At 44.0% G+C, this 127,165-nt stretch overlaps 3 protein-coding genes across 39 annotated transcripts; all 3 read right to left on the bottom strand.

Annotated features, from left to right (window-relative positions):
• Positions 1–15,262: 15,262 nt before the first annotated feature.
• Positions 15,263–45,184, bottom strand: LOC142843142 (lethal(3)malignant brain tumor-like protein 2). Of its 12 annotated transcripts, XR_012909588.1 has the most exons (7): positions 45,061–45,184; positions 42,133–42,370; positions 40,678–40,811; positions 35,466–35,548; positions 26,782–26,946; positions 22,518–22,584; positions 20,915–21,165 (listed from the first exon to the last, which is right to left on the bottom strand). XR_012909588.1 is itself a non-coding variant. In XM_075960069.1 (5 exons), exons 1-4 carry the CDS (start codon positions 45,082–45,084, stop codon positions 35,468–35,470), a joined length of 477 nt encoding a protein of 158 aa, XP_075816184.1. In that variant the 5' UTR covers positions 45,085–45,184; the 3' UTR covers positions 15,263–17,246; positions 35,466–35,467. The 12 variants fall into 12 exon arrangements, 9 of the variants coding, with proteins under 9 accessions (XP_075816184.1, XP_075816186.1, XP_075816185.1 ...); XR_012909587.1 differs by lacking the exons at positions 20,915–21,165; positions 22,518–22,584 and adding an exon at positions 24,954–26,391; XM_075960069.1 differs by lacking the exons at positions 20,915–21,165; positions 22,518–22,584; positions 26,782–26,946 and adding an exon at positions 15,263–17,246.
• A 14,351-nt stretch (positions 45,185–59,535) lies between these two features.
• Positions 59,536–86,988, bottom strand: LOC142843141 (lethal(3)malignant brain tumor-like protein 2). Of its 13 annotated transcripts, XR_012909582.1 has the most exons (5): positions 86,738–86,988; positions 85,280–85,413; positions 71,312–80,211; positions 65,366–65,456; positions 59,536–61,517 (listed from the first exon to the last, which is right to left on the bottom strand). XR_012909582.1 is itself a non-coding variant. In XM_075960060.1 (3 exons), exons 1-3 carry the CDS (start codon positions 86,951–86,953, stop codon positions 80,199–80,201), a joined length of 363 nt encoding a protein of 120 aa, XP_075816175.1. In that variant the 5' UTR covers positions 86,954–86,988; the 3' UTR covers positions 78,758–80,198. The 13 variants fall into 13 exon arrangements, 1 of the variants encoding a protein (XP_075816175.1); XR_012909584.1 differs by lacking the exon at positions 65,366–65,456; XR_012909578.1 differs by lacking the exon at positions 65,366–65,456 and having other exon boundaries at positions 80,129–80,211.
• Positions 86,989–98,248: 11,260 nt separating this feature from the next.
• On the bottom strand, positions 98,249–126,344 carry LOC142843140 (lethal(3)malignant brain tumor-like protein 2). Of its 14 annotated transcripts, none has more exons than XR_012909570.1 (7): positions 126,222–126,344; positions 123,309–123,546; positions 121,851–121,984; positions 116,707–116,789; positions 107,840–108,004; positions 103,576–103,642; positions 101,974–102,545 (listed from the first exon to the last, which is right to left on the bottom strand). XR_012909570.1 is itself a non-coding variant. In XM_075960059.1 (5 exons), exons 1-4 carry the CDS (start codon positions 126,243–126,245, stop codon positions 116,709–116,711), a joined length of 477 nt encoding a protein of 158 aa, XP_075816174.1. In that variant the 5' UTR covers positions 126,246–126,344; the 3' UTR covers positions 98,249–98,267; positions 116,707–116,708. The 14 variants fall into 14 exon arrangements, 8 of the variants coding, with proteins under 8 accessions (XP_075816174.1, XP_075816173.1, XP_075816172.1 ...); XR_012909571.1 differs by having other exon boundaries at positions 101,974–102,224; XR_012909572.1 differs by lacking the exon at positions 103,576–103,642 and having other exon boundaries at positions 101,974–102,244.
• Positions 126,345–127,165: the final 821 nt, after the last annotated feature.

Genomic DNA, 127,165 nt, shown 5'->3' with positions numbered 1-127,165 from the left:
AAACTGTGCAGTAGCCGTGTGTGGTTTAAGCAAACATGCCAGGTGAGCCTGAGGGATGATAGATTACAAAGAATCTATTTTTGTTACGGCTGGTCGGTCACCGCAGTCGTTTTCCCCCTTGTGTGTGTGGTTCATGTGCACTGGGAGACGACTGAGGCCTGAAGCCAACCAATGCTCCTGCCTTGCACCTCCAATAGGTTTTATTATTTTTAAAAATTAATGAAAATATGTATTACTAATAGTTATTGTAAGAAAACTCCAGTGGGCTGATTTTAACCTGCAAATGTCTGAGGTTTCTTGCTTGTGCGCTCTTCCTTACTCTTCCCACTAAACACACTTTCTGTCAAACTTGAAAATAGAAAGGAAAAACCCTCAACTGTTGTAAATCGTGCAGTTAATGTTGATTACTTACCAATAGGAACTTTGGGTCACAGTATAGAATGTTAAATCTGTTTTCTTATTATTGCTTGTTAAATAAACTGTGAGACAGACGCCTTGGCTTGTTTCACTTCTTCAAGGCTCTTAGCGAACACCAGGTCAGGACAGGAGATGAAGCTGGCAGACTGCTTGCTTGACAGGGACTCAGTTCCCCCGCCCCGACAAAAAAGATGAAGGTGTTAGCATTCATCAAGGACAACCTTGGATCAGATTAACTCAGCCAGCAGACACAGCACCTGTTTCTGGCTTAGGTCACACCAAGTATACAACAAACAAGCTTCCAGGTCCTTGAGCAAGCTGGCTGTGCACGCAGGTTGACTTCCTCTGGGGCAGGAAGGGTGGACTGTTCACTGGTTGGAGGGCTGTGAGTTTGTGCAGTGTTTCTTTGAAATCTAGGGTCCTGGGTTTGTTCTCCTCCCTCAGGCACTCTCCGTCTCCTCTTCTTTTCGATCCCCTGTGGAAAGAAAGACTGCAGACCATGCTGGTGCTTGTCCCTAGTTAGCACTTGAGTTTTCAGCTGCTCTTCATTCATCCTGGCAGGGACAGCCGCTCTCCTGGATTCTTCCCTCCCAGTAAATCTCTTGAACGAGGTTTGGGTGAAGACCTTCTTTCTCCAGAGGAGAGGAGCCGGAGACAGAGGACTGGAGCTGGGCTCTAACACTTTGTCTGGGAAACCTTCCCCTAGCAGAGCAGAGCTGTTACACCCAGGAGCACTGGACCCAAAGTGTAAGACCTTCGCTGGGGAAGCCTCTCCTGCTGGAGCAGAGCTGTTACATCCGGGAAACATTTCCCTGGAGCAGGGCTGTAAGCTGCTAAGCTTACTGTGACCTATGCTACTCCCTGAATACTCTTCCACTGAGCTGTAGCCTTCGGTATTTCCTGGCCCCCGAATGCCAGAATACTTTCCCATGCCAGGTGGAGCACTTCATTAGCCTTGGCTCCCGACTGCCAGGATCCCTTTCTACCTAGGCTGTGAGACTTTGCAGCACCTGGTGATGATTGAGGATATTGAATCTGGCATCATGGAGAAATCGCAGGCAAGTGAGGTAAGAGGAAAAGTGCCTCACTCAGAAGTGCACTGCAACACCCTTTTAGGGATGACTTGAGGGGGAGAGTTGCAGGATTGGTAAACTGAGGTAAGGAGATTAGTCACGACCAGAGACCACTCAGGTTCATTTTTATTCTGTGGGCTTGGGTTCGTGGAAAGAGGAGTTAGGAAAAACCTTCCCATCCAGGGGGATGGAAAAGGGGCTCTAAACTGTGACACCTTTGTCTTCTTGGTTTCTTGGTCCTGCTCCTTAGGGATTGTGCAGCTTGTATATGAACTACTCAACTTCATACTGAAAAACAAAAAACCCAGGATAGCCAAAACAATCCTGTACAGTAAAGGAACTTCTGAAGGCATCACAATCCCTGACTTCAAACTTACTACAGAGCTACAATACTGAAAACAGCCTGGTACTGGCATAAAAATAGACAGGAGGACCAATGGAACCGAGTAGAAGACACAGATATTAATCCACACACCTACAAACACCTGATTTTTGACAAAGAAGCAAAAACTATCAAATGGAATAAAGAAAGCATATTTAACAAATGGTGCTAGCAGAACTGGATGTCAACCTCTACATAAAGCCAGCCACACTGAACCTCATAGAAGAGAAAGTGGGAAGTAACCTTCAAAGCGTAGGTACAGGAGACCACTTTCTAAATTTAACCCAGTAGAACAAACACTGAGAGGTTCAATTAATAAGTTGGACCTCCTAACACTGAAAAGCTTCTGTAAAGGAAGGACATGGTCAACAAGACAAAACAGCAGCCTGTAGAATGGAAAAAGCTCTTCACTAACCCCACAACAGACAGAGGTCTGATCTCCAAAATACATAAAGAACTCAAGAAATTGGTCATCAAAAGAACACATAATTCAGTAAATAAAATGGGGTATAGACCTAAACAGAGAACTCTCAACAGAGGAATCAAAATGGCTGAAAGACACTTAAGGAAATGTTCAACATCCTTAGTCGTCAGAGAAATGCAAATCTAAACAACTCTGAGAGTCCATCTTACACTTGTAAGAATGGCCAAGATCAAAAACACTGGTGACAACTTATGTTAGAAAGGTTGTTAGGTAAAGGGAATACTTCTTCATTGCTGGTAGGGGTACAAGCTGGTACAGCCCCATTGGATATCAGTATGGCGATTTCTCAGAAAATTAAGAAACAACTTTCCTCAAGACCCAGCAATACCACTTGTGGGTATATATCCAAAGGATGCTCAACTGTGCTACAAGGACATGTGCTCGACTATGTTCATAGCAGCATTGTTTGTCATAGTCAGAACCTGGAAACAACCTAAATGCCCCTCAAGTGAAGAATTGATAAAGAAAATGTGGTACATTTACACAATGGAGTATATACAGCAGAAAAAAAAATAACGACAGCTTGAATTTTGCAGGAAAATGGATGGAGCTAGAAAACATCATATTGAGTGAGGTGACCCAGACCCAGAAAGACAATTATCACATGTACTCCCTCAGCAGTGGGTTTTAATTAAAACAACGAAAGCCAGCCTACAAATCACAATCCCAGAGAACCTAGACAACAGTGAGGACCCTAAGAGAAACATATATGTATCTACTCTACATAGGAAGTAGAAAAAGACAAGATCTCCTGAATAAACTGGGAGCCTGGGGACCATGGGAGAGGGTTAAAAGGGAGGGAGAGAAAGGGAGGGCAGTAGAGAAAAATGTATAGCTCAAGAAAAATCAATAAAAAATGATTATCTGCAAAGTTGAAACATCAGAGAACTCTGAGCAAACTTCTCCAAATTTAGAACAGCAGTTTCTATTAGCGGAACCAGATCACTAGAGTGCAGAGTGTGAGTCTGGCCAGGGACTTCTCGGATTGCTGTTTTCATTAGAGTTCTGTGGTTTTTGTTTAAAAGAGGATGTTAATTTTTAGTTTTGTTTTTTTAATCAAGTACTGTCTATAGTATAATATTATGTTAATTTTATATTTAAGTACTTATTTCTTCTTTCAGAAAATGATGGATTTTCATGTAATTTTATATTCTGAAAATTGGCTACTGTATCATTTTAGTTTTTTTTTTGTTTTTTTTTGGTTTTTAAAGACAGAGTTTCTCTGTAGCTTTTGGAGCCTGTCCTGGCACTAGCTCTTGTAGACCAGGCTGGCCTTGACCTCACAGAGATCCACCTGCCTCTGCCTCCTGAGTGCTGGGATTAAAGGCGTGCGCCACCACTGCCCGGCCTATTTTACTTTCTAGAAATTTATTCTAGAAATTTACACTCGAAGATGCTCTTAACCTCTCTCATGCTCTCTCTCTCTTTCCCTCTCTCTTTCTCTCTCTCTCTGTCTCCTTCTCTCTCACACACAATTTATGTGCAGGCCCCGCTCTAGCCAATCCCTCACACACACATAAAACCACGTGTCTAGACATTTCCTCCCCCAAAGCAACCCCACATACACACACAGGCCTTGGTTTCAACTCCTGCTAGGTACGATTTCTCTAGGAGGATCTTGGGAGGATCTCCAGGGGATAAGATAACTAGCCATGGAAGAGGAATAGACACACAGCCAAAGCTTGCCACAAACAGCTAGGTGTCAGGTCGTGTTGGTATCCCCTCCCCTCTCTGTTCCTCCATGGGCTAGACTCACTACAGAAGTCTGGAACCAGAAATGACTGATGGAGAGGACCTCTGACATTTGACTTTCTGGGTGCTCTCACTCAATATAATCTTTTGCATCCATCCATTTACACTGAAAGATGGCACAAAACCAAAGAAGGTGATTGATGTGTCTGAAATAGGTCTGTGATTGCTGATGCATTCATCTTAACAGACCCATTTCTTTCCTAATGCCTAATGAGGGCCATCTAGGCCTACAGTGGGTGGCTCTCCTGCAAATTAGCCACTCTAAGAGTGAACATCAAAGCCTTGACCCTGGAAGTAGTTATGTCAGTCTAGAAAAGAGAAACTACTTGAAAAATTGTTGGCTGAAGTGAAATTCCACGAAAAACCAACACCTGTTCAGCTGGAAGCAGATAATATACCTGTGTCCATTTCCATGGGAAGCTCAAAGTTTCCCAAGTCTATCTCTGTGAGTCCGGAAGGTTGTCTGTTACATTTATGAACACTATTGAAGTGCCAAGGGTCCGTGAATGGGAATTGATGTGGAATGTCACCACTGTCATATAGGTTTGTATTATTGGTCTCATGAGGCTGTGCAGTTGGGGACACTGTGCAATCTCTGCACTAGGACCTACCAGATCATCTTAGATGATTGGACGAATGGCGGATGAAAATGCCATGCAACCAACTGCATCACATCCTGATGTCCATCCCACAATTTCCCCATTCTGTGTCTTATGCCCTTGTGAATCTGAGGTTAAAGAAGCTCTCCTTTCATAAGCCTATTGTTTTTAAAAAATATTTATTTATTTATTATGTATACAATATTCTGTCTGTGTGTATGCCTGCAGGCCAGAAGAGGGCACCAGACCCCATTACAGATGGTTGTGAGGCACCATGTGGTTGCTGGGAATTGAACTCAGGACGTTTGGAAGAGCAGGCAATGCTCTTAACCTCTGAGCCATCTCTCCAGCCCCTCATAAGCCTATTGTTTAAAGCTATTTGATCACAGCCATGAGAAGGATTAGTATGGTTGTTCAGAATAGAAAGTGGGAGGGGGAACAGCAACAATTGAATACTGTGGGTTTTGCTGAAGTGTGATTGGCCCAAGCCAAGTGACATCACAAGGATTTATTATGAGGTAAGCTAGATACCAGTGCATATAAGGTGTTACCTGGAGCTGGGTTTTGTCCTTGTACAGCAGAGGAGGAGTTGTTTGCTGGCTGAGCATTTAGATTCAGTCATTTCTTCTAGGCTTGAACTTTCCAAACTGGCTGGATCTTGAAGAAGTGAGTTTCCCTGGTTTTCTGTTTGACTTTTGGTGTTTGGCATTTATTGATTGATTTTTTTTTTACCATATTGGTTATTGTTTCAAATGTGGCTGTTATTTCTATTTCTACACTGACTGAGAATTTTCATTTTTTTCAAATCTCATTTCTTTGTCATTGTTAGATGTGGTCTGGTTTGTTTTAAACTTTGTTGGTATGTACGTACAGTGAGGAATTTAGGGAACTGTGCTGAATATTCAACAGCTGTGTGTCACCTCCCCGTCCAAGTCAAGTGACCAACACTTTTATCATACAAAATTCATATTCTCAATATGAACAAAAGGTACACAAATGATGATTTTAGTGTTTATAGAGTTGGATTAGTAATATTAAAAATTTCTCTAATTCCACATTTGTCCCTGGCTGTGGCATTTCATTCCTTTTCATGGGTGGCTGTGTTCACTGGATGTTGTGACTATGCTCAGCTCTTTGTAATTTTTTGTATGTGGGTTGATTCTTGTGTTCCCAGTGAAGGCATCTTGATCACGAAGAATGTTTTTTTCAATATCATTGACAGTAAAGGATCGCTTACTCTCCTTAAGGCTATCCCCATGTTTTTAGTAAATGACCCTGCCAGATACTTTTCTCTTTTCAGTGTGTCTTTACTTAGAGAGTAAGGGCTTTATGAAAAGAGTTCATTTTATGGAAAGATTGGAGAGTAACTCTTTCCAGGTTTTATAGACTACTGGAATATTTGTGGATCATTAGAGTTATGTCTTTAGAATGTTGGATGTAGTAATATGGAGCGGCAGGGCTGCGTCCCCAATACCCCAGCCGCCTGCCCAGCTAGCTTATGCCCCGAAATAATTACACGGACACTGTATTCATTTAAACACTGCTTGGCTCATTTCTACCTAGCATCTTCTAGGCTAACTCTCCCACCTGGACTAGCCCATTTCTTATCATCTGTATAGCACCGGTCTTAGCGGGAAGATTCTAGCCTAAGTCCATCCTGGGTCGGAGCTTCATAGCGTGCGTCTTCCCTGGAGCAGGTAGCATGGCGTCTCTCTCTGAGGTGTCTGCTCCGGAGAGGAGAGCTGTCGAGTCTGACCTCACTTCCTCTTCCTCCCGGCATTCTGTTCTGTTTACTCCACCTACCTATCTCCTAACCAATGAGAGCCAAACAGTTTCTTTTAATTTAACCAATGACCTTCCTCCATCATTTCCCCTTTTTCGGTTTAAACAACAACAAAAAAAAGGCTTTAACTTTAACATAGCAAAATTACATATAACGAAACAGTTATCAAGTAAAAGTTACAATAATCTTTATCATAACTAAGAAAAACTATAACTATAACTAACTATTCTTAACTCCATCAAAGTCTCCAGAAAGATACAATACTACATAAGCAAACAAGAAAAAAGCAACTTTTAAAACTCTAGAAATGACAGAGACATCTCGCTGCCTGGACAGTCACCCAAAGTTCCTCTGTACCGTTGGGGCATCCATCTTCAGCCTTCAGGCTCACGGTATCCAGCAGACATTTCCATAAAGCAGGAAAATTCAAAGTCAGTTCAGTCACTATCTGTTGTGTCCTGCAGAATGTCTCGCAGACTCTTTCATGAATCAGGAACCCCGAAAGATCATCTCACCTTAGGCAAGTTCAGTAGTCCTCTCTCTGTGGGTTTTCTGTGTTCAGTTTATGCAATAGTCCAAGCAAGAGCAGTTTCTTGCCTAAATGGCTATCAAACTCCATAAGGATCCTCTTCGATGCCCATCTTCCTCTTGAAGTACATTGGTGCTGCCAGGAGCAGAGTGTCTCATTGTCATGAAAAGTCTTAAGTTATTAAAATATTTTAAATGCCATATTCTGTAGCCTTTGAGAGATGAAGAATGCCTATCTGAAATATATCTCTATATAGCTAGAAAATCTAAGTAACATGACTACAAACTTTACTATCATCGATGATTATCCATTAGCAACCTCTATTTCCTATTATACATTACATTTTAAAAATGAACTACACAATCACAACACCTTATTCAAGATCAGAAATACATATACATATAACAAAATTGACTGTAAAATCCATACCAATGCAAATTATTCATACCTATATCATTTCCCCCTTTAAATGTAAAAGAACATTTATAAACAATATTTTGGGAACATGGGCGCAGTTTTTTCTCTCCAAACTGCTTCCTGCTGAATGGGGGCGTAGTTAATTAGGTCTTTCATGGTATAACCTGTGTGCCAGGGTCATCTCAGTTGGCAGTTGAGCGAAGTAATTTTTTGAGGGTGTTCACATCAACCTTTCAGGAGGGCGTGGTCTATCATACCAAATTGGGATAGAAGAAATCCACAGGGTCTGGTCCTCTGTGAAAACAAAAGAAGACCCTCTCCAAAGCATCATATCCTTAGACCCAAATTCTGAAATCATACCCTCATGATATCCATTCTGGTTCCACTTGGCAGCCCATATAATGAAATGTCTCTCTGTACTTAGCTCCTTCACAGTCAAAAATTTTAAAGAAAACACAATGTACATAATCCAGATTCTCTGTGAATTTTCCATTTTTACGTGGCTTATTTTTCTTTATTTCTTTTAATCTCTTAACTATCTGTACTCTGTCTCTTTAAAGACTTTACCTTTATTTTTTTAAACCATTAACTTTATTCTCTATATTCTTTTTCTTCTCTCTCTCAAGCCTATGTACATTCATCCAACAGTGTGGTCTTTTATGTCTGAATCTGTTTTATTGTGAATCTGTAACATTTTTTACTATCCAGGAGCATTTTTTAAAATGTTAAGCAGTTCTTAAAAACCTAAGTTGCACCATATAGGGGTAATACGGTACTGCCTGTTTACTGCCAAGTCTAAACCTTTACTGTGCTGTTTTTACCGTAATTACGGTAGTTCCTGCCTGAGACCAGCACAGTTCATCATGGTGGAGCTGAGCAGCTCCTGCCTCAGAGCCTTTTGGTGTCCCTGAGCCACAAACAGTTCCAGGCACACAGCAGTCCACATTGCCATCAACCAAGCCGTAGCACATTATTCCAAATGCTCCATTCAAAAGCTCTGTCTGCTGCAGAAGCCAGACAGAGATCGCAATGGCGGCACAGCCCAGAAAGCCGGCATTTTAAAACAGCCAGTTTTTTCCTGCTGCTGAGTCAGGACAATTTCTTTCCGGCACGCAACCCACAAACAGCAAAAAGCTGTCTTAAATTCTCTCTCTCTCCTTTTTAAGCCCTCTCAGGTTTTACGTGGAGTTCATTGGCACGTTGGGTGCCACTCTGTTGAAATAATGGCGGCGGGCTGTGTCCCCGGCACCCGGCTGCCCCCACGGCTAGCTTTACTCGAAATAATTACACGGAAACTGTATTCTTTTAAACACCGCTTGGCCCATTTCTAGCTAGCCTCTTCTAGGCTAGCTCTCGCACCTGGACTAGCCCATTTCTAATAATCTGCTGTAGCCCATGAGATGGCTTACCAGGAATGATCTTAACCTGCATCTGTCTGGAGTGGGAGAATCATGGCGACTCTCTGACTCAGCTTCTTTCCCTTTTTTTTTGTTTAAACAGAAAAAGGGGAAGTGATGTGGGAGTGTCATATATCAATCTGTTGATTTCATTGGTTAAACAATAAAGAAACTGCTAGGCCCATTTGATAGGCCCACCCTGAGGTGGGTGGAGTAAACAGAACGGAAGGCTGGGAGAAAGCCATGGGGGCAGCCGGGTGCCGGGGACACAGCCCGCCGCCATTATTTCAACAGTTGGATTCATCAGTGAATTTTCATGGTAACAATACAAGACATTGCCAACCAATTGGTTATTTCAGATGGTGTTGCCTAGGTTATTATTTAGACTTTGAAGTTTTCCACAGTCTTGTGTCTCTCCTTGTTATATATGAGTTTGCTTCTTTAGTGGGGCAGGGAAAGATGGGGGGCTGTGGCGGGACTCCAGTGTTAGGAGGGATCCTCCACCCAGGCACAAGGACTCTAGTAATGGTGGCCACTCATTGGGAGTCAGAAGCAGTTTCATTCCCCTTCAGACAAAGTCACCATGGACTTCAAGGTTTCTGAGTGAAGGTGAGGTCCTGCACCATCAGGAAGTAGGTTTATTTAATAGGAGGTCTATGTTACATGGCAGGGGAAGGAAGTTGGAATTGAGGCTACTTGCAGGGGTCATTGTTACTCTGGTGGAGGTGGGTGGGGGAGACTCAGGCAGTGTGACTCATGATAGCAATGAATCTGCCTTGACTTCTGGGGAACACGGATGGATGTGGATGGATGCGAACATTTTTTTCAATGCCCATGTTTATTGGTTGCTATTCTGTTTTCATAAGAGTTCATAAACAGCCTGCAGGTAGGTTGCTCCATTACCCCCATCCTAATCCCTGCAATCATAATGGAACTCTAAAACACAGCCTGCTACTACACAGAGAGGACCAAGAGATGAGTGAAATGCCACCTGGCAGGACACCCCCACTCTCTAAGCCCTCCATACTGGAGCAAAACCTCAGGCCCCTCCCCCACATGCATCAGCTTCTATAGTCAGCCAGCAGGTGAGTTTCCTGCAGGTAGGCTGCTCCAAAACTCCTGAGACACAGACAGTGATAGTACTAAGCAGACCAAGAACAGTTTCCAAATATGCAAACAGACCCTGCAAGGAATGGACCAATAAGCAAAGAAAGACACTGGCGGCATCAATTGAAGGAAGAGATGGGTAGGCTCCAATGTAAGAATTCATCCAACAATGTAAAAAGCAAATTGGTAACACCATAACCCAGTGGTCACACACCAGGAAAACTTGATCATCCTGATCCAGAAGAAGCAGAACAAAATGATTTTAAATGTAACTTTATGAAGACAATGGAGACCTTAAAAGAAGAAATGAAAAACTCCCTTAAAGAAATGGAGGAACAAACAAACAAAAATTGGAAGAAATTAATAAATATCTCAAAGAAACCCAAGAAAATCAAGAAAAAGAAAATCATAACAGATACAAAATTTGGAGTAACCCCCTGTGTCTTATTGGATCACCATGATTTAAAGTAAGAATTTAACAACTACAACACTCGCAGAAAGCCAACAAACTCATGGATATTAAAATGCTCTATGAACCACTCCTGCATCAAGGAAGAAATAAAGAATTAAAAGACTTCCTAGAATTCAATGAAAATGAAGGCACAAGAAGTTCTGGTTTGAGCAATAAGACAACAAAAGAAGATCAAAAGGATTCAAATTGGAAAGAAAGAAGTCAAACTTTCATTATTTGCAGATGGTATGACAGTATATATAAGTGACCAAAGCTCTACTAGAGAACTTCTACAACTGATAAATACATTCAGCGGTTTAGCAGGATACAAGATTAACTCAAAAAAGAATCAGTAGCCCTGGTAAGTAAGCTGAGAAAGAAATCAGAGAAGCATCACCCTACACAATAGCCAGAAATAATATAAAATATCTTGGGGTTATACTAATCAAAGAAGTGAAAGACCTATTTGACAAGAACTTTAAGTCTTTGAAGAAAGAAATTGAAGAAGACAGCAAAAAAAAAAAAAGATCTCCCATGCTCTTGGATAGGTAGGATCAATATAATAAAAATGGCAATTCTACCAAAAGCAATATATAGAGTCAATGCAATCCCTATCAAAATCTAAACACAATTCTTCACAGACCTTGAAAGAACAATAATCAACTTCATCTGAAAACACAAGAAACTGAGGATAAAGCTGGGCGGTGGTGGTGCACGCCTTTAATCCCAGCACTCGAGAGGCGGAGGCAGGTGGATCTCTGGGAGTTCGAGGCCAGCCTGGTCTACAAGAGATAGTTCCGGGATAGGCACCAAAGCTACAGAGAAACCCTGTCTTGAGAAAACCAAAAAAAAAAAAAAAAAAAAAAGAACCTGAGGATAGCCAAAACAATACTGTACAATAAAGTAACTTAGGGAGGCATCACAATCCTTAACATCAAGCTCTATTATAGAGTTACAGCAATGAAAACAGATTGGTATTGGCATAAACAGAGGGTTGATGAATGGAGTCGAATTGAAGACCAGGATATTAATCCACACACCTATGAACACCTGATTTTTGACAAAGAAGCTAAAATTATACAATGGAAAAAAGAAGCATCATCAAGAAATGGTGCTTTCATAACTGGATGTCAACATGTAGAAGAATGAAAATAGATCCATACCTATTACCATGCACAAAACTCAAGTCCAAATGGATTAAAACCTAAATATAGATCCGACCACACTGAATCTGACAGAAGAAAAAGTGGGAAGTAGCCTTCAATGCATGGGCACAGGAGACCACTTCCTAAATATAACCCCAGTAACACAGACACTGAAAGCAACAATAAATAAATGGGACCTCCTGAAACTGAGAAGCCTCTGCAAAGCAAAGGACATAGTCAATAAGACAAAAAGGCACCCTACTGAATGAGAAAAGATCTTTATCAACACCACATCAGTCAAAGGACTGATCTCCAAGATATATAAAGAACTCAAGAAATTAGACATTAAAATTCCAAATAACCCAATTAAAATTGGGGTGCAGAACTAAACAGAGAATTCTCAACAGAAGAATCTCAAATAGCTGAAAGACACTTAAGAAAATGTTCAACATCCTTAGTCATCAGGGAAATGCAAATCAAAATAACTCTGAGATACCATCTTACACCTGTAAGAATGGTTAAGATCGAAAAGATCAAAGAAACCTTATGTTGGAGAGGATGTGGAGTTAAGGGAACACTCCTCCATTGCTGGTGGGAATACAAACTTGCACAACCACTTTGAAAATTGGTATGACGGTTTCTCAGAAAATTGGGAATCAACCTACCTCAGGACCCAGCAATACCACTTTTGGGCATACTCAAAAGATGCTCAAAAATACCACAAAAGCATTTGTTCAACTATGCTCATGGCAGCATTATTTGTAATAGCCAGAACTTGGAAACAGCCTAGATGCCCCTCAAACAAAGAATCAATAAAGAAGACGAGGCACACTTATATATTATAGTAATACTCAGTAAAAACCAATGGCATCTTGAAATTTGCATGCAGATGGATGGAACTAGATGACACCGTCTTGAGTAAGGTAACTCAGACCCAGAAAGAAGAATATGGTATGTACTCACTATAAGTGGATACCAGCTGCAAAGTAAAGGATAATGAGCCCAGAGTTCGTGATCCTAGAGAAGCTAAGTAACAAGGTGAACCCTAAGGTAAGCATACATAGATCCACTTAAAAAGGGGAAATAGACAAGATCACCTAACAAAATTGGGAGCATGGCAGCGGGGAAGTAGGGAGGGTGGAAGGGGAAGATGAGGGGAGAAGGGAAGGGGGGAGGAGAACTTGAGGAAACAGGGTAGTTGAGATGGAGGAAGGACAGAGATGAGAGCAAGGAAAGAGATATTTTGATTGAGAGAGCCACTGTGGGGCTAGCAAGAAACCTGGCTCTAGAGAAATTTCCAGGAATCCACAAGGATGACTCCAGTTAAGACCCTAAGCAATAGAGGAGAGGGTGCCAAAACTGGCCTTGCCCTGTAGTCAGACTAATGAATATCTTCATACCACCATAGAAACTTCATTCTGCAACTGATGGAAACAGAGGCATAGACTTGCAACGGAGCACTGGACTGAGCTCCCAGAGTTCAGTCGAGGAGTGGGAGGAGTGATCAGCAAAGAGGTTAAGACCATGATGGGTACACCCACTGAAACAGTCTACCTGAACTAATGGAGGCTCACCAACTCCAGCCTGGCAGGGAAGCAACTAGCATAGGACCAAACTGACCCTCAAAATGTGAGTTACAGTTGCATGGCTGGGACAGACTGAGGGGCCACTGGCAGTGGTGCCAGTATTTTACCTTACTGCTTGTATTGGCTTTCAGGGAACCTGTTCTCTTCGGATGGATACCTTGCTCAGCCTAGATATAGCACGGAGGGCCTTGGACTTTTCCCAAAGCAATGTGCCTTACCCTCTCTGAGGAGTGGATAGGGGGTTGGATGGGGAGGTAGGTGAAGGGAATGGGAGGAAGGAAGGGAGTTGGAACTGGGATTGGTATGTAAAATGAAAAAAGATAGTTGTTTTCTTTTTAAGAAATAATAAAAAAACTCCAAAAGCTACAAAAAAGTTCATAAACAGGGAATCTGAAGAAAGAACGCGCATCTCTGACTTATTTTTGGAGGGAAGGAGCCCGTGGTGGTGTGGCACAGGCCTGGCAGCCAGTTGGAAGCTTGAAGGCAAAACAAGAGACTGAGTGTCACAGCCTCAAACTTAAGCAGGAGGCAGAAGCAGCAAATAAAGACTAGGATTGCTCATCTCAAGGACAGCCCCAGGAATGGACTCTGACACCAAGGCTGCACCATATAAAGTTCCCCAAAATGTACCACCGGCTCTCCTGTGTGTCCATGTGTTCAAATGCCCCATGTGTATGAGGCACTTTTAATTCAAAGTAACACAGGGATTTATTATAATGTATGTCAATGTGTTGAGCATTGGGTTTCTAGTTTGGGAATTTCTGTCACATGGTTGTGGAGCCAGCTAGAGGAACTCTCCACTTGGGGATAGAGAATTTCTAATGCAGGCTCACTAGCCACCTAACACGCAGCTCTATAGGGAACAAGCTGCTCCCACCACCGTGGCTTCAGTGTCGCTTGAAAGCCTGTGCACAAATAAACCTTCTTCCCTAGAGTTGATTCTGGTCTGAGATTTGGTCCCAGAAATGAGAATAATATTCAAGGCAGTGGTTGTGCTACAGAACCTGATCAAAACCACTGTCAGGTCTGACAAGCCATGATTGGTCGGTTGCTGTGGTGACATCACAAGGAGGCATTACAAAGCATCCTAGCAACTAATCCATGTTAGGCAGTGCCTGCATTGGGCTTCTGTCCTTGAATCTTGGAGTAGCTGTTGGCTGCCTACAGAGAAGTTGGACTTAAAATTGGCTCTGACAGACTAGGAATCTCCAGTATACTGGACCTTGCAGGAGTGAGTTCAGTTACAGTATGTGGTATCGCTTCCAGGGGTTAAGGTTGGCTGTTAAATATCTACATTTATGTCATTGGTTTACATTATAGGTTTGGTTTGTGAAATCTTCTCTAGTTCTTCATTATTACCCGTTTTCCTATTTGAAAACTCATTTAGTCTTTTTGTAAATTGGCTTAATTTTCTTTTGTGTGATTTTACATATGTTATTGTATACTATACTAGCAATTTCATGATAACATTCCCACAAGCCTATACAGCATTTTGGTGATAGTGTCTGACTCTATTTCACTTCCTCCACCCCATTCTGTGACATTATGGACTTGATGGTAAATGTGAATCTATGAAGTATCGCTCTGCTGTAAAGGAGTCGATTCTGAAGCCTGACCTTACTGTAGCACCATCCCAAGTGCAGAAAATAACTCATCACTTGGCTTGTGCCAGTTTTCCTTCCACAGAGGGAAAGATATCGTTGCCTTGTCTTGCTGAAGAATAACGAGAAAGTGAGTTTGTGCAAACCTGTGCACAGAGAGGATCTAGTCTGTTGGAGTTGACAGCCATCCATTCTGACCATCTGATGTCATGTCATTATAGAGCAATATGTCCTGTGACTCCTCAGAGCCTGTGGGGCCCAGGGAGTCCTCTTGTGCCTACAGCCCTGCTGAAGACTTCTCACTGCTTGCTCATCAGACTGAGCCCCGTGGCCTGCAGCTGGCGCACCCATATCTTTTTTGAGTATTAAAAACATGCTTTGAATTTCATAAAAATAAACTTCTTTATAAACATCTTGAAAATAAATAAAGACAACACACACCGGGATTACCCAGACCTGAAATCTAGATAACGTAAAGAGCTTATTTACTGTTAGATGCCTCCTCCATTTCTCCTCAAGTCATGCTCATCTTCTCACCTCTCACCTGAGTAGCATGTACCAAATTTGGTCAACTGTCATCTATTTCCAGCTTCACATCCTTTCCTAGATGTCCCCCGAGCACCAAGTGCCTCAGGCACCAAGGGCTGAAGGTCCCCTGCAGCTGATGACTGAACTTCCTCCATGATTCTGCACTTGACACAATTCTGCTGTAGCACTGCGTGAGCAGAGATTCTTTGGGTGGGAAGCAACAGAAGTGAACCCTGGCTGACATGGACAGAAAGAGCACCAGTGACGGGAACTAGGACATTCAGACAACGGAAAAAAACAAAACCCACTCCAGTACCTGACAAGATGAAGCAAGGATAATAAAAACTCAGAGAGAGAAATTGGGTTCAACCTAAAAATTCGGAAAGTAACAGTCAGCCGCTGGCTTTTACCTCAACCTCAGACCAAAATGGTGATCCTGCCTCTCAGAATCTCAGAATGAGACTGTCTCTGAGAGCTGTCTCCCCTGTCTTATATTCCTCTCTAGGGCTGGGATTAAAGGCACGCACCACCCAATTTCTAAGGCAACTAGGGTGGCCTTACCTAGGGTGGGATTAAAGGTGTGTGCCATTATGGCTACTGGGATTAAAGCTGTGTGTTACCATAATCTGGTCTGTAAGGCTGACCAGTGAGGCTGTTTTACTCTCAGATCTTTAGTCAGTCTTTATTTATTAAAATACATTTGAAATGCCACTACATTGTCGAAAAAATAAAAAGGCTATAACTAATATAAGAAAACTATATACAATAAGTACAATAATTATGTATAATATATACAGGCAAAACATACGTAAACAATGTCTAGGCCATTTGCATTTGACAAATTCAGAGAAAACATTTCATATCTATCCTATCTTGGTGAGTCCAAAGTCTTATACCCAATTTACTTTCTATCATAACTTGCTTTCTGTGTCTGGTAAGCTGTAACTATAGCTATCTAATCTTCAACCCCTCAGAGAACCAAGAAAGAAATAATATTAACTGAGCAAGCAGAAAGTGCAAGCAAGTGCCTTCCAAAAAATGTAATGACAGAAACAGCTCACTGCCTGGACAGTCACCCAAAGTTCCTCTGCAACGTTGGGCTATCTATCTTCAGCTTACAGGCCTAGCATATTTGACAAGACTTTTCTGTGAAGCAGGATATTTTGTGTCCTGCTTGTCTGATTAGGATAACATAATGTCAGCAGTTGAGGCATGGGCATTTTCTTGCCCAGTGGTTTATTTTTTCCACAAAGAAAGTAAACTCCATGTGGAGTGTCTTTGATGCCCATTGTCTTCTCTGAAGTAGATTGGTGCTTCGGGGAGCAGACACGTCTCATTGTCATAAAAAATACGTAGGTTATTAAAACATCTTCAATGCATATTCTTTAGATCTCTGAAGTGTTTGAAGATGACCTATCTATCTAAATTATATTTTTGTTTTACCTTGAAAACATACCTAAAATGTGACTACAAGTGTGTTTACACTAGGTGATTAACTATTAACCTTTATTTCTTTATTATCCTAAACAGTTGGTAAAAATAATTTTCAAGGACTAGAAATTTGAATTAAATTGTTAAATGAGCTGTATAGGTACAATACCTTGAAAAAAATTTAGAAATGTATGTACAATATGCTTTAACGAAATTAATCTCAAATTTGTTTCAATATACAAAATTTGTATATAATATTAAAAAGTAAAACCAATGTAAAACTTTTAAAACTAATAGTTCCTTTTAAAAATCGATTCAGTAATCTACCTTTATAATTTATCATATTTATATCCCCTTTTATCTTTTTCTTTTTTCGAAAGTAGATCTCCGAGCCTATAAAATTTACACCCCAAACCCAACCCTATAACAGTGATGATAAACCCTTTACAACAAATTGGCAAGGTAACCCAGTATAACAAATAGGGTCCCCAAATCCAGTAACGGTGTTGGAGACAGCACCTATTCCAGCTGTTGAGAGTCACATCAGAGGTCCAAGCTTCACATCTATAACATAAATGAAAAGAGAAGTATAATTGCTACATGATAATAGCACACTGGTGCTATGGCCTCTGAATTCAGGCAGTGAAAGAGAAACATAATGAAAGAACTAGGCACCAGAGCTCAGAAGGGGACAAGAAACTGGTGCAGTAATTCATAGAGCTAAGTGACTTCTAGGCAGTGTGGTATGGATGGAGATGGGTGGCTGTTGGAGAATATTATTTTCAGGTGTGTGTCTTTTATCTATGCTGCACTTGTTTAATGCTCTGAAGCTGTGTTACCGTGCCTATCCCAAACACTTGATCATCCTAATAGAGATGAATGACCAATAGTGAGGCAGGAGCAAAGGTAGGCAGGGTTAGCATGCAGGAACAATAAAAGGAGAACAAAGAGAGATGAAGGAGGAAGAGACAACAAGGAGAGGAGAACACCAGGGCCCAACCACCCAGCCACCCCGCCAGCCATGGAGTAAGAAGGATAGTAAAGTATAGAGAAATAGAGAAAGATAAAAGCCCAGAGGCAAAAAGTAGATGGTATAATTTAACTTAGAAAAGTGGGCAATTTCAATGGAAGAATGGATAAAAAAATGTGACATATTTATACATTTCCTACTCAGTGGTAAAAAACAATGACATCTTGAAATTTGTAAGCAAATGAATGGAACTAGAAGACACTATCCCAAGTGAGGGCACCCAGATCATAAAAGATGAATATGGTATGTTTTCACTAATAAGTGAATAGTAGCTATAAACAAATGGTATCGAGCCTATAGTTCACGATCCTAGAAAAGCTAAGAAACAAGATGAACCTTAAGAAAAACATATATAGATTCAATTTGAAAGTTGAAACAGACAGGATTGCCTGACATAATGAGAACATAGGGGTGGGGAAAGAACGGACAGGAGAAGTGGGAGAAGAGGGTGAAAGAGGAGGGAAAAGGAGAACTTGAGGGAACGAGAAAGTCAAGATGGAGGAAGGACAGAGATGAGAGCAAGGAAAGAGATTTTTATACATGTGATAGCCATTATGAGGCTAGTAAGAAACTGATGGAAACAGAGGCAGAGACCCCCATCGGAGCACTGGACTGAGCTCCCAAAGTTCAGTTGACGAGTGGGACGAGTGAGAATATGAGCAAAGATGTCAAGACCATGACGGGTTCACCCACTGAAACAGTCTACCTGAGCTAATGGGAACTCACCAACACCAGCTGGATGGGAAAGGACAAGCATAGGACAAACTAATCCCTCAGAATGTTCTTGACAGTTGCATGGCTGGGGCAGACTGAGGGGCAACTGGCAGTGGCACCAGGATTTATCCCTACTGCTTGTACTGGCATTTTGGGAACCTATTCTCTTTGGATGGATACCTTGCTCAGCCTCGATATGGTAGGGAGGGACTTGGAACTTCCCCAAAGCAATGTGACTTCTGATGAGTGGATGGGGGATGAGGTCAGAGAGTAAGAGAAGGGAATGAGAGAAAGGGAGGGAGTGGAAACTTGGATTGGTATGTATAGTAAAAAAAAATTGTTTTCTTTATTGTTTCAAAGAAAAGTTGACAAGAATCAAGTCAAGCTAAGGTCGGGCAGTCATTAGTAAGAATAAGCCACAGTGTATGGTTTATTTGGGGACCGGGTGGTAGACCCCTCAAAAAGCCAAGACTGTAAAACATCGTACAACACATAGACAGTTTACATCTATGAAAAATAAAGTGATTAATAATAATAATAATCACAACACCCTCCGGTGCAATTGTCTCTGAACAAAAGGGCTTTTCAACATCCCAATCCCTTATGTGGCAGCCTCCCTGGGCGACATTTCTTGCCACGTCAATGGTCAACTGAGTCATTCTTTAGTTGATCTTCAGGATGGGCTCTGCTTATATAGCTGGGGGTTGAAACCCTTTTTGTCTCTTTCAGCTGAACCTGCAGCCGGGTTCTGTGGCCCCACCCTGACTCTGTTCAGTTGTGTATTAATGCTCCAGTTCTCTCTGGGCCCTGATCAGTGGGTCTCCATCATGGCTGCCCACAGCTTTCGTGGACATTTTCATGGTTCTGCATCTCACTGTGGTGTCCTCTGGCTGTTGAGTAAAGTCATACAGATGAAAGAGGGAAGAATGAGAAAGGAAAGGCTACAGAAAAAATAACTTTGAAAAGGAAAGTGTGCTCCCAAGAGTCACCTCTCTGGATGTGAACTTTGTCTTGAGTCTTAACTAGTCCCTGACTGTAGTGTGAAAGCCTTTATCTCCCAACACACCTGTTCCCACCAGGAAAAACATCACAGCTGCCCCCATTGCCATTTGATAAGACACTGAGATATTTAGATGTTCAGAAATGATTCTAAAATTGCATAAGTATAGGATTTTCGAGTTTCCACAGTAGTATGAAGATCTAGTGTCACCTGGTATCCTTCTGTGGGACTGTGGATTGGGATGTAATGGGGTCCCTACAAGTCCAGCTCCTGGGATCCCTCTCAGGGTTCAATAAAGATACCACAATAAGCTAAAAGGTGTCTAGAATTATAAAGGGTAAGAAATTTACTTACAATAGTATGTCTGTCCATGTTTTTTTATTCTTTTCTTTTTTCATCCCTCTTCCTCCTTGTTCTAATCGTTACAAACATTCCCAGTCACATGTACCCTTATAAAAAACAATTTCCCAGGCTTATCAGGCTCCAGGACTGGAATTCTGTTGCCCATAAAAATCAGAGAAGAGTTTTCTCTCACACAGACACATAAACACACACACACACACATAGAGAGACAGAGGGAGAGAGATAGATCTGTGGCTGGCAGCTCTATGGTGGGAGTGGCTAGTATATGTCCAGTGAACTTGGACATGTTAGTTAGAAATGGAGAATGTTAGTTAGAAAAGAATTAAATCATTAGGGAATTCTAGAGGGGAAGTGTAGAAGGAGCTGCAGGCTGCATTCCTGCCACCCAGCTCACGGCCACCTGGCTAGCTTATGCCCCAAAATAACGACACACAAACTGTATTCATATAAACACTGCTTGGCCCATTTCTAATAATGTGTGTAGCACCACGAGGTGCGCTTACTGGGAAGATTCTAGCCTACGTCCATCCTGGGTCTGAGCTTCATCGTGTCTGCCCTGGAGAGCAGCGGCATGGCATCTGAGCTCACTTCCTCTTCCTCCCAGCATTCTGTTCTGTTTACTCCACCCACCTATATTCTAACCTATCAAGCCAAGCAGTTTCTTTATTAATTAACCAAGGACCTTCCTCCATCAGGGAAGGATATTTTTAAGTGGTTAGTAAAGAGCTAAAAGTTTTATTTTCAGTAAAATTATGAATTGGGCTTAAGAGTAAAACACTTAAAGCAGTAAATTTCATGAATTATAGTCACCAGTAAACTGAGGTGAAAGTGAGCATCAAGAGTTAGGAATCTTTTAAGTGGTGAAAAGAAGAGCAGCAGCTTGGATAGGCAGTGATTCTGTTTTGTTGGAGATGTGTGGATATCTTAAATGGAATGCTCTCCTGAACCCTAAGCACTGACCAAGTGCCTGCTGATAAAGATAACTGTAGGAAGGCAGATCCGCGTTTACCTAGGAGAGAGGAATGAAGGCCTGGCAGTGGGAAACTGTTTTCATGAAACAGTTCTGAATCATGGGAATTAATTCCCAAATATATAACAGAAAAGGAGTCAGGTACAGAGAAAATCTACAGAAGAAGACAGCCACTTTATTCACAAAGCAATAACAATAAAAGGCCTTGCCTTTTGGTTTAACCTTTATCAGAGCCCTTGGTTCTGATAAGTCACTCGAGAATGACGGTTGAGCACTTAGCTATTGTACAATGTTGCGGCATGTAACAGGGATGCCATCAAGTGCCAAAGACATACATGTGGGAGGGTGCCAATCTGGATGTTATGGTCAGTTGGTCCCTGGAGTCCAGCCTTGCTTGCTGTTCTTTCTGTTAGGAGAAAAGGAGAACTATTCGACAGTCATTGGGCTTAGAGACAAGAGATTTGTCCAGGCAGTGGACTTTGACCCCAAGTACTGTGGAAGCCAAGAAGAGAACAGGGGAGTCTGCTGTGGAGAATGCTGGTGCTTCTGAGAGAAAGCAATAATGATGGTTCTAGGTTGCATCACAGGAGCTGGAGGCATAAGAAACTCATGCAGGTAGATACCCAGATGCCAGACTTGGTGAATGCAGCAGCACAGCTGTCTGCATAAACAGACTCCAGGATGAGGGCTGTGCAGACATGGAGGAAGAGGAGGAGGAAATGTTCTGCTGGAGAGAGTAAGTGGACAGGGCAGGGTCATTTAGAGGGTGATCTATGGAAGTTCCCACAATCTGTCATGTCAGGTCTTTCATGCTGAAATCCACAGAGAACTCACAACAAAATTGTTATGGATTGAGATGGGCTTGGGTTGTGGAACTAGGTTGAACCACTTTTTACCTCTCTCTGTCCCCTAAAATGTGAGTGGACACTGGCTGACTATAGAAACACGCTTAAGATTGCACTGATGCTCCTTGGAGAGGACAGGGACATGTCAGGAGGACATTGAGATGACAACGCCATAGAACTAATTGTACTTCCCTGCTCATGTCCAGGCTGTTAGTGCTCCCATTACATTGACACATGTTTCTATAAATCTGAGGTTACATAATCTCTACCTCCTTTTTTTGTTTGTTTTTTGATTTTTCAAGACAGGGTTTCGCTGTAGTTTTAGAACCTGTCCTGGAACTCCCTCTTGTAGACCAGTCTGGCCTCAAACTCACAATGTAGTGGCTGGAGACAAGAATATATGAGAAAAAATATTTAAAAGTCACTTTGGACTTTGTCCAAGCCCTGATTGGACCGCTGCATGTGACATCACATGGATTCTATGTGAGGTAAGCTAGATATTAGCCAATAGAAGGGCACCACCTAAGATTGGGATTTGTCCCTGTTCTTCAGAGAAGCAGTTGGGTCTGCGGGGTGAGCAGTTGGATTCAGTTGTTTCTCCTAGATTTGGACTTTTCAAAACCTGGAGGATCTCAACGTAGTGAGACTATTTCCCAGGATTCATTCATTTGGTATCTATTTTTTCATTTATTTACCTCAATGGTTTTCACTTTGGTTTTACTTGAAGTTCTTTTTTTCTCATTTCACCCAATTTTCTCTTTATTAACGTCTTTTCTTTATCATTTCCTCATGTTTTGTGTGATTTACATATTTAGTGTACATATTAACTGGTTTTGATGAGGAATTTAACCATGACTTCCTGTATCTGCCTGTATTGCATTTTGATCATATTTACCTGCTCTATTTCACTTACCCACCCTTTGAGTGTGACAAGAACTTCCAAATGGAGAAAGGTTGTTCCCCCTGCTTCTTCATAACCCCTAGGAAACAAAATGTGACCCTTGTGTTTGTGGAACTGGAATATTTGAGGTAACACTTTCTCTAGTCCCAAGTTTTCCCTCAAAAGGCATTTCATTTATTTGATGTCTGATTATAGGAATTACCTATAATGTTGTATGTATTCTATACCATGTGTCAGGTGTGTGTGAAGACATCTTGAACATAAAGTATGGTCTTCTTAATGTGGTATTAAACTTGGTGTGAGCTATCTCTCATTAAGAATTATCTCTCATTAAGTATTTTCTAATCTGTGTTATTCAATTACATTATGATACTGTGCTCTTTTTAAGTTTTATTTACTTGGTTTGAAAATAAGGGTAATGCATCTTTTATGAAAAAATGTGAAAATATTCCTTCCCTCATGATGATAGGCTACTGAAATATTTGGAGAACATTGCTATTTAAGTTAAGATTATAGAATCCACCAGTGAATTGTCTTGGTCACTGAAAAGTCTTTTATGATGCTCAATTATTTCATAGTGTTTTGTCTAGCTTTATTTCCTAGACTTATTTTTGTTTTGATTTATTATTTCACTCCTTTCTGGATGTATTTTCTGTTTTCAGCAGGTCAGAGAGAAAATGGCCAGAGGTTATAGAAAGACAGTGTAGCTAGGGCTTATCTTCCCTTGAGACAAAATGTTGTAATGATTGACACTCAGTGGGTATCTGAAGTTTTTTTCCAACCCAACAAAGTATGTCTCCATGAATTTCAAGGTTTTTATGAGAAAGGGAGTTGCTGCAATATCAGGAAACAGGCTTGGTTAATATGAGACCTAAGCTATATGTCAGAGAATGGGATCTGGAATTTAGGCTACTTGAAAAGCTCATTGATTTTATTCAGGGGTGGGTGAGAGCAATATGGTCAATGTGTGACTGTGACAGCAATGAGTCTATCTTGACTCCTGGGAGAGTAACGGGTGGGTTGGGGATGGATAGCAGCCCTCTCTGCTAAGGGCATTTGTCTTTAGGGGCAAGAATGTAAACTGAAATATTTTTTCAAAAAACAACTGTGTTTTTATTTTTAACTGAGCTTTGATTGGTCCATTGCATGTGACATCACAAGGAGTTCTTGATATTAGCCAATAAAAGGCACTTCCTGTACTGGTTGTGTCTGTACTTCAGAGAATCAGTTGGTTGATGGGAGAGCAGTTGGACTCCATTTGTTCTCATATACTTGGTCTTTTCCCCAACCTGTTGTAACTGGACATAGTGAGTTTGTCTTCCAATTTTCAGTTTGGGCTTTTGGTATTTGGCATTTATTTATATATTTACATTATTGGTTTGGATTTTAATTTTTTTCTATAAGTTCTTTTTCTTCCTTTCAACATATTTTTCTTTTATCAACTTCTTTTCTTGGTCATTTTTGTCTATGTTCTTTTTTTTAAATAAATTTAGTGATATACATTAAATGTAGGATGGGAAATTTGATAATGATTTTGATATCTGTCTGTGCTCTATTTTAATCATGTTTATCTGCTATATTTCACTTCCCCACCCACTGAATTTGACAAGTATTCCCCATTATACAAAGGCTCTCTCCCTGCCTGCTCATGTTCTGTGGGAAACAAAATCTATGGGAAACTTTTGTTTGTAGAATTGACTTGTTTGTGGAATTAATATATTTGTAATAACTTTCTCTAGTTCCCAGCTTTTTCCTCAACTAGGCATTTCATTCCATTGATGTCTGATTACAGGACTTAGTGTGCTATGCTCTTTGACAATTTGTACCTGTGGACTAACCCTTAGTGTTCCTGGTTAAAGACATCTTGATCATGAAGTACGGACTTATTAATATGGTGTTGAACTGATGTGAGCTATCTATTACTCTCATTCAGGATTTTCCAGTTTGTCAGTCAAGGACATTGCCTGATACTAGAATCTTTTAAAAATATCTTATATTTGTTGAAAATTAGAGTAATCCTTCCTTTATGAATAGAGTTTGAAAGTGTCCCTTCTTTGGTTTTCTGGACTACGGAACTACCTGCGGCGCACTGCTGTTGTTGAGATTGTAGAAGATGATTTCCAGTTTGTGGGTTTATATCCTGGGGTTATGTTTGTTGCTTTATATTTATATTTATGCTTTTCCCTTTTGCATTTTATTTATTCTTCCTTCCTACAGTATATTCTGACTGTATCATCGTCTCTCTTCACTCCTCCCAGTTGTCCCCAACCCTCTTTCTCTGCCTGATTCACTGTTCCTCAGTTTCCCTTAAGAAAAGAGCAGGCTCCCTAGGGATAGCAGCTGAACATGGCACAACAAGAAACATTAAGATTATATTATTTTTTTTGCTTTTTTTCCCAGGGGTATTTTATTCTTATATTATGTCTTTCATCATTCACTATTACCCAATTTGATTTTTGAAAAGTCAGTCTTTTATTTCCCTCTGGTTTCTTTTGTCTTGTATAAAACATATTTTCCTATGTATTAGAGATAATAACTATATACTACATATTGCATACTATATGCTATATACATAAATTATACAGAATGCTACATGTTATATAATATTTAATATATAATTATGGTACTGTAATTATATGATATATAGTATACAATATGTTAGGTGTAATATATGTGCTATATATTATAATACTTATAAACACTGTCTATAATAATATATGTCAATTATACTATAATATATAAATGTACTAGTTTAAAAAATTTATTATACCTTATTATAATCACAATTATATAAGTATAATATACATTTCACTAATATATAATTTATATATATTACAAATGAGCAATTGCATGATACAGATTCCACACATGCCTACCTGTACTTTGATCATATTTCCCTGTACTATTTTGGTGTCCCCACCACATCTTTGTTACATATACTATGACTTTACAAAAGCTCAGCCCCTGCCTACCTCATGACCCAGAAGGGATTGAAGAGACAAAGGAGATCCTACTTCTGTTTGTGGACCAGCTTTGTTTCAGGGAAAACTATTCCTAGTGTTAGCACTTTCCTTATAACACAACCGTTCACTATTCCCTGGGTTGAGTGTGAACCCCAGAGTTTCCGTCTATGCGGTGTCGTTGATCAATAAGTTTGTTACAAATGTTACTTCAGCTCCTGGGTGAGGCATTTGGACCCTTTAGTGTGTTGCTGAGGCGGATGTGAAGTATCGAGGAGTGTCATTAAGAGTCCAGATCTGTGTTCATCAAGGAGAGGAGCCTCCACTTGCTCTGTTCATTGAGTTTATTTGATTGTAGGATCAGGGTAACACTGGCAAGGGGTGAATTCCATGTCTTCCTTTGCTTTCTCTTTCTGGAAGTATGTTCTATAACCCTGGTCTTCATTCATCTGGAAAGTTGTGAATGATTCTGGGATTCCATGAGATTGGTCTCTGCTTTGTTTGGAGCTGTTTTGCTGACACTCCAAACCTGTTCATTATGCCTGATGTGTTTACGAGCTTTCATGGTATCTTAATTCAATATTCACACGTCTAAAATTTCCTTACATATTTTCTAAATTCCAGGTGTATAAATCAGTAACATCACTGAAAGACCCTCTAGACTGTAGTTCTATTATTTACAACATCGATTTTTTTTATAATGTAATTTGTATCTGCTCTCTCCTGATCAGTTGTTGTGAGGGGTTTGCATTGTGGCACAGTTTTGAAAACAACCAGCTCATTCCTTCAGCAATCTCAGGATTTTCCTGTGCCCACTTCACTGATTCCAACTCGGAACTTTCCGTTGATTCTTCATCTACTGCTTTGGGTTTGAGCTCCTCGTATGTTTATATCATTGAATAGCATCATTAGGTGGCTTAGAATATCTAGATTTCACAAGAGAGAACCGAAACTTATAAACATCTTTAATAAAACTAAATGGATTATTTTGTTTGTTTGTTTTTAGCATTGTGTGATTCTGAAATTTCCCACAAGATAAAGTGGTTGAAATTGGTCAAAACACCATGGCCACCAACATGGAAGAGGACACTCTTGAAGAGGATTTCAAGATCTTACTATCCCTAGGTTGTGGTGCGTTCGGGGAGGTGAAGCTGGCCTGCCACCTGCCCACTCAAACACGAGTGGCTGTCAAGGTCCTCGAGAAAAACACCAACAGTGTGGCTGACATCAGCACTGAAGTGAACATCCTTCAGTCTGTAGAACACAGGAACATTGTTCGATTTTTCCACATGATCGACACACTGACAACCACTTACCTGATCATGGAGTATGTGGCAGGAGAAGATCTGACAAGCTGCCTCAGGGCGCTGGGCTGTCTAAAGGAGGAGGAGGCTAGAGCGATTTTCCGGCAGGTTGTGTCAGCAGTGCACTTCCTCCACCAGAGACGCATCGCACATCGAGACATTAAATTAGAAGACATCCTAGTCGATGCAGCAGGAAATGCAAAGCTCTGTGACTTTGGTATGGCAATTGAAGTCACAGAGGGGCAGATGTTGGAGGAGATCTGTGGCTCCTTGCTCTATTGGGCCCCAGAGATCTTGGCAAGGAAACCGTACGATGGACAGGCAGGTGACATGTGGAGCCTGGGCATCGTCCTATACACCCTGGTCACAGGGCATTTTCCATACATAGAAACCACCATGGAAGCTATGCACAGGCTCATCACCACCACAATGTGTCCCATTCCTTACCATTTATCAAAACCCTGCCATATTATAATTGCGGGATTACTCATGGTCCCCACCTTGTGTAGAATAACAATATGCCAGCTTGTGGAACGACCATGGCTGGGCCCCATTCAAGAGCATGTACCACCTGCCACTAAGGAACTCCTTCCCAGGGTCGTGGAGACTATGTGTACTATCGGCTATACCTGTGAAGAGATTGTTTCTTCCCTAAAGCACAGGGAGCCAAATAATGTAATAGCCACCATGAATATCATCAAATACCAACTGAGCTGTGGAGATAGCCATATGCTGAATAAGACCTGGTTAAATGTGACCCATGCAGCTCCCCTTAGCCTCCCAGCCGCCATGATGAGGAGAGCTACTGAACCAGGTGGAGATAGCCATATGCTGAATAAGACCTGGTTAAATGTGACCCATGCAGCTCCCCTTAGCCTCCCAGCCTCCTTGAAGAGGAGAGCTACTGAACCAGGTGGAGATAGCCATATGCTGAATAAGACCTGGTTAAATGTGACCCATGCAGCTCCCCTTAGCCTCCCAGCCGCCTTGAAGAGGAGAGCTACTGAACCAGGTGGAGATAGCCATATGCTGAATAAGACCTGGTTAAATGTGACCCATGCAGCTCCCCTTAGCCTCCCAGCCGCCTTGAAGAGGAGAGCTAGTGAACCAGCTCTTTCTGCTGGGGAGAGGCAGTTGCACAAAGAGGGTTTGGGAGAAAGTGTCAGGAGGTGTAGAAGCTGTACCATGCTCAAGGGATCCTGCAGCCTGGAGGTGATGCCGTGTTCAGGTAATGCAGACCCAGAAAAAGATGCCTTTATGGCTGATGTCATCAACTCTACTCCAGAGAACACTGCAGTCAACAGGAATTCAGCTGACAGTCAGCCTGGCAATCTCTGCTACCCAGAATCAACTCTGGATGGAACATTCACTGGGTTTGTGAACATGGGCTTCACAGAGGAATCATCCTCGGGGCAAGGCATCCCCAGTGACCAGTCCCAGGCGGCACCCACAACATCTGGATCCAGGCCATTCCGGGGCTGGAAACTGGTGAGGAAGAGAATTTCCCAGGCACTGAGAGCACTGTGCTGCTGCTGCTGCTGCTGCCTGACCACACCACGGTGAGTCCTGGATCCTTGTGTCAGGGGCTTCACAGAAAAGAGAGGACAGTGGAGACCTACGTGGAGTGCAGGTGGTTTGGTCACCCAGAAGGATTCCTCCCTTGTATTTTCACAGTGTTGTTTCAATATCATTTATAAATGACAAGTTGAACCCACATAGAAGACACAGAGATTAAGATGTCTTCCTGTTCATGTAAATACCCACAATGCTGAGCCTGAAGCAGATAGCATAGCATGTGGACCACAGGGTGGGAAGGAAGGGAGGGGATTTTGGGTAAAGAGGACAAAGCTTCAGAATGGAGGAATTGGAAGGGGAACTATGGCACCCAACATTTCTCTGTCACAGTTACTAACAGGGGTGCTTTCTTGTCTCTTACTGCTTTGTAGTGTGGAAACTGAAATGGCCTAATAGAATTCCAGCCCTGGTGAGGAGTGACTGCTAATGAAGGAAGTCAGGACAGATCTCCAGAGTGCCAGTCCCTCCAACCCAGGGCCACAGACTCCTGCATCCATCCTCCAGCTACTGGGAATCAACTGTGATTTTGCTTCTCCTTCAGCTTCTTCCAGCTCCAGCACTGCTGCTGTACAAAGAGCTGGTCATAGGCACAGCTTCCCGAGGACCCTCTACCTCCCTAGCTTTGGTGGTGCTTGTGAGGCCACTCACATTGCATGTAAAACAGCTGACTCTATAACCAGGCATGCCTTTATACCAATCTGGGCTGCTCTCATCTCGATAACTCTAACCTCTCCACCTTAATCTGTGACTGTGTTCTGGAAAGGACAGCGAGACCTGTGTGAGTCTGGGGAGGAGGGAGATGGGTGAAAGGAGATAAAGGGGACGAATTGGGAGACAGGATGGAGACAGGAAAAGGGGAAATGAGAGGTGGTGTAGAGTAAGGAATACAGTCTGTCCTGAGGAACTTCTATCAACAAATGACATGAAAGAGATGGGTGTGCTGACCTGTGACAGGGACCCTGGACAAGCTAGAGCAGGAAGAAACCTCCCCTGAAGAGCATATAGGGAACAGCCAGCCATGAGCATCAGAGGGCCTTCTCTAATTCCAGCATTGTCAAGGCACACAAGTAGGATGCTGCCTTGGAAATTTCAGTCTGATCTTTTCTACTGAGCTAGGGTGTGGCAGGAGAAAAGGGAGGCCTATTGGTCAGTGGATTTCCATCTTCCTCAGTGCTGAGAATCTCCTCTCTGTCAAAGTCACTAGAGAGGGACTTTGATTATTCCCTTGGGGTTTTTTTTTTTTTTTGAGAGGGAGTGCGATGACCTGTTTGAAACACTGTCTTGGTGTGTAACTGAAGGATCAGGTCAGATGCTGTGTCCTGTGATGATATGTCAGGGCTACAGGTTCTGGTGTCCATCTTCCCGCTATAGAGTCTCAGTTCCACCTCCCTGCTGCCCTGCACTGTTGTTGGGCATCTCTGCGTAGTCACATGCAGCATCAACACTGAAGGCCTCCCTCCCTTGTCTCATGGATCCTGTCGGACCAGGCTTCTCCAGCATCTAATAGCCGGCCTCTGTCGATAGGACAGGCTTGCACACAGGATTCAGGCTTCAGTCCTTTGTGATCTCTCCATCACCCTCAAACTGCTTTCTGACTGTCTTTAGGAAGAACTGCAGGAAGCATAAAAACAGTGGGGGAAGAGGAGATAATGGGGGAGGACCAGGGGAAAGGGAAGTGGAGAGGATCAAGAGGAAGTGAGAGGACCTACAGAGCGAGGGCTAGTGTCTGTCCTGAGGCGCTAACCTGGAAATGAATCAGGAGAAAAGAAGGTTTTGCTGGGTAGGGGTCTTGAAGAATTAAGACCAGGAACAAATGTCTCCTGCAGCAGAGTAGGAACTCTGGTTTCTTGCCTCCTTGAGGAGGAAAGTCTCTGCTCTGAAGGTTTTGGCATGTGTCAAGGTAGAAAAGTGTAAGGCGGTCTTGGAAAGGCCTTCTTGACTGGGGCTACTGATGAAGGTAGGACAGAACGGTGCTCTATCATAATTGGAGTCCTCCCCTGGTCTTGTCTGACATGGCCTATGGCAGGTCTGATGACTTCTGTGTCTTTGTCCTCACAGGCTCCTTCATCCAGGGTTTCCATGTTGCCTTCCATTGCCTGATCCAAGAATCTGGCATCATTTCCCTACTCACAGAGGGATTTATGACCTACATTAGACCTCACATTACCATTGTTCTGCTCCATCGTGGGAATGTAAGTATGTCATGCCAGGTCTGATGTGAGTTCTGTCTTCACAAGGCCAGAAGCCAGGGGACGTCTCTATGACCAATGCCCGCCATAGGGGCATGTGCACAAGGAGATCTTGGTCATCATGGAGCCCCTGATGACAGCCGATGGTGCAGGGTGAACACTGGTGAGTGTGGGGTCTGAACTGTTTTCCAGGACAACTTCCAGGTAGGGAGCAGCTCGCTGAGCTGCCAAGGGGAACTGAACTCAACGGGTAATCCAGGGCCATATCTATGCACATCATCCCCTGAAGGTAAGATTGATTGCAGTAAGTATCTGTTTATGGTAGAAGATGAGTTTCTGAAGCCTGGTCCTGATGTCATGAAGAAAAGGATCCCATGAGGTGGCCTCTGCCAGCACCCCTAACACAGAGGGAAACTTACCATTGACTCGCTTGACTGAAGAGCAATGGGAGGCGGAGAGACTGTGGAGGTGTGGCAAGGGAGGAACCACCTCTCTGTTGTCCTTGGTATCCGGCTTCCATCCTGACCATCTGACCTTTTAGCTAACACTGGTGCATATTGAAGACTTGCCCAGCAGGACAGCAGCCATCTTGTGATGTCACGTACGTTCTAGAACCCTGACCATCTGGTGAGTCTCACATACAGGTAACAAGAAGCAGAGGCTTAGGAGGTAAGAGCAACTTTAATTAATGGGCATCAGCTGGGATCAGGTCTTGTTTCTGTTGCTTATCAGTGAAGCCAGGGCTGTGAAATGGTTGAGGGTTCTGTTGAATTCTGGAAATGAGATAGTGAAATTTCCTGAATCCATATTTTATATTTTATGTTTTGAGACTGGATCTCACAATATAGTCCTGGATGTCCTGAGACTCTCTATGAAGAGCACACAGATCTCAAACTCGTAGAGATCGACCATGTACCCTGCCTCCTGAGGGCAGCACTACAGATGCACACTGCCATGCCTGGCTTCAACAGCTGTATGGTGTCAATGGTAAGTTCCTCCAAACAGCTGTATGGCGTCAATGGTAAGTTCCTCCAAACATTTGTATGGCATCAATGGTAAGTTCCTCCAAACAGCTGTATGGTGTCAATGGTAAGTTCCTTGAAACAGCTGATGCAGAATCGTACCAGTTCTGTGCTTTTTTTGTCTTGACAGGGTCAGGACTGACCTGAAGGTTTTTTCATCCACAATGGACTAGGAACAGGGGGCAAAGATCTAACATAACCTTCGGAATGGAAGTGTATGTCCAGCATGAACAGACACCTGGAGGTAAGAAGTGCCATCAGGAGTTCTTCTGTGGACACAAGGCAGTGGGCTGGGGACATGTGCCATTGCTGATACATTTTTGGGAACAAGGCATAGAGTATTAAGTCTATGCATCAACCGTGTTTTTACAGAATCTCCACCTGAATCTTGGCACAAGTCATATGACTTCAAACTGACCAATCATCAGGGTCCAGATTGGTTTCCTGGTGTGATTGAGTTCTCTCTATTTGGGCTCTGAGAACAAGTCTCAAGGTTTGTCAGTGTGACACTGGGCTCCTGTCTTGGGATTTTGAAGTCAGAGATTTAACTCTATGGACACCAGTGCTAGAGGCAGTGCAAGAAGCCACAAATCCTAGAAAGAAGCTTCCAGTCCTCCTCATCCAACACAGATAGAGTCCACTTGGCTGCTGGCTTTCCCTACTGGACTTGGTCATGGATGCCCCATGATTTCTTTACTGGGTTTGGGTTGGTTTTTCAACCATTGAACCTTCTTCTTTCTTGCTGTCTAGTGGGGATCTCAGAGCTGCCGGAGCCCTGATACTGAACAACTAGGACTCTGCAGCACACGCGGGACTCTGTGAGGGCAGAGGTGATCATTCCCCCCCCCCCATTGTGTGCGATCCCTGGGGGACCACTGTCCAATTCTGTGTCCTCAGTGTTCTGTCATTCATGTTCCATCTCCTACAGACCTCCAGATTTTCCATATGACAGAAGAGAGATCTCTTTTGCTTTTGGGACTTGCTTGTCTCACATAATGGAACCTTATTAAGAAACATGCATTCTCAAAAAGTCAAAATTTGACTTTTGCTGCTGAGCATGTGCCCTTTCCCCATATCTTCAGATAGTTATGTCATCAATTTTTTCACCAGTTTTTCATATTTGAAACAGTCATGTGTCTTTTGCAATTGTCCCATTAACTTGTTTCCCTGTATGGGTGTAAATTTCCAAATCTGACATCAGAATCTCCAGTCCCACAGCTCTCCCTGCTTCTAAGTAAAGTGACATAGTTGAGCTGGAGATGGAACCAGAGGGTGAGAGACAGAGGCTGCAGAGGCAGCAGGAAAGAGTTTGCAGAGGGAGGAATGTGGACGGGATGGAAGAGACAGAGGGGAGGAGCCATGGGGAGAGGGAAGCTCAGTGGGTAAGGAGAGTGGAGACTGAGAGCTGCATGTTTCAGTTCCCTTAGAGCCCCTCTCACGGGTCCTTCCTGTTTAAAGTGATGAGCTCTGGACATCAGGAGACACCGGAAGGAGACTGCAAGCGTGGCCTGAGACTCAGAAGTAGGAGCATTGGAGGAATTCCAGATGGCAGGGTGCCCACGTACCCAGTATAAAGGGTCTCTGTCCAACAGAAGAGGAGGTAAGCATCTGCCACAGGTTTCTCCCCAGGACACCATAATTTTCAAGGGAAAATGTCCAGGGCTGGCCCATCACAGCATCCTTGACATAGGGAAACTTGAGCCAATACCATGTCCAAGCTGCCCATGAATGTGCAGACCCTGTGGACTAGTCTGCAAGGGAATATCTCAGCAGAACTCATTAATTTGTGTGCTTCTTCAGGTTTCTGGTTCTAGTGAAATGTTTCCCCACATGAAGACAAGGGAGCTCCTTCCCCTCCTCCATCTGCCTCTGCTCCCTGCGTTTTTGTTGGCTGGATTTTTATCCTTGTTTCCTGGCCATCAGAAAAGACACAGTCACACTGTGTGCAGCTCTGGTTACCGTGTTTCTGAAGAAGCCTTACTGTAGGGAGTTTTATGAGAACTGTATTTTTCCCCTGACAGGCAAGTGACAGCCAACTGGAGGAAAATGGGCATCACTTTGGAATGCCGGGACTTTGCTCCACTTTGGAAGTGAGTTGGGCTTACCTAGACTAGGACACAGAGGCCAGCACTCTCACACCTACTTAATACCCAGGTCCCACTGGTCACAGGGGTCAGGCCTAGGCAGTCTTGTTGATCGTAGAGCTAGGACTTTCAGCTCAGCTGTCTGCTTGGTTGTCCTGCTGGGCTAATTGTCTAAAGTGTTGTCAGGAGCACCTGACAGCAGATCGCTGTTCCGTGCAGTGAAGGATGGCCACTCTGAAGGGGTTGAAGGCCAAGGCTCATCTGTGGGCAGCACATGGCTGAAGGCATCACAAGACCACTATAGACCAGCCTATGGTAGTTGAGATGTGTTTGGTTTCTGGTCTAAAGTTGACTCTACCTAATGCATTAGGAAGCTTAAAGCTGGCCAGAAATACTTCCCTCAATCCCAAGGGAAAGTGGTCATTGAGCTTGTGTTACAGAGGACAAGAAAGAGAATGAGAAACAACACGCAAGCCATGGCTTCAGAGGGATGTTGAGAAAACTTGGTGTAGGTAGCACATCTCTCTCTTTTCTGATCTTAAATCACTGGGGAGGTACAGTTTGAAACAAAGAAGATGAACATCTCACACAAGGGGATTATAATAACCACAGCACACGATATAGATGGCATTCACTCCACAGTGACTTAGTCTATGTTGAGTTCCACCGCCGGGAGCAGGATGGTTCACACATCGAGCAGGAAAACCAGCCCAGAGAAGTTGACCTGCTTCCTCCTTGGCAGTTGGCTGATCTGTTGATCAGTGAGTGACCACTAAGGCAAGTCAGTCCTGATGTACTTTACTGTCACCAGTGCCTGGGCAGAGACACTTGAGGACTGTGACCAGGTTATGGAATCCCAGAAGAGACAGCCCAAGTGGACCAGGGGCCCCAAGCCCATGTGATGGTCTCTAACAATGTGAATCTCAGAATGCAGACATGATATCCAAGAGGCCCAGTGAGTGTAATGTGCACTTTTTATATTGCTGGCCACTAGAGGGAGCCCGTTGTGGTCTTTAGACTGTTACCTGAGCTCAGTCAGCTTATGATCAGGCTCACACATTTAACATCCCCCTTCCTCACTGTCTCCCTGATGGAGGCAACAGGAAGAGGTGCAGTCAACACCAGCTATTTGTACCCAGATCTCTGCACACACAATCCCAACATTGCTCAGTACTGTTTCCCTTGCAGTGGGGAAAACTTGCTCTTTGGACAGTGCGTGACTGGTTGGATCCCTGTTTTAATTCCTTGGCCCCAGATACAATGACCATTGTGGTAGCAGCCTGGGTCCCTTGCAGCCTCAGAGGTCAACCCCAGACCTCTCATTGACCGCCCTTCTCTCCTCAGATCTCCAGGATCTGTTGGACATGCTCTGGGACAAAGCTCATTGTCACCGTATGTGCATCCTGTGTCGTCTAGGCAAGTGTTGAATGAGATGGGGTGCAGGAAGCACAGTGCCCAGATATAGACATGTTGCTGGGAACCTGCTTTTCCTCCCTGACCATAGAACCCTTTCACAGGACAGGAGCAGGGAAGTCAGGACAAACCAATCCTTGCAATCAGATCTCCTTTTAGGAAGGTCACATAAGAAAATCGACATTGACCCTGCCTCATTAGGCCCCAAATCCCACCAAAAAGAAAGCTGCCCTTTTCCAAAGTCCACAGCATAAGGACTGGTGAATGAATCTTTCTGCCAGCCTCATCCTTAGTTAAAATAAGGCTTCTCTTATAGGTGCTGGGCCACAAACTGAATCATGGACCCTGAAATTCCTCACCTGAGGATGAGCACACTCAGCATTAGTGACCTTGAATGTGGAGTCTGTCCTCACCTCTACGTCTCCTGGAAGATTGGCATGCCATTGCCTGAGCTCTTGAGGATCTCAGAGGCTCCACTGGACGTCATGAGGACACTCTGTGGAGGACAAAGAAATGGTTGCTCTTCCAACTTCCAACTACTGACAACCACCTGAATGACCGACAAGATTTGGAGAATCTACCAACAGGGCCTCTTGGGAAAGCCTCCCAGTGGTTAGATACTGTGGTATCCCTGCCCAACTTAGACCCCTCTGTATTTTGACACTGCAAAACATGACCTGTGCCTCTTTGTCCTCTCAGATAACCCAGAAACCCTGTGTGAGCAGGCTAAGAAAGGATCTCAGAAGGGCCTTGAGTAATGAATGTGTTTCTCTTTCTGACTGGATCTCCCAAGAAGGGAGCTCTGCCAGCTGTCAGACCCTGCTGAACAACCCCTGCCTCCCCCACACACAACCTCAAATACATTCCTAAATATTGGTTCATGAAGAAGGTCCACTCAACCACATACTAGCTGCTAGGTATCAGGCCCTACTGAGCAATCGAGTCCCTACACCTTGTATGTCTACCAAGGCATGGACCTTGAATGACACTCATTTAACCCCACTAAGTGGCTAGTTACCGGGCCATGGCCAATGATCTGCCAGTCTACCCTAAACATACTGCTATTATTTGGTACCCACAGGAAACTATCCTACCACACAAGTGACGTTCTCCAGTGTTAATTACCAGACCCTGTGATACCTCATGACATCAACTCATATAAATTTTAGGATATCAAACCTTGGTATCCAAACACTCAGGCCATGATAACTCCTAGAATGGTAGCTGAAGGCCCTTGAAACACACACATTCCCCTAGGCAGCCTCACATATATTTCTAGGTATACATCCCTAGTGGTACCCGTGGATATCAGACCAACCACTGCCAATCCAGTATATTAACAGGCCTGGATGGACACTAATTCTACCCATTAGGTATGGGATGCTGCAGGACACCCCCTTTTACTGATCCTCATGGCAACACATTCTTATTCTTTATGTCTCTTGGACACCCTACCACCACAATGTCAAAGACATAGGGCAAGGTTTCAGATCCTGCTAGGTAAACCCTACCTGACAGCCACATTCTTCTTATACACTGGATATCAGGTCTCCCTACGAATCCCCCACCTTCAGTTAACCCCATCCAATGGGTATTACGTGTTAGCTCCTGCCAGGGACTCCCTTAAGAATAGTCAAATACCCTACATATAAACAGATACACATAGGACTAGGGATCACGTTCTTTGATTCCCTCCGTTAACATCAAAGTCCCCGGATGTACAGTTAGTGCCAGTGTCTGCTAGGTCTACCTCCTAATAGAGTCTCAGGTACATGACTATGTGTCAGGTCCTTCTCTGAAATACCTCCGCTAGAGGAAAACTTCAAATACACATGCATGGCAAGGTGTCCTGTCATGCTAAGAGTCTCCTCCCCTATAGCCAGTTACACCCATATACATAAGGATGGTGTAAGCTTGCAGGCACCTACCTTACATGTTAACCCTACTCTCTCTCTGTCTCTTTCTCTCTCTGTCTCTCTCTCTCTCTCTGGCACACACACACACACACACACACACACACACACACACACACATAGAGATATTTAGAGAGAAGGAGAGAGGAGAGGCGAGAGAAAAGTAAGGGGAGGAGAGTGAGAGAGACAGAGATAGGAACAAAACTAGGGCTCATGTCCTACATGGTATCCCCACACTTACCTCAAAAGCCCCACCCACATACATGCATAGGTTTCTGGTCCTGAGAGTAATGCTGGCGTCTACAGTCAATGACAGAACACAGGGTGGGTGTCATGTCACGCCAGCTGTTCCTTCTGTCACAGCCTTTGCTCTGCCTGCACATTGGTCTTAGAGCATGCTAGATGTGCACTAACTTAAAACCAAAATTCAGAGAGACAGACACACAAACAGACATACATGCACACATGTGTACTTGGCTATATAGCATGTTGTCCCTCCTGTTCTCTCAGGAACAGATGAAGCCTCACCAATCCACTCATGGCTATAACTCAAGTCCTTCTAGTCCCTCCTGCCAAATCCACACACTCAGCTTTTCATGTAGTCTTTCCACATATCCACTCCTCCACAGCCAAATCCCCATACACACACACACACACACACACACACACACACACACACACACACACACACACACATACACACCCATGCACACACCATTATGTCTAAGAGTCATTGCTAGAAAACTCTCCCTTGGAGTGGCACAACTTGGTATGCCCCCTACAGTCAATGGCTTCCGTACATGCCTAGGTCTTGTGTCCACCTCATTTTTTCCTCCTGTAAAGCAAATTTCCAAACATGCATGTAACGCTAGGAGTCACATCATGCTAGGTGTCTCTGCCCCTACATCCACTGTCACAGATATACATAGGTTGTGATGGCTGTTCCTGACCTTGTATTCAAAACCAACTCTCTCTACCTTCTTTCATTCTTTTCTTCTCCTCCCCCACTCTCTCTCTCTCTCACGCTAGGACCCTGGTATCTTTGTTAATTCTGTACCATATACCCAAAGGCAAACACCTCTTACACATAAAGCCCCGCCAGGTGACACACACCCTCTAGCCAAACCATCTCATACATGAACAACCAAATGTCTGGTTCTTCTAGACATTGCCTCCCCACGGCAAAGGCCCTAATGCACACACAGGGCTATGTTTCAACTCCTGCTGATTACGATCTTCCCTACAGCCAAAGCTACACATGGAAGGATAGATGTCGCTTCCTGTTGGCCTCCCTTCCTTCCCCGCTGCTCTTTGTTCCTCCACGTTTTATTCTCACCTTAGAAGTTTGGGAGACAGAAAACCAGACGGTGAAATTTCCTGCCATAAGTCTCTCAACATCTAGGACCTGTCTCTTGAGATTTCCCACAGACATCCATTTACACAGAAAGATGTCTTTAAAACACAGAGGGTTAATTGCTGAGCATCTGATACTGGCTTGGGGTTTTGCAGCTGCTGGCAGGTTACAGGACCCATTTCTTAGTGCTGACTAATATGGGAGATCTAGGCCCACTGTGGGTGTCTCCACCCCTGTAAGCTGTCTTGAATTGTGTAAGAAAGCAGACAGACAGCCATGAAGAATGAACCACTAAACATCTGTCTCCTGCTCTTGAGTGAGTTCCTACCCTCACTTCCCTGATGATGGACTTTGAGCAGGACATGAGCGCCAAATAAAACTTTCTCCACCAGTGGGTTGTGCCATGATTTCTATCAGAAATAGATAGTTACTATAGCGGTATATTATTTGTGTTTAATAAACAAAGCTTGCCTGAAGATTAGAGGGCAAAGCACCACACTAGTCAGCCATATAAGCCAGGCAGTGGTGGCCCACACCTTTAGTCCCAGGAGTCAGGAGACAGAAGCAGAAGGACCTGTGTGATGCCAAGACCACCCCGGGCTACACAAGATTGAATTTGTCTAAAAGAGAAAGCCGGGTGATGGTGGTGCATGCCTTTAATCCCAGCACTCGGGAGGCAGAGGCAGGCGGATCTCTGTGAGTTCGAGACCAGCCTGGTGTACACAGAGAGTTCCAGGACAGCCAGGGATACATACACAGAAAATACAAAAACAAAACAAAACTGATGATGAGCGAGAACACCCAGGGGAGGGCTACAGAAGGCTGCGGTCATCCTTTGACTTGTCCAGCCTCTCGCTAACATTTCCCCTGCAGTTCTCTCCATGCTCCCAGCTCCTTGGAGAGCTACAACTGAGTGGCTGCAGAGAAGCCAGAAACTCTCCAAACCCACAGGCAACCTCTGTTCATATGTCTACTCCAGAGCATGCTGGGGAGCTTTCATTAGGGCTCAGGGAAAGCTCACTTACACAGGATAACTAAGCAACATGACAAAGGCTGGGAGTCCATTCAACACCCAGCTAAGCAGAGGCACACATGCACTGAGCAGTTCTCAACCCTTCTGCGGGAAGGGAGCGCCAAACAACTCTGTCACATGGGTCACATATCAGATCTCTTGCATATCAGACATTTACATTATGATTCATAACAGTAGCAAAATTACAGTTATGAAGTAGCAATAAAAATAATTTTATGGTGGGGGGGGTCACCACAACATGAAGAACTGTCTGGGCCGTGGTGGCACATACCTTTAATACCAGCACTTGGGAGACAAAGGCAGGCAGATCTCTGTGAGTTCTAAGCCAGTCTGGTCTACAGAGCTAGTTCCAGGACAGTCAGGAATACACAGAGAAATCCTGTCTCAACACCCCAACCCTCCCAAAAAAATGCTGGGTGGTGGTGGCGCACGCCTTTAATCCCAGCACTCTCTGTGAATTTGAGGCCAGCCTGGTCTGCAAGAGCGTTCCAAGACATTCCCCAAAGCAAGAGAAACCCTGTCTTGAAAAGCTAAAAACAAAACCAGAACAAAACTAAAAAACCCCCGAAAGAACTGCATTAAATTGAAGCATTAGGAGGGTTGAGAACCATTACCTTAAAGTTTTTGAGCCTTTTAAAATAGGAATTACTGGGCATGGTAGGGCATGCCTTTAATCCCAGCAATAGGGAGGCAGGTGAGAAAAAGGTAGGCAGATCTTTTTGAGTTTGAGATCAGCCTGGTCTACATAGTGAGTTTTAGTTCAGCCGGAGCTATATAGTGCGACCCTGTCTCAAAAATAAAATAAAGGAGCCAAGTGTGGTGGCGCATGCCTTTAATTCCAGCACTCCCAAAGTCAGACAGATCTCTGTGAGTTCAAGATCAGCCTGGTCTACAAAGCTAGTTCCAAAACAGCTAGGGCCATTACACAGAGAAGCCCTGTCTCAAAAACAAAAAACAAACAAAAAACCCCAGAAAACCCAAAGAAACAAAATTAAATTAAATAGGGGTCTGGTAAGATGGCTCACTGGTTAAGAGGACCCAGGTTTAGTCCCTAGCACCTATATGGCTCACAGCTGCCTCCACTGCCTCAAAGTCTTGAGGTCCCAGGGTACCTGACACCCTCTTTTGATCTTAAAAAAAAAAAAAAAGAAAGAAAGAATAAAGAAAAGAAAGGAGTGGGTGGCGCTTTCTGAGGCAAGGTCTCACGTACCTCGAATGACCACTAGAGATGAGTTCCCCAAACTGACTATGTGTCTGCCTCCAATAATGTGATGGCTCAGCTCAGCATCTAGGACCCCAAGAAGGGCAAGAGTGGCTGCTCTCACCTGCAGTTTGGCCAAGATACTGGCTTTCTTGGAGTTGGAGGAGTAGCTCCTAGAACACGAGACATTGCAGAACCTCTTGGTCTTTGAGAAGAAAGCGTCTCTTGTGCCCACGATACCACACATCTCACAGACCGCTAGAAAGAGAAGCCGGCACGTGACTCCAGACATAAGTACTTCAAGTCAGACCAACCCATGGGCTCCTCAGAGTCCAGAGCACTGTGTCAACCATGTGAGTGAGAGGAGGACAGCGCCTGTCGTTCTGTCAGGAGTGAGTCTCGCAACATGCTGCCTCTGCAGTCAGCCCCTCCAGCAGCTGCCACTCCATCTATCCACCTAAGATGGCAAGCGGTTCCTCCTGGGCCTGCAGCAAGAGCCAGTGCTAAGGGGCTGAAAACCCACACGAACACCTGCAGAACCTGGTGACAAGTTTTAGAGAGAGGACAGGGACAAGAGAGAGGTGCTGAAGTCACTTAGTATTTGTAGCTCTGTGTTCTCAGGGACAAGTGGACAAGCTGTGTTTCCCTTGACTTCACCGTAGGTCAAACGGTGCTGTGGCCTGGGCCCCAGTGACATGGGCATCTGAAGTGCTTAACCAGCTTCCCAGGGGACCCATCTGCAGCCAGGGTCATGAACCAGCCCCTGGCCCAGTGGCTCTCCCTAGTGATTCCTGCTAGTATTGAAATGCTCAGATTTTGAGAAGAGCGAAAGATGAAAAAATGGGGGGAGAAGTCAAATGGTTGGAAGGAAACCGGACCCCACTGCCCAGGAGTGCAAGCATGAAGAAACAGGAGGGGCCGTCTGCAGATGGGAGCCTGCCTCTTTCCCAGGACACACTGCTCACACTCTGGAGTCCTGACACAGGGACTGGCAACCATCAAGATCCACCTCTTCGAAGCCAACTGGCTTTCAGATGATCTTTGACCACTCCCTTCTGCCCACCTCCACGTCTGTCCGTCTGTCCGTCCTGACCCGAAGGTCACTATCCTGCATGTCTCCCTACAATGTGTGCTAACTTGTAGTCCATAAGCTGTTTGCAGGGCTGGAGAGATGGCTCAGAAGCTCAGAGCACCGGCTGCTCTTCCTGAGGTCCTGAGTTCAATTCCCAGCCACCACATGGTGGCTCACAGCCATCTATAATGAGATCTGGTGCCCACTTTTGGCCTGCAGGCATACATGGAGGCAGAACCCTGCATACATACTATACTTAAAAAAAGCTATGTGGGTCTCACCAACTTCACGCCCAGGCGACTCACACTAAGGCAATGGCACCTACCAAGTGCTGAATAGATACAATAGACATGAGGTGTCAGAGAATTATACTAACTAGACTGCAGGACAGGGAATGACCCTCGAGGACAGTCCCTTAGATATCTGCATGGCTCTGCCCACATCACCTGCGTTCGCCCACAAGCTCCCGACTCCCCTCCATCTTTAAGGGCACTGTGAAGAAGTCACCTGGCTCAGAACCACTTCCATCCAGGGAGCGAGTGTTCCCAGGGCTGAGCAAATGCAGAGGTGAGGTGGGAAGCTCCCCGGCTTCCCGGTCTTCATTCTCTGCCTCACTCGACTCCTCCAGATAGGAGCTGCTCTCACTGCCCGCGCTGCTGTTGTAACTTCGGAAGCTGTCGTAGCCCCCGAAGAGTTCCAAGTCATCCTCCTCCTCTTCTTCCATTGGCTCTGAAGACGGCGTCTCCTAGAGGAAGATGGACATGTGCTTGGCCTGGGAAGAGAATCTGCAGACCTGCTAATCCACCTCGTGTGGGCTGGGAATTTGAACTTTGGTCTTCTGAAAGAGCAGTAAGAGTTTTTAATTTCTGAGCCATCTCTTCAGCTCCCTACAGGATATTTTTTTAAAATTTATTTATTATGTATACAATATTCTGTCTATATGTATGCCTGAAGAGGCCACCAGATCTCATTACAGATGGTTGATCCACCATGTGGTTGCTGGGAATTGAACTCAGGACCTATGGAGAAGCAGGCAATGCTCTTAACCACTGAGCCATCTCTCTAGCCCTCTACAGGATATTTTAATATGGACAAAACAGAATACGGATGGGGGCGCTGGAGAGATGGCTCAGCGGTTAAGAGCACTGGCTGTTCTTCCAGGTGTCCTGAGTTCAATTCCCAGCAATCACCTGGTAGCTCACAGCCATATGTAGTGAGATTTGGAGCCTTCTTCTGACCTGTATGCAGACACACAGACAGAAACAGACAGAACACTGTACACTGTAAGATTTATTTACTTAATAAATCTTAAAGAAGTCAGGTGTAGCGGCATGGCCCTCTAATCTCAGTACTCAGGAGGCAGAGGCAGGTGGATCTTCTTCGAGGCCAGCCTGGTCTACAGACCAAGTTCCAGGATAGGCTCCAAAGATACACAAACAAACCCTGCCTCGAAAAGAAAATTAAGAAGGGAAAAGATGACACCTAGTCTACCTTAGCATAGCTAACTGCAAGCTGTGGTTTGTGTATGCCTCTGCTCACCACGACCTCTCACATGGGGAGCTTGGGCACAGAGCAAACTTCAGAGAACAATGTCCCTGAATCAATATTGTTCTCACACCACTATAAAGTCAAAAAATTATGCCAGGGATCAGAGCTCTATATAATAACACCGTGGGGAGAGGACTGGAGAGATGGCTCAGTGGTTAGGAGCACTGGTGGCTCTTCCAGGAGACTCAGTTCAATTCCAGCAACCATATGACAGCTCACAACTGTCTGTAACTCCTCCAGTTCCAGGGAACCCGACACCCTCACACAGACATGCATGTAGGCAAAACACCAATGCACATAAAATAAATGATAAATCTTAAAAACCAAAACAACAATACATTATTTAAATTAACTTGAACCAGAAGGACTTTAAATTAAAAAAAAAAAGTGGAACTATACTAAACACCTCAAAGGAACTTCCTGGGCAGACAGCATTTGAAACCCATTCTTCCCTGTTCAGTATAGGCACACCAAAATGGAGCCCTGGTTGTGCAGGAACTCACACAGTCTGGTAGATCAGACTGGCCTTGAACTCACAGAGATTTACCTGCCTCTGCCTCCACAGTGCTGGGATTAAAGGTGTGTGCTACCAGCACCTGGCTCAAAGACACATTTAAGGTCAGCAGCTGTGGTAATCCTGTTACTGCCTAGCACACTGCAAGTCTAGTCAGTAAACCTATTTTCTTCCTAACAGAGGGGGAGGCAAAGGCAGATAAAAATTGAGACCCAGACTGTCTCAAGGAGGATCTGAGCAGGATGCCACAGGCAGTAATTGCATGGTGGTATGGACCACAGCTTACTCTTAAGCTCGGATCTTAATCAACCACTGATCCTCGGGTCATTTACCTTCTGAGAACCTCAGTCTTCTCACCTGTGACAGAACGTGTTGGCTCACAGAACGTGGGGTACAGATGTGATACTACTTAAAAACCAAGGGTTCGGGGCTGGAGAGATGGCTCAGCGGTTAGGAGCACTGACTGCTTTTCCAGAGGACCCAGGTTCAATTCCCAGCACCCACATGGCAGCTTACAACGGTCTATAACTCCTGTTCCAGGGGATCTGACAACTTCACACCAATGCACATAAAATAAAGTTAAATAAATCATAATAAATTATAAAAAAAAACCCCAGGGTTCAAATACCACCTCTACTGCTTCCTAGCTGTACAATCCACAGCAAGTCAACTCCCATTGTCTCAGCTTCCACTAAACGAGGACAATAACACTTTATAAAAATATTTTGGGAAGAAAGGATGACAAAAGTAAACCATGAGAAGAGCGCTCCATAAACGTTGGCCATTATTACTGCGTGGAAAAGGGAAGAGACTTCAAATGGAAGGGGTGGTGGGCAACCGGCTACCGTGTCACGGAACACATGACAAAGTTTTGAAAACTGACACACTTGGTGGCAACCTCTTGCCCTTTGCAGCTGTGTCCACTTCCGGGGGGAACCAACAGGCTCTTTTAAGCCTTCCCTAATGGAGATGGTTGTGCCTAAAGTGGCAGACAGGCACATGAACGCCCAAGCGTGGAGTAAAAGTCAACTTATATTTCCCTTTACTTCCCTCGTGGAAGCGACAGGCCGCACAATCCCTAAAGCACGGGACCACGAAACCAAGAAGTCAAAGAGGTAGCGTCGCAGTTTCGAGCCCCGTTTCCTTGCCCCTGGATGGGGAGGCGTTTCCTTCCTACCTTCTTCCACGGACCGAGCCCACAGCTTAACAGGAGCAAAGACGAACCCGAGTGGTCTCCGGTCGGGACTAAATTTCTTACCTCGGTTCACTAACCCTGCACCTCTCCGCCCCCAAGGGATCGCTAAAACGACGCACTGCCGAGTGAGGCCTTCGGGGTTCCTTTTCCCGGAGGGGCTGAGCCCTCTCCCTCTTACCTCAGTGCCCCGCGATTTCTCCATGGTGCCAAATTCACCAGGTGCAGGAAGCCATATTGCCCTCGCTGCTGACCAAGAGTGTGCTCACTGGCTACTGCGCCTGAGCTGTGGACCAATCACACCATAGGAAATAGGAAAAGCCGGTTCCGCGCTCGCTCTCACCCCGCCTTCAACATGGAGGGGTTGGGTAGTCCGGGCGGTGATGGGAGTTGTAGTTTTATTCGGCGTGCACTAGAAGGGGCGCTGCCTTAGCAACGCATAAAACTCCGGAGGCTGCTTCTCTGTCTTTCTGTGTCTGCCAACTTTAAACCCTTCCCAGCACCTAGGATGGACGCGTCCAGGCGCCAGGCAACACTTCGCATCGTCCCTAGGGAGGAAGTAAAGGTGCTTTTCTACTTGGATGCCTAGAAGAAATGCCTAGTCTCTCTTTCAGCTCAGTCAGAAACTGGAATATTCTTAATCACAATGTATGCTATAAATGCTGTATTCACTCAGAATTCTCAGACTGGGGCTGGTGAGATGGTTTAGCATGAAAAGGAGCTTGACACACGAACTACCTGAGTTCAACTCTCCAATCCCACTCGCAAACATGGAAGGAGAGAACCGACTCCATGAAGTTGTCCTGACCTCCGCATGCACTCCGCCCCCCATATCAAGCAAACACACACGCACTAAATAAACAAATGTAATAAAAAAGGCAAGGACTGGAGAAATGGTTCAGTGGTTAGTGGCTATTTTTCAGAGGAGCAGGGTTTGATTCCCAGTTCCCACAGATCCATATTCATACTGACTTTTCTTTATTTTTCAGTTTTGATTATTTGTTTGCTTTTTGGGACAGGGTTTCTCCGTGAAACACTTTTTGCTGTCCTGGAACTCATTCTGTAGACCAGGCTGGCCTCAAACTTACTGAGATCCGCCTGCCTCTGCCTCCCAAATGCAGAGATTAAAGGCGTGCAACACTAGCCAGGGGTGTATAGGTGTGTGTGTGTGTGTGTGTGTGTGTGTGTGTGTGTGTGTGTGTGTATCCTGCTACTCTGCGCCATAGCAGTGTCTGGCATCCTCAGAAGACAGAGTAGGAACCACTACAACTGCAGTTACTGAAATGCGTGAGTTGCCCTGTGGCAAACCAAAACCAAAACCAAAACCAAAACCAAAAAAAAATTACTGGGAGGAAGGTGGATCCATGAATTCAAGGCCAGCCTGGTCTTCAGAGGGAATTCCAGGAGAAACCTCTCATAGAGTACACTAGACATATACTAGAGACACCTTGTAGCATTTTGGGAACAAAGAGGTTATTTTCTCTTAACAAGACTTTTTGTACTGAAAACAAATTTTTTTCTTTTTTTTTTATTGATAAAAGGAGAATAGAAAAAAAAATTTCCACCTCCTCCCAGCCTCCCATTTCCCTTCCCCTCCTCCCACTCTTCTCCCCATCCTCCCACCCTTCTCCCCCTCCCGCCACTCCTCTCCCCCTCCCTCTCCAGTCCAAAGAGCAGTCAGGGTTCCCTGCCCTGTGGTAAGTCCTAGGTCCTCCCCCCTCCGTCCATATCTAGGAAGGTGAACATCCAAACTGGCTAGGCTCCCACCAAGCCAGCACATTAAGTAGGATCAAAACCCCGTGCCATTGTCCTTGGCGTCTCATTAGCCCTCATTGTTCGCCATGTTCAGAGAGTCCAGTTTTATCCCATGCTTTTTCGGTAACAGTCCAGCAGCCTTGGTGAGCTCCCAATAGATCAGCTCCACTGTCTCGGTGGGTGGGTGCACCCCTCGTGGTCCCGACTTCTTTGCTCATGTTCTCCCTCCTTCTGCTCCTCATTGGGACCTTGGGAGCTCAGTCCAGTGCTCCAGTGTGGGTCTCTGTCTCTATCTCCATCCATCACCAGATGAAGGTTCTATGATGATATGCAATTTTTAAAAAATCTTTCTCAGCCTAAAAGACAGTTTTTCCTGGAACGTGTAAAAACTGTGCAGTAGCCGTGTGTGGTTTAAGCAAACATGCCAGGTGAGCCTGAGGGATAATAGATTACAAAGAATCTATTTTTGTTACGGCTGGTCGGTCACTGCAGTCGTTTTCCCCCTTGTGTGTGTGGTTCATGTGCACTGGGAGACGACTGAGGCCTGAAGCCAACCATATGCTCCTGCCTTGCACCTCCAATAGGTTTTATTATTTTTAAAAATTAATGAAAATATGTATTACTAATAGTTATTGTAAGAAAACTCCAGTGGGCTGATTTTAACCTGCAAATGTCTGAGGTTTCTTGCTTGTGCGCTCTTCCTTACTCTTCCCCCTAAACGCACTTTCTGTCAAACTTGAAAATAGAAAGGAAAAACCCTCAACTGTTGTAAATCGTGCAGTTAATGTTGATTACTTACCAATAGGAACTTTGGGTCACAGTATAGAATGTTAAATCTGTTTTCTTATTATTGCTTGTTAAATAAACTGTGTGAGACAGACGCCTTGGCTTGTTTCACTTCTTCAAGGCTCATCTTAGTCTTAGCGAACACCAGGTCAGGACAGGAGATGAAGCTGGCAGACTGCTTGCTTGACAGGGACTCAGTTCCCCCGCCCCGACAAAAAAGATGAAGGTGTTAGCATTCATCAAGGACAACCTTGGATCAGATTAACTCAGCCAGCAGACACAGCACCTGTTTCTGGCTTAGGTCACACCAAGTATACAACAAACAAGCTTCCAGGTCCTTGAGCAAGCTGGCTGTGCACGCAGGTTGACTTCCTCTGGGGCAGGAAGGGTGGACTGTTCACTGGTTGGAGGGCTGTGAGTTTGTGCAGTGTTTCTTTGAAATCTAGGGTCCTGGGTTTGTTCTCCTCCCTCAGGCACTCTCCGTCTCCTCTTCTTTTCGATCCCCTGTGGAAAGAAAGACTGCAGACCATGCTGGTGCTTGTCCCTAGTTAGCACTTGAGTTTTCAGCTGCTCTTCATTCATCCTGGCAGGGACAGCCGCTCTCCTGGATTCTTCCCTCCCAGTAAATCTCTTGAACGAGGTTTGGGTGAAGACCTTCTTTCTCCAGAGGAGAGGAGCCGGAGACAGAGGACTGGAGCTGGGCTCTAACACTTTGTCTGGGAATCCTTCCCCTAGCAGAGCGGAGCTGTTACACCCAGGAGCACTGGACCCAAAGTGTAAGACCTTCGCTGGGGAAGCCTCTCCTGCTGGAGCAGAGCTGTTACATCCGGGAAACATTTCCCTGGAGCAGGGCTGTAAGCTGCTAAGCTTACTGTGACCTATGCTACTCCCTGAATACTCTTCCACTGAGCTGTAGCCTTCAGTATTTCCTGGCCCCCGAATGCCAGAATACTTTCCCATGCCAGGTGGAGCACTTCATATGCCTTGGCTCCCGACTGCCAGGATCCCTTTCTACCTGGGCTGTGAGACTTTGCAGCACCTGGTGATGATTGAGGATACTGAATCTGGCATCATGGAGAAATCGCAGGCAAATGAGGTAAGAGGAAAAGTGCCTCACTCAGAAGTGCACTGCAACACCCTTTTAGGGATGACTTGAGGGGGAGAGTTGCAGGATTGGTAAACTGAGGTAAGGAGATTAGTCACGACCAGAGACCACTCAGGTTCATTTTTATTCTGTGGGCTTGGGTTCGTGGAAAGAGGAGTTAGGAAAAACCTTCCCATCCAGGGGGATGGAAAGGGGGCTCTAAACTGTGACACCTTTGTCTTCTTGGTTTCTTGGTCCTGCTCCTTAGGGATTGTGCAGCTTGTATATGAACTACTCAACTTCATACTGAAAAACAAAAAAACCCAGGATAGCCAAAACAATCCTGTACAGTAAAGGAACTTCTGAAGGCATCACAATCCCTGACTTCAAACTTACTACAGAGCTACAATACTGAAAACAGCCTGGTACTGGCATAAAAATATACAGGAGGACCAATGGAACCGAGTAGAAGACACAGATATTAATCCACACACCTACAAACACCTGATTTTTGACAAAGAAGCAAAAACTATCAAATGGAATAAAGAAAGCATATTTAACAAATGGTGCTAGCAGAACTGGATGTCAACCTCTACATAAAGCCAGCCACACTGAACCTCATAGAAGAGAAAGTGGGAAGTAACCTTCAAAGCGTAGGTACAGGAGACCACTTTCTAAATTTAACCCAGTAGAACAAACACTGAGAGGTTCAATTAATAAGTTGGACCTCCTAACACTGAAAAGCTTCTGTAAAGGAAGGACATGGTCAACAAGACAAAACAGCAGCCTGTAGAATGGAAAAAGCTCTTCACTAACCCCACAACAGACAGAGGTCTGATCTCCAAAATACATAAAGAACTCAAGAAATTGGTCATCAAAAGAACACATAATTCAGTAAATAAAATGGGGTATAGACCTAAACAGAGAACTCTCAACAGAGGAATCAAAATGGCTGAAAGACACTTAAGGAAATGTTCAACATCCTTAGTCGTCAGAGAAATGCAAATCTAAACAACTCTGAGAGTCCATCTTACACTTGTAAGAATGGCCAAGATCAAAAACACTGATGACAACTTATGTTAGAAAGGTTGTTAGGTAAAGGGAATACTTCTTCATTGCTGGTAGGGGTACAAGCTGGTACAGCCCCATTGGATATCAGTATGGCGATTTCTCAGAAAATTAAGAAACAACTTTCCTCAAGACCCAGCAATACCACTTTTGGGTATATATCCAAAGGATGCTCAACTGTGCTACAAGGACATGTGCTCGACTATGTTCATAGCAGCATTGTTTGTCATAGTCAGAACCTGGAAACAACCTAAATGCCCCTCAAGTGAAGAACTGATAAAGAAAATGTGGTACATTTACACAATGGAGTATATACGGCAGAAAAAAAAATAACGACAGCTTGAATTTTGCAGGAAAATGGATGGAGCTAGAAAACATCATATTGAGTGAGGTGACCCAGACCCAGAAAGACAATTATCACATGTACTCCCTCGGCAGTGGGTTTTAATTAAAACAACGAAAGCCAGCCTACAAATCACAATCCCAGAGAACCTAGACAACAATGAGGACCATAAGAGAAACATATATGTATCTACTCTACATAGGAAGTAGAAAAAGACAAGATCTCCTGAATAAACTGGGAGCCTGGGGACCATGGGAGAGGGTTAAAAGGGAGGGAGAGAAAGGGAGGGCAGTAGAGAAAAATGTATAGCTCAAGAAAAATCAATAAAAAATGATTATCTGCAAAGTTGAAACATCAGAGAACTCTGAGCAAACTTCTCCAAATTTAGAACAGCAGTTTCTATTAGCGGAAGCAGATCACTAGAGTGCAGAGTGTGAGTCTGGCCAGGGACTTCTCGGATTGCTGTTTTCATTAGAGTTCTGTGGTTTTTGTTTAAAAGAGGATGTTAATTTTTAGTTTTGTTTTTTTTAATCAAGTACTGTCTATAGTATATTATTATGTTAATTTTATATTTAAGTACTTATTTCTTCTTTCAGAAAATGATGGATTTTCATGTAATTTTATATTCTGAAAATTGGCTACTGTATCATTTTACTTTTTTTTTTTTTTTTTTTTTTTTTGGTTTTTAAAGACAGAGTTTCTCTGTAGCTTTTGGAGCCTGTCCTGGCACTAGCTCTTGTAGACCAGGCTGGCCTTGACCTCACAGAGATCCACTTGCCTCTGCCTATTTTACTTTCTAGAAATTTATTCTAGAAATTTACACTCGAAGACGCTCTTAACCTCTCTCATGCTCTCTCTCTCTTTCCCTCTCTCTTTCTCTCTCTCTCTGTCTCCCTCTCTCTCACACACAATTTATGTGCAGGCCCCGTTCTAGCCAATCCCTCACACACACATAAAACCACGTGTCTAGACATTTCCTCCCCCAAAGCAACCCCACATACACACACAGGCCTAGGTTTCAACTCCTGCTAGGTACGATTTCTCTAGGAGGATCTTGGGAGGATCTCCAGGGGATAAGATAACTAGCCATGGAAGAGGAATAGACACACAGCCAAAGCTTGCCACAAACAGCTAGGTGTCAGGTCGTGTTGGTATCCCCTCCCCTCTCTGTTCCTCCCATGGGCTAGACTCACTACAGAAGTCTGGAACCAGAAATGACTGATGGAGAGGACCTCTGACATTTGACTTTCTGGGTGCTCTCACTCAATATAATCTTTTGCATCCATCCATTTACACTGAAAGATGGCTCAAAACCAAAGAAGGTGATTGATGTGTCTGAAATAGGTCTGTGATTGCTGATGCATTCATCTTAACAGACCCATTTCTTTTCTAATGCCTAATGAGGGCCATCTAGGCCTACAGTGGGTGGCTCTCCTGCAAATTAGCCACTCTAAGAGTGAACATCAAAGCCTTGACCCTGGAAGTAGTTATGTCAGTCTAGAAAAGAGAAACTACTTGAAAAATTGTTGGCTGAAGTGAAATTCCACGAAAAACCAACACCTGTTCAGCTGGAAGCAGATAATATACCTGTGTCCATTTCCATGGGAAGCTCAAAGTTTCCCAAGTCTATCACTGTGAGTCCGGAAGGTTGTCTTTTACATTTATGAACACTATTGAAGTGCCAAGGGTCCGTGAATGGGAATTGATGTGGAATGTCACCACTGTCACATAGGTTTGTATTATTGGTCTCATGAGGCTGTGCAGTTGGGGACACTGTGCAATCTCTGCACTAGGACCTACCAGATCATCTTAGATGATTGGACGAATGGCGGATGAAAATGCCATGCAACCAACTGCATCACATCCTGATGTCCATCCCACAATTTCCCCATTCTGTGTCTTATGCCCTTGTGAATCTGAGGTTAAAGAAGCTCTCTTTTCATAAGCCTATTGTTTTTAAAAAATATTTATTTATTTATTTATTATGTATACAATATTCTGTCTGTGTGTATGCCTGCAGGCCAGAAGAGGGCACCAGACCCCATTACAGATGGTTGTGAGGCACCATGTGGTTGCTGGGAATTGAACTCAGGACGTTTGGAAGAGCAGGCAATGCTCTTAACCTCTGAGCCATCTCTCCAGCCCCTCATAAGCCTATTGTTTAAAGCTATTTGATCACAGCCATGAGAAGGATTAGTATGGTTGTTCAGAATAGAAAGTGGGAGGGGGAACAGCAACAATTGAATACTGTGGGTTTTGCTGAAGTGTGATTGGCCCAAGCCAAGTGACATCACAAGGATTTATTATGAGGTAAGCTAGATACCAGTGCATATAAGGTGTTACCTGGAGCTGGGTTTTGTCCTTGTACAGCAGAGGAGGAGTTGTTTGCTGGCTGAGCATTTAGATTCAGTCATTTCTTCTAGGCTTGAACTTTCCAAACTGGCTGGATCTTGAAGAAGTGAGTTTCCCTGGTTTTCTGTTTGACTTTTGGTGTTTGGCATTTATTGATTGATTTTTTTTTTACCATATTGGTTATTGTTTCAAATGTGGCTGTTATTTTTATTTCTACACTGACTGAGAATTTTCATTTTTTTCAAATCTCATTTCTTTGTCATTGTTAGATGTGGTCTGGTTTGTTTTAAACTTTGTTGGTTTGTACGTACAGTGAGGAATTTAGGGAACTGTGCTGAATATTCAACAGCTGTGTGTCACCTCCCCGTCCAAGTCAAGTGACCAACACTTTTATCATACAAAATTCATATTCTCAATATGAACAAAAGGTACACAAATGATGATTTTAGTGTTTATAGAGTTGGATTAGTAATATTAAAAATTTCTCTAATTCCACATTTGTCCCTGGCTGTGGCACTTCATTCCTTTTCATGGGTGGCTGTGTTCACTGGATGTTGTGACTATGCTCAGCTCTTTGTAATTTTTTGTATGTGGGTTGATTCTTGTGTTCCCAGTGAAGGCATCTTGATCACGAAGAATGGTTTTTTCAATATCATTGACAGTAAAGGATCGCTTACTCTCCTTAAGGTTATCCCCATGTTTTTAGTAAATGACCCTGTCAGATACTTTTCTCTTTTCAGTGTGTCTTTACTTAGAGAGTAAGGGCTTTATGAAAAGAGTTCATTTTGTGGAAAGATTGGAGAGTAACTCTTTCCACGTTTTATAGACTACTGGAATATTTGTGGATCATTAGAGTTATGTCTTTAGATTGTTGGATGTAGTAATATGGAGCGGCAGGGCTGCGTCCCCAATACCCCAGCCCCCTGCCCAGCTAGCTTATGCCCCGAAATAATTACACGGACACTGTATTCATTTAAACACTGCTTGGCTCATTTCTACCTAGCATCTTCTAGGCTAACTCTCCCACCTGGACTAGCCCATTTCTTATCATCTGTATAGCACCGGTCTTAGCGGGAAGATTCTAGCCTAAGTCCATCCTGGGTCGGAGCTTCATAGCGTGCGTCTTCCCTGGAGCAAGTAGCATGGCGTCTCTCTCTGAGGTGTCTGCTCCGGAGAGGAGAGCTGTCGAGTCTGACCTCACTTCCTCTTCCTCCTGGCATTCTGTTCTGTTTACTCCACCTACCTATCTCCTAACCAATGAGAGCCAAACAGTTTCTTTTAATTTAACCAATGACCTTCCTCCATCATTTCCCCTTTTTTGGTTTAAACAAAAAAAAAAGGCTTTAACTTTAACATAGCAAAATTACATATAACGAAACAGTTATCAAGTAAAAGTTACAATAATCTTTATCATAACTAAGGAAAACTATAACTATAACTAACTATTCTTAACTCCATCAAAGTCTCCAGAAAGATACAATACTACATAAGCAAACAAGAAAAAAGCAACTTTTAAAACTCTAGAAATGACAGAGACATCTTGCTGCCTGGACAGTCACCCAAAGTTCCTCTGTACCGTTGGGGCATCCATCTTCAGCCTTCAGGCCCATGGTATCCAGCAGACATTTCCATAAAGCAGGAAAATTCAAAGTCAGTTCAGTCACTATCTGTTGTGTCCTACAGAATGTCTCGCAGACTCTTTCATGAATCAGGAACCCCGAAAGATCATCTCACCTTAGGCAAGTTCAGTAGTCCTCTCTCTGTGGGTTCTCTGTGTTCAGTTTATGCAATAGTCCAGGCAAGAGCAGTTTCTTGCCTAAATGGCTATCAAACTCCATAAGGATCCTCTTCGATGCCCATCTTCCTCTTGAAGTACATTGGTGCTGCCAGGAGCAGAGTGTCTCATTGTCATGAAAAGTCTTAAGTTATTAAAATATTTTAAATGCCATATTCTGTAGCCTTTGAGAGATGAAGAATGCCTATCTGAAATATATCTCTATATAGCTAGAAAATCTAAGTAACATGACTACAAACTTGACTATCATCGATGATTATCCATTAGCAACCTCTATTTCCTATTATACATTACATTTTAAAAATGAACTACACAATCACAACACCTTATTCAAGATCAGAAATACATATACATATAACAACATTGACTGTAAAATCCATACCAATGCAAATTATTCATACCTATATCATTTCCCCCTTTAAATGTAAAAGAACATTTATAACCAATATTTTGGGAACATGGGCGCAGTTTTTTCTCTCCAAACTGCTTCCTGCTGAATGGGGGCGTAGTTAATTAGGTCTTTCATGGTATAACTTGTGTGCCAGGGTCATCTCAGTTGGCAGTTGAGCGAAGTAATTTTTTGAGGGTGTTCACATCAACCTTTCAGGAGGGCGTGGTCTATCATACCAAATTGGGATAGAAGAAATCCACAGGGTCTGGTCCTCTGTGAAAACAAAAGAAGACCCTCTCCAAAGCATCATATCCTTAGACCCAAATTCTGAAATCATACCCTCATGATATCCATTCTGGTTCCACTTGGCAGCCCATATAATGAAATGTCTCTCTGTACTTAGCTCCTTCACAGTCAAAAATTTTAAAGAAAACACAATGTACATAATCCAGATTCTCTGTGAATTTTCCATTTTTACGTGGCTTATTTTTCTTTATTTCTTTTAATCTCTTAACTATCTGTACTCTGTCTCTTTAAAGACTTTACCTTTATTTTTTTAAACCATTAACTTTATTCTCTATATTTTTTTTCTTCTCTCTCTCAAGCCTATGTACATTCATCCAACAGTGTGGTCTTTTATGTCTGAATCTGTTTTATTGTGAATCTGTAACATTTTTTACTCTCCAGGAGCATTTTTTAAAATGTTAAGCAGTTCTTAAAAACCTAAGTTGTACCATATAGGGTTAATACGGTACTGCCTGTTTACTGCCAAGTCTAAACCTTTACTGCGCTGTTTTTACCGTAATTACGGTAGTTCCTGCCTGAGACCAGCACAGTTCATCATGGTGGAGCTGAGCAGCTCCTGCCTCAGAGCCTTTTGGTGTCCCTGAGCCACAAACAGTTCCAGGCACACAGCAGTCCACATTGCCATCAACCAAGCCATAGCACATTATTCCAAATGCTCCATTCAAAAGCTCTGTCTGCTGCAGAAGCCAGACAGAGATCGCAATGGCGGCACAGCCCAGACTCAGCTTCTTTCCCTTTTTTTTTGTTTAAACAGAAAAGGGGGAAGTGATGTGGGAGTGTCATATATCAATCTGTTGATTTCATTGGTTAAACAATAAAGAAACTGCTAGGCCCATTTGATAGGCCCACCCTTAGGTGGGTGGAGTAAAGAGAATGGAAGGCTGGGAGAGAGGGTTGATGAATGGAGTCGAATTGAAGACCAGGATATTAATCCACACACCTATGAACACCTGATTTTTGACAAAGAAGCTAAAATTATACAATGGAAAAAAGAAGCATTGTCAAGAAATGGTGCTTTCATAACTGGATGTCAACATGTAGAAGAATGAAAATAGATCCATACCTGTTACCATGCACAAAACTCAAGTCCAAATGGATTAAAACCTAAATATAGATCAGACCACACTGAATCTGACAGAAGAGAAAGTGGGAAGTAGCCTTCAATGCATGGGCACAGGAGACCACTTCCTAAATATAACCCCAGTAACACAGACACTGAAAGCAACAATAAATAAATGGAACCTCCTGAAACTGAGGAGCCTCTGCAAAGCAAAGGACATAGTCAATAAGACAAAAAGGCACCCTACTGAATGAGAAAAGATCTTTATCAACACCACATCAGTCAATGGACTGATCTCCAAGATATATAAAGAACTCAAGAAATTAGACATTAAAATTCCAAATAACCCAATTAAAATTGGGGTGCAGAACTAAACAGAGAATTCTCAACAGAAGAATCTCAAATAGCTGAAAGACACTTAAGAAAATATTAAACATCCTTAGTCATCAGGGAAATGCAAATCAAAATAACTCTGAGATACCATCTTACACCTGTAAGAATGGTTAAGATCGAAAAGATCAAAGAAACCTTATGTTGGAGAGGATGTGGAGTTAAAAGAACACTCCTCCATTGCTGGTGGGAATACAAACTTGCACAACCACTTTGAAAATTGGTATGATGGTTTCTCAGAAAATTGGGAATCAACCTACCTCAGGACCCAGCAATACCACTTTTGGGCATACTCAAAAGATGCTCAAAAATAATACAAAAGCATTTGTTCAACTATGCTCATGGCAGCATTATTTGTAATAGCCAGAACTTGGAAACAGCCTAGATGCCCCTCAAACAAAGAATCAATAAAGAAGATGAGGCACACTTATATATTATAGTAATACTCGGTAAAAACCAATGGCATCTTGAAATTTGCATGCAGATGGATGGAACTAGATGACACCGTATTGAGTAAGGTAACTCAGACCCAGAAAGAAGAATATGGTATGTACTCACTATAAGTGGATACCAGCTGCAAAGTAAAGGATAATGAGCCCAGAGTTCGTGATCCTAAAGAAGCTAAGTAACAAGGTGAACCCTAAGGTAAGCATACATAGATCCACTTAAAAAGGGGAAATAGACAAGATCACCTAACAAAATTGGGAGCATGGCAGCGGGGAAGTAGGGAGGGTGGAAGGGGAAGATGAGGGGAGAAGGGAAAGGGGGAGGAGAACCTGAGGAAACAGGGTAGTTGAGATGGAGGAAGGACAGAGATGAGAGCAAGGAAAGAGATATTTTGATTGAGAGAGCCACTGTGGGGCTAGCAAGAAACCTGGCTCTAGAGAAATTTCCAGGAATCCACAAGGATGACTCCAGTTAAGACCCTAAGCAATAGAGGAGAGGGTGCCATAACTGGCCTTGCCCTGTAGTCAGACTAATGAATATCTTCATACCACCATAGAAACTTCATTCTGCAACTGATGGAAACAGAGGCATAGACTTGCAACGGAGCACTGGACTGAGCTCCCAGAGTTCAGTCGAGGAGTGGGAGGAGTGATCAGCAAAGAGGTTAAGACCATGATGAGTACACCCACTGAAACAGTCTACCTGAACTAATGGAGGCTCACCAACTCCAGCCTGGCAGGGAAGCAACTAGCATAGGACCAAACTGACCCTCAAAATGTGAGTTACAGTTGCATGGCTGGGACAGACTGAGGGGCCACTGGCAGTGGTACCAGTATTTTACCTTACTGCTTGTATTGGCTTTCAGGGAGCCTGTTCTCTTTGGATGGATACCTTGCTCAGCCTAGATATAGCACGGAGGGCCTTGGACTTTTCCCAAAGCAATGTGCCTTACCCTCTCTGAGGAGTGGATAGGGGGTTGGATGGGGAGGTAGGTGAAGGGAATGGGAGGAAGGAAGGGAGTTGGAACTGGGATTGGTATGTAAAATGAAAAAAGATAGTTGTTTTCTTTTTAAGAAATAATAAAAAAACCACCAAAAGCTACAAAAATGTTCATCAACAGGGAATCTGAAGAAAGAACGCGCATCTCTGACTGACTTTTGGAGGGAAGGAGCCCGTGGTGCTGTGACACAGGCCTGACAGCCAGTTGGAAGCTTGAAGGCAAAACAAGAGACTGAGTGTCACAGCCTCAAACTTAAGCAGGAGGCAGAAGCAGCAAATAAAGACGAGGATTGCTCATCTCAAGGACAGCCCCAGGAATGGACTCTGACACCAAGGCTGCACCATATAAAGTTCCCCAAAATGTCCCACCAGCTCTCCTGTGTGTCCATGTGTTCAAATGCCCCATGTGGATGAGGCACTTTTAATTCAAAGTGACACAGGGATTTATTATAATGTATGTCAATGTGTTGAGCATTGGGTTTCTAGTTTGGGAATTTCTGTCACATGGTTGTGGAGCCAGCTAGAGGAACTCTCCACTTGGGGATAGAGAATTTCTAATGCAGGCTCACTAGCCACCTAACACGCAGCTCTATAGGGAACAAGCTGCTCCCACCACCGTGGCTTCAGTGTCGCTTGAAAGCCTGTGCACAAATAAACCTTCTTCCCTAGAGTTGATTCTGGTCTGAGATTTGGTCCCAGAAATGAGAATAATATTCAAGGCAGTGGTTGTGCTACAGAACCTGATCAAAACCACTGTCAGGTCTGACAAGCCATGATTGGTCGGTTGCTGTGGTGACATCACAAGGAGGCATTACAAAGCATCCTAGCAACTAATCCATGTTAGGCAGTGCCTGCATTGGGCTTCTGTCCTTGAATCTTGGAGTAGCTGTTGGCTGCCTACAGAGAAGTTGGACTTAAAATTGGCTCTGACAGACTAGGAATCTCCAGTATACTGGACCTTGCAGGAGTGAGTTCAGTTACAGTATGTGGTATCGCTTCCAGGGGTTAAGGTTGGCTGTTAAATATCTACATTTATGTCATTGGTTTACATTATAGGTTTGGTTTGTGAAATCTTCTCTAGTTCTTCATTATTACCCGTTTTCCTATTTGAAAACTCATTTAGTCTTTTTGTAAATTGGCTTAATTTTCTTTTGTGTGATTTTACATATGTTATTGTATACTATACTAGCAATTTCATGATAACATTCCCACAAGCCTATACAGACAGAATTTTGGTGATAGTGTCTGACTCTATTTCACTTCCTCCACCCCATTCTGTGACATTATGGACTTGATGGTAAATGTGAATCTATGAAGTATCGCTCTGCTGTAAAGGAGTCGATTCTGAAGCCTGACCTTACTGTAGCACCATCCCAAGTGCAGAAAATAACTCATCACTTGGCTTGTGCCAGTTTTCCTTTCACAGAGGGAAAGATATCATTGCCTTGTCTTGATGAAGGTTAACGGGAAAGTGAGTTTGTGCAAACCTGTGCACAGAGAGGATCTAGTCTGTTGGAGTTGACACCATCCATTCTGACCATCTGATGTCATGTCATTATAGAGCAATATGTCCTGTGACTCCTCAGAGCCTGTGGGGCCCAGGGAGTCCTCTTGTGCCTACAGCCTTGCTGAAGACTTCTCACTGCTTGCTCATCAGACTGAGCCCCGTGGCCTGCAGCTGGCGCATCCATATCTTTTTTTGAGTATTAAAAACATGCTTTGAATTTCATAAAAATAACCTTCTTTATAAACATCTTGAAAATAAATAAAGACAACACACACCGGGATTACCCAGACCTGAAATCTAGATAACGTAAAGAGCTTATTTACTGTTAGATGCCTCCTCCATTTCTCCTCAAGTCATGCTCATCTTCTCACCTCTCACCTGAGTAGCATGTACCAAATTTGGTCAACTGTCATCTATTTCCAGCTTCACATCCTTTCCTAGATGTCCCCCGAGCACCAAGTGCCTCAGGCACCAAGGGCTGAAGGTCCCCTGCAGCTGATGACTGAACTTCCTCCATGATTCTGCACTTGACACAATTCTGCTGTAGCACTGCGTGAGCAGAGATTCTTTGGGTGGGAAGCAACAGAAGTGAACCCTGGCTGACATGGACAGAAAGAGCACCAGTGACGGGAACTAGGACATTCAGACAACGGAAAAAAACAAAACCCACTCCAGTACCTGACAAGATGAAGCAAGAATAATAAAAACTCAGAGAGAGAAATTGGGTTCAACCTAAAAATTCGGAAAGTAACAGTCAGCCACTGGCTTTTACCTCAACCTCAGACCAAAATGGTGATCCTGCCTCTCAGAATCTCAGAATGAGACTGTCTCTGAGAGCTGTCTCCCCTGTCTTATATTCCTCTCTAGGGCTGGGATTAAAGGCACGCACCACCCAATTTCTAAGGCAACTAGGGTGGCCTTACCTAGGGTGGGATTAAAGGTGTGTGCCATTATGGCTACTGGGATTAAAGCTGTGTGTTACCATAATCTGGTCTGTAAGGCTGACCAGTGAGGCTGTTTTACTCTCAGATCTTTAGTCAGTCTTTATTTATTAAAATACATTTGAAATGCCACTACATTGTCGAAAAAATAAAAAGGCTATAACTAATATAAGAAAACTATATACAATAAGTACAATAATTATGTATAATATATACAGGCAAAACATACGTAAACAATGTCTAGGCCATTTGCATTTGACAAATTCAGAGAAAACATTTCATATCTATCCTATCTTGGTGAGTCCAAAGTCTTATACCCAATTTACTTTCTATCATAACTTGCTTTTTGTGTCTGGTAAGCTGTAACTATAGCTATCTAATCTTCAACCCCTCAGAGAACCAAGAAAGAAATAATATTAACTGAGTAAGCAGAAAGTGCAAGCAAGTGCCTTCCAAAAAATGTAATGACAGAAACAGCTCACTGCCTGGACAGTCACCCAAAGTTCCTCTGCAACGTTGGGCTATCTATCTTCAGCTTACAGGCCTAGCATATTTGACAAGACTTTTCTGTGAAGCAGGATATTTTGTGTCCTGCTTGTCTGATTAGGATAACATAATGTCAGCAGTTGAGGCATGGGCATTTTCTTGCCCAGTGGTTTATTTTTTCCACAAAGAAAGTAAACTCCATGTGGAGTGTCTTTGATGCCCATTGTCTTCTCTGAAGTAGATTGGTGCTTCGGGGAGCAGACACGTCTCATTGTCATAAAAAATACGTAGGTTATTAAAACATCTTCAATGCATATTCTTTAGATCTCTGAAGTGTTTGAAGATGACCTATCTATCTAAATTACATTTTTGTTTTACCTTGAAAACATACCTAACGTGACTACAAGTTTGTTTATACTAAGTGACTAACTATTAACCTTTATTTCTTTATTATCCTAAACAGTTGGTAAAAATAATTTTCAAGGACTAGAAATTTGAATTAAATTGTTAAATGAGCTGTATAGGTACAATACCTTGAAAAAAATTTAGAAATGTATGTACAATATGCTTTAACGAAATTAATCTCAAATTTGTTTCAATATACAAAATTTGTATATAATATTAAAAAGTAAAACCAATGTAAAACTTTTAAAACTAATAGTTCCTTTTAAAAATTGATTCAGTAATCTACCTTTATAATTTATCATATTTATATCCCCTTTTATCTTTTTCTTTTTTCGAAAGTAGATCTCCGAGCCTATAAAATTTACACCCCAAACCCAACCCTATAACAGTGATGATAAACCCCTTACAACAAATTGGCAAGGTAACCCAGTATAACAAATAGAGTCCCTAAATCCAGTAACGGTGTTGGAGACAGCACCTATTCCAGCTGTTGAGAGTCACATCAGAGGTCCAAGCTTCACATCTATAACATAAATGAAAAGAGAAGTATAATTGCTACATGATAATAGCACACTGGTGCTATGGCCTCTGAATTCAGGCAGTGAAAGAGAAACATAATGAAAGAACTAGGCACCAGAGCTCAGAAGGGGACAAGAAACTGGTGCAGTAATTCATAGAGCTAAGTGACTTCTAGGCAGTGTGGTATGGATGGAGATGGGTGGCTGTTGGAGAATATTATTTTCAGGTGTGTGTCTTTTATTTATGCTGCACTTGTTTAATGCTGTGAAGCTGTGTTACCGTGCCTACCCCAAACACCTGATGATCCTAATAAAGAGATGAATGACCAATAGTGAGGCAGGAGCAAAGGTAGGCAGGGTTAGCATGCAGGAGAACAAGGAGAGAACACCAGGGCCCAACCACCCAGCCACCCCGCCAGCCATGGAGTAAGAAGGATAGTAAAGTATAGAGAAATAGAGAAAGATAAAAGCCCAGAGGCAAAAAGTAGATGGGATAACTTAACTTAGAAAAGTGGGCAATTTCAATGGAAGAATGGATAAAAAAATGTGACATATTTATACATTTACTACTCAGTGGTAAAAAACAATGACATCTTGAAATTTGTAAGCAAATGAATGGAACTAGAAGACACTATCCCAAGTGAGGGCACCCAGATCATAAAAGATGAATATGGTATGTTTTCACTAATAAGTGGATAGTAGCTATAAACAAATGGTATCGAGCCTATAGTTCACGATCCTAGAGAAGCTAAGAAACAAGATGAACCTTAAGAAAAACATATATAGATTCAATTTGAAAGTTGAAACAGACAGGATTGCCTGACATAATGAGAACATAGGGGTGGGGAAAGAACGGACAGGAGAAGTGGGAGAAGAGGGCGAAAGAGGAGGGAAAAGGAGAACTTGAGGGAACGGGATAGTCAAGATGGAGGAAGGACAGAGATGAGAGCAAGGAAAGAGATTTTTATACATGTGATAGCCATTATGAGGCTAGTAAGAAACTGATGGAAACAGAGGCAGAGACCAGCATCGGAGCACTGGACTGAGCTCCCAAAGTTCAGTTGACGAGTGGGACGAGTGAGAATATGAGCAAAGATGTCAAGACCATGACGGGTTCACCCACTGAAACAGTCTACCTGAGTTAATGGGAGCTCACCAACACCAGCTGGACTGGGAAAGGACAAGCATAGGACCAAACTAATCCCTCTGAATGTTCTTGACAGTTGCATGGCTGGGGCAGACTGAGGGGCAACTGGCAGTGGCACCAGGATTTATCCCTACTGCTTGTACTGGTATTTTGGGAACCTATTCTCTTTGGATGGATACCTTGCTCAGCCTCGATATGGTAGGGAGGGACTTGGACCTTCCCCAGAGCAATGTGACTTCTGATGAGTGGATGGGGGATGAGGTCAGAGAGTAAGAGAAGGGAATGAGAGAAAGGGAGGGAGTGGAAACTTGGATTGGTATGTATAGAAAAAAAAAGATTGTTTTCTTTATTGTTTCAAAGAAAAGTTGACAAGAATCAAGTCAAGCTAAGGTCGGGCAGTCATTAGTAAGAATAAGCCACAGTGTATGGTTTATTTGGGGACCGGGTGGTAGACCCCTCAAAAAGCCAAGACTGTAAAACATCGTACAACACATAGACAGTTTACATCTATGAAAAATAAAGTGATTAATAATAATAATAATCACGACACCCTCAGGTGCAATTGTCTCTGAAGCAAAGGTCTTTTCAACATCCCAATCCCTTATATGGCAGCCTCCCTGGGCGACATTTCTTGCCATGTCAATGGTCAACTGAGTCATTCTTTAGTTGATCTTCAGGATGGGCTCTGCTTATATAGCTGGGGGTTGAAACCCTTTTTGTCTCTTTCAGCTGAACCTACAGCCGGGTTCTGTGGCCCCACCCTGACTCTGTTCAGTTGTGTATTAATGCTCCAGTTCTCTCTGGGCCCTGATCAGTGGGTCTCCATCATGGCTGCCCACAGCTTTCGTGGACATTTTCATGGTTCTGCATCTCACTGTGGTGTCCTCTGGCTGTTGAGTAAAGTCATACAGATGAAAGAGGGAAGAATGAGAAAGGAAAGGCTACAGAAAAAATAACTTTGAAAAGGAAAGTGTGCTCCCAAGTGTCACCTCTCTGGATGTGAACTTTGTCTTGAGTCTTAACTAGTCCCTGACTGTAGTGTGAAAGCCTTTACCTCCCAACACACCTGTTCCCACCAGGAAAAACATCACAGCTGCCCCCATTGCCATTTGATAAGACACTGAGATATTTAGATTTTCAGAAATGATTCTAAAATTCCATAAGTATAGGATTTTCGAGTTTCCACAGTAGTATGAAGATCTAGTGTCACTTGGTGTCCTTCTGTGGGACTGTGGATTGGGATGTAATGGGGTCCCTACAAGTCCAGCTCCTGGGATCCCTCTCAGGGTTCAATAAAGATACCACAATAAGCTAAAAGGTGTCTAGAATTATAAAGGGTAAGAAATTTACTTACAATAGGATGTCTGTCCATGTTTTTTTATTCTTTTCTTTTTTCATCCCTCTTCCTCCTTGTTCTAATCCTTACAAACATTCCCAGTCACATGTACCCTTATAAAAAACAATTTCCCAGGCTTATCAGGCTCCAGGACTGGAATTCTGTTGCCCATAAAAATCAGAGAAGAGTTTTCTCTCACACAGACACATAAACACATGCACACACATACACACGGACACACACACACACACATACACAGAGAGACAGAGAGAGACAGAGGGAGAGAGATAGATCTGTGGCTGGCAGCTCTATGGTGGGAGTGGCTAGTATATGTCCAGTGAACTTGGACATGTTAGTTAGAAATGGAGAATGTTAGTTAGAAAGGAATTAAATCATCAGGGAATTCTAGAGGGGAAGTGTAGAAGGAGCTGCAGGCTGCGTTCCTGCCACCCAGCTCACGGCCACCTGGCTAGCTTATGCCCCAAAATAACGACACACAAACTGTATTCATATAAACACTGCTTGGCCCATTTCTATTAATGTGTGTAGCACCACGAGGTGCGCTTACTGGGAAGATTCTAGCCTACGTCCATCCTGGGTCTGAGCTTCATCGTGTCTGCCCTGGAGAGCAGCGGCATGGCATCTGAGCTCACTTCCTCTTCCTCCCAGCATTCTGTTCTGTTTACTCCACCCACCTATATTCTAACCTATCAAGCCAAGCAGTTTCTTTATTAATTAACCAAGGACCTTCCTCCATCAGGGAAGGATATTTTTAAGTGGTTAGTAAAGAGCTAAAAGTTTTATTTTCAGTAAAATTATGAATTGGGCTTAAGAGTAAAACACTTAAAGCAGTAAATTTCATGAATTATAGTCACCAGTAAACTGAGGTGAAAGTGAGCATCAAGAGTTAGGAATCTTTTAAGTGGTGAAATGAAGAGCAGCAGCTTGGATAGGCAGTGATTCTGTTTTGTTGGAGATGTGTGGATATCTTAAATGGAATGCTCTCCTGAACCCTAAGCACTGACCAAGTGCCTGCTGATAAAGATAACTGTAGGAAGGCAGATCCGCGTTTACCTAGGAGAGAGGAATGAAGGCCTGGCAGTGGGAAACTGTTTTCATGAAACAGTTCTGAATCATGGGAATTAATTCCCAAATATATAACAGAAAAGGAGTCAGGTACAGAGAAAATCTACAGAAGAAGACAGCCACTTTATTCACACAGCAATAACAATAAAAAGCCTTGCCTTTTGGTTTAACCTTTATCAGAGCCCTTGGTTCTGATAAGTCACTCGAGAATGACGGTTGAGCACTTAGCTATTGTACAATGTTGCGGCATGTAACAGGGATGCCATCAAGTGCCAAAGACATACATGTGGGATGGTGCCAATCTGGATGTTATGGTCAGTTGGTCCCTGGAGTCCAGCCTTGCTTGATGTTCTTTCTGTTAGGAGAAAAGGAGAACTATTCGACAGTCATTGGGCTTAGAGACAAGAGATTTGTCCAGGCATTGGACTTTGACCCCAAGTACTGTGGAAGCCAAGAAGAGAACAGGGGAGTCTGCTGTGGAGAATGCTGGTGCTTCTGAGAGAAAGCAATAATGATGGTTCTAGGTTGCATCACAGGAGCTGGAGGCATAAGAAACCCATGCAGGTAGATACCCAGATGCCAGACTTGGTGAATGCAGCAGCACGGCTGTCTGCATATACAGACTCCAGGATGAGGGCTGTGCAGACATGGAGGAAGAGGAGGAGGAAATGTTCTGCTGGAGAGAGTAATTGGACAGGGCAGGGTCATTTAGAGGGTGATCTATGGAAGTTCCCACAATCTCTCATGTCAGGTCTTTCATGCTGAAATCCACAGAGAACTCACAACAAAATTGTTATGGATTGAGATGGGCTTGGGTTGTGGAACTAGGTTGAACCACTTTTTACCTCTCTCTGTCCCCTAAAATGTGAGTGGACACTGGCTAACTATAGAAACACGCTTAAGATTGCACTGATGCTCCTTGGAGAGGCAAGGACATGTCAGGAGGACATTGAGATGACAACGCCATAGAACTAACTGTACTTCCCTGCTCATGTCCATGCCATTAGTGCTCTCATTACGTTGACACATGTTTCTATAAATCTGAGGTTACATAATCTCTACCTCCTTTTTTTTGTTGTTTTTTGATTTTTTAAGACAGGGTTTCGCTGTAGTTTTAGAACCTGTCCTGGAACTCCCTCTTGTAGACCAGTCTGGCCTCAAACTCACAATGTAGTGGCTGGAGACATGAATATATGAGATAAAATATTTAAAAGTCACTTTGGACTTTTGCCAAGCCCTGATTGGACCGCTGCATGTGACATCACATGGATTCTATGTGAGGTAAGTTAGACATCAGCCAATAGAAGGGCACCACCTAAGATTGGGATTTGTCCCTGTTCTTCAGAGAAGCAGTTGGGTCTGCGGGGTGAGCAGTTGGATTCAGTTGTTTCTCCTAGATTTGGACTTTTCAAAACCTGGAGGATCTCAACGTAGTGAGACTATCTCCCAGGATTCATTCATTTGGTATCTATTTATTCATTTATTTACCTCAATGGTTTTCGCTTTGGTTTTACTTGAAGTTCTTTTTTTCTCATTTCACCCAATTTTCTCTTTATTAACGTCTTTTCTTTATCATTTTCCTCATGTTTTGTGTGATTTACATATTTAGTGTACATATTAACTGGTTTTGATGAGGAATTTGACCATGACTTCCTGTATCTGCCTGTATTGCATTTTGATCATATTTACCTGCTCTATTTCACTTACCCATCCTTTGAGTGTGACAAGAACTTCCAAATGGAGAAAGGTTGTTCCCCCTGCTTCTTCATAACCCCTAGGAAACAAAATGTGACCCTTGTGTTTGTAAAACTGGAATATTTGAGGTAACACTTTCTCTAGTCCCAAGTTTTCCCTCAAAAGGCATTTCATTCATTTGATGTCTGATTATTGGAATTACCTATAATGTTGTATGTATTCTATACCATGTGTCAGGTGTGTGTGAAGACATCTTGAACATAAAGTATGGTCTTCTTAATGTGGTATTAAACTTGGTGTGATAATGAGAGATAATTCTTAATTCTCATTAAGAATTATCTCTCATTAAGTATTTTCTAATCTGTGTTATTCAATTACATTATGATACTGTGCTCTTTTTAAGTTTTATTTACTTGGTTTGAAAATAAGGGTAATGCATCTTTTATGAAAAAATTTGAAAATATTCCTTCCCTCATGTTGATAGGCTACTGAAATATTTGGAGAACATTGCTATTTAAGTTAAGATTATAGAATCCACCAGTGAATTGTCTTGGTCACTGAAAAGTCTTTCATAATGCTCAATTATTTCATAGTGTTTTGTCTAGCTTTATTTCCTAGACTTATTTTTGTTTTGATTTATTATTTCACTCCTTTCTGGATGTATTTTCTGTTTTCAGCAGGTCAGAGAGAAAATGGCCAGAGGTTATAGAAAGACAGTGTAGCTAGGGCATATCTTCCCTTGAGACAAAACGTTGTAATGATTGACACTCAGTGGGTATCTGAAGTTCTTTTCCAACCCAACAAAGTATGTCTCCATGAATTTCAAGGTTTCTATGACAAAGGGAGTTGCTGCAATATCAGGAAACAGACTTGGTTAATATGAGACCTAAGCTATATGTCAGAGAATGGGATCTGGAATTTAGGCTACTTGAAAAGCTCATTGATTTTATTCAGGGGTGGGTGAGAGCAATATGGTCAATGTGTGACTGTGACAGCAATGAGTCTATCTTGACTCCTGGGAGAGTAACGGGTGGGTTGGGGATGGATAGCAGCCCTCTCTGCTAAGGGCATTTGTCTTTAGGGGCAAGAATGTAAACTGAAATATTTTTTCAAAAAACAACTGTGTTTTTATTTTTAACTGAGCTTTGATTGGTCTATTGCATGTGACATCACAAGGAGTTCTTGATATTAGCCAATAAAAGGCACTTCCTGTACTGGTTTTGTTTGTACTTCAGAGAATCAGTTGGTTGGTGGGAGAGCAGTTGGACTCCATTTGTTCTCATATACTTGGTCTTTTCCCCAACCTGTTGTAACTGGACATAGTGAGTTTGTCTCCCAATTTTCAGTTTAGGCTTTTGGTATTTGGCATTTAATTATATATTTACATTATTGGTTTGGATTTTAATTTTTTTCTATAAGTCCTTTTTCTTCATTTCAACATATTTTCCTTTTATCAACTTCTTTTCTTGGTCATTTTTGTCTACCTTCTTCTGTTTTTTTTTATAAATTTAGTGATATACATTAACTCTATAGGATGAGGAATTTGATAATGATTTTGATATCTGTCTGTGCTCTATTTTAATCATGTTTATCTGCTATATTTCACTTCCCCACCCACTGAATTTGACAAGTACTTCCCATTATACAAAGGCTCCTTTCCTTCCTGCTCATGTTTTGTGGGAAACAAAATCTACGGGAAACTTTTGTTTGTAGAATTGACTTGTTTGTGGAATTGATATATTTCTAATAACTTTCTCTAGTTCCAAGCTTTTTCCTCAACTAGGCATTTCATTCTATTGATGTCTGATTACAGGACTTAGTGTGCTATGCTCTTTGACAATTTGTACCTGTGGACTGATCCTTAGTGTTCCTGATTAAAGACATCTTGATCATGAAGTACGAACTTATTAATATGGTGTTGAACTGATGTGAGCTATCTATTACTCTCATTTAGGATTTTCCAGACTGTCAGTCAAGGACATTGCCTGATACTAGAATGTTTTTCAAATATCTTATATGGATTGAGAATTAGAATAATCCTTCCATGTGAAAAGAGTTTGAAAATGTCCCTTCCTTGGTTTTCTGGACTATGGAACCACATGTGGCGCACTGCTGTTGTTGAGATTGTAGAAGATGATTTCCAGTTTGTTTATTTATATACTGGGATTAGGTTTGTTGCTTTATATTTATGCTTTTCCCTTTTGCATTTCATTTATTCTTCCTTCCTACAGTACATTCTGACTGTATCATCGTCTCTCTTCACTCCTCCCAGTTGTCCCCAACCCTCTTTCTCTGCCTGATTCACTGTTCCTCAGTTTCCCTTAAGAAAAGAGCAGGCTCCCTAGGGATAGCAACTGAACATGGCACAACAAGAAACATTAAGATTATATTATTTTTTTTTGCTTTTTTCCAGGGGTATTTTATTCTTATATTATCTCTTTCATCATTCACTATTACCCAATTTGATTTTTAAAAAGTCAGTCTTTTATTTCCCTCTGGTTTATTTTTTCTTGTGTAAAACACATTTTACTATTTATTAGAAATAATTATATACTACATATTGCATACTACATGATATATACATAAATTATATGGCATGCTACATGTTATATAATATTTATTATATAATTATGGTACTGTAATTATATGATATATAGTATACAATGTTAGGTGTAATATATGTGCTATATATTATAATACTCATAAACACTGTCTATAATAATATATGTTAATTATATTATAATATATAAGTGTACTAGTTTAAAGAATTTATTATACCTTATAATCACAATTATATAATAAGTATAATATATATTTCACTAATATATATAATTTATATATCTTACAAATGAGCAATTGAATGATTCAGATTCCACACATGCCTACCTGTACTTTGATCATATTTCCCTGCACTATTTTGGTTTCCCCATTACATCTTTATGACATACACTATGACTTTACAAAAGCTCAATCCCTACCTTCCTCATGACCCAGAAGAGATCGAAGAGACAAAGGAGATCCTACATCTGTTTGTGGACCAGCTTTGTTTCAGGGAAAACTATACCTAGTGTTAGCTCTTTGCTTATAACACAACCGTTCACTATTCCCTGTGCTGAGTGTGGACCCCAGAGTTTCCGTCTATGCTGTGGTGTTGATCAATTAGTTTGTTACAAATGTTACTTCAGCTCCTGGGTGAGGCCATTCTGACCCTTTAGTGTGTTGCTGAGATGGATGTGCAGTATCAAGGAATCTCATTAAAGAGTCCACATCTGGGCTGGAGAGAGGGCTCAGCGGTTAAGAGCATTGCCTGCTTTTCCAAAGGTCCTGAGTTCAATTCCCAGCAACCACATGGTGGCTCACAACCATCTGTAATGAGGTCTGGTGTCCTATTCTGACCTGCAGGGATACACACAGACAGAACATTGTACACATAATAAATAAATAAATAAATAAATAAATAAATAAATAAATAAATAAATAAATATTTTTTAAAAAAGAGTCCAGATCTGTGTTCATCAAGGAGAGGAGCCTCCACTTGCTCTGTTCATTGAGTTATTTGATTGTAGAATCAGGGTAACACTGGCATGGGGTGAGTTCCATGTCTTCCTTTGCTTTCTCTTTCTGGAAGTATATTCTATAAACGTGGTCTTCATTCTTCTGGAAAGTTCTGAATGATTCAGGGATTCCATGAGATTGGTCTCTGCTGTGTTTGGAGCTGTTTTGATGACACTCCAAACCTGTTCATTATGCCTGATGTGTTTACGAGCTTTCATGGTATCTTAATTCAATATTCACACGTCTAAAATTTCCTTACATATTTTCTAAATTCCAGGTGTATAAAACGGTAAAATCACTGAAAGGCCTTCTGGACTATAGTTCTATCAGTTACAACATCGATTTTCTTTTAATGTAATTTGTATCTGCTCTCTCCTGATCAGTTGTTGTGAGGGGTTTGCATTGTGGCACAGTTTTGAAAACAACCAGCTCATTCCTTCAGCAATCTCAGGATTTTCCTGTGCCCACTTCACTGATTCCAACTTGGAACTTTCCATTGATTCTTCATCTACTGCTTTGGGCTTGAGCTCCTCGTATGTTTATATCACTGAATAGCATCACTAGGTGGCTTAGAATATCTAGATTTCACAAGAGAGAACTGAAAGTTATAAACATCCATCCTAAAACTGAATGGATTATTTTGTTTGTTTGTTTATTTGTTTGTTTTTAGCATTGTGTGACTCTGAAATTTCCCACAAGATAAAGTGGTTGAAATTGGTCAAAACACCATGGCCACCAACATGGAAGAGGACACTCTTGAAGAGGATTTCAAGATCTTACTATCCCTAGGTTGTGGTGCGTTCGGGGAGGTGAAGCTGGCCTGCCACCTGCCCACTCAAACACGAGTGGCTGTCAAGGTCCTCGAGAAAAACACCAACAGTGTGGCTGACATCAGCACTGAAGTGAACATCCTTCAGTCTGTAGAACACAGGAACATTGTTCGATTTTTCCACATGATCGACACACTGACAACCACTTACCTGATCATGGAGTATGTGGCAGGAGAAGATCTGACAAGCTGCCTCAGGGCGCTGGGCTGTCTAAAGGAGGAGGAGGCTAGAGCGATTTTCCGGCAGGTTGTGTCAGCAGTGCACTTCCTCCACCAGAGACGCATCGCACATCGAGACATTAAATTAGAAAACATCCTAGTCGATGCAGCAGGAAATGCAAAGCTTTGTGACTTTGGTATGGCAATTGAAGTCACAGAGGGGCAGATGTTGGAGGAGATCTGTGGCTCCTTGCACTATTGGGCCCCAGAGATCTTGGCAAGGAAACCGTACGATGGACTGGCAGGTGACATGTGGAGCCTGGGCATCGTCCTATACACCCTGGTCACAGGGCATTTTCCATACGTAGAAACCACCATGGAAGCTATGCACAGGCTCATCACCACCACCATGTGTCCCATTCCTTACCATTTATCAAAACCCTGCCATATTATAATTGCGGGATTACTCATGGTCCCCACCTTGTGTAGAATAACAATATGCCAGCTTGTGGAACGACCATGGCTGGGCCCCATTCAAGAGCATGTACCACCAGCCACTAAGGAACTCCTTCCCAGGGTCGTGGAGACTATGTGTACTATCGGCTATACCTGTGAAGAGATTGTTTCTTCCCTAAAGCACAGGGAGCCAAATAATGTAATAGCCACCATGAATATCATCAAATACCAACTGAGCTGTGGAGATAGCCATATGCTGAATAAGACCTGGTTAAATGTGACCCATGCAGCTCCCCTTAGCCTCCCAGCCGCCTTGATGAGGGGAGCTACTGAACCAGGTGGAGATAGCCATATGCTGAATAAGACCTGGTTAAATGTGACCCATGCAGCTCCCCTTAGCCTCCCATCCTCCTTGATGAGGAGAGCTACTGAACCAGGTGGAGATAGCCATATGCTGAATAAGACCTGGTTAAATGTGACCCATGCAGCTCCCCTTAGCCTCCCAGCCGCCTTGATGAGGAGAGCTACTGAACCAGGTGGAGATAGCCATATGCTGAATAAGACCTGGTTAAATGTGACCCATGCAGCTCCCCTTAGCCTCCCAGCCGCCTTGATGAGGAGAGCTACTGAACCAGGTGGAGATAGCCATATGCTGAATAAGACCTGGTTAAATGTGACCCATGCAGCTCCCCTTAGCCTCCCAGCCGCCTTGAAGAGGAGAGCTAGTGAACCAGCTCTTTCTGCTGGGGAGAGGCAGTTGCACAAAGAGGGTTTGGGAGAAAGTTTCAGGAGGTGCAGAAGCTGTACCATGCTCAAGGGATCCTGCAGCATGGAGGTGGTGCCGTGTTCAGGTAATGCAGACCCAGAAAAAGATGCCTTTATGGCTGATGTCATCAACTCTACTCCAGAGAACACTGCAGTCAACAGGAATTCAGCTGACAGTCAGCCTGGCAATCTCTGCTACCCAGAATCAACTCTGGATGGAACATTCACTGGGTTTGTGAACCTGGGCTTCACAGAGGAACCATCCACGGGGCAAGGCATCTCCAGTGACCAGTCCCAGGCGGCACCCACAACATCTGGATCCAGGCCATTCCGGGGCTGGAAACTGGTGAGGAAGAGAATTTCCCAGGCACTGAGAGCACTGTGCTGCTGCTGCTGCTGCTGCCTGACCACACCATGGTGAGTCCTGGATCCTTGTGTCAGGGGCTTCACAGAAAAGAGAGGACAGTGGAGACCTACGTGGAGTGCAGGTGGTTTGGTCACCCAGAAGGATTCCTCCCTTGTATTTTCACAGTGTCGTTTCAATATCATTTATAAATGACAAGTTGAACCCACATAGAAGGCACAGAGATTAAGATGTCTTCCTGTTCATGTAAATACCCACAATGCTGAGCCTGAAGCAGATAGCATAGCATGTGGACCACAGGGTGGGAAGGAAGGGAGGGGATTTTGGGTAAAGAGGACAAAGCTTCAGAATGGAGGAATTGGAAGGGGAACTATGGCACCCAACATTTCTCTGTCACAGTTACTAACAGGGGTGCTTTCTTGTCTCTTTCTGCTTTGCAGTGTGGAAATTGAAATGGCCTAATAGAATTCCAGCCCTGGTGAGGAGTGACTGCTAATGAAGGAAGTCAGGACAGATCTCCAGAGTGCCAGTCCCTCCAACCCAGGGCCACAGACTCCTGCATCCATCCTCCAGCTACTGGGAATCAACTGTGATTTTGCTTCTCCTTCAGCTTCTTCCAGCTCCAGCACTGCTGCTGTACAAAGAGCTGGTCATAGGCACAGCTTCCCGAGGACCCTCTACCTCCCTAGCTTTGGTTGTGCTTGTGAGGCCACTCACATTGCATGTAAAACAGCTGACTCTATAACCAGGCATGCCTTTATACCAATCTGGGCTGCTCTCATCTCGATAACTCTAACCTCTCCACCTTAATCTGTGACTGTGTTCTGGAAAGGACAGCGAGACCTGTGTGAGTCTCTGGAGGAGGGAGATGGGTGAAAGGAGATAAAGGGGACGAACTGGGAAACAGGATGGAGACAGGAAAAGGGGAAATGAGAGTTGGTGTAGAGTAAGGAATACAGTCTGTCCTGAGGAACTTCTATCAACAAATGACATGAAAGAGATGGGTGTGCTGACCTGATACAGGGGCCCTGGAAAAGCTAGAGCAGGGAGAAACCTCCCCTGAAGAGCATAGAGGGAACAACCAGCCATGAGCATCAGAGGGCCTTCTTGAGGTTTCCAGCATTGTCAAGGCACACAAGTAGGATGCTGCCTTGGAAATTTCAGTCTGATCTTTTCTACTGAGCTAGGGTGTGTCAGGAGAAAAGGGAGGCCTATTGGTCAGTGGATTTCCATCTTCCTCAGTGCTGAGAATCTCCTCTCTGTCAAAGTCACTAGAGAGGGACTTTGATTATTCCCTTGGGTTTTTTTTTTTTTGAGAGGGAGTGCGATGACCTGTTTGAAACACTGTCTTGGTGTGTAACTGAAGGATCAGGTCAGATGCTGTGTCCTGTGATGATATGTCAGGGCTACAGGTTCTGGTGTCCATCTTCCCGCTATAGAGTCTCAGTTCCACCTCCCTGCTGCCCTGCACTGTTGGTGGGCATCTCTGCATAGTCACATGCAGCATCAACACTGAAGGCCTCCCTCCCTTGTCTCATGGATCCTGTCGGACCAGGCTTCACCAGCATCTAATAGCCGGCCTCTGTCGATAGGACAGGCTTGCACACAGGATTCAGGCTTCAGTCCTTTGTGATCTCTCCATCACCCTCAAATTGCTCTCTGACTGTCTTTAGGAAGAACTGCAGGAAGCATAAAAGCAGTGGGGAAGAGGAGATAATGGGGGAGGACCAGGGGAAAAGGAGGTGGAGAGGATAAAGAGGAAGTGAGAGGACCTGCAGAGAGAGGGCTAGTGTCTGTCCCGAGGCACTAACCTGGAAATGAATCAGGAGAAAAGAAGGTTTTGCTGGGTAGGGTCTTGAAGAAGTAAGACCAGGAACAAATGTCTCCTGCAGCACAGAGTAGGAACTCTGGTTTCTTGCCTCCTTGAGGAGGAAAGTCTCTGCTCTGAAGGTTTTGGCATGTGTCAAGGTAGAAAAGTGTAAGGCGGTCTTGGAAAGGCCTTCTTGACTGGGGCTACTGATGAAGGTAGGACAGAACGGTGCTCCATCATAATTGGAGTCCTCCCCTGGTCCTGTCTGACATGGCCTATGGCAGGTCTGGTGACATCTGTGTCTTTGTTCTCACAGGCTCCTTCATCCAGGCTTTCCATGTTGCCTCCCATTGCCTGATCCAGGAATCTGGCATCATTTTCCCTTCTCATGGAGGGATTTATAACCTACATTAGACCTCACATTACCATTGTTCTGCTCCATCGTGGGAATGTAAGTACGTCATGCCAGGTCTGATGTGAGTTCTGTCTTCACAAGGCCAGCAGCCAGGGGACGTCTCTATGACCAATGCCCGCCACAGGGGTCATGTGCACAAGGAGATCTTGGTCATCATAGAGCCCCTGATGACAGCCGGTGGTGGAGTTTGAAGATGGTGAGTGTGGGGTCTGAACTGTTTTTCAGGACACCTTCCAGGTAGGGAGCAGCTCGCTGAGCTGCCAAGGGGAACTGAACTCAACGGGTAATCCAGGGCCATATCTATGCACATCATCCCCTGAAGGTAAGATTGATTGCAGTAAGTATCTGTTTGTGGTAAAAGATGAGTTTCTGAAGCCTGGTCCTGATGTCGTGAAGAAAAGGATCCCATGAGGTGGCCTCTGCCAACACCCCTAACACAGAGAGAAAGTTACCATTGACTCGCTTGACTGAAGAGCAATGGGAGGCGGAGAGACTGTGGAGGTGTGGCAAGGGAGGAACCATCTCTCTGTGGTACTTGGCATCCGGCTTCCATCCTGACCATCTGACCTTTTAGCTAACACTGGTGCATAGTGAAGACTTGGCCTGATCTTCAGCCCAGCAGGACAGCAGCCATCTTGTGATGTCACGTACGTTCTATTACCCTGACAATCTGGTGAGTCCCACGCACACGGAACAAGAAGCAGAGGATTAGGGGGTGAGAGCAACTTTAATTAATGGGCATCAGCTGGGGTCAGGTCTTGTTTCTGTTGCTTATCAGTGAAGCCAGGGCTGTGAAATGGTTGAGGGTTCTGTTGAATTCTGGAAATGAGATAGGGAAATTTCCTGAATCCACATTTTATATTTTATGTTTTGAGACTGGATCTCACAATATAGTCCTGGATATCCTGAGACTCTCTATGAAGAGCACGCAGATCTCAAACTCGTAGAGATCGACCATGTACCCCTGCCTCCTGAGGGCAGCACTACAGATGCACATTGCCATGCCTGGCTTCAACAGCTGTATGGTGTCAATGGTAAGTTCCTCCAAACAGCTGTATGGCGTCTATGGTAAGTTCCTCCAAACAGCTGTATGGCGTCTATGGTAAGTTCCTCCAAACAGCTGTATGGCGTCAATGGTAAGTTCCTTGAAACAGCTGATGCAGAATCGTACCAGTTCTGTGCTTTTTTCGTCTTGACAGGGTCAGGACTGAACTGAAGGTTTTTTCATCCACGATGGACTAGGAACAGGGTGCAAAGATCTAACATAACCTTCGGAATAGAAGTCTATGTCCAGCATGAACAGACACCTGGAGGTAAGAAGTGCCATCAGGAGTTCTTCTGTGGACACAAGGCAGTGGGCTGGGGACATGTGCCATTGCTGATACGTCCTTGGGAACAAGGCATAGAGTATTAAGTCTATGCACCAACCGTGTTTTTACAGAATCTCCACCTGAATCTTGGCACAAGTCATATGACTTCAAACTGACCAATCAGCAGGGTCCAGATTGGTTTCCTGGTGTGATTGAGTTCTCTCCATTTGGGCCCTGAGAACAAGTCTCAAGGTTTGTCACTGTGACACTGGGCTCCTGTCTTGGGATTTTGAAGTCAGAGATTTAACTCTATGGACACCAGTGCTAGAGGCAGTGCAAGAAGCCACAAATCCTAGAAAGAAGCTTCCAGTCCTCCTCATCCAACACAGATAGAGTCCACTTGGCTGCTGGCTTTCCCTACTGGACTTGGTCATGGATGCCCCATGATTTCTTTACTGGGTTTGGGTTGGTTTTTCGACCATTGAACCTTCTTCTTTCTTGCTGTCTAGTGGGGATCTCAGAGCTGCCGGAGCCCTGATACAGAACAACTCGGACTCTGCAGCACACACTGGACTCTGTGAGGGTAGAGGTGATCATTCCCCTCCCCATTGTGTGCGATCCCTGGGGGACCACTGTCCAATTCTGTGTCCTCAGTGTTCTGTCATTCATGTTCCATCTCCTACAGACCTCCAGATTTTCCATATGACAGAAGAGAGATCTCTTTTGCTTTGGGGACTTGCTTGTCTCACATAATGGAGCCTTATTAAGAAACATGCATTCTCAAAAGGTCAAAATTTGACTTTTGCTGCTGAGCATGTGCCCTTTCCCCATATCTTCAGATAGTTATGTCATCAATTTTTTCACCAGTTTTTCATATTTGAAACAGTCATGTGTCTTTTGCAATTGTCCCATTAACTTGTTTCCCTGTATGGGTGTAAATTTCCAAATCTGACATCAGAATCTCCAGTCCCACAGCTCTCCCTGCTTCTAAGTAAAGTGACATAGTTGAGCTGGAGATGGAACCAGAGGGTGAGAGACAGAGGCTGCAGAGGCAGCAGGAAAGAGTTTGCAGAGGGAGGAATGTGGACGGGATGGAAGAGACAGAGGGGAGGAGCCATGGGGAGAGGGAAGCTCAGTGGGTAAGGAGAGTGGAGACTGAGAGCTGCATGTTTCAGTTCCCTTAGAACCCCTCTCACGGGTCCTTATTGTTTAAAGTGATAAGCTCTGGACATCAGGAGACACCGGAAGGAGACTGCAAGCGTGGCCTGAGACTCAGAAGTAGGAGCATTGGAGGAATTCCAGATGGCAGGGTGCCCACGTACCCAGTATAAAGGGTCTCTGTCCAACAGAAGAGGAGGTAAGCCATCTGCCACAGGTTTCTCCCCAGGACACCATAATTTTCAAGGGAAAATGTCCAGGGCTGGCCCATCACAGCATCCTTGACAGAGGGAAACTTGAGCCAATACCATGTCCAAGCTGCCCATGAATGTGCAGACCCTGTGGACCATTCTGCAAGGGAATATCTCAGCAGAACTCATTAATTTGTGTGCTTCTTCAGGTTTCTGGTTCTAGTGAAATGTTTCCCCACATGAGACAAGGGAGCTCCTTCCCCTCCTCCATCTGCCTCTGCTCCCTGCGGTTTTGTTGGCTGGATTTTTATCCTTGTTTCCTGGCCATCAGAAAAGACACAGTCACACTGTGTGCAGCTCTGGTTACCGTGTTTCTGAAGAAGCCTCACTGTAGGGAGTTTTATGAGAACTGTATTTTTCCCCTGACAGGCAAGTGACAGCCAACTGGAGGAAAATGGGCATCACTTTGGAATGCCGGGACTTTGCTCCACTTTGGAAGTGAGTAGGGCTTACCTAGACTAGGACACAGAGGCCAGCACTCTCACACCTACTTAATACCCAGGTCCCACTGGTCACAGGGGTCAGGCCTAGGCAGTCTTGTTGATCGTAGAGCTAGGACTTTCAGCTCAGCTGTCTGCTTGGTTGTCCTGCTGGGCTAATTGTCTAAAGTGTTGTCAGGTGCACCTGACAGCAGATCGCTGTTCCGTGCAGCGAAGGAAGGCCACTCTGAAGGGGTTGAAGGCCAAGGCTCATCTGTGGGCAGCACATGGCTGAAGGCATCACAAGACCACTATACACCAACCTGTGGTAGTTGAGATGTGTTTGGTTTCTGGTCTAAAGTTGACTCTACCTTATGCATTAGGAAGCTTAAAGCTGGCCAGAAATGCTTCCCTCAATCCCAAGGGAAAGTGGTCATTGAGCATGTGTTACAGAGGACGAGAAAGAGAATGAGAAACAACACGCAAGCCATGGCTTCAGAGGGATGTTGAGAAAACTTGGTGTAGGTAGCACATCTCTCTCCTCTGATCTTAAATCACTGGGGAGGTACAGTTTGAAACAAAGAAGATGAACATCTCACACAAGGGGATTATAATAACCACAGCACACGATATAGATGGCATTCACTCCACAGTGACTTAGTCTATGTTGAGTTCCACCGCCGGGAGCAGGATGGTTCACACATCGAGAAGGAAAACCAGCCCAGAGAAGTTGACCTGCTTCCTCCTTGGCAGTTGGCTGATCTGTTGATCAGTGAGTGACCACTAAGGCAAGTCAGTCCTGATGTACTTTACTGTCACCAGTGCCTGGGCAGAGACACTTGGGGACTGTGACCAGGTTATGGAATCTCAGAAGAGACAGCCCAAGTGGACCAGGGGCCCCAAGCCCATGTGATGGTCTCTAACAATGTGAATCTCAGAATGCAGACATGATATCCAAGAGGCCCAGTGAGTGTAATGTGCTCTTTTTATATTGCTGGCCACTAGAGGGAGCCCGTTGTGGTCTTTAGACTGTTACCTGAGCTCAGTCAGCTTATGATCAGGCTCACACATTTAACATCCCCCTTCCTCACTGTCTCCCTGATGGAGGCAACAGGAAGAGGTGCAGTCAACACCAGCTATTTGTACCCAGATCTCTGCACACACAATCCCAACATTGCTCAGTACTGTTTCCCTTGCAGTGGGGAAAACTGAGTCCCAGAGATGCTCATTGGCTTGCTCTTTGGACAGTGTGTGACTGGTTGGATCCCTGTTTTAATTCCTTGGCCCCAGATACGATGACCATTGTGGTAGCAGCCTGGGTCCCTTGCAGCCTCAGAGGTCAACCCCAGACCTCTCATTGACCGCCCTTCTCTCCTCAGATCTCCAGGATCTGTTGGACATGCTCTGGGACAAAGCTCATTGTCACCGTATGTGCATCCTGTGTCGTCTAGGCAAGTGTTGAATGAGATGGGGTACAGGAAGCACAGTGCCCAGATATAGACATGTTGCTGGGAACCTGCTTTTCCTCCCTGACCATAGAACCCTTTCACAGGACAGGAGCAGGGAAGTCAGGACAAACCAATCCCTGCAATCAGATCTCCTTTTAGGAAGGTCACATAAGAAAATCGACATTGACCCTGCCTCATTAGGCCCCAAATCCCACCAAAAAGAAAGCTGCCCTTTTCCAAAGTCCACAGGATAAGGACTGGTGAATGAATCTCTCTGCCAGCCTCATCCTTAGTTAAAATAAGGCTTCTCTTATAGGTGCTGGGCCACAAACTGAATCATGGACCCTGAAATTCCTCACCTGAGGATGAGCACACTGAGCATTAGTGACCTTGAATGTGGAGTCTGTCCTCACCTCTACGTCTCCCGGAAGATTGGCATGCCATTGCCTGAGCTCTTGAGGATCTCAGAGGCTCCACTGGACGTCATGAGAACACTCTGTGGAGGACAAAGAAATGGTTGCTCTTCCAACTTCCAACTACAGACAACCACCTGAATTACTGACAGGATTTGGAGAATCTACCAAAAGGGCCTCTTGGGAAAGCCTCCCAATGGTTAGATACTGTTGTATCCCTGCCCAACTTAGACCCCTCTGTATTTTGACACTGCAAAACATGACCTGTGCCTCTTTGTCCTCTCAGATAACCCAGAAACCCTGTGTGAGCAGGCTAAGAAAGGATCTCAGAAGGGCCTTGAGTAATGAATGTGTTTCTCTTTCTGACTGGATCTCCCAAGAAGGGAGCTCTGCCAGCTGTCAGACCCTGCTGAACAACCCCTGCCTCCCCCACACACAACCTCAGATACATTCCTAAATATTGGTTCATGAAGAAGGTCCATTCAACCACATACTAGCTGCTAGGTATCAGGCCCTACTGAGCAATCGAGTCCCTACACCTTGTATGTCTACCAAGGCATGGACCTTGAATGACACTCATTTAACCCCACTAAGTGTCTAGTTACCGGGCCATGGCCAATGATCTGCCAGTCTACCCTAAACATACTGCTATTATTTGGTACCTACAGGAAACCATCCTACCACACAAGTGACGTTCTCCAGTGTTAATTACCAGACCCTGTGATACCTCATGACATCAACTCATATAAATTTTAGGATATCAAACCTTGGTATCCAAACACTCAGGCCATGATAACTCCTACAATGGTAGCTGAAGGCCCTTGAAACACACACATTCCCCTAGGCAGCCTCACATATATGTCTAGGTATACATCCCTAGTGGTACCCGTGGATATCAGACCAACCACTGCCAATCCAGTATATTAACAGGCCTGGATGGACACTAATTCTACCCATTAGGTATGGGATGCTGCAGGACACCCCCTTTTACTGATCCTCATGGCAACACATTCTTATTCTTTATGTCTCTTGGACACCCTACCACCACAATGTCAAAGACATAGGGCAAGGTTTCAGATCCTGCTAGGTAAACCCTACCTGACAGCCACATTCTTATACACTGGATATCAGGTCTCCCTACGAATCCCCCACCTTCAGTTAACCCCATCCAATGGGTATTACGTGTTAGCTCCTGCCAGGGACTCCCTTAAGAATAGTCAAATACCCTACATATAAACAGATACACATAGGACTAGGGATCACGTTCTTTGATTCCCTCCGTTAACATCAAAGTCCCTGGATGTACAGTTAGTGCCAGTGTCTGCTAGGTCTACCTCCTAATAGAGTCTCAGGTACATGACTATGTGTCAGGTCCTTCTCTGAAATACCTCCGCTAGAGGAAAACTTCAAATACACATGCATGGCAAGGTGTCCTGTCATGCTAAGAGTCTCCTCCCCTATAGCCAGTTACACCCATATACATAAGGATGGTGTAAGCTTGCAGGCACCTACCTTACATGTTAACCCTACTCTCTCTCTGGCTCTTTCTCTCTCTGTCTCTCTCTCTCTCTGGCACACACACACACAAATAGAGATATTTAGAGAGAAGGAGAGAGGAGAGGCGAGAGAAAAGTAAGGGGAGGAGAGTGAGAGAGACAGAGATAGGAACAAAACTAGGGCTCATGTCCTACATGGTATCCCCACACTTACCTCAAAAGCCCCACCCACATACATGCATAGGTTTCTGGTCCTGAGAGTAATGCTGGCGTCTACAGTCAATGACAGAACACAGGGTGGGTGTCATGTCATGTCAGCTGTTCCTTCTGTCACAGCCTTTGCTCTGCCTGCACATTGGTCTTAGAGCATGCTAGATGTGCACTAACTTAAAACCAAAATTCAGAGAGACAGACACACAAACAGACATACATGCTCACATGTGTGCTTGGCTATGTTGTCCCTCCTGTTCTCTCAGGAACAGATGAAGCCTCACCAATCCACTCATGGCTATAACTCAAGTCCTACTAGTCCCTCCTGCCAAATCCACACACTCAGCTTTTCATGTAGGCTTTCCACATATCCACTCCTCCTCAGCCAAATCCCCATACATACACACACACACACACACACACACACACACACACACCCATGCACACACCATTATGTCTAAGAGTCATTGCTTGAAAACTCTCCCTTGGAGTGGCACACCTTGGTATGCTCCCTACAGTCAATGGCTTCCGTACATGCCTAGGTCTTGTGTCCACCTCATTTATTCCTCCTGTAAAGCAAATCTCCAAACATGCATGTAACGCTAGGAGTCACATCATGCTAGGTGTCTCTGCCCCTACATCCACTGTCACAGATACACATAGGTTGTGAAGGCTGTTCCTGGCCTTGTATTCAAAACCAACTCTCTCTACCTTCTTTCATTCTTTTCTTTTCCTCCCCCACTCTCTCTCTCTCACGCTAGGACCCTGGTATCTTTGTTAATTCTGTACCATATACCCAAAGGCAAACACCTCTTACACATAAAGCCCTACTAGGTGACACACACCCTCTAGCCAAACCATCTCATACATAAACAACCAAATGTCTGGTTCTTCTAGACATTGCCTCCCCACGGCAAAGGCCCTAATGCACACACAGGGCTATGTTTCAACTCCTGCTGATTACGATCTTCCCTACAGCCAAAGCTACACATGGAAGGATAGATGTCGCTTCCTGTTGGCCTCCCTTCCTTCCCCGCTGCTCTTTGTTCCTCCACGTTTTATTCTCACCTTAGAAGTTTGGGAGACAGAAAACCAGACGGTGAAATTTCCTGCCATAAGTCTCTCAACATCTAGGACCTGTCTCTTGAGATTTCCCACAGACATCCATTTACACAGAAAGATGTCTTTAAAACACAGAGGGTTAATTGCTGAGCATCTGATACTGGCTTGGGGTTTTGCAGCTGCTGGCAGGTTACAGGACCCATTTCTTAGTGCTGACTAATATGGGAGATCTAGGCCCACTGTGGGTGTCTCCACCCCTGTAAGCTGTCTTGAATTGTGTAAGAAAGCAGACAGACAGCCATGAAGAATGAACCACTAAACATCTGTCTCCTGCTCTTGAGTGAGTTCCTACCCTCACTTCCCTGATGATGGACTTTGAGCAGGACATGAGCGCCAAATAAAACTTTCTCCACCAGTGGGTTGTGCCATGATTTCTATCAGAAATAGATAGTTACTATAGCGGTATATTATTTGTGTTTAATAAACAAAGCTTGCCTGAAGATTAGAGGGCAAAGCACCACACTAGTCAGCCATATAAGCCAGGTTGTGGTGGCCCACACCTTTAGTCCCAGGAGTCAGGAGACAGAAGCAGAAGGACCTGTGTGATGTCAAGACCACCCCGGGCTACACAAGATTGAATTTGTCTAAAAGAGAAAGCCGGGTGATGGTGGTGCATGCCTTTAATCCCAGCACTCGGGAGGCAGAGGCAGGCGGATCTCTGTGAGTTCGAGACCAGCCTGGTGTACACAGAGAGTTCCAGGACAGCCAGGGATACATACACAGAAAATACAAAAACAAAACAAAACTGATGATGAGCGAGAACACCCAGGGGAGGGCTACAGAAGGCTGCGGTCATCCTTTGACTTGTCCAGCCTCTCGCTAACATTTCCCCTGCAGTTCTCTCCATGCTCCCAGCTCCTTGGAGAGCTACAACTGAGTGGCTGCAGAGAAGCCAGAAACTCTCCAAACCCACAGGCAACCTCTGTTCATATGTCTACTCCAGAGCATGCTGGGGAGCTTTCATTAGGGCTCAGGGAAAGCTCACTTACACAGGATAACTAAGCAACATGACAAAGGCTGGGAGTCCATTCAACACCCAGCTAAGCAGAGGCACACATGCACTGAGCAGTTCTCAACCCTTCTGTGGGAAGGGAGCGCCAAACAACTCTGTCACATGGGTCACATATCAGATCTCTTGCATATCAGACATTTACATTATGATTCATAACAGTAGCAAAATTACAGTTATGAAGTAGCAATAAAAATAATTTTATGGTGGGGGGGGTCACCACAACATGAAGAACTGTCTGGGCCGTGGTGGCACATACCTTTAATACCAGCACTTGGGAGACAAAGGCAGGCAGATCTCTGTGAGTTCTAAGCCAGTCTGGTCTACAGAGCTAGTTCCAGGACAGTCAGGAATACACAGAGAAATCCTGTCTCAACACCCCAACCCTCCCAAAAAAATGCTGGGTGGTGGTGGCGCACACCTTTAATCCCAGCACTCTCTGTGAATTTGAGGCCAGCCTGGTCTGCAAGAGCATTCCAAGACATTCCCCAAAGCGAGAGAAACCCTGTCTTGAAAAGCTAAAAACAAAACCAGAACAAAACTAAAAAACCCCCGAAAGAACTGCATTAAATTGAAGCATTAGGAGGGTTGAGAACCATTACCTTAAAGTTTTTGAGCCTTTTAAAATAGGAATTACTGGGCATGGTAGGGCATGCCTTTAATCCCAGCAATAGGGAGGCAGGTGAGAAAAAGGTAGGCAGATCTTTGTGAGTTTGAGATCAGCCTGGTCTACATAGTGTGTTTTAGTTCAGCCGGAGCTATATAGTGTGACCCTGTCTCAAAAATAAAATAAAGGAGCCAAGTGTGGTGGCGCATGCCTTTAATTCCAGCACTCCCAAAGTCAGACAGATCTCTGTGAGTTCAAGATCAGCCTGGTCTACAAAGCTAGTTCCAAAACAGCTAGGGCCATTACACAGAGAAGCCCTGTCTTAAAAACAAAAAACAAACAAAAAACCCCAGAAAACCCAAACAAACAAAATTAAATTAAATTAAATAGGGGTCTGGTAAGATGGCTCACTGGTTAAGAGGACCCAGGTTTAGTCCCTAGCACCTATATGGCTCACAGCTGCCTCCACTGCCTCAAAGTCTTGAGGTCCCAGGGTACCTGACACCCTCTTTTGATCTTAAAAAAAAAAAGAAAGAAAGAATAAAGAAAAGAAAGGAGTGGGTGGTGCTTTCTGAGGCAAGGTCTCACGTACCTCGAATGACCACTAGAGATGAGTTCCCCAAACTGACTATGTGTCTGCCTCCAATAACGTGATGGCTCAGCTCAGCATCTAGGACCCCAAGAAGGGCAAGAGTGGCTGCTCTCACCTGCAGTCTGGCCAAGATACTGGCTTTCTTGGAGTTGGAGGAGTAGCTCCTAGAACACGAGACACTGCAGAACCTCTTGGTCTTTGAGAAGAAAGCGTCTCTTGTGCCCACGATACCACACATCTCACAGACCGCTAGAAAGAGAAGCCGGCACGTGACTCCAGACATAAGTACTTCAAGTCAGACCAACCCATGGGCTCCTCAGAGTCCAGAGCACTGTGTCAACCATGTGAGTGAGAGGAGGAGGACAGCGCCTGTCGTTCTGTCAGGAGTGAGTCTCGCAACATGCTGCCTCTGCAGTCAGCCCCTCCAGCAGCTGCCACTCCATCTATCCACCTAAGATGGCAAGCGGTTCCTCCTGGGCCTGCAGCAAGAGCCAGTGCTAAGGGGCTGAAAACCCACACGAACACCTGCAGAACCTGGTGACAAGTTTTAGAGAGAGGACAGGGACAAGAGAGAGGTGCTGAAGTCACTTAGTATTTGTAGCTCTGTGTTCTCAGGGACAAGTGGACAAGCTGTGTTTCCCTTGACTTCACTGTAGGTCAAACGGTGCTGTGGCCTGGGCCCCAGTGACATGGGCATCTGAAGTGCTTAACCAGCTTCCCAGGGGACCCATCTGCAGCCAGGGTCATGAACCAGCCCCTGGCCCAGTGGCTCTCCCTAGTGATTCCTGCTAGTATTGAAATGCTCAGATTTTGAGAAGGGCGAAAGATGAAAAAATGGGGGGAGAAGTCAAGATGGTTGGAAGGAAACCGGACCTCATTGCCCAGGAGTGCAAGCATGAAGAAACAGGAGGGGCCGTCTGCAGATGGGAGCCTGCCTCTTTCCCAGGACACACTGCTCACACTCTGGAGTCCTGACACAGGGACTGGCAACCATCAAGATCCACCTCTTCGAGTCAACTGGCTTTCAGATGATCTTTGACCACTCCCTTCTGCCCACCTCCACGTCTGTCCGTCTGTCCGTCCTGACCCGAAGGTCACTATCCTGCATGTCTCCCTACAATGTGTGTTAACTTGTAGTCCATAAGCTGTTTGCAGGGCTGGAGAGATGGCTCAGAAGCTCAGAGCACCGGCTGCTCTTCCTGAGGTCCTGAGTTCAATTCCCAGCCACCACATGGTGGCTCACAGCCATCTATAATGAGATCTGGTGCCCACTTTTGGCCTGCAGGCATACATGGAGGCAGAACCCTGCATACATACTATATTTAAAAAAAGCTATGTGGGTCTCACCGCCCTCATGCCCAGGCGACTCACACTAAGGCAATGGCACCTACCAAGTGCTGAATAGATACAATAGACATGAGGTGTCAGAGAATTATACTAACTAGACTGCAGGACAGGGAATGACCCTCGAGGACAGTCCCTTAGATATCTGCATGGCTCTGCCCACATCACCTGCGTTCGCCCACAAGCTCCCGACTCCCCTCCATCTTTAAGGGCACTGTGAAGAAGTCACCTGGCTCAGAACCACTTCCATCCAGGGAGCGAGTGTTCCCAGGGCTGAACAATGCAGAGGTGAGGTGGGAAGCTCCCCGGCTTCCCGGTCTTCATTCTCTGCCTCACTCGACTCCTCCAGATAGGAGCTGCTCTCACTGCCCGCGCTGCTGTTGTAACTTCGGAAGCTGTCGTAGCCCCCGAAGAGTTCCAAGTCATCCTCCTCCTCTTCTTCCATTGGCTCTGAAGACGGCGTCTCCTAGAGGAAGATGGACATGTGCTTGGCCTGGGAAGAGAATCTGTAGACCTGCTAATCCACCTCGTGTGGGCTGGGAATTTGAACTTTGGTCTTCTGAAAGAGCAGTAAGAGTTTTTAATTGCTGAGCCATCTCTTCAGCTCCGTACAGGATTTTTTTTTAAATTTATTTATTATGTATACAATATTCTGTCTATATGTATGCCTGAAGAGGCCACCAGATCTCATTACAGATGGTTGATCCACCATGTGGTTGCTGCGAATTGAACTCAGGACCTTTGGAGGAGCAGGCAATGCTCTTAACCGCTGAGCCATCTCTCCAACCCTCTACAGGATATTTTAATATGGACAAAACAGAATACGGATGGGGGCGCTGGAGAGATGGCTCAGCGGTTAAGAGCACTGGCTGTTCTTCCAGGTGTCCTGAGTTCAATTCCCAGCAATCACCTGGTAGCTCACAGCCATATGTAGTGAGATTTGGAGCCTTCTTCTGACCTGTATGCAGACATACAGACAGAACACTGTACACTGTAAGATTTATTTACTTAATAAATCTTAAAGAAGTCAGGTGTAGCGGCATGGCCCTCTAATCTCAATACTCAGGAGGCAGAGGCAGGTGGATCTTCTTTGAGGCCAGCCTGGTCTACAGACCAAGTTCCAGGATAGGCTCCAAAGATACACAGACAAACCCTGCCTCGAAAAGAAAATTAAGAAGGGAAAAGATGACACCTAGTCTACCTTAGCATAGCTAACTGCAAGCTGTGGTTTGTGTATGCCTCTGCTCACCACGACCTCTCACATGGGGAGCTTGGGCACAGAGCAAACTTCAGAGAACAATGTCCCTGAATCAATATTGTTCTCACACCACTATAAAGTCAAAAAATTATGCCAGGGATCAGAGCTCTATATAATAACACCGTGGGGAGAGGACTGGAGAGATGGCTCAGTGGTTAGGAGCACTGGTGGCTCTTCCAGGAGACTCAGTTCAATTCCAGCAACCATATGACAGCTCACAACTGTCTGTAACTCCTCCAGTTCCAGGGAACCCGACACCCTCACACAGACATGCATGTAGGCAAAACACCAATGCACATAAAATAAATGATAAATCTTAAAAACCAAAACAACAATACATTATTTAAATTAACTTGAATCAGGAGGACTTTAAATTAAAAAAAAAAAGTGGAACTATACTAAACACCTCAAAGGAACTTCCTGGGCAGACAGCATTTGAAACCCATTCTTCCCTGTTCAGTATAGGCACACCAAAATGGAGCCCTGGTTGTGCAGGAACTCACACAGTCTGGTAGATCAGACTGGCCTTGAACTCACAGAGATTTACCTGCCTCTGCCTCCACAGTGCTGGGATTAAAGGTGTGTGCTACCAGCACCTGGCTCAAAGACACATTTAAGGTCAGCAGCTGTGGTAATCCTGTTACTGCCTAGCACACTGCAAGTCTAGTCAGTAAACCTATTTTCTTCCTAACAGAGGGGGAGGCAAAGGCAGATAAAAATTGAGACCCAGACTGTCTCAAGGAGGATCTGAGCAGGATGCCACAGGCAGTAATTGCATGGTGGTATGGACCACAGCTTACTCTTAAGCTCGGATCTTAATCAACCACTGATCCTCGGGTCATTTACCTTCTGAGAACCTCAGTCTTCTCACCTGTGACAGAACGTGTTGGCTCACAGAACGTGGGGTACAGATGTGATACTACTTAAAAACCAAGGGTTCGGGGCTGGAGAGATGGCTCAGCGGTTAGGAGCACTGACTGCTCTTCCAGAGGACCCAGGTTCAATTCCCAGCACCCACATGGCAGCTTACAACGGTCTATAACTCCTGTTCCAGGGGATCTGACAACTTCACACCAATGCACATAAAATAAAGTTAAATAAATCATAATAAATTATAAAAAAAAACCCAGGGTTCAAATACCACCTCTACTGCTTCCTAGCTGTACAATCCACAGCAAGTCAACTCCCATTGTCTCAGCTTCCACTAAACGAGGACAATAACACTTTATAAAAATATTTTGGGAAGAAAGGATGACAAAAGTAAACCATGAGAAGAGCGCTCCATAAACGTTGGCCATTATTACTGCGTGGAAAAGGGAAGAGACTTCAAATGGAAGGGGTGGTGGGCAACTGGCTACCGTGTCACGGAACACATGACAAAGTTTTGAAAACTGACACTTGGTTGCAACCTCTTGCCCTTTGCAGCTGTGTCCACTTCCGGGGGGAACCAACAGGCTCTTTTAAGCCTTCCCTAATGGAGATGGTTGTGCCTAAAGTGGCAGACAGGCACATGAACGCCCAAGCGTGGAGTAAAAGTCAACTTATATTTCCCTTTACTTCCCTCGTGGAAGCGACAGGCCGCACAATCCCTAAAGCACGGGACCACGAAACCAAGAAGTCAAAGAGGTAGCGTCGCAGTTTCGAGCCCCGTTTCCTTGCCCCTGGATGGGGAGGCGTTTCCTTCCTACCTTCTTCCACGGATGGATGTGGATGGATGCGAACATATTTTTCAATGCCCATGTTTATTGGTTGCTATTCTGTTTTCATAAGAGTTCATAAACAGCCTGCAGGTAGGTTGCTCCATTACCCCCATCCTAACCCCTGCAATCATAATGGAACTCTAAAACACAGCCTGCTACTACACAGAGAGGACCAAGAGATGAGTGAAATGCCACCTGGCAGGACACCCCCACTCTCTAAGCCCTCCATACTGGAGCAAAACCTCAGGCCCCTCCCCCACATGCATCAGCTTCTATAGTCAGCCAGCAGGTGAGTTTCCTGCAGGTAGGCTGCTCCAAAACTCCTGAGACACAGACAGTGATAGTACTAAGCAGACCAAGAACAGTTTCCAAATATGCAAACAGACCCTGCAAGGAATGGACCAATAAGCAAAGAAAGACACTGGCGGCATCAATTGAAGGAAGAGATGGGTAGGCTCCAATGTAAGAATTCATCCAACAATGTAAAAAGCAAATTGGTAACACCATAACCCAGTGGTCACACACCAGGAAGACTTGATCATCCTGATCCAGAAGAAGCAGAACAAAATGATTTTAAATGTAACCTTATGAAGACAATGGAGACCTTAAAAGAAGAAATGAAAAACCCCCTTAAAGAAATGGAGGAACAAACAAACAAAAATTGGAAGAAATTAATAAATATCTCAAAGAAACCCAAGAAAAAGAAAATCATAACAGATACAAAATTTGGAGTAACCCCCTGTGTCTTATTGGATCACCATGATTTAAAGTAAGAATTTAACAACTAAAACAGTCGCAGAAAGCCAACAAACTCATGGATATTAAAATGCTCTATGAACCACTCCTACATCAAGGAAGAAATAAAGAATTTAAAGACTTCCTAGAATTCAATGAAAATGAAGGCACAACCCACCCAAACCTATGGGACACTATGAAATCAGTGCTAAGAGAAAAGTTCATAGCACTAAGTGCCCACATAAAGAAAGTGGAGAAAGTTCACACTAGTGACTTAACAGCATACCTGAAAGCTCTAGAATAAAAAGAAGCAGACTCACCCAGGAGGAGTAAGAGACAAGAAATAATCAAATTGAGAGCAGAAATCAATAAAATAGAAATGAAGAAAACAATATAAAGAATTGATAAAACAAAGAGCTGGTTCTTTGAGAAAATCAACAAGATAGACAAACGCTTATCCAAGCTAATCAAAGGGCAGAGAGAGAACATCCAAATTAATTAAATCAGAAATGTAAAGGGGACATAACAACAGACACTGAGGAAATCTAGAGAATCATTAGGTCATACTACAATAATTTCACAAAATTGAAAATGTAAAATAAATGAACAATTTTCTTGATAGGTACCACCAAAATTAAATCAACAAAAGGTGGACAATTTAAATAGACCTATAACCTGCAAAAAAAAAAAAAGACGCTATCATCAAAAGCTGCCCAAACAAACAAACAAAATCTCAGGGCCCTATGGTCCCAGTGCAGAATTCTACCAGAATTTTCAAGAAGAGCTAATACCTATACTCCTCAAAGTGTTCCACATAATAGACATAGAAAGAACATTGTCGAACTCTTTTTTATGAGGCTACAGTTACCCTGATACCCGAACAACACAAAGACTCAACCAAGAAAGAGAATTACAAACCAGTGTCACTCATGAACATCGATGCAAAAGTACCCAATAAAATACTGGCAAACTGAATCCAAGAACACGTTAAAAAAGTCATCCACCATGATCAAGGATGCTTCATCCCAGAGATTCAGGAATGGTTTAACATATGAAAGTCTATCAATGTAATCCACCATATAAAAAAATTGGAAAAAAAAGCCACATGATCATCTAATTAGATGCTGAAAAAGCATTTGACAATATCCAACACCTCTTCATGATAAAGGTCTGGAAGAAATCAGGGATACGAGGAAGATATTTAAATATAATAAAAGCAATATATATCAAACCAACAGCCAACATCAAATTAAATAAAGAGAAACACAAAGCAATCCCACTAAAATCAGGAACAAGAGAGAGCTGCACACTCTCTCCATATCTATTCAAAATAGTTCTTGAAGTTCTGGTTTGAGCAATAAGACAACAAAAGAAGATCAAAAGGATTCAAATTGGAAAGAAAGAAGTCAAACTTTCATTATTTGCAGATGGTATGACAGTATATATAAGTGACCAAAGCTCTACTAGAGAACTTCTACAACTGATAAATACATTCAGCAATTTAGCAGGAGACAAGATTAACTCAAAAAAGAATCAGTAGCCCTGATAAGTAAGCTGAGAAAGAAATCAGAGAAGCATCACCCTACACAATAGCCAGAAATAATATAAAATATCTTGGTGTTATATTAAGCAAAGAAGTGAAAGACCTATTTAACAAGAACTTTAAGTCTTTGAAGAAAGAAATTGAAGAAGACAGCAAAAAAAAAAAAAAAAAGGAAAGATCCCCCATGCTCTTGGATAGGTAGGATCAATATAATAAAAACGGCAATTCTACCAAAAGCAATATATAGAGTCAATGCAATCCCTATCAAAATCTAAACACAATTCTTCACAGACCTTGAAAGAACAATAATCAACTTCATCTGAAAACACAAGAAACTGAGGATAAAGCCGGGCGGTGGTGGTGCACGCCTTTAATCCGAGCACTTGGGAGGCAGAGGCAGGTGGATCTCTGGGAGTTCGAGGCCAGCCTGGTCTACAAGAGCTAGTTCTGGGATAGGCACCAAAGCTACAGAGAAACCCTGTCTTGAGAAACCCGCCCCCCCAAAAAAAAAGAAAGAAAGAAAGAAAAAAAGAAACTGAGGATAGCCAAAACAATACTGTACAATAAGGTAACTTAGAGAGGCATCACAATCCTTAACATCAAGCTCTATTATAGAGTTACAGCAATGAAAACAGATTGGTATTGGCATAAACAGAGGGTTGATGAATGGAGTCGAATTGAAGACCAGGATATTAATCCACACACCTATGAACACCTGATTTTTGACAAAGAAGCTAAAATTATACAATGGAAAAAAGAAGCATCATCAAGAAATGGTGCTTTCATAACTGGATGTCAACATGTAGAAGAATGAAAATAGATCCATACCTATTACCATGCACAAAACTCAAGTCCAAATGGATTAAAACCTAAATATAGATCCGACCACACTGAATCTGACAGAAGAGAAAGTGGGAAGTAGCCTTCAATGCATGGGCACAGGAGACCACTTCCTAAATATAACCCCAGTAACACAGACACTGAAAGCAACAATAAATAAATGGGACCTCCTGAAACTGAGAAGCCTCTGCAAAGCAAAGGACATAGTCAATAAGACAAAAAGGCACCCTACTGAATGAGAAAAGATCTTTATCAACACCACATCAGTCAAAGGACTGATCTCCAAGATATATAAAGAACTCAAGAAATTAGACATTAAAATTCCAAATAACCCAATTAAAATTGGGGTGCAGAACTAAGCAGAGAATTCTCAACAGAAGAATCTCAAATAGCTGAAAGACACTTAAGAAAATGTTCAACATCCTTAGTCATCAGGGAAATGCAAATCAAAATAACTCTGAGATACCATCTTACACCTGTAAGAATGGTTAAGATCGAAAAGATCAAAGAAACCTTATGTTGGAGAGGATGTGGAGTTAAGGGAACACTCCTCCATTGTGGGTGGGAATACAAACTTGCACAACCACTTTGAAAATTGGTATGATGGTTTCTCAGAAAATTGGGAATCAACCTACCTCAGGACCCAGCAATACCACTTTTGGGCATACTCAAAAGATGCTCAAAAATACCACAAAAGCATTTGTTCAACTATGCTCATGGCAGCATTATTTGTAATAGCCAGAACTTGGAAACAGCCTAGATGCCCCTCAAACAAAGAATCAATAAAGAAGACGAGGCACACTTATATATTATAGTAATACTCGGTAAAAACCAATGGCATCTTGAAATTTGCATGCAGATGGATGGAACTAGATGACACCGTCTTGAGTAAGGTAACTCAGACCCAGAAAGAAGAATATGGTATGTACTCACTATAAGTGGATACCAGCTGCAAAGTAAAGGATAATGAGCCCAGAGTTCGTGATCCTAGAGAAGCTAAGTAACAAGGTGAACCCTAAGGTAAGCATACATAGATCCACTTAAAAAGGGGAAATAGACAAGATCACCTAACAAAATTGGGAGCATGGCAGCGGGGAAGTAGGGAGGGTGGAAGGGGAAGATGAGGGGAGAAGGGAAGGGGGGAGGAGAACTTGAGGAAACAGGGTAGTTGAGATGGAGGAAGGACAGAGATGAGAGCAAGGAAAGAGATATTTTGATTGAGAGAGCCACTGTGGGACTAGCAAGAAACCTGGCTCTAGAGAAATTTCCAGGAATCCACAAGGATGACTCCAGTTAAGACCCTAAGCAATAGAGGAGAGGGTGCCAAAACTGGCCTTGCCCTGTAGTCAGACTAATGAATATCTTCATACCACCATAGAAACTTCATTCTGCAACTGATGGAAACAGAGGCATAGACTTGCAACGGAGCACTGGACTGAGCTCCCAGAGTTCAGTCGAGGAGTGGGAGGAGTGATCAGCAAAGAGGTTAAGACCATGATGGGTACACCCACTGAAACAGTCTACCTGAACTAATGGAGGCTCACCAACTCCAGCCTGGCAGGGAAGCAACTAGCATAGGACCAAACTGACCCTCAAAATGTGAGTTACAGTTGCATGGCTGGGACAGACTGAGGGGCCACTGGCAGTGGTGCCAGTATTTTACCTTACTGCTTGTATTGGCTTTCAGGGAACCTGTTCTCTTTGGATGGATACCTTGCTCAGCCTAGATATAGCACGGAGGGCCTTGGACTTTTCCCAAAGCAATGTGCCTTACCCTCTCTGAGGAGTGGATAGGGGGTTGGATGGGGAGGTAGGTGAAGGGAATGGGAGGAAGGAAGGGAGTTGGAACTGGGATTGGTATGTAAAATGAAAAAAGATAGTTGTTTTCTTTTTAAGAAATAATAAAAAACCTCCAAAAGCTACAAAAAAGTTCATCAACAGGGAATCTGAAGAAAGAACGCGCATCTCTGACTGACTTTTGGAGGGAAGGAGCCCATGGTGGTGTGGCACAGGCCTGACAGCCAGTTGGAAGCTTGAAGGCAAAACAAGAGACTGAGTGTCACAGCCTCAAACTTAAGCAGGAGGCAGAAGCAGCAAATAAAGACGAGGATTGCTCATCTCAAGGACAGCCCCAGGAATGGACTCTGACACCAAGGCTGCACCATATAAAGTTCCCCAAAATGTACCACCAGCTCTCCTGTGTGTCCATGTGTTCAAATGCCCCATGTGGATGAGGCACTTTTAATTCAAAGTGACACAGGGATTTATTATAATGTATGTCAATGTGTTGAGCATTGGGTTTCTAGTTTGGGAATTTCTGTCACATGGTTGTGGAGCCAGCTAGAGGAACTCTCCACTTGGGGATAGAGAATTTCTAATGCAGGCTCCCTAGCCACCTAACACGCAGCTCTATAGGGAACAAGCTGCTCCCACCACCGTGGCTTCAGTGTCGCTTGAAAGCCTGTGCACAAATAAACCTTCTTCCCTAGAGTTGATTCTGGTCTGAGATTTGGTCCCAGAAATGAGAATAATATTCAAGGCAGTGGTTGTGCTACAGAACCTGATCAAAACCACTGTCAGGTCTGACAAGCCATGATTGGTCGGTTGCTGTGGTGACATCACAAGGAGGCATTACAAAGCATCCTAGCAACTAATCCATGTTAGGCAGTGCCTGCATTGGGCTTCTGTCCTTGAATCTTGGAGTAGCTGTTGGCTGCCTACAGAGAAGTTGGACTTAAAATTGGCTCTGACAGACTAGGAATCTCCAGTATACTGAACCTTGCAGGAGTGAGTTCAGTTCCAGTATGTGGTATCGCTTCCAGGGGTTAAGGTTGGCTGTTAAATATCTACATTTATGTCATTGGTTTACATTATAGGTTTGGTTTATGAAATCTTCTCTAGTTCTTCATTATTACCCGTTTTCCTATTTGAAAACTCATTTAGTCTTTTTGTAAATTGGCTTAATTTTCTTTTGTGTGATTTTACATATGTTATTGTATACTATACTAGCAATTTCATGATAACATTCCCACAAGCCTATACAGACAGCATTTTGGTGATAGTGTCTGACTCTATTTCACTTCCTCCACCCCATTCTGTGACATTATGGACTTGATGTAAATGTGAATCTATGAAGTATCGCTCTGCTGTAAAGGAGTCGATTCTGAAGCCTGACCTTACTGTAGCACCATCCCAAGTGCAGAAAATAACTCATCACTTGGCTTGTGCCAGTTTTCCTTTCACAGAGGGAAAGATATCATTGCCTTGTCTTGCTGAAGAATAACGAGAAAGTGAGTTTGTGCAAACCTGTGCACAGAGAGGATCTAGTCTGTTGGAGTTGACACCATCCATTCTGACCATCTGATGTCATGTCATTATAGAGCAATATGTCCTGTGACTCCTCAGAGCCTGTGGGGCCCAGGGAGTCCTCTTGTGCCTACAGCCCTGCTGAAGACTTCTCACTGCTTGCTCATCAGACTGAGCCCCATGGCCTGCAGCTGGCGCATCCATATCTTTTTTTGAGTATTAAAAACATGCTTTGAATTTCATAAAAATAACCTTCTTTATAAACATCTTGAAAATAAATAAAGACAACACACACCGGGATTACCCAGACCTGAAATCTAGATAACGTAAAGAGCTTATTTACTGTTAGATGCCTCTTCCATTTCTCCTGAAGTCATGCTCATCTTCTCACCTCTCACCTGAGTAGCATGTACCAAATTTGGTCAACTGTCATCTATTTCCAGCTTCACATCCTTTCCTAGATGTCCCCCGAGCACCAAGTGCCTCAGGCACCAAGGGCTGAAGGTCCCCTGCAGCTGATGACTGAACTTCCTCCATGATTCTGCACTTGACACAATTCTGCTGTAGCACTGCGTGAGCAGAGATTCTTTGGGTGGGAAGCAACAGAAGTGAACCCTGGCTGACATGGACAGAAAGAGCACCAGTGACTGGAACGAGGACATTCAGACAACGGAAAAAAACAAAACCCACTCCAGTACCTGACAAGATGAAGCAAGAATAATAAAAACTCAGAGAGAGAAATTGGGTTCAACCTAAAAATTCGGAAAGTAACAGTCAGCCACTGGCTTTTACCTCAACCTCAGACCAAAATGGTGATCCTGCCTCTCAGAATCTCAGAATGAGACTGTCTCTGAGAGCTGTCTCCCCTGTCTTATATTCCTCTCTAGGGCTGGGATTAAAGGCACGCACCACCCAATTTCTAAGGCAACTAGGGTGGCCTTATCTAGGGTGGGATTAAAGGTGTGTGCCATTATGGCTACTGGGATTAAAGCTGTGTGTTACCATAATCTGGTCTGTAAGGCTGACCAGTGAGGCTGTTTTACTCTCAGATCTTTAGTCAGTCTTTATTTATTAAAATACATTTGAAATGCCACTACATTGTCGAAAAAATAAAAAGGCTATAACTAATATAAGAAAACTATATACAATAAGTACAATAATTATGTACAATATATACAGGCAAAACATACGTAAACAATGTCTAGGCCATTTGCATTTGACAAATTCAGAGAAAACATTTCATATCTATCCTATCTTGGTGAGTCCAAAGTCTTATACCCAATTTACTTTCTATCATAACTTGCTTTCTGTGTCTGGTAAGCTGTAACTATAGCTATCTAATCTTCAACCCCTCAGAGAACCAAGAAAGAAATAATATTAACTAAGTAAGCAGAAAGTGCAAGCAAGTGCCTTCCAAAAAATGTAATGACAGAAACAGCTCACTGCCTGGACAGTCACCCAAAGTTCCTCTGCAACGTTGGGCTATCTATCTTCAGCTTACAGGCCTAGCATATTTGACAAGACTTTTCTGTGAAGCAGGATATTTTGTGTCCTGCTTGTCTGATTAGGATAACATAATGCCAGCAGTTGAGGCATGGGCATTTTCTTGCCCAGTGGTTTATTTTTTCCACAAAGAAAGTAAACTCCATGTGGAGTGTCTTTGATGCCCATTGTCTTCTCTGAAGTAGATTGGTGCTTCGGGGAGCAGACACGTCTCATTGTCATAAAAAATACGTAGGTTATTAAAACATCTTCAATGCATATTCTTTAGATCTCTGAAGTGTTTGAAGATGACCTATCTATCTAAATTATATCTTTGTTTTACCTTGAAAACATACCTAAAATGTGACTACAAGTTTGTTTACACTAGGTGATTAACTATTAACCTTTATTTCTTTATTATCCTAAACAGTTGGTAAAAATAATTTTCAAGGACTAGAAATTTGAATTAAATTGTTAAATGAGCTGTATAGGTACAATACCTTGAAAAAAATTTAGAAATGTATGTACAATATGCTTTAACGAAATTAATCTCAAATTTGTTTCAATATACAAAATTTGTATATAATATTAAAAAGTAAAACCAATGTAAAACTTTTAAAACTAATAGTTCCTTTTAAAAATTGATTCAGTAATCTACCTTTATAATTTATCATATTTATATCCCCTTTTATCTTTTTCTTTTTTCGAAAGTAGATCTCCGAGCCTATAAAATTTACACCCCAAACCCAACCCTATAACAGTGATGATAAACCCTTTACAACAAATTGGCAAGGTAACCCAGTATAACAAATAGGGTCCCCAAATCCAGAAAAGGTGTTGGAGACAGCACCTATTCCAGCTGTTGAGAGTCACATCAGAGGTCCAAGCTTCACATCTATAACATAAATGAAAAGAGAAGTATAATTGCTACATGATAATAGCACACTGGTGCTATGGCCTCTGAATTCAGGCAGTGAAAGAGAAACATCATGAAAGAACTAGGCACCAGAGCTCAGAAGGGGACAAGAAACTGGTGCAGTAATTCATAGAGCTAAGTGACTTCTAGGCAGTGTGGTATGGATGGAGATGGGTGGCTGTTGGAGAATATTATTTTCAGGTGTGTGTCTTTTATCTATGCTGCACTTGTTTAATGCTCTGAAGCTGTGTTACCGTGCCTATCCCAAACACTTGATCATCCTAATAGAGATGAATGACCAATAGTGAGGCAGGAGCAAAGGTAGGCAGGGTTAGCATGCAGGAACAATAAAAGGAGAACAAAGAGAGATGAAGGAGGAAGAGACAACAAGAAGAGGAGAACACCAGGGCCCAACCACCCAGCCACCCCGCCAGCCATGGAGTAAGAAGGATAGTAAAGTATAGAGAAATAGAGAAAGATAAAAGCCCAGAGGCAAAAAGTAGATGGGATAACTTAACTTAGAAAAGTGGGCAATTTCAATGGAAGAATGGATAAAAAAATGTGACATATTTATACATTTACTACTCAGTGGTAAAAAACAATGACATCTTGAAATTTGTAAGCAAATGAATGGAACTAGAAGACACTATCCCAAGTGAGGGCACCCAGATCATAAAAGATGAATATGGTATGTTTTCACTAATAAGTGGATAGTAGGTATAAACAAATGGTATCGAGCCTATAGTTCACGATCCTAGAGAAGCTAAGAAACAAGATGAACCTTAAGAAAAACATATATAGATTCAATTTGAAAGTTGAAACAGACAGGATTGCCTGACATAATGAGAACATAGGGGTGGGGAAAGAACGGACAGGAGAAGTGGGAGAAGAGGGCGAAAGAGGAGGGAAAAGGAGAACTTGAGGGAACGAGAAAGTCAAGATGGAGGAAGGACAGAGATGAGAGCAAGGAAAGAGATTTTTATACATGTGATAGCCATTATGAGGCTAGTAAGAAACTGATGGAAACAGAGGCAGAGACCCGCATCGGAGCACTGGACTGAGCTCCCAAAGTTCAGTTGACGAGTGGGACGAGTGAGAATATGAGCAAAGATGTCAAGACCATGACGGGTTCACCCACTGAAACAGTCTACCTGAGCTAATGGCAGCTCACCAACACCAGCTGGACTGGGAAAGGACAAGCATAGGACAAACTAATCCCTCTGAATGTTCTTGACAGTTGCATGGCTGGGGCAGACTGAGGGGCAACTGGCAGTGGCACCAGGATTTATCCCTACTGCTTGTACTGGCATTTTGGGAACCTATTCTCTTTGGATGGATACCTTGCTCAGCCTCGATATGGTAGGGAGGGACTTGGACCTTCCCCAAAGCAATGTGACTTCTGATGAGTGGATGGGGGATGAGGTCAGAGAGTAAGAGAAGGGAATGAGAGAAAGGGAGGGAGTGGAAACTTGGATTGGTATGTATAGTAAAAAAAAAATTGTTTTCTTTATTGTTTCAAAGAAAAGTTGACAAGAATCAAGTCAAGCTAAGGTCGGGCAGTCATTAGTAAGAATAAGCCACAGTGTATGGTTTATTTGGGGACCGGGTGGTAGACCCCTCAAAAAGCCAAGACTGTAAAACATCATACAACACATAGACAGTTTACATCTATGAAAAATAAAGTGATTAATAATAATAATAATCACAACACCCTCCGGTGCAATTGTCTCTGAACAAAAGGGCTTTTCAACATCCCAATCCCTTATGTGGCAGCCTCCCTGGGCGACATTTCTTGCCACGTCAATGGTCAACTGAGTCATTCTTTAGTTGATCTTCAGGATGGGCTCTGCTTATATAGCTGGGGGTTGAAACCCTTTTTGTCTCTTTCAGCTGAACCTGCAGCCGGGTTCTGTGGCCCCACCCTGACTCTGTTCAGTTGTGTATTAATGCTCCAGTTCTCTCTGGGCCCTGATCAGTGGGTCTCCATCATGGCTGCCCACAGCTTTCGTGGACATTTTCATGGTTCTGCATCTCACTGTGGTGTCCTCTGGCTGTTGAGTAAAGTCATACAGATGAAAGAGGGAAGAATGAGAAAGGAAAGGCTACAGAAAAAATAACTTTGAAAAGGAAAGTGTGCTCCCAAGAGTCACCTCTCTGGATGTGAACTTTGTCTTGAGTCTTAACTAGTCCCTGACTGTAGTGTGAAAGCCTTTATCTCCCAACACACCTGTTCCCACCAGGAAAAACATCACAGCTGCCCCCATTGCCATTTGATAAGACACTGAGATATTTAGATGTTCAGAAATGATTCTAAAATTCCATAAGTATAGGATTTTCGAGTTTCCATAGTAGTATGAAGATCTAGTGTCACCTGGTATCCTTCTGTGGGACTGTGGATTGGGATGTAATGGGGTCCCTACAAGTCCAGCTCCTGGGATCCCTCTCAGGGTTCAATAAAGATACCACAATAAGCTAAAAGGTGTCTAGAATTATAAAGGGTAAGAAATTTACTTACAATAGGATGTCTGTCCATGTTTTTTTATTCTTTTCTTTTTTCATCCCTCTTCCTCCTTGTTCTAATCGTTACAAACATTCCCAGTCACATGTACCCTTATAAAAAACAATTTCCCAGGCTTATCAGGCTCCAGGACTGGAATTCTGTTGCCCATAAAAATCAGAGAAGAGTTTTCTCTCACACAGACACATAAACACACGCACACACATACACACGGACACACACACACACACACATAGAGAGACAGAGAGAGACAGAGGGAGAGAGATAGATCTGTGGCTGGCAGCTCTATGGTGGGAGTGGCTAGTATATGTCCAGTGAACTTGGACATGTTAGTTAGAAATGGAGAATGTTAGTTAGAAAAGAATTAAATCATTAGGGAATTCTAGAGGGGAAGTGTAGAAGGAGCTGCAGGCTGCATTCCTGCCACCCAGCTCACGGCCACCTGGCTAGCTTATGCCCCAAAATAACGACACACAAACTGTATTCATATAAACACTGCTTGGCCCATTTCTAATAATGTGTGTAGCACCACGAGGTGCGCTTACTGGGAAGATTCTAGCCTACGTCCATCCTGGGTCTGAGCTTCATCGTGTCTGCCCTGGAGAGCAGCGGCATGGCATCTGAGCTCACTTCCTCTTCCTCCCAGCATTCTGTTCTGTTTACTCCACCCACCTATATTCTAACCTATCAAGCCAAGCAGTTTCTTTATTAATTAACCAAGGACCTTCCTCCATCAGGGAAGGATATTTTTAAGTGGTTAGTAAAGAGCTAAAAGTTTTATTTTCAGTAAAATTATGAATTGGGCTTAAGAGTAAAACACTTAAAGCAGTAAATTTCATGAATTATAGTCACCAGTAAACTGAGGTGAAAGTGAGCATCAAGAGTTAGGAATCTTTTAAGTGGTGAAATGAAGAGCAGCAGCTTGGATAGGCAGTGATTCTGTTTTGTTGGAGATGGGTGGATATCTTAAATGGCATGCTCTCCTGAACCCTAAGCACTGACCAAGTGCCTGCTGATAAAGATAACTGTAGGAAGGCAGATCCGCGTTTACCTAGGAGAGAGGAATGAAGGCCTGGCAGTGGGAAACTGTTTTCATGAAACAGTTCTGAATCATGGGAATTAATTCCCAAATATATAACAGAAAAGGAGTCAGGTACAGAGAAAATCTACAGAAGAAGACAGCCACTTTATTCACAAAGCAATAACAATAAAAGGCCTTGCCTTTTGGTTTAACCTTTATCAGAGCCCTTGGTTCTGATAAGTCACTCGAGAATGACGGTTGAGCACTTAGCTATTGTACAATGTTGCGGCATGTAACAGGGATGCCATCAAGTGCCAAAGACATACATGTGGGAGGGTGCCAATCTGGATGTTATGGTCAGTTGGTCCCTGGAGTCCAGCCTTGCTTGATGTTCTTTCTGTTAGGAGAAAAGGAGAACTATTCGACAGTCATTGGGCTTAGAGACAAGAGATTTGTCCAGGCAGTGGACTTTGACCCCAAGTACTGTGGAAGCCAAGAAGAGAACAGGGGAGTCTGCTGTGGAGAATGCTGGTGCTTCTGAGAGAAAGCAATAATGATGGTTCTAGGTTGCATCACAGGAGCTGGAGGCATAAGAAACTCATGCAGGTAGATACCCAGATGCCAGACTTGGTGAATGCAGCAGCACAGCTGTCTGCATAAACAGACTCCAGGATGAGGGCTGTGCAGACATGGAGGAAGAGGAGGAGGAAATGTTCTGCTGGAGAGAGTAAGTGGACAGGGCAGGGTCATTTAGAGGGTGATCTATGGAAGTTCCCACAATCTCTCATGTCAGGTCTTTCATGCTGAAATCCACAGAGAACTCACAACAAAATTGTTATGGATTGAGATGGGCTTGGGTTGTGGAACTAGGTTGAACCACTTTTTACCTCTCTCTGTCCCCTAAAATGTGAGTGGACACTGGCTGACTACAGAAACACGCTTAAGATTGCACTGATGCTCCTTGGAGAGGCAAGGACATGTCAGGAGGACATTGAGATGACAACGCCATAGAACTAACTGTACTTCCCTGCTCATGTCCAGGCCGTTAGTGCTCTCATTACGTTGACACATGTTTCTATAAATCTGAGGTTACATAATCTCTACCTCCTTTTTTTGGTTGTTTTTTGATTTTTCAAGACAGGGTTTCGCTGTAGTTTTAGAACCTGTCCTGGAACTCCCTCTTGTAGACCAGTCTGGCCTCAAACTCACAATGTAGTGGCTGGAGACAAGAATATATGAGAAAAAATATTTAAAAGTCACTTTGGACTTTGTCCAAGCCCTGATTGGACCGCTGCATGTGACATCACATGGATTCTATGTGAGGTAAGCTAGATATTAGCCAATAGAAGGGCACCACCTAAGATTGGGATTTGTCCCTGTTCTTCAGAGAAGCAGTTGGGTCTGCGGGGTGAGCAGTTGGATTCAGTTGTTTCTCCTAGATTTGGACTTTTCAAAACCTGGAGGATCTCAACGTAGTGAGACTATTTCCCAGGATTCATTCATTTGGTATCTATTTTTTCATTTATTTACCTCAATGGTTTTCGCTTTGGTTTTACTTGAAGTTCTTTTTTTCTCATTTCACCCAATTTTCTCTTTATTAACGTCTTTTCTTTATCATTTCCTCATGTTTTGTGTGATTTACATATTTAGTGTACATATTAACTGGTTTTGATGAGGAATTTAACCATGACTTCCTGTATCTGCCTGTATTGCATTTTGATCATATTTACCTGCTCTATTTCACTTACCCATCCTTTGAGTGTGACAAGAACTTCCAAATGGAGAAAGGTTGTTCCCCCTGCTTCTTCATAACCCCTAGGAAACAAAATGTGACCCTTGTGTTTGTGGAACTGGAATATTTGAGGTAACACTTTCTCTAGTCCCAAGTTTTCCCTCAAAAGGCATTTCATTTATTTGATGTCTGATTATAGGAATTACCTATAATGTTGTATGTATTCTATACCATGTGTCAGGTGTGTGTGAAGACATCTTGAACATAAAGTATGGTCTTCTTAATGTGGTATTAAACTTGGTGTGAGCTATCTCTCATTAAGAATTATCTCTCATTAAGTATTTTCTAATCTGTGTTATTCAATTACATTATGATACTGTGCTCTTTTTAAGTTTTATTTACTTGGTTTGAAAATAAGGGTAATGCATCTTTTATGAAAAAATGTGAAAATATTCCTTCCCTCATGATGATAGGCTACTGAAATATTTGGAGAACATTGCTATTTAAGTTAAGATTATAGAATCCACCAGTGAATTGTCTTGGTCACTGAAAAGTCTTTTATGATGCTCAATTATTTCATAGTGTTTTGTCTAGCTTTATTTCCTAGACTTATTTTTGTTTTGATTTATTATTTCACTCCTTTCTGGATGTATTTTCTGTTTTCAGCAGGTCAGAGAGAAAATGGCCAGAGGTTATAGAAAGACAGTGTAGCTAGGGCTTATCTTCCCTTGAGACAAAATGTTGTAATGATTGACACTCAGTGGGTATCTGAAGTTTTTTTCCAACCCAACAAAGTATGTCTCCATGAATTTCAAGGTTTTTATGAGAAAGGGAGTTGCTGCAATATCAGGAAACAGGCTTGGTTAATATGAGACCTAAGCTATATGTCAGAGAATGGGATCTGAAATTTAGGCTACTTGAAAAGCTCATTGATTTTATTCAGGGGTGGGTGAGAGCAATATGGTCAATGTGTGACTGTGACAGCAATGAGTCTATTTTGACTCCTGGGAGAGTAACGGGTGGGTTGGGGATGGATAGCAGCCCTCTCTGCTAAGGGCATTTGTCTTTAGGGGCAAGAATGTAAACTGAAATGTTTTTTCAAAAAACAACTGTGTTTTTATTTTTAACTGAGCTTTGATTGGTCCATTGCATGTGACATCACAAGGAGTTCTTGATATTAGCCAATAAAAGGCACTTCCTGTACTGGTTGTGTCTGTACTTCAGAGAATCAGTTGGTTGATGGGAGAGCAGTTGGACTCCATTTGTTCTCATATACTTGGTCTTTTCCCCAACCTGTTGTAACTGGACATAGTGAGTTTGTCTTCCAATTTTCAGTTTGGGCTTTTGGTATTTGGCATTTATTTATATATTTACATTATTGGTTTGGATTTTAATTTTTTTTCTATAAGTTCTTTTTCTTCCTTTCAACATATTTTTCTTTTATCAACTTCTTTTCTTGGTCATTTTTGTCTATGTTCTTTTTTTTAAATAAATTTAGTGATATACATTAAATGTAGGATGGGAAATTTGATAATGATTTTGATATCTGTCTGTGCTCTATTTTAATCATGTTTATCTGCTATATTTCACTTCCCCACCCACTGAATTTGACAAGTATTCCCCATTATACAAAGGCTCTCTCCCTGCCTGCTCATGTTCTGTGGGAAACAAAATCTATGGGAAACTTTTGTTTGTAGAATTGACTTGTTTGTGGAATTAATATATTTGTAATAACTTTCTCTAGTTCCCAGCTTTTTCCTCAACTAGGCATTTCATTCCATTGATGTCTGATTACAGGACTTAGTGTGCTATGCTCTTTGACAATTTGTACCTGTGGACTAACCCTTAGTGTTCCTGGTTAAAGACATCTTGATCATGAAGTACGGACTTATTAATATGGTGTTGAACTGATGTGAGCTATCTATTACTCTCATTCAGGATTTTCCAGTTTGTCAGTCAAGGACATTGCCTGATACTAGAATCTTTTTAAAATATCTTATATTTGTTGAAAATTAGAGTAATCCTTTCTTTATGAATAGAGTTTGAAAGTGTCCCTTCTTTGGTTTTCTGGACTACGGAACTACCTGCGGCGCACTGCTGTTGTTGAGATTGTAGAAGATGATTTCCAGTTTGTGGGTTTATATCCTGGGGTTATGTTTGTTGCTTTATATTTATATTTATGCTTTTCCCTTTTGCATTTCATTTATTCTTCCTTCCTACAGTACATTCTGACTGTATCATCGTCTCTCTTCACTCCTCCCAGTTGTCCCCAACCCTCTTTCTCTGCCTGATTCACTGTTCCTCAGTTTCCCTTAAGAAAAGAGCAGGCTCCCTAGGATAGCAGCTGAACATGGCACAACAAGAAACATTAAGATTATATTATTTTTTTTGCTTTTTTTCCCAGGGGTATTTTATTCTTATATTATGTCTTTCATCATTCACTATTACCCAATTTGATTTTTGAAAAGTCAGTCTTTTATTTCCCTCTGGTTTCTTTTGTCTTGTATAAAACATATTTTCCTATGTATTAGAGATAATAACTATATACTACATATTGCATACTATATGCTATATACATAAATTATACGGAATGCTACATGTTATATAATATTTAATATATAATTATGGTACTGTAATTATATGATATATAGTATACAATATGTTAGGTGTAATATATGTGCTATATATTATAATACTTATAAACACTGTCTATAATAATATATGTCAATTATACTATAATATATAAGTGTACTAGTTTAAAAAATTTATTATACCTTATTATAATCACAATTATATAAGTATAATATACATTTCACTAATATATAATTTATATATATTACAAATGAACAATTGCATGATACAGATTCCACACATGCCTACCTGTACTTTGATCATATTTCCCTGTACTATTTTGGTGACCCCACCACATCTTTGTTACATATACTATGACTTTACAAAAGCTCAGCCCCTGCCTACCTCATGACCCAGAAGGGATTGAAGAGACAAAGGAGATCCTACTTCTGTTTGTGGACCAGCTTTGTTTCAGGGAAAACTATACCTGGTGTTAGCTCTTTCCTTATAACACAACCGTTCACTATTCCCTGGGTTGAGCGTGAACCCCAGAGTTTCCGTCTATGCGGTGTCGTTGATCAATTAGTTTGTTACAAATGTTACTTCAGCTCCAGGGTGAGGCATTTGGACCCTTTAGTGTGTTGCTGAGGCGGATGTGAAGTATCGAGGAGTGTCATTAAGAGTCCAGATCTGTGTTCATCAAAAAGAGGAGCCTCCACTTGCTCTGTTCATTGAGTTTATTTGATTGTAGGATCAGGGTAACACTGGCAAGGGGTGAATTCCATGTCTTCCTTTGCTTTCTCTTTCTGGAAGTATGTTCTATAACCCTGGTCTTCATTCATCTGGAAAGTTGTGAATGATTCTGGGATTCCATGAGATTGGTCTCTGCTTTGTTTGGAGCTGTTTTGCTGACACTCCAAACCTGTTCATTATGCCTGATGAATTCACTTGTTTTTATTTTATCTTAATTCAATATTCACACGTCTAAAATTTCCTTACATATTTTCTAAATTCCAGGTGTATAAATCAGTAACATCACTGAAAGACCCTCTAGACTGTAGTTCTATTATTTACAACATCGATATTTTTTATAATGTAATTTGTATCTGCTCTCTCCTGATCAGTTGTTGTGAGGGGTTTGCATTGTGGCACAGTTTTGAAAACAACCAGCTCATTCCTTCAGCAATCTCAGGATTTTCCTGTGCCCACTTCACTGATTCCAACTCGGAACTTTCCGTTGATTCATCATCTACTGCTTTGGGTTTGAGCTCCTCGTATGTTTATATCATTGAATAGCATCATTAGGTGGCTTAGAATATCTAGATTTCACAAGAGAGAACCGAAACTTATAAACATCTTTAATAAAACTAAATGGATTATTTTGTTTGTTTGTTTTTAGCATTGTGTGATTCTGAAATTTCCCACAAGATAAAGTGGTTGAAATTGGTCAAAACACCATGGCCAGCCACATGGATGAGGACACTCTTGAAGAGGATTTCAAGATCTTACTATCCCTAGGTTGTGGTGCGTTCGGGGAGGTGAAGCTGGCCTGCCACCTGCCCACTCAAACACGAGTGGCTGTCAAGGTCCTCGAGAAAAACACCAACAGTGTGGCTGACATCAGCACTGAAGTGAACATCCTTCAGTCTGTAGAACACAGGAACATTGTTCGATTTTTCCACATGATCGACACACTGACAACCACTTACCTGATCATGGAGTATGTGGCAGGAGAAGATCTGACAAGCTGCCTCAGGGCGCTGGGCTGTCTAAAGGAGGAGGAGGCTAGAGCGATTTTCCGGCAGGTTGTGTCAGCAGTGCACTTCCTCCACCAGAGATGCATCGCACATCGAGACATTAAATTAGAAAACATCCTAGTCGATGCAGCAGGAAATGCAAAGCTCTGTGACTTTGGTATGGCAATTGAAGTCACAGAGGGGCAGATGTTGGAGGAGATCTGTGGCTCCTTGCTCTATTGGGCCCCAGAGATCTTGGCAAGGAAACCGTACGATGGACTGGCAGGTGACATGTGGAGCCTGGGCATCGTCCTATACACCCTGGTCACAGGGCATTTTCCATACATAGAAACCACCATGGAAGCTATGCACAGGCTCATCACCACCACAATGTGTCCCATTCCTTACCATTTATCAAAACCCTGCCATATTATAATTGCGGGATTACTCATGGTCCCCACCTTGTGTAGAATAACAATATGCCAGCTTGTGGAACGACCATGGCTGGGCCCCATTCAAGAGCATGTACCACCAGCCACTAAGGAACTCCTTCCCAGGGTCGTGGAGACTATGTGTACTATCGGCTATACCTGTGAAGAGATTGTTTCTTCCCTAAAGCACATGGAGCCAAATAATGTAATAGCCACCATGAATATCATCAAATACCAACTGAGCTGTGGAGATAGCCATATGCTGAATAAGACCTGGTTAAATGTGACCCATGCAGCTCCCCTTAGCCTCCCAGCCGCCATGATGAGGAGAGCTACTGAACCAGGTGGAGATAGCCATATGCTGAATAAGACCTGGTTAAATGTGACCCATGCAGCTCCCCTTAGCCTCCCAGCCGCCTTGAAGAGGAGAGCTACTGAACCAGGTGGAGATAGCCATATGCTGAATAAGACCTGGTTAAATGTGACCCATGCAGCTCCCCTTAGCCTCCCAGCCGCCTTGAAGAGGAGAGCTACTGAACCAGGTGGAGATAGCCATATGCTGAATAAGACCTGGATAAATGTGACCCATGCAGCTCCCCTTAGCCTCCCAGCCGCCTTGAAGAGGAGAGCTAGTGAACCAGCTCTTTCTGCTGGGGAGAGGCAGTTGCACAAAGATGGTTTGGGAGAAAGTGTCAGGAGGTGTAGAAGCTGTACCATGCTCAAGGGATCCTGCAGCATGGAGGTGATGACGTGTTCAGGTAATGCAGACCCAGAAAAAGATGCCTTTATGGCTGATGTCATCAACTCTACTCCAGAGAACACTGCAGTCAACAGGAATTCAGCTGACAGTCAGCCTGGCAATCTCTGCTACCCAGAATCAACTCTGGATGGAACATTCACTGGGTTTGTGAACATGGGCTTCACAGAGGAACCATCCACGGGGCAAGGCATCCCCAGTGACCAGTCCCAGGCGGCACCCACAACATCTGGATCCAGGCCATTCCGGGGCTGGAAACTGGTGAGGAAGAGAATTTCCCAGGCACTGAGAGCACTGTGCTGCTGCTGCTGCTGCTGCCTGACCACACCACGGTGAGTCCTGGATCCTTGTGTCAGGGGCTTCACAGAAAAGAGAGGACAGTGGAGACCTACGTGGAGTGCAGGTGGTTTGGTCACCCAGAAGGATTCCTCCCTTGTATTTTCACAGTGTTGTTTCAATATCATTTATAAATGACAAGTTGAACCCACATAGAAGACACAGAGATTAAGATGTCTTCCTGTTCATGTAAATACCCACAATGCTGAGCCTGAAGCAGATAGCATAGCATGTGGACCACAGGGTGGGAAGGAAGGGAGGGGATTTTGGGTAAAGAGGACAAAGCTTCAGAATGGAGGAATTGGAAGGGGAACTATGGCACCCAACATTTCTCTGTCACAGTTACTAACAGGGGTGCTTTCTTGTCTCTTACTGCTTTGTAGTGTGGAAACTGAAATGGCCTAATAGAATTCCAGCCCTGGTGAGGAGTGACTGCTAATGAAGGAAGTCAGGACAGATCTCCAGAGTGCCAGTCCCTCCAACCCAGGGCCACAGACTCCTGCATCCATCCTCCAGCTACTGGGAATCAACTGTGATTTTGCTTCTCCTTCAGCTTCTTCCAGCTCCAGCACTGCTGCTGTACAAAGAGCTGGTCATAGGCACAGCTTCCCGAGGACCCTCTACCTCCCTAGCTTTGGTTGTGCTTGTGAGGCCACTCACATTGCATGTAAAACAGCTGACTCTATAACCAGGCATGCCTTTATACCAATCTGGGCTGCTCTCATCTCGATAACTCTAACCTCTCCACCTTAATCTGTGACTGTGTTCTGGAAAGAACAGCGAGACCTGTGTGAGTCTGGGGAGGAGGGAGATGGGTGAAAGGAGATAAAGGGGACGAATTGGGAGACAGGATGGAGACAGGAAAAGGGGAAATGAGAGGTGGTGTAGAGTAAGGAATACAGTCTGTCCTGAGGAACTTCTATCAACAAATGACATGAAAGAGATGGGTGTGCTGACCTGTGACAGGGACCCTGGACAAGCTAGAGCAGGAAGAAACCTCCCCTGAAGAGCATATAGGGAACAGCCAGCCATGAGCATCAGAGGGCCTTCTCTAATTCCAGCATTGTCAAGGCACACAAGTAGGATGCTGCCTTGGAAATTTCAGTCTGATCTTTTCTACTGAGCTAGGGTGTGGCAGGAGAAAAGGGAGGCCTATTGGTCAGTGGATTTCCATCTTCCTCAGTGCTGAGAATCTCCTCTCTGTCAAAGTCACTAGAGAGGGACTTTGATTATTCCCTTGGGGTTTTTTTTTTTTTTTGAGAGGGAGTGCGATGACCTGTTTGAAACACTGTCTTGGTGTGTAACTGAAGGATCAGGTCAGATGCTGTGTCCTGTGATGATATGTCAGGGCTACAGGTTCTGGTGTCCATCTTCCCGCTATAGAGTCTCAGTTCCACCTCCCTGCTGCCCTGCACTGTTGTTGGGCATCTCTGCGTAGTCACATGCAGCATCAACACTGAAGGCCTCCCTCCCTTGTCTCATGGATCCTGTCGGACCAGGCTTCTCCAGCATCTAATAGCCGGCCTCTGTCGATAGGACAGGCTTGCACACAGGATTCAGGCTTCAGTCCTTTGTGATCTCTCCATCACCCTCAAACTGCTTTCTGACTGTCTTTAGGAAGAACTGCAGGAAGCATAAAAACAGTGGGGGAAGAGGAGATAATGGGGGAGGACCAGGGGAAAGGGAAGTGGAGAGGATCAAGAGGAAGTGAGAGGACCTACAGAGCGAGGGCTAGTGTCTGTCCTGAGGCGCTAACCTGGAAATGAATCAGGAGAAAAGAAGGTTTTGCTGGGTAGGGGTCTTGAAGAATTAAGACCAGGAACAAATGTCTCCTGCAGCAGAGTAGGAACTCTGGTTTCTTGCCTCCTTGAGGAGGAAAGTCTCTGCTCTGAAGGTTTTGGCATGTGTCAAGGTAGAAAAGTGTAAGGCGGTCTTGGAAAGGCCTTCTTGACTGGGGCTACTGATGAAGGTAGGACAGAACGGTGCTCTATCATAATTGGAGTCCTCCCCTGGTCTTGTCTGACATGGCCTATGGCAGGTCTGATGACTTCTGTGTCTTTGTCCTCACAGGCTCCTTCATCCAGGGTTTCCATGTTGCCTTCCATTGCCTGATCCAAGAATCTGGCATCATTTCCCTACTCACAGAGGGATTTATGACCTACATTAGACCTCACATTACCATTGTTCTGCTCCATCGTGGGAATGTAAGTATGTCATGCCAGGTCTGATGTGAGTTCTGTCTTCACAAGGCCAGAAGCCAGGGGACGTCTCTATGACCAATGCCCGCCATAGGGGCATGTGCACAAGGAGATCTTGGTCATCATGGAGCCCCTGATGACAGCCGATGGTGCAGGGTGAACACTGGTGAGTGTGGGGTCTGAACTGTTTTCCAGGACAACTTCCAGGTAGGGAGCAGCTCGCTGAGCTGCCAAGGGGAACTGAACTCAACGGGTAATCCAGGGCCATATCTATGCACATCATCCCCTGAAGGTAAGATTGATTGCAGTAAGTATCTGTTTATGGTAGAAGATGAGTTTCTGAAGCCTGGTCCTGATGTCATGAAGAAAAGGATCCCATGAGGTGGCCTCTGCCAGCACCCCTAACACAGAGGGAAACTTACCATTGACTCGCTTGACTGAAGAGCAATGGGAGGCGGAGAGACTGTGGAGGTGTGGCAAGGGAGGAACCACCTCTCTGTTGTCCTTGGTATCCGGCTTCCATCCTGACCATCTGACCTTTTAGCTAACACTGGTGCATATTGAAGACTTGCCCAGCAGGACAGCAGCCATCTTGTGATGTCACGTACGTTCTAGAACCCTGACCATCTGGTGAGTCTCACATACAGGTAACAAGAAGCAGAGGCTTAGGAGGTAAGAGCAACTTTAATTAATGGGCATCAGCTGGGATCAGGTCTTGTTTCTGTTGCTTATCAGTGAAGCCAGGGCTGTGAAATGGTTGAGGGTTCTGTTGAATTCTGGAAATGAGATAGTGAAATTTCCTGAATCCATATTTTATATTTTATGTTTTGAGACTGGATCTCACAATATAGTCCTGGATGTCCTGAGACTCTCTATGAAGAGCACACAGATCTCAAACTCGTAGAGATCGACCATGTACCCTGCCTCCTGAGGGCAGCACTACAGATGCACACTGCCATGCCTGGCTTCAACAGCTGTATGGTGTCAATGGTAAGTTCCTCCAAACAGCTGTATGGCGTCAATGGTAAGTTCCTCCAAACATTTGTATGGCATCAATGGTAAGTTCCTCCAAACAGCTGTATGGTGTCAATGGTAAGTTCCTTGAAACAGCTGATGCAGAATCGTACCAGTTCTGTGCTTTTTTTGTCTTGACAGGGTCAGGACTGACCTGAAGGTTTTTTCATCCACAATGGACTAGGAACAGGGGGCAAAGATCTAACATAACCTTCGGAATGGAAGTGTATGTCCAGCATGAACAGACACCTGGAGGTAAGAAGTGCCATCAGGAGTTCTTCTGTGGACACAAGGCAGTGGGCTGGGGACATGTGCCATTGCTGATACATTTTTGGGAACAAGGCATAGAGTATTAAGTCTATGCATCAACCGTGTTTTTACAGAATCTCCACCTGAATCTTGGCACAAGTCATATGACTTCAAACTGACCAATCATCAGGGTCCAGATTGGTTTCCTGGTGTGATTGAGTTCTCTCTATTTGGGCTCTGAGAACAAGTCTCAAGGTTTGTCAGTGTGACACTGGGCTCCTGTCTTGGGATTTTGAAGTCAGAGATTTAACTCTATGGACACCAGTGCTAGAGGCAGTGCAAGAAGCCACAAATCCTAGAAAGAAGCTTCCAGTCCTCCTCATCCAACACAGATAGAGTCCACTTGGCTGCTGGCTTTCCCTACTGGACTTGGTCATGGATGCCCCATGATTTCTTTACTGGGTTTGGGTTGGTTTTTCAACCATTGAACCTTCTTCTTTCTTGCTGTCTAGTGGGGATCTCAGAGCTGCCGGAGCCCTGATACTGAACAACTAGGACTCTGCAGCACACGCGGGACTCTGTGAGGGCAGAGGTGATCATTCCCCCCCCCCCCCCCATTGTGTGCGATCCCTGGGGGACCACTGTCCAATTCTGTGTCCTCAGTGTTCTGTCATTCATGTTCCATCTCCTACAGACCTCCAGATTTTCCATATGACAGAAGAGAGATCTCTTTTGCTTTTGGGACTTGCTTGTCTCACATAATGGAACCTTATTAAGAAACATGCATTCTCAAAAAGTCAAAATTTGACTTTTGCTGCTGAGCATGTGCCCTTTCCCCATATCTTCAGATAGTTATGTCATCAATTTTTTCACCAGTTTTTCATATTTGAAACAGTCATGTGTCTTTTGCAATTGTCCCATTAACTTGTTTCCCTGTATGGGTGTAAATTTCCAAATCTGACATCAGAATCTCCAGTCCCACAGCTCTCCCTGCTTCTAAGTAAAGTGACATAGTTGAGCTGGAGATGGAACCAGAGGGTGAGAGACAGAGGCTGCAGAGGCAGCAGGAAAGAGTTTGCAGAGGGAGGAATGTGGACGGGATGGAAGAGACAGAGGGGAGGAGCCATGGGGAGAGGGAAGCTCAGTGGGTAAGGAGAGTGGAGACTGAGAGCTGCATGTTTCAGTTCCCTTAGAGCCCCTCTCACGGGTCCTTCCTGTTTAAAGTCATGAGCTCTGGACATCAGGAGACACCGGAAGGAGACTGCAAGCGTGGCCTGAGACTCAGAAGTAGGAGCATTGGAGGAATTCCAGATGGCAGGGTGCCCACGTACCCAGTATAAAGAGTCTCTGTCCAACAGAAGAGGAGGTAAGCCATCTGCCACAGGTTTCTCCCCAGGACACCATAATTTTCAAGGGAAAATGTCCAGGGCTGGCCCATCACAGCATCCTTGACAGAGGGAAACTTGAGCCAATACCATGTCCAAGCTGCCCATGAATGTGCAGACCCTGTGGACTAGTCTGCAAGGGAATATCTCAGCAGAACTCATTAATTTGTGTGCTTCTTCAGGTTTCTGGTTCTAGTGAAATGTTTCCCCACATGAAGACAAGGGAGCTCCTTCCCCTCCTCCATCTGCCTCTGCTCCCTGCGTTTTTGTTGGCTGGATTTTTATCCTTGTTTCCTGGCCATCAGAAAAGACACAGTCACACTGTGTGCAGCTCTGGTTACCGTGTTTCTGAAGAAGCCTTACTGTAGGGAGTTTTATGAGAACTGTATTTTTCTCCTGACAGGCAAGTGACAGCCAACTGGAGGAAAATGGGCATCACTTTGGAATGCCGGGACTTTGCTCCACTTTGGAAGTGAGTTGGGCTTACCTAGACTAGGACACAGAGGCCAGCACTCTCACACCTACTTTATACCCAGGTCCCACTGGTCACAGGGGTCAGGCCTAGGCAGTCTTGTTGATCGTAGAGCTAGGACTTTCAGCTCAGCTGTCTGCTTGGTTGTCCTGCTGGGCTAATTGTCTAAAGTGTTGTCAGGTGCACCTGACAGCAGATCGCTGTTCCGTGCAGCGAAGGAAGGCCACTCTGAAGGGGTTGAAGGCCAAGGCTCATCTGTGGGCAGCACATGGCTGAAGGCATCACAAGACCACTATAGACCAGCCTATGGTAGTTGAGATGTGTTTGGTTTCTGGTCTAAAGTTGACTCTACCTAATGCATTAGGAAGCTTAAAGCTGGCCAGAAATGCTTCCCTCAATCCCAAGGGAAAGTGGTCATTGAGCTTGTGTTACAGAGGACAAGAAAGAGAATGAGAAACAACACGCAAGCCATGGCTTCAGAGGGATGTTGAGAAAACTTGGTGTAGGTAGCACATCTCTCTCCTCTGATCTTAAATCACTGGGGAGGTACAGTTTGAAACAAAGAAGATGAACATCTCACACAAGGGGATTATAATAACCACAGCACACGATATAGATGGCATTCACTCCACAGTGACTTAGTCTATGTTGATTTCCACCGCCGGGAGCAGGATGGTTCACACATCGAGCAGGAAAACCAGCCCAGAGAAGTTGACCTGCTTCCTCCTTGGCAGTTGGCTGATCTGTTGATCAGTGAGTGACCACTAAGGCAAGTCAGTCCTGATGTACTTTACTGTCACCAGTGCCTGGGCAGAGACACTTGAGGACTGTGACCAGGTCATGGAATCTCAGAAGAGACAGCCCAAGTGGACCAGGGGCCCCAAGCCCATGTGATGGTCTCTAACAATGTGAATCTCAAAATGCAGACATGATATCCAAGAGGCCCAGTGGGTGTAATGTGCACTTTTTATATCGTTGGCCACTAGAGGGACCCATTGTGGTCTTTAGACTGTTACCTGAGCTCAGTCAGCTTATGATCAGGCTCACACATTTAACATCCCCCTTCCTCACTGTCTCCCTGATGGAGGCAACAGGAAGAGGTGCAGTCAATACCAGCTATTTGTACCCAGATTTCTGCACACACAATCCCAACGTTGCTCAGTACTGTTTCCCTTGCAGTGGGGAAAACTTGCTCTTTGGACAGTGCATGACTGGTTGGATTCCTGTTTAATTTACTTGGCCCCAGATACGATGACCATTGTGGTAGCAGCCTGGGTCCCTTGCAGTCTCAGAGGTCAACCCCAGACCTCTCATTGACCGCCCTTCTCTCCTCAGATCTCCAGGATCTGTTGGACATGCTCTGGGACAAAGCTCATTGTCACCGTATGTGCATCCTGTGTCGTCTAGGCAAGTGTTGAATGAGATGGGGTGCAGGAAGCACAGTGCCCAGATATAGACATGTTGCTGGGAACCTGCTTTTCCTCCCTGACCCTAGAGCCCTTTCACAGGACAGGAGCAGGGAAGTCAGGACAAACCAAGCCCTGCAATCAGATCTCCTTTTAGGAAGGTCACATAAGAAAATCGACATTGGCCGGGCGGTGGTGGCGCACGCCTTTAATCCCAGCACTCGGGAGGCAGAGGCAGGCGGATCTCTGTGAGTTCGAGGCCAGCCTGGTATACAAGTGCTAGTTCCAGGACAGGAACCAAAAGCTACAGAGAAACCCTGTCTCGAAAAATAAAAAAAAAAAAAAAAGAAAGAAAATCGACATTGACCCTGCCTCATTAGGCCCCAAATCCCACCAAAAAGAAAGCTGCCATTTCCCAAAGTCCACAGGATAAGGACTGGTGAATGAATCTTTCTGCCAGCCTCATCCTTAGTTAAAATAAGGCTTCTCTTATAGGTGCTGGGCCACAAACTGAATCATGGACCCTGAAATTCCTCACCTGAGGATGAGCACACTCAGCATTAGTGACCTTGAATGTGGAGTCTGTCCTCACCTCTACGTCTCCTGGAAGATTGGCATGCCATTGCCTGAGCTCTTGAGGATCTCAGAGGCTCCACTGGACGTCATGAGGACACTCTGTGGAGGACAAAGAAATGGTTGCTCTTCCAACTTCCAACTACAGACAACCACCTGAATTACTGACAGGATTTGGTGTATCTACCAAAAGGGCCTCTTGGGATAGCCTCCCAGTGGTTAGATACTGTTGTATCCCTGCCCAACTTAGACCCCTCTGTATTTTGACACTGCAAAACATGACCTGTGCCTCTTTGTCCTCTCAGATAACCCAGAAACCCTGTGTGAGCAGGCTAAGAAAGGATCTCAGAAGGGCCTTGAGTAATGAATGTGTTTCTCTTTCTGACTGGATCTCCCAAGAAGGGAGCTCTGCCAGCTGTCAGACCCTGCTGAACAACCCCTGCCTCCCCCACACACAACCTCAAATACATTCCTAAATATTGGTTCATGAAGAAGGTCCACTCAACCACATACTAGCTGCTAGGTATCAGGCCCTACTGAGCAATCGAGTCCCTACACCTTGTATGTCTACCAAGGCATGGACCTTGTATGACACTCATTTAACCCCACTAAGTGGCTAGTTACCGGGCCATAGCCAATGATCTGCCAGTCTACCCTAAACATACTGCTATTATTTGGTACCCACAGGAAACTATCCTACCACACAAGTGACGTTCTCCAGTGTTAATTACCAGACCCTGTGATACCTCATGACATCAACTCATATAAATTTTAGGATATCAAACCTTGGTATCCAAACACTCAGGCCATGATAACTCCTAGAATGGTAGCTGAAGGCCCTTGAAACACACACATTCCCCTAGGCAGCCTCACATATATTTCTAGGTATACATCCCTAGTGGTACCCGTGGATATCAGACCAACCACTGCCAATCCAGTATATTAACAGGCCTGGATGGACACTAATTCTACCCATTAGGTATGGGATGCTGCAGGACACCCCCTTTTACTGATCCTCATGGCAACACATTCTTATTCTTTATGTCTCTTGGACACCCTACCACCACAATGTCAAAGACATAGGGCAAGGTTTCAGATCCTGCTAGGTAAACCCTACCTGACAGCCACATTCTTATACACTGGATATCAGGTCTCCCTACGAATCCCCCACCTTCAGTTAACCCCATCCAATGGGTATTACGTGTTAGCTCCTGCCAGGGACTCCCTTAAGAATAGTCAAATACCCTACATATAAACAGATACACATAGGACTAGGGATCACGTTCTTTGATTCCCTCCGTTAACATCAAAGTCCCTGGATGTACAGTTAGTGCCAGTGTCTGCTAGGTCTACCTCCTAATAGAGTCTCAGGTACATGACTATGTGTCAGGTCCTTCTCTGAAATACCTCCGCTAGAGGAAAACTTCAAATACACATGCATGGCAAGGTGTCCTGTCATGCTAAGAGTCTCCTCCCCTATAGCCAGTTACACCCATATACATAAGGATGGTGTAAGCTTGCAGGCACCTACCTGACATGTTAACCCTACTCTCTCTCTGTCTCTTTCTCTCTCTGTCTCTCTCTCTCTCTCTGGCACACACACACACAAATAGAGATATTTAGAGAGAAGGAGAGAGGAGAGGCGAGAGAAAAGTAAGGGGAGGAGAGTGAGAGAGACAGAGATAGGAACAAAACTAGGGCTCATGTCCTACATGGTATCCCCACACTTACCTCAAAAGCCCCACCCACATACATGCATAGGTTTCTGGTCCTGAGAGTAATGCTGGCGTCTACAGTCAATGACAGAACACAGGGTGGGTGTCATGTCATGTCAGCTGTTCCTTCTGTCACAGCCTTTGCTCTGCCTGCACATTGGTCTTAGAGCATGCTAGATGTGCACTAACTTAAAACCAAAATTCAGAGAGACAGACACACAAACAGACATACATGCACACATGTGTGCTTGGCTATGTTGTCCCTCCTGTTCCCTAAGGAACAGATGAAGCCTCACCAATCCACTCATGGCTATAACTCAAGTCCTACTAGTCCCTCCAGCCAAATCCACACACTCAGCTTTTCATGTAGGCTTTCCACATATCCACTCCTCCACAGCCAAATCCCCATACACACACACACACACACACACACACACACACACCCATGCACACACCATTATGTCTAAGAGTCATTGCTTGAAAACTCTCCCTTGGAGTGGCACACCTTGGTATGCCCCCTACAGTCAATGGCTTCCGTACATGCCTAGGTCTTGTGTCCACCTCATTTATTCCTCCTGTAAAGCAAATCTCCAAACATGCATGTAACGCTAGGAGTCACATCATGCTAGGTGTCTCTGCCCCTACATCCACTGTCACAGATACACATAGGTTGTGATGGCTGTTCCTGGCCTTGTATTCAAAACCAACTCTCTCTACCTTCTTTCATTCTTTTCTTTTCCTCCCCCACTCTCTCTCTCTCACGCTAGGACCCTGGTATCTTTGTTAATTCTGTACCATATACCCAAAGGCAAACACCTCTTACACATAAAGCCCTGCTAGGTGACACACACCCTCTAGCCAAACCATCTCATACATAAACAACCAAATGTCTGGTTCTTCTAGACATTGCCTCCCCACGGCAAAGGCCCTAATGCACACACAGGGCTATGTTTCAACTCCTGCTGATTACGATCTTCCCTACAGCCAAAGCTACACATGGAAGGATAGATGTCGCTTCCTGTTGGCCTCCCTTCCTTCCCCGCTGCTCTTTGTTCCTCCACGTTTTATTCTCACCTTAGAAGTTTGGGAGACAGAAAACCAGACGGTGAAATTTCCTGCCATAAGTCTCTCAACATCTAGGACCTGTCTCTTGAGATTTCCCACAGACATCCATTTACACAGAAAGATGTCTTTAAAACACAGAGGGTTAATTGCTGAGCATCTGATACTGGCTTGGGGTTTTGCAGCTGCTGGCAGGTTACAGGACCCATTTCTTAGTGCTGACTAATATGGGAGATCTAGGCCCACTGTGGGTGTCTCCACCCCTGTAAGCTGTCTTGAATTGTGTAAGAAAGCAGACAGACAGCCATGAAGAATGAACCACTAAACATCTGTCTCCTGCTCTTGAGTGAGTTCCTACCCTCACTTCCCTGATGATGGACTTTGAGCAGGACATGAGCGCCAAATAAATCTTTCTCCACCAGTGAGTTGTGCCATGATTTCTATCAGAAATAGATAGTTACTATAGCAGTATATTATTTGTGTTTAATAAACAAAGCTTGCCTCAAGATTAGAGGGCAAAGCACCACACTACTCAGCCATATAAGCCAGGCAGTGGTGGCCCACACCTTTAGTCCCAGGAGTCGTGAGACAGAAGCAGAAGGACCTGTGTGATGTCAAGACCACCCCGGGCTACACAAGATTGAATTTGTCTAAAAGAGAAAGCCGGGTGATGGTGGTGCATGCCTTTAATCCCAGCACTCGGGAGGCAGAGGCAGGCGGATCTCTGTGAGTTCGAGACCAGCCTGGTGTACACAGAGAGTTCCAGGACAGCCAGGGATACATACACAGAAAATATAAAAACAAAACAAAACTGATGATGAGCGAGAACACCCAGGGGAGGGCTACAGAAGGCTGCGGTCATCCTTTGACTTGTCCAGCCTCTCGCTAACATTTCCCCTGCAGTTCTCTCCATGCTCCCAGCTCCTTGGAGAGCTACAACTGAGTGGCTGCAGAGAAGCCAGAAACTCTCCAAACCCACAGGCAACCTCTGTTCATATGTCTACTCCAGAGCATGCTGGGGAGCTTTCATTAGAGCTCAGGGAAAGCTCACTTACACAGGATAACTAAGCAACATGACAAAGTCTGGGAGTCCATTCAACACCCAGCTAAGCAGAGGCACACATGCACTGAGCAGTTCTCAACCCTTCTGCGGGAAGGGAGCGCCAAACAACTCTGTCACATGGGTCACATATCAGATCTCTTGCATATCAGACATTTACATTATGATTCATAACAGTAGCAAAATTACAGTTATGAAGTAGCAATAAAAATAATTTTATGGTGGGGGGGTCACCACAACATGAAGAACTGTCTGGGCCGTGGTGGCACATACCTTTAATACCAGCACTTGGGAGACAAAGGCAGGCAGATCTCTGTGAGTTCTAAGCCAGTCTGGTCTACAGAGCTAGTTCCAGGACAGTCAGGAATACACAGAGAAATCCTGTCTCAACACCCCAACCCTCCCAAAAAAATGCTGGGTGGTGGTGGCGCACGCCTTTAATCCCAGCACTCTCTGTGCATTTGAGGCCAGCCTGGTCTGCAAGAGCGTTCCAAGACATTCCCCAAAGCAAGAGTAACCCTGTCTTGAAAAGCTAAAAACAAAATCAGAACAAAAGTAAAAAACCCCTGAAAGAACTGCATTAAATTGAAGCATTAGGAGGGTTGAGAACCATTACCTTAAAGTTTTTGAGCCTTTTAAAATAGGAATTACTGGGCATGGTAGGGCATGCCTTTAATCCCAGCAATAGGGAGGCAGGTGAGAAAAAGGTAGGCAGATCTTTGTGAGTTTGAGATCAGCCTGGTCTACATAGTGAGTTTTAGTTCAGCCGGAGCTATATAGTGCGACCCTGTCTCAAAAATAAAATAAAGGAGCCAAGTGTGGTGGCGCATGCCTTTAATTCCAGCACTCCCAAAGTCAGACAGATCTCTGTGAGTTCAAGATCAGCCTGGTCTACAAAGCTAGTTCCAAAACAGCTAGGGCCATTACACAGAGAAGCCCTGTCTCAAAAACAAAAAACAAACAAAAAACCCCAGAAAACCCAAACAAACAAAATTAAATTAAATTAAATAGGGGTCTGGTAAGATGGCTCACTGGTTAAGAGGACCCAGGTTTAGTCCCTAGCACCTATATGGCTCACAGCTGCCTCCACTGCCTCAAAGTCTTGAGGTCCCAGGGTACCTGACACCCTCTTTTCATCTTAAAAAAAAAGAAAGAAAGAATAAAGAAAAGAAAGGAGTGGGTGGCGCTTTCGGAGGCAAGGTCTCACGTACCTCGAATGACCACTAGAGATGAGTTCCCCAAACTGACTATGTGTCTGCCTCCAATAACGTGATGGCTCAGCTCAGCATCTAGGACCCCAAGAAGGGCAAGAGTGGCTGCTCTCACCTGCAGTCTGGCCAAGATACTGGCTTTCTTGGAGTTGGAGGAGTAGCTCCTAGAACACGAGACACTGCAGAACCTCTTGGTCTTTGAGAAGAAAGCGTCTCTTGTGCCCACGATACCACACATCTCACAGACCGCTAGAAAGAGAAGCCGGCACGTGACTCCAGACATAAGTACTTCAAGTCAGACCAACCCATGGGCTCCTCAGAGTCCAGAGCACTGTGTCAACCATGTGAGTGAGAGGAGGAGGACAGCGCCTGTCGTTCTGTCAGGAGTGAGTCTCGCAACATGCTGCCTCTGCAGTCAGCCCCTCCAGCAGCTGCCACTCCATCTATCCACCTAAGATGGCAAGCGGTTCCTCCTGGGCCTGCAGCAAGAGCCAGTGCTAAGGGGCTGAAAACCCACAGGAACACCTGCAGAACCTGGTGACAAGTTTTAGAGAGAGGACAGGGACAAGAGAGAGGTGCTGAAGTCACTTAGTATTTGTAGCTCTGTGTTCTCAGGGCCAAGTGGACAAGCTGTGTTTCCCTTGACTTCACCGTAGGTCAAACGGTGCTGTGGCCTGGGCCCCAGTGACATGGGCATCTGAAGTGCTTAACCAGCTTCCCAGGGGACCCATCTGCAGCCAGGGTCATGAACCAGCCCCTGGCCCAGTGGCTCTCCCTAGTGATTCCTGCTAGTATTGAAATGCTCAGATTTTGAGAAGGGCGAAAGATGAAAAAATGGGGGAGAAGTCAAGATGGTTGGAAGGAAACCGGACCCCACTGCCCAGGAGTACAAGCATGAAGAAACAGGAGGGGCCGTCTGCAGATGGGAGCCTGCCTCTTTCCCAGGACACACTGCTCACACTCTGGAGTCCTGACACAGGGACTGGCAACCATCAAGATCCACCTCTTCGAAGCCAACTGGTTTTCAGATGATCTTTGACCACTCCCTTCTGCCCACCTCCACGTCTGTCCGTCTGTCCGTCCTGACCCGAAGGTCACTATCCTGCATGTCTCCCTACAATGTGTGTTAACTTGTAGTCCATAAGCTGTTTGCAGGGCTGGAGAGATGGCTCAGAAGCTCAGAGCACCGGCTGCTCTTCCTGAGGTCCTGAGTTCAATTCCCAGCCACCACATGGTGGCTCACAGCCATCTATAATGAGATCTGGTGCCCACTTTTGGCCTGCAGGCATACATGGAGGCAGAACCCTGCATACATACTATATTTAAAAAAAGCTATGTGGGTCTCACCGCCTTCATGCCCAGGCGACTCACACTAAGGCAATGGCACCTACCAAGTGCTGAATAGATACAATAGACATGAGGTGTCAGAGAATTATACTAACTAGACTGCAGGACAGGGAATGACCCTCGAGGACAGTCCCTTAGATATCTGCATGGCTCTGCCCACATCACCTGCGTTCGCCCACAAGCTCCCGACTCCCCTCCATCTTTAAGGGCACTGTGAAGAAGTCACCTGGCTCAGAACCACTTCCATCCAGGGAGCGAGTGTTCCCAGGGCTGAGCAAATGCAGAGGTGAGGTGGGAAGCTCCCCGGCTTCCCGGTCTTCATTCTCTGCCTCACTCGACTCCTCCAGATAGGAGCTGCTCTCACTGCCCGCGCTGCTGTTGTAACTTCGGAAGCTGTCGTAGCCCCCGAAGAGTTCCAAGTCATCCTCCTCCTCTTCTTCCATTGGCTCTGAAGACGGCGTCTCCTAGAGGAAGATGGACATGTGCTTGGCCTGGGAAGAGAATCTGCAGACTTGCTAATCCACCTCGTGTGGGCTGGGAATTTGAACTTTGGTCTTCTGAAAGAGCAGTAAGAGTTTTTAATTGCTGAGCCATCTCTTCAGCTCCCTACAGGATTTTTTTAAAAATTTATTTATTATGTATACAATATTCTGTCTATATGTATGCCTGAAGAGGCCACCAGATCTCATTACAGATGGTTGATCCACCATGTGGTTGCTGGGAATTGAACTCAGGACCTTTGGAGGAGCAGGCAATGCTCTTAACCACTGAGCCATCTCTCCAGCCCTCTACAGGATATTTTAATATGGACAAAACAGAATATGGATGGGGGCGCTGGAGAGATGGCTCAGCGGTTAAGAGCACTGGCTGTTCTTCCAGGTGTCCTGAGTTCAATTCCCAGCAATCACCTGGTAGCTCACAGCCATATGTAGTGAGATTTGGAGCCTTCTTCTGACCTGTATGCAGACATACAGACAGAACACTGTACACTGTAAGATTTATTTACTTAATAAATCTTAAAGAAGTCAGGTGTAGCGGCATGGCCCTCTAATCTCAATACTCAGGAGGCAGAGGCAGGTGGATCTTCTTTGAGGCCAGCCTGGTCTACAGACCAAGTTCCAGGATAGGCTCCAAAGATACACAGACAAACCCTGCCTCGAAAAGAAAATTAAGAAGGGAAAAGATGACACCTAGTCTACCTTAGCATTGCTAACTGCAAGCTGTGGTTTGTGTATGCCTCTGCTCACCACGACCTCTCACATGGGGAGCTTGGGCACAGAGCAAACTTCAGAGAACAATGTCCCTGAATCAATATTGTTCTCACACCACTATAAAGTCAAAAAATTATGCCAGGGATCAGAGCTCTATATAATAACACCGTGGGGAGAGGACTGGAGAGATGGCTCAGTGGTTAGGAGCACTGGCGGCTCTTCCAGGAGACTCAGTTCAATTCCAGCAACCATATGACAGCTCACAACTGTCTGTAACTCCTCCAGTTCCAGGGAACCCGACACCCTCACACAGACATGCATGTAGGCAAAACACCAATGCACATAAAATAAATGATAAATCTTAAAAACCAAAACAACAATACATTATTTAAATTAACTTGAACCAGGAGGACTTTAAATTAAAAAAAAAAGTGGAACTATACTAAACACCTCAAAGGAACTTCCTGGGCAGACAGCATTTGAAACCCATTCTTCCCTGTTCAGTATAGGCACACCAAAATGGAGCCCTGGTTGTGCAGGAACTCACACAGTCTGGTAGATCAGACTGGCCTTGAACTCAGAGATTTACCTGCCTCTGCCTCCACAGTGCTGGGATTAAAGGTGTGTGCTACCAGCACCTGGCTCAAAGACACATTTAAGGTCAGCAGCTGTGGTAATCCTGTTACTGCCTAGCACACTGCAAGTCTAGTCAGTAAACCTATTTTCTTCCTAACAGAGGGGGAGGCAAAGGCAGATAAAAATTGAGACCCAGACTGTCTCAAGGAGGATCTGAGCAGGATGCCACAGGCAGTAATTGCATGGTGGTATGGACCACAGCTTACTCTTAAGCTCGGATCTTAATCAACCACTGATCCTCGGGTCATTTACCTTCTGAGAACCTCAGTCTTCTCACCTGTGACAGAACGTGTTGGCTCACAGAACGTGGGGTACAGATATGATACTACTTAAAAACCAAGGGTTCGGGGCTGGAGAGATGGCTCAGCGGTTAGGAGCACTGACTGCTCTTCCAGAGGACCCAGGTTCAATTCCCAGCACCCACATGGCAGCTTACAACGGTCTATAACTCCTGTTCCAGGGGATCTGACAACTTCACACCAATGCACATAAAATAAAGTTAAATAAATCATAATAAATTATAAAAAAAAAACCCAGGGTTCAAATACCACCTCTACTGCTTCCTAGCTGTACAATCCACAGCAAGTCAACTCCCATTGTCTCAGCTTCCACTAAACGAGGACAATAACACTTTATAAAAATATTTTGGGAAGAAAGGATGACAAAAGTAAACCACGAGAAGAGCGCTCCATAAACGTTGGCCATTATTACTGCGTGGAAAAGGGAAGAGACTTCAAATGGAAGGGGTGGTGGGCAACCGGCTACCGTGTCACGGAACACATGACAAAGTTTTGAAAACTGACACACTTGGTGGCAACCTCTTGCCCTTTGCAGCTGTGTCCACTTCCGGGGGAACCAACAGGCTCTTTTAAGCCTTCCCTAATGGAGATGGTTGTGCCTAAAGTGGCAGACAGGCACATGAACGCCCAAGCGTGGAGTAAAAGTCAACTTATATTTCCCTTTACTTCCCTCGTGGAAGCGACAGGCCGCACAATCCCTAAAGCACGGGACCACGAAACCAAGAAGTCAAAGAGGTAGCGTCGCAGTTTCGAGCCCCGTTTCCTTGCCCCTGGATGGGGAGGCGTTTCCTTCCTACCTTCTTCCACGGACCGAGCCCACAGCTTAACAGGAGCAAAGACGAACCCGAGTGGTCTCCGGTAGGGACTAAATTTCTTACCTCAGTTTACTAACCCTGCACCTCTCCGCCCCCAAGGGATCGCTAAAACGACTCACTGCCGAGTGAGGCCTTCGGGGTTCCCTTTCCCGGAGGGGCTGAGCCCTCTCCCTCTTACCTCAGTGCCCCGCGATTTCTCCATGGTGCCAAATTCACCAGGTGCAGGAAGCCATATTGCCCTCGCTGCTGACCAAGAGTGTGCTCACTGGCTACTGCGCCTGAGCTGTGGACCAATCACACCATAGGAAATAGGAAAAGCCGGTTCCGCGCTCGCTCTCACCCCGCCTTCAACATGGAGGGGTTGGGTAGCCCGGGCGGTGATGGGAGTTGTAGTTTTATTCGGCGTGCACTAGAAGGGGCGCTGCCTTAGCAACGCAAAGCATAAAACTCCGGAGGCTGCTTCTCTGTCTTTCTGTGTCTGCCAACTTTAAACCCTTCCCAGCACCTAGGATGGACGCGTCCAGGCGCCAGGCAACACTTCGCATCGTCCCTAGGGAGGAAGTAAAGGTGCTTTTCTACTTGGATGCCTAGAAGAAATGCCTAGTCTCTCTTTCAGCTCAGTCAGAAACTGGAATATTCTTAATCACTATGTATGCTATAAATGCTGTATTCACTCAGAATTCTCAGACTGGGGCTGGTGAGATGGTTTAGCATGAAAAGGAGCTTGACACACGAACTACCTGAGTTCAACTCTCCAATCCCACTCGCAAACATGGAAGGAGAGAACCGACTCCATGAAGTTGTCCTGACTTCCGCATGCACTCCGCCCCCCATATCAAGCAAACACACACGCACTAAATAAACAAATGTAATAAAAAAGGCAAGGACTGGAGAAATGGTTCAGTGGTTAGTGGCTATTTTTCAGAGGAGCAGGGTTTGATTCCCAGTTCCCACAGATCCATATTCATACTGACTTTTCTTTATTTTTCAGTTTTGGTTATTTGTTTGCTTTTTGGGACAGGGTTTCTCCGTGAAACACTTTTTGCTGTCCTGGAACTCATTCTGTAGACCAGGCTGGCCTCAAACTTACTGAGATCCGCCTGCCTCTGCCTCCCAAATGCA

The sequence above is a fragment of the Microtus pennsylvanicus genome, chromosome 2 (genome assembly GCF_037038515.1).
Source record: "Microtus pennsylvanicus isolate mMicPen1 chromosome 2, mMicPen1.hap1, whole genome shotgun sequence".
NCBI lineage: Eukaryota > Metazoa > Chordata > Mammalia > Rodentia > Cricetidae > Microtus > Microtus pennsylvanicus.
Note: the sequence above shows the minus strand (reverse complement) of the source record. Positions and strands in the feature narration are given on the sequence as shown.

Bases quoted from the DNA above. Each gene is read 5' to 3' on its own strand.
- LOC142843142 (XM_075960069.1), bottom strand. From the start codon at position 45,084: ATGGAGAAATCGCGGGGCACTGAG. The intron at 42,371-45,060 runs GTAAGAGGGAGA...ATCTTCCTCTAG, and splicing joins AGAAATCGCGGGGCACTGAG to GAGACGCCGTCTTCAGAGCC. The intron at 35,549-40,677 runs GTGAGAGCAGCC...TGTCCTCCACAG, and splicing joins GTATCTTGGCCAAACTGCAG to AGTGTCCTCATGACGTCCAG.
- LOC142843141 (XM_075960060.1), bottom strand. From the start codon at position 86,953: ATGGAAGAAGAGGAGGAGGATGACTTGGAACTCTTCGGGGGCTACGAC. The intron at 85,414-86,737 runs GTGACTTCTTCA...TTCTCTTTCTAG, and splicing joins TGGAAGTGGTTCTGAGCCAG to CGGTCTGTGAGATGTGTGGT.
- LOC142843140 (XM_075960059.1), bottom strand. From the start codon at position 126,245: ATGGAGAAATCGCGGGGCACTGAG. The intron at 123,547-126,221 runs GTAAGAGGGAGA...ATCTTCCTCTAG, and splicing joins AGAAATCGCGGGGCACTGAG to GAGACGCCGTCTTCAGAGCC. The intron at 116,790-121,850 runs GTGAGAGCAGCC...TGTCCTCCACAG, and splicing joins GTATCTTGGCCAGACTGCAG to AGTGTCCTCATGACGTCCAG.